General features: G+C 38.5%; 2 long non-coding RNA genes across 2 annotated transcripts; both read left to right on the top strand.

The window, feature by feature from the left end:
• Window positions 1–18,177: 18,177 nt before the first annotated feature.
• Window positions 18,178–24,464, top strand: LOC122688725. Its single transcript, XR_006339555.1, has 5 exons — window positions 18,178–18,334; window positions 19,831–20,038; window positions 20,390–20,523; window positions 23,058–23,099; window positions 24,365–24,464. It is a non-coding gene; the product is annotated as an uncharacterized LOC122688725 (long non-coding RNA).
• A 49,299-nt stretch (window positions 24,465–73,763) lies between these two features.
• Window positions 73,764–142,645, top strand: LOC122688296. The gene is made up of 3 exons (XR_006339411.1): window positions 73,764–73,986; window positions 94,799–94,895; window positions 142,551–142,645. It is a non-coding gene; the product is annotated as an uncharacterized LOC122688296 (long non-coding RNA).
• The last annotated feature ends 1,534 nt before the right edge of the window (window positions 142,646–144,179 follow it).

The following is a 144,179-nucleotide window of genomic DNA, read 5'->3' as shown; positions in this document are numbered from 1 at the left end:
CATAAATCCAAGCAAAGATTAGTACAAAGTTCTACAAATCAACATCAAGGTCGAAGCCTACGTGTAGGAGAAAAAAATGCCAGAAAACCAGAAACAGTGCAGCCACCTGTCAGTCTAGGGACAAAGCAGACGGTTAAAGTCGGAAGTCACACAAGTAACCAGAGGAGCCAAGGTCCAAACCACAAGACAGAAGTTATGAGAATAACACAGCCGGGCTCCAGTTCCTACACTGGGAACGGCAGCCAAGCAAAGGTGCCTCCTTACAGAACCCAAAGGGCAGCTGCTGAAACAACAGAGGTTTTATGTTTCCTGCCCTTTAAAATGGCAGCAGAAGATAATCAATGCTCTGTGTCTCTCTGGCATGGTCTGATCAGAGGCAAGCATGGGCTGACAGAGTTTGTCCAACAAGATTTGAGGACATTCTGACTCCCTGGAGGTCACTGTCATGGAGCCTGAGGAGGCAGACAAGTCAGAGGAAGGCAGACAGACGGAGCGCTTCTGAACTAACACCTTGGCCAGGTGGCTTTTTTCTGCATTAGTTCAGGACAGGAGAAAGAGAACAAGGAATTTCAATTGTTCTACATGGCAAGTGTGACTTCTTTCAAACCGCATTTCCTGTATTATGTCTAGTTAAGGCATTAAGAACTGGAATTCAGTTGTCTCCAGGGAAGTAGAGAGTTGGGCCTGTTTATCTCCTTGATTCAAACCAATGGGAGAGAAACAGCAAGTTAAAGCGGGGGCGGGGGGGGAATGGTTTCCTTGGGTAGTTTGCAATTTTGAAAAACTCCAAAACCTATGTCTACATGACATTAGGAACACACTTGCTTTGCTTTGACCCCCTCCTCCTCTTGATTTCCCACTCCGGTTCTTACCATTGGCAGAGTGTAAAGGAAAGGCTGAGAGGTGTCCAGCCCATTGTCCTCCTGGAAGACTAAAAATACACACTCCAGACAGAGCTGCAGTCAGGGGCTCCCCACAGATAGACAAGTGGAGAGTCTAACATTTTCCTTGAGTGATGCTATTAGGCTAATGATTTTCTCTGTCAGGAAGCTTTTTTTTTCTGATACTGTCTAAAATTTCCCCTTCCTAATTCCTGTTACTGCTCACTTCCATGGTTATCACTGTGTGCCCCATAAAACAATAACACCCTCATCAGTGTTCTATTTTTAGACCTGGTTTAGTCTATATAGTCAGTTCCTTTATATTTAGCTCCTCTTAACTTTCTCCCATTAGTCATTCCCTTAGTCATTTTTGTTTGGTTGATTGGTCTTCAGTTTATGATGCTTGGCCTGAGAATGAAAACAGCATTTCCAGGAATAGCTCATATGAGTGGGGTCAGATACTTTAGTGTATAGATTGACTTTACATATTTCTCAGAAACTGATCTAATCTTTCATTCTTCTTCAACCCATGTCTTCCTTAGCCTCACACAGTTCTGAGTTCCTTCTGTCATTGTTACCCTCCCTACTGGGAGAATAATTTCTAAATATGTTATAATCCCTAAAACAAAGTACCATGCCTGGCACATCACTGGAAATCAAGATATACTTGATATATGAATGTATAAATGTTTTAAACATTACTGATATGAATTATTTCTAAATTTTTTTTTTCTGGAGTTAGGCGATATTTCTATTTTTCTATTTTGTTCTGTAATACATTTAGTGATTTACTTCAAATTATATATGTCATTAATTAGACTACTAGAGTATAATTTCATTCTGTATAAGAATTTATATGCATATTTTTGCATAAAATTTGTTGAGCCACATGCCTGGAAGTGATTCTTGCCACAGGACTCCTGGCCTGGTAAATGAGTAAGAAATCATCTAGTCTGATGATTCTAAAATTTTAGAATTCTAAAATTAGAATTCTAAAATTTTGTAGATGTGAAAACTGACACCCAGAGAGGATAACAGATTTCTCAGATTATAGAAGACTTGCTTTAAAAATTTTGTGCAGTAATTTTCATTCACACTTAATTCTTCATGCTGGGAGCTGACACCATCTTATATATAATGGTCAACTTTTTTACATCCCTCAAATGTACTTTTTTTTCTTACATTACAGGTCAATAACCAGTATCCATCTGAGGTTTTTTTCCAATGGTTTGTTTTACACATACTTCTTTTCCTTGGTGTATTTGCACTTTTACTTCTATATGGAATTAAGAGTTAGGTCACATGGTGGCGCTGTAGTTAACACGTTGATTTTATTGTGTATTTTTCCATTGCCTTCTTAGCTTTGTTTTCAAATCGCAGTTATGTGAAAAATGTCTTTTAAACCCTGCTGCAGGTGAAATGATTGAATGGCTTTTGACTTCCAGATTAATTTTAAACATTAGAAACATTGTAAAAACAGACTCTTGCTAATAATGATCATTATCATAATGGCTCGAGGCATAATCACTTACCAATATTAGCTGAGTGATTAAAATCCATCCTGAGTTTAATTTGAAAAGATTTAAGTTCCTTTGCAATAAATGGCTAATGATATTAGCTTCATCTCTGTGAGGCCAAAATTTACCATTATATGACTTTGTATTTCCACTGCTAGACAGAAAGTAAACCCACTCTTGTTAACACAGGCCACATCATGCCTGCTGTTTACCAAGCTTGTAGCGTCCCCTGTATTAGTACTGAATTGGGCCATATGGTGCCGTGTGTATGGGTGATCGTCACTATTTTATAGCCCTGCTATTTGATAAGTTATTATTGCACAGGGCAAGTGACCTTTACTGATGTTAAGATTAACTACCATGGTCAGTAAAACCTGTAAGGAAGGAGAAACTAGTTTAATAAAAACTAGGTATGATCTTTATATAAAGATCAGATCTTTTTTGATAAAATATTTTCATAACTTTGTGATAATGTCTTTAAAAAGTGCCTATCCAAAATTTAGCAATAACCATCCAGAAATACACTGTCTCAACTGACTGGGGGAAAAAAAAGAGTCAGGACTAGATTTTTTTCACAAAGAACCTGCCCCTGGGCTTTTAGTCACCTCCTCATTACTTCTTTTGATGAATCATGAACAAAATCTTGACCTGCTACCCAAAAGAGACCCCTCAAGGATAATGATCTTACTTCCAAAACTCTGTCAGAAAATTAGAAGGGGAAAAAACCCACAACAAACAACAATCCAGACAAACAAACTTTGGCAACTGTGGAAGGAAAAAACCCAAATTTCATAATGGGTACTGTTTCATTTCCAGAAGTTTTCTCCAAAGGAAAACAACCAAGTAAATAACTCTCATTAATTTATGTTACAGATTAGCCTTCCAGAGGCTCAGCGATGAATTTTGATCTTTATGGCTTGTTAGCTGTTTCCTCCTCAAAATAGGTCAACATCATTATTTCCAGTTTTCAAAGAGTCAGAGACCCAAGATGGAGAATTAACATGCCCAAGATTGTTTAGTGAGTGGGTAGAAAGCATGTCAGTTGGCCAATAAAATGCTAATGTGAAAAGTAAATATCTGCTTTCTAATCAGGTTCTTTCAACTGTTTCAAAACTCCGTTTCTTTAAATTGCTAGTTTGTGGGTAGGCCACAGAAGGCCTGGATAGATAAAGAGTTAAAAAAACTTCCCAAGAAAAACCAGATAATTTAAAACTCATACACAGAATTTGCTACAATATTTTAATGAAGTAAAAAAAAATCACAGATTTGCAGTCAAATTACAAGATTTGGTAGCTTCATTGAGTTTAAACCATTCCTCCATCCGTTCACTCATTTATTTAACATAGCTGTGAAGCACCTACTCTACATGAGTTTCTGGGCATAAGACATCCTAAAAAGCCAGTTTCGCAGGGTGAACCCTCCACTGGATCATCGTACTGCCATCCCTGCCCCTGCCAAGTACGTGTGTTACATCCTTAAATAGTATGTCTTTTAGTTTAAAGACAGACTATGAAATCTAGCATAGAATATTAAAATAGAAGCAACCTTAAGAGAGAGCCTAGACAAGGAAACAGAGTCCCCCAACATAAAAATACATATTCAAGATCTCACAGTTACTGGCAAAGAAGTTGAAAACAATTATTTTGGAGTTCATCTCATTATAGGGTTTGCCTCTCAAAATCCTTGTAGGCATCTCCTTTGTGTATCCAAAATAGGAATTCTAATTCCCCAAACCTAAATACAGCAACTGTATGCTAAGATACATGTGGTTTGGGGGAGGTTGTTGTTTTTATTTTTTGATATCTGAAGGATAATGGAATATAATAGTGATTTATGTTTGTATTTATGTTCATTGCAGTACAAACTATCTACTGAAATTTTCCATGACTTAAAGAAATGAAAATTGTACTCCCTAAGTCATAAGAAGTTTTAATGACGATTCTAGTGCTTTTATGGACTGAATTTTTTTTTCCCTTTTCAAATACAGAAAGGGGAGACAATACCTCCTTCTACAAGAACTAATGGCTATAAATCTGGGCTGCAGTTTACAGAATATTCCTAATAATACTTTAAAAATCATTTTAGGTGTTGCTGCTGTGGTTTAAATTTCCTTGTTCCAGTTATTTAGCACCTTTTGGCCAATAAATATAAGCTCCACATTTGAAGTTGTGCAAAAGCTTTCTTTCCAATAGTTAATATTTTATAATTTAAATATTTTACAGTAATTAAAATGACATGTGGTGATGATATGAAAATAATACTAAGACAAAACCCAGAATCTGTGTGGCAAAACAGAGGCTTGGGATACAGGGAGCCAGGTATCCAGCTGCCAGTCCATTAGAGCTTGCGTGTAATGGTCTGACCACTTATCTGCTTAATTTCCTGCTAGCCAGACATGATCACATCAATTTCCTTTACAAGCAAGTATTACATAATTACAGCTTTGAAGGGGAGCAAAGTCATTTCAGACTTTGAACAGGCTGCAACCATGAGTTAACTGAGCTCCTTCATGGGGAGAATAGTAACGCCTACCATGTTTAGAAAGTTTAATTGTGAAGAGGGTGGGCATGCTACATGGTGGAAGGTATGTTACAAAAACCTCAGAAATCTCAAGCTAGGCCATATCTTTTTGCTTTGTTTTAATATTTCATACAGATAAATTTTGCCGAGGGAAGAGAATTTAAGAATTTGTTTTAATTCCCAAACAAAAAGGTTAGCCCTTGTCCCCTTATGGCCATACGGCTTCCCTCAGCCAGGGGTAACAATTACACTGTTAAATTCATTCTTATCAACAATTCATTGCTTTTTTGGATCACTCTGCTACATATCTAGAGAAATTACTACTTAAGTGTGACTGGATTTGAACGTTATTGTAACAGATTCACATGCTCTCTTCCATGATTTCCTTCCTTCCTTCAGCACTGTGTTTCTAAGGTTCATCCAGGCGGACATATGAAGTGTGAGTCTTCCCTTTCACTGTGGTAGAGTTTTCCACTGTGTGACTTTAGTAAAATTCATTTTTCCATTCTATAATTAATGTATGTTTGAACTGTTTCCAGCATTTTGTTGTTGCAAGCAAAACTTCTATCTTGAATTCTTGTATGTGTCTCTAGATATACATATGCAACAGTTTTTCTAAGTTATCTACCTAAAAATAACACTGCTGGGTCAGAAGGATTTTTTTTTCTTTCCCTAAGTAGTTGTACCACTTACCCACCCACAAGCAATGGATGAGAGCTCTGTTACTCCAAACTCGGGAAGACTTGATATTTTCCAACTTTAAAAAAGTTTGGCCAAACTGAAAAGTAAAACATAGTATTTTCTTGTAGTTTTAATTTGCATGTCTTTGATTTATAACAACATTACTCACTTATTTTTTTTTTACACTTTCATATTGCCATATTCATCCTTTTCTATTCACTATAGATTTTCTTTAAATATTCTTGATTTTAATCCTCTGTTGGTTACATGCATATAAATATCTTCTGTCAGTTTGTGACTTGAACTTTTCCTTTTTTAAAAAGGTATACATTATGAATGCAGCACTTTCACAGCATCATCTTTTAGGACTTGAAATAGCTCAGCTGGAATTCCATCACCTCCACTAGCTTTGTTCATAGAGATGCTTCCTAAGGCCCATATTGACTTCATATTCCAGGATGTCTGGCTCTAGGTGAGTGATCACACCATCGTGGTTATCTGGGTCACGAAGATCTTTTTTGTATAGTTCTTCTGTATTTTCTTGCCACATCTTAATATCTTCTGCCTCTATTAGGTACATACTATTTCTGTGTTTTATTGTGCCCCTCTTTGCATGAAATGTTCCCTTGATATCTCTAATTTTCTTGAAGAGAACTCTAGTTTTACCTATTCTATTTTTTTCTTCTTTTTTTTTTTGGCATTGATCACTGAGGCTTTCTTATCTCTCCTTGCTATTCTTTGGAACTCTCCATTCAGATGGGTATATCCTGCCTTTTCTCCTTTGCCTTAGCTTCACTTCTTTTCTCAGCTATATATAAGGCTCCTTAGAAAACCATTTTGTCTTCTTGCATTTCTTTTTCTTGGGAATGGTCTTGATCACTGCCTCCTATACAATGTCACAAACCTCCATCCAGAGTTCTTCAGGCACTCTATCAGATCTAATCCCTTGAATCTATTTGTCACTTCCACCGTATAATCATAAGGGATTTGATTTAGGTCATACCTGAATGGTCTAGTGGTTTTCCCTACTTTCTTCAATTTAAGTCTGAATTTGGCAATAATGAGTTCATAATCTGAGCCACAGTCAGCTCCCAGTCTTGCTTTTGCTGACTGTATAGAGCTTCTCCATCTTCAGCTGCAAAGAATACAGTCAATCTGATTTGGGCATTGACCATCTGGTGATGTCCATGTGAAGAGTCTTCTCTTGTGTTGTAGGAAGAGGCTGTTTGCTATGACCAGTGTGTTCTCTTGGCAAAACTCTGTAAACCTTTGCCCTGCTTCATTTTGTACTTCAAGGCCAAATTTGCCTGTTAGTCCAGGTATCTCTTTACTTCCTACTTTTGCATTCCAGTCCCCTATGATGAAAAGGACATTTTTTTTTTTTTTTGGTGTTAGTTCTAGAAGGTCTTGTAGGTCTTCATAGAAACATTCAACTTCAGCTTCTATGGCATTAGTGGTTGGGGCATAGACTTGGGTTACTGTGATATTGAATGGTTTGCTTGGAAATGAACAGAGATCATTCTGTCATTTTTGAGATTGCACCCAAGTACTGCACCCTTATGCTGAGTGACTGATCTGAACTGAATACGTTATGAATAGATGCTCTTAATCTTAATACAGTCAAAGATACCAATCTGATCCTTTATAATTTGTACTTTTTCTGTCTTGCTTAAGAAATTCTTCCTTATCCGGAATTTTAAAAGAAATTCTATTATTTTAATTCTAAAATTTTCACTTCCAAGTCCTCAATCCACTTGGAATTAACTTTTAGGTATGATGTAAGGAAGAGAATCTGTCTGCAATGTGAGAGACCAGGGTTCGATCCCTGGGTCAGAAAGATCCCCTGGAGAAGGAAATGGCAACCTACTCCAGTATTCTTGCCTGGAGAATCCCATGGACAGAGGAGCCTGGCAGGCTATGGTCCATGTGGTCACAAAGAGTTGGACACGACTGAGTGACCCACACACATATGGAAGAAATACATTTTAAAATCTGTATGGATAATTACCCCACTTTGTTCTATAGCTTTGTGTCTTACTGATATTAAGGGAATAATATATAGGATCAGAGACTAAAAGAAAAATCTAATTTGTAGGGATTCAGCTCTGCTAATGCTAGGCCACTTTAGGAAAAAGAGAAGCTGGGTAAAGAGAATAAGGGCTTCCCTGATAGTTCTATTGGTAAAGAATCCGCCTGCAAGTGCAGGAGTCCCCTGTTCGATTCCTGGGTTGGGAAGATTCTCTGGAGAAGGGATAGGCTACCCACTCCAGTATTCTTGGGCTTCTTGGTGGCTCAGCTGGTAAAGAATCCACCTGCAATGCAGGAGACCTGGGTTCAATCCCTGGGTTGGGAAGATCCCCTGGAGGAGGGAAAGGCTACCCACTTCAGTATTCTGGAGAACTCCATGGACTATATGGTCCATGGGGTCACAAAGAGTCAGACATGACTGAGCAATTTTCACTTTCAAAGGTAATAAAATGACTTCACTGAATCATTCATCCTTTCCCTGCTAACCTGTGTTGCCAACTTGGTCATAGATTAGATGTCCTTGTATGTATAAGGCTTTGTCTGCATATTCAAAGCTATTGCATCCAATTACATTAAAATATATTGAATAATTACTATGTAACAGGTAGCACTGTGTATCCTGTGGATGCAGCAGCAAACAACAGGAAATCTCTGCTTTTGTATAGTTTATGGGAGACAGAGGATACAGAGATACCCAAATAAAGTATATAAAAGTTTATAATTCACTGTGGAGAAACTAAAACAGAGAACGGAAACACGAAGCGGGTAGGTCTGGGGAGAGCAGACATTGCTAGTTTTCACAGGAACCTTCACTATGAGGATGGCGTTTGAGCACTGACCTGAAGAAGGTGAGGGGAGGAACTGAGCTCTGCTGACAGACACCACCCCAGTGAGATGTCACGTGGTATATTTATGAACAAGCGGCCTTTCTAACACAATCCCAAACATACCTACTCCTGGAATCGGTCATGATTAAAGCTTTGCCATTTTTTGTTATTGTTTTTGCTATTTAATGATAAATTACTGAGAAATAGGTGAAAACTGTGTGGATCACAACAAACTATGGAAAATTCTTCAAGAGATGGGAATACCAGGCTTCCTGACCTGCCTCTTGAGAAACCTATATGCAGGTCAGGAAGCAACAGAACTGGACATGGAACAACAGACTGATTCCAAATTGGGAAAGGAGTACATCAAGGCTGTATATTGTCACTTGCTTATTTAAATTATATGCAGTATACATCATGAGGAATGCTGGGCTAGATGAAGCACAAACTGGAATCAAGATTGCCGAGAGAGAAATATCAGTAACCTCAGATATGCAGATGGGACTACCCTTATGGCAGAAAGAAAAGAGAAACTAAAGAGGCTCTGGATGAAGGTGAAAGAGGAAAGTGAAAAAGTTGGCTTAAATCTCAACATTCAGAAAACTAAGATCATGACATCCAGGCCCATCACTTCATGGCAAATGGGGAAACAATGGAAACAGTGGCTGACTTTATTTTTTGGGGCTCCAAAATCACTGCAGATGGTGATTGCAGCCATGAAATTAAAAGACGCTTACGCTTTGGAAGGAAAGTTATATCAACATAGACAGCATATTAAAAAGCAGAGACATTACTTTGTCAACAAAGGTCTGTCTAGTCAAGGCTACGGTTTTTCCAATAGTCATGTATGGATGTGAGAGCTGGACCATAAAGAAAGCTGAGTGCCGAAGAATTGATACTTTTGAACTGTGGTGTTGGAGAAGTCTCTTGAGAGTCCCTTGGACTGCAAGGAGATCCAACCAATCAGTCCTAAAGGAAATCAGTCCTGAATATTCATTGGAAGCACTGATGCTGAAATTAAAGCTCCAACACTTTGGCCACCTGATGTGAAGAACTGACTCATTGGAAAAGACCCTGATGCTGGGAAAAATTGAAGGCAGGAAGAGAAGGGGACGACAGAGGATAAGATGGTTGGATGGCATCACCAACTTGATGGACACGAGTTTGAGAAAGCTCTGGGAGTTGGATAGACAGGGAAACCTGGTGTTCTGTAGTCCATGGGGTCACAAAGAGTTGGACATGACTGAGCGACTGAAGTGAACGGAGTAAGATTTTTATGAAAATTTACAATCAATTCTATAATTTGGGGTATTTTTATGTTAAAGTAAACTACATATACCAAAGCCTGCTTTTTAAGACATTTAGTTCTTTCAAGACCAAGCAAATTCTGTACAGAAACAAAAGAAGATGGAAAAAGAAGAATTCACGAACTGGTCCCTGCCTATATCTGTAGTCTTATCTCACTTGCCACTTTCCTGGTGTCCCCTATTGCTATTGTTTAGTCACTACATTATATTTGACTTTCTTGTGACCCCATGGACTGTAAAGCTCCTCTGTTCACAGGATTTCCCAGGCAAGAGTACTGGAGTGGGTCACCATTTCTTTCTCTGGGGGATCTTCCCAACCCAGGGTTGGAAACCTAGTCTCCTGCATTGGCAGGTGGGTTCTTTACTGCTGACCTCCCAGGGAAGCCCTGGTGTCCCCTACACTCCTGCAAATTCTGAACTCCTTTCATTTTCCCCAACGTTGCCATATCTCTTTTGCTTTTATGCATTGGTACAGATTGTTTCTCCTCTGTTTGCAATGCCCTCCTACCCACTTCCTCCTCCACCTAGCTTAGACTCACCTTCCAGCCCTGGTTTAAGCTTCATCACCTTGGGGAAGCCATTCCTAACAAAGATGCCCATTTTCTGTCGCCCCTAAGTTCTAATTTTAGTCATTGCTCCAATCTGTGTTACACTACCTATTTGTATATCTCCCCAGCTATAAATGAGCAACTTCTGGGCAAAGACTATGTATTCTTCATCATGGTACAGTGGATATCCAATTAATATTTGTTGGATTTTATGAATTTTAAAAGTCTTTGGATTTTTTAATGCACTCTGCAGCACTGTGACGATACCGCCCATTTCCGAGTTAAGAAGAGCTGTCCTGGGGCCTCAAGGACTCCGTGTCCTTGGGACCTTCCCTCTTTCCATACTGGACTCACTGGCCCTCTGAATCTGCCACTCCTGAAAGCGCTTTGTGTTTTCTGCCAACTTCTGGTCAAATTATCATAGACTGTCCTCCCCTGTGCTCAGGAATCTAAGGGTTAAAATAAAAAGAAGTTATTGTATTCAGAGATGTGTGCTTCTGGAAATTGCCTCACTTTTCTGAGACTCTGAAACCCATTCAGACAGATTCGAAGGACAGAAGGTTCCTTAGTTAGGGGAACTTTAATATGTTTATTGCCATATACCTTATTGCTGATAAAGATGACAATATGCTGAGTTTAAATGTTGGGCACTGCAGGATGACTATAATATAAGAGCTTTCTTTTGCCTGCCAGGTCACGTAGAATTCAAAATTTCACTTCTTAGCACTTTTGTCTTAAAGTAACACTTTTTCCCCAAAAGACGCAGTCACATTTTTTGCTTGTATTTGTACCGTGCTAGCAGTGTAGTCTGCATAGATTTCTCTTTCTGCTCAGCAGCTGGCATCTGAGTGTCTTCTCTGGTCTCCTTATCCCTGCTGCAATGCTTTCTTTCATCAGCATGTTGCAACTTTGACTTTTCTTGCCTCCCTAGAGTGTGTGATTTGGTGGAACTGTATCAGCAATGACATCACCACCACGTTTGCTTAGGGGGCTGACGTCTTAGTTTATCAATGGAAGCATTGTGAAAAATCACACGGGCGAGATCCATTTAGTTCAGACAGTTTGTATAGTACAAGGGTTGAGAATTCTCAAAGACCATGCTTCATTGGATATAAAGAGAACCTCAAATATTATGTTCAGTACTTAAGACTCCATGGTTATTTCTCCTTGGGAGCTGGGAAGAGGGAATTGATACAAAAACAAAGATAATTGATGGAATACATTCTCTCTAATGATGTGTTACATCAGATAAAATTACCTGAGAACTAATTGTTCCCAGTCTTCGCAGGCCACTGAGTTTCAAATCCACCTATTGAAATGATAAGAATGGAACGGCCTTGATGTACTCCTTCCTTATACAGCACGGCAGGGGTAAGATGGGTGTAAAACTCACAGACAAGGCTATCTTCAGAAACTGACCAGGGATCATAATCCTATCGAGCCTCATCGGTACCTTTTAATCTCAACTTTGATAAATCAGCTCTTGGCATATTTATCAAAACTTTGTTCAGAGATGTTCACTTGGGTTTGTAAAATGTTAGATAATAAGTCTATTTATGAATGGGTAAAGGAGCTACCTAAATATTTACATATGGAATTGGACAAAGGACTCAGCTGCTCTGAAACACCTTTACCATATGCCAAAGAGAGCCTGGAATTCTCAGCCTTTCCAACATTTCTTTGGGTTCAGGTATAGTCTCCCAAAGTTCCCTCAAGAGACTGCCACTAAAGCCCACTGACAGAGGCACATCACACCCCAGCTCTCTCACATCAAACTTGTAATCAGGATGTGTCAGTGGACTGGTTTTGGTTTGGTTTGGTTTGGCCTCGGTTTTATACGTAATTTATCGGAATCACTAGTTGGCATCCTGGCCATCAGGGAAGAACACACACAACAAAACAGGTATGGATTCGTCCTTCCTGCTTCGAGACTGGATCCACTTTTCTCTAGTGTAGCACTAACACCAACCACACGATCCTGAAATAGGAAGATACGTGGTATTCGCAGGTTAGAACCCCAGATGTGCCCTTGTAAGGAAGCCCAAGAGGACACAGGAGCTGGAATGGTGATCTAGAAGCCAACTGAAATCAACCCTATAGTCATTTGGGGAAAAGAATCGAAAAAGAAATAGCACACCCCTAGACTGGGTTATGGGACCCCAGACACGACACTAAATTTGGCTTCTTTGTATTACTGTTGAAACGGTTCCCACAGTCTGCCACCTCTCTGAGCTCTTCATATGCTGGATGTTGAATAACTGTGGGAACAATGAACCTCATCATTTTTTTCTGAGGAGGCCTTTTGTTGGTCCCACTGACCCAGGCATTTGAAAGATAAATATTTCAATTCTGAATTTAGGCTCTGATCAAGCATCTACCAATCTGACAGTTATCTTTAAGCCACTTGTCTTTTACTATCTCTCTACTTTTACTTAAAAGTTTGATCAAATTTGCAAAGCCAGGCACAGAACTGTGCTACACTTCATGATTCTGGTTTCAGATGCTAAGTCTATAAAGTAGGTTGCTTCAGCTCTTCAAAGCCTTCCCCTATCTCTGGGGTGGTTTATACTTCTCTATAGGCAGGAAAATGCAGAGACAAAAATGAGGTGTTGCCCTCCAGAGTCCGTTATCTTGCCTCACTGCCTTCCTAGATTCAGCTCTAATCTGTTGACCATGGCATGGTTCATGTTTCATTTGAAGGAGTTGTTTTTTCCTGAGAGGGAGGGACGATCCTTTTTCTCTGGACATGTGTTATAAATCTTGTTTTCTCTTGTTACATTTTGTGATTTTGTTTGCATCTTTATACAAAGGGAATTTATAGCAGTATCAATTAAATCCATATAAGGAAAAAAGTATCACATCTAACTCTATGACTCCTAAAAGACAAAAAGTATCTATTTAACACAATTTTGCTTCTTTCAAATAAACATAGTCACAACTGTATCTTAGTTCCTTGGGGGAAGCTGTGGAAGCCACTGAATAAATCCAATAAAGCTTAAAGTTCCTTCCCATGTCTGTTTTATGCATGGTTTGTAAAGTTTTAAAAGTTTCTGATGGTCTGTTTGTTCTACACTCACAAATCAACCCCCTCCCATAAAAAAATCTCAAAACTATAGTTAATTCATTCTGGGAGAAATAGCCAGGAACCTAAATAAGACATTTGTGATTTTAAAAAATATGTCAAATTTGATACTTTCAAATGGGGGGAAATTGCAATTGATAGAGATTTCTGATGTCTTACAAATACTTGCATCCAATTAAAACAGCAACTAATTTTAGTAATTGGCCAAATTCCTAATTTTTCTTTCCTACATGCCCATGAACATAATTATTTAGCATAACTGAGTATGAAGAAGAAAACAAAAGCAAAATATCAAGACCTCAACTAGCTTCCTGAATACTGACTCTAGAGTTATCTTTAGGACTGTATATTAGAAATGCTGACCTCAAAAGTGATGATTGAAAAGTAAAAGGCATGGTGAGACCCTGCTCTGACCCGAGGTGTTTGAATGCACAGGTGTGTAAGAGAAAAACTTCCCCGCGCACTGCATGTGAAGACACACCTCCCTCTGGGTGTGTCAGCTATGAAAGTGCTGCCATCCAGGACTGCTGGCCGCTTAGGGGTCATGCCATGATTGGTTACATTGGTGTATGCTGCTATTTTGTAGTCATCTTCATATAACAGAATGAAGAAAATTTTGAAATTTTTTTTCTGAAATTGAGAAAATGTGACCAAACAACCCATTAGTCATGACTTCCAGAGGTGAAGTGAAACCTGCAGCATTTTGATATGATGAGACAGATCAAATGATTTCTACAGGGTAATCACAACAATAACAGATTACAAATCTCAGCCTTTACCCTCTATCCTTTCACTAGTCTATCTGAAGTCACATTTTCATTCTATAACTCTGGACTCACAATATTTTGCATTTTTGGATAGATGCATGAAATGAAAATTCCAGGGCTCCATGTATTTCCAGAGTAGAAAACAAGGTTCTGAAGAAAAGGTAATTTATCATTTGACTCTGAGAACAGCATAGAGGTTGGTCAAAGAAGGTGAATTTAATATGATCTACCAGTCATAGCATATCCAATACCCTCTTAAATGATTCTCATTTCCAGTCTATAAAACCCTGCAGGGGAATTCATTGTACAAATTTGTTGTACAACAGTATCCTCTTCAGGCACCAAGGAAGACTCATTTATCTCAAATTGCAGAACAGAATGAACAAGCCTATTTCAATCTGTTGTTATCCTTCTGAATTAATTTCAGAGATGTCACTAATCTTATGCCCCCTATTCCATGGAGAGCTGAAGTGAACCCTCTTTTTTCTTCTTTCTAGCTCTCCATCAACCAATGACTGTACCAATGACCAATTAATCAGTCAAACCAGTTTGCTGTGTGCATGAGACAAAATACACATCGCTGAGCTTTCTTCAAAGGCTTTATAGGGACTGCTTCTTAGAATGAGGTGCTGGCAGTGGGATGGGAGGACGATGGGAGGGAAAACATGAGAAGAAGAGGGGGGGGACTTGGAAAGCTGGTGGGAAAAGAGCAAAAACACAGATCTAGAGAGAGTGCTGAGCATGACCAGATGTGAGAGGGAAAGAGAAAGGTGGAGTAGGTCAGACCAGGAGAGTGAGGAGATGGGGGGCCAAGGTGTGTTCTTGAGGCCCTCAAGTGAAAGAATAGAAAAAGCACAAACATTCTCAGTCATTCTTCTCTCAAGTGCTGACTAGGTTCCAGAATATTATTGCCCCATCTCAGCTGAGTGCAAGCATATTTGTGTGTAAAATGTGTCATGGAATTTCCAGGAGGAAGGGAACTATAGCCCCCATCATGACAGCCTCTCGTTCTGAGCTTCCACTGAAATTTTAATTGGGACTGGCAGGGTGTGTGTGTGTGTGTATGTGTGTGTGTTGTGCGTGTGTGTTTGTTCCACATCTTTAACCTCCAATGATAGATTTGAAACAATGGGTTTGTATTATAATAGCTAATGTTTGCTGAGCCCTATCAGTCAGGTACTATGCTTCCCTCTTCACAGAGATGATCTCATTTAACTCTCAGACCTAAGGACGATGTACAGTTTTACAGATTTCCATTCAACACATCAGAAAACTAAAGCTTAGAGAGGTTAAGTACCATTTCCTAGCTAGCAAGTGCTGAAGCCAGATTTTTCTCTCTTAAAATATAGACTTGATAAAGAGTATGTATTTGATCATCTAAGCTCTAGTACTGCATCAAGAATGAAGGTACAGTCAACAAATGTTTAACAATGTTGTAATTAAATTGGCCATCTGTTCATTAATAGAAAGGGGTTTGGATTCTTTTTAATTATGCAGTGAGCATGTCTACTGACACATTAACGTCTTAATGAAACCAGTGAATTTCCTGATCCTTCTGAAGCAGTGTATACACTATCTTTCAGAAGTCATTGGAGAATACAAAAGCAGAGTGTCAGCTCTAACAAGGGCCTCTCTATAAAAGGGCCAGTTGCAACTCATTCTTACAGGCCTAATTCATTGAATCCCTTCTTTGAATCCTTCCTAATGCCATCATCTAAGGACAACTGAAAATTCCATTCTTCACTATAGGACTGTCTCTCTTCTCACTCTACTTCGTGAAGCCTGGCTGGGCATAGTGTTCCCACTGAATCCAAGAGAAGCTTAATGTTTAGATTATTCTAAAGGGTGCAGAGTAAGATTATGAGCTGACCATGATTTGAAAGCAGGAAGAGTTAGAATCTTAATTGGACAAGTCTACCATATTCCTTTATACTCAAAGCCGTGCACAGCACTTGTACTCTGAAAAACAAAAATACCATGGTTGTCTTAATTCCATGATCTTAACAGTGTGTTCAATCTTTACAAATGAAAAAAGGAAGACAATTTTAAAATGCTGAAACGTTTTGCCTTTAACAAACAGCTTACATTAAAGTGCCACTATGAGGGCATTATGCTAAGTGAAATACACTAAGCTAAATGAAAGACAAGGCAAGTTTACACATACTGACTGCATGGTATCCCTAACATGTTAAATTAAAAAAAAATCTAACTCACAGAAACAGAAAAGTGGTTTCCAGGGTACCTGGAGAGTGCTGGGGGAAATAAGGAGAGATCGGTGAAAAGATTCAGATGTTTAGCTGTAAGACAAATAAAGTCTAAGAATCTAATGTAAAGCATGGCAACTACAGTTGATAACACTGTAATTATATAATTGAAATTTCCTAAAAGGGTAAAATTTTATTGTTCTTCAACAAATAAAGGTTAAATATGTGATGGATATGTTAATTAACTAGGTGGTGGGAATCTTTTCACAATATACATGCATATCAAATCACCACAATGTACACTTTAAATATCTTACTAATTTATGTGTCAATTATACTTCAATAAAGCTGAAAAAAATGGTGCCATTATGTTAATGTTGAACTTTAGGGATCTGACTTTTATCATCATATCTCCATTGCTAGACAAAAATTTTTGAAAATAACACATATAAGAAGCAATGCCCTTTCCTTTAGTTAAACTTTAGTCTAAAGTCGATATTAACTTGCATTTCAACTTTTCCATAAATCTGGTCTCTGCTGAAACTGGTCACTACAGTTCTCAACACCGTATTAATTTTAATTTGGCTTGTATTTCTCAAACACTTCCTGCAGCCCATTGTGCTAAATGCATTCAATCAATCCCCTTTCTTCAGTCTCCACAACGGTGGCATATGCTTCTCCTGGACTTTGTAGGTGAGGGCGCTGAAGCTTACACGTCCCAGCAGTTGGCACAGGGTGGGGGCAAGAGCTGAGTCACCAGTCTGAGCCAGAACCCATATCCTCACCCACCATGGGAGGTGACTGTCCCGGTTTAGCTACCTTATAAGACCTTTCACGTCGAAGAGCACTTGAATCTTGCAAAGATCTGAGGACTCTTGTATGATGCAGACAATAGATGGCCTGTGTGTGCTAGAGAATTAGGGAGGTAATATACTAAGTGATTAGTCAGGATTCCTGGTATCACCTTCCCTAGAATATCTTACCACAAAATCATAATCAAGTTAGTAAAACTGTTACAAATTGAATCCCAAAGACTGCTGAATCCCAGTTCTCTCTCTAGAGTAGAGCAGCTAAAAAAAAGAATAATTGGGGTGAGTTTTCTGAGGGTCTGAAAAACAGTATGATTTAATGACAAGAACACTGAGCCATTAACAGGGATCAGGGTGTTAATGCCAATGAAGTAGATGTGTCAGGACTCTCGACCTCTCTGGACCCAATTCTGTTCATCTTTGTACCAAAGAAAACATTCTTTCATTCAAGACAGATTTATTAAATGCTTATTATGAACCAAGTCCTGTGCTAGATGTTGGGATATCCAAACTGTAGGAGATAGCCCTTCCCATCTAGAAATTTATAGTTTAGTCAGGGGGGGATAAAGACAAATTGGTAATTCTGGGTGGTGAGTGCAATGATGGAAGTATACAGAACATTCTGTGGTAACACATGTTAAAGGAATCCAGTCGAGGCATGGGTGGCAGTGTTCAGGCAAAGTTTCCTGGAGGAGATAAGTAAAAATCAACGCAAGCCCTGGAAGGATGAAAACAAGTTATCTAGATGCAGAAAGGCAGGGAACCTGGGTGACAAGGCAGGGGGCAAGGTGCATCTCTGGAGGAAGGAGCCACGGCCAGAGCCCAGGGATGACAAGAAGCCGGTAGTGTGCCTGCAGAACTGAAAGGAGGTCAGAATGACTGAACCCTTGTGGGTGGGCAGGTTGTGGAGGTGTGTGCCTGTGTGTGCACGTGGGCTGATGGGTGTGGGAGGACTGGAGTGATCAGGGGAAGTCGGGAGAGACGGAGCAGCAGAGCTAACCAGGAACCAGTGCGTAAAGAACTGAATACCGTGAATAACCTGTCCAAGAGCAACGGGGAACTGGGAAAGAGTTTTAAAGAAGGGGCTGGCATGATTGATGAGTAGTTTTGAGGGGCATCCTGGCAACAGCATGGAGAATAATGTTGGGGAAGGAAGTCTGGAGGTAAGTAGGTTGAATAGGAAGCTGCTGCACTCGTCTAAGGCAATGGTTCCCAACCCTGAGTGGGCAACAGAATCACTTGAAGGGCATGTTAAAATACAGATGGCAGGGCTCCAGCCCCAGAGTTTCTGAACAGGCGGGTCCCTGGTGTGTCCTGAAAAACTGCATTTCTTATGCGTCCCCCCTACCCCATGCTGGGGCTTCCCATCCAGGGGCCCACTTTGAGAACAGCGGTTTGAGGCAATGTTGATTGCTCGTTGTAAAACTCTGGGGTTCCTTATCACTCAAAGCAGTTTTTCCTTCATGAATATATATTTTGTAAAACACACTCATTCTATCCAAAAACATTTTTTCATAGCTGAATATGGACCTCATGAAGCTAATTCATTATCATTGTCCTAGATACGGCCTTACTTGTTTCCATTTCATCTCTTCTATTTTCTCAAGTTGAATTTTATTTGATACACCACAGAAAAATCTCATGGTACATCCAGTAATTTGCAACAGGATTAAAAAGCTGAAATGCCACTGCAGTTGACTAAATCCTTTGTCTGACTAAAATACAATAGACCAATTGAAGGCTGTAATATTTGGGCTCAGATTTTAGAAATGAAACCTTGTAGAGGAAAAAAAAGTCTTATCTGCTTTACATGGATTTAAAAACCCACTCCTCTTATTTTGAGGATGAAAAAAAAAAAAGAGAGAGCAAGAGAGAGATGTTAACTGCAAACTGAAAACAGGCCCATAATCACAAATTCCTTTTCTTATTGAGTATCTAGTAAAGAACATTATATCAAGGACAAACAATGCCTCTTCAGAAAGGGGAGAAAAAAAAGGAACTCTGTTACTTTAGAACAAGGCCTGCATGTCCTTAAAAATCAGTATAATTGAAACAAAAACGTTCTGTGTTAAAATTTTTTCATTTTAATGACAGTGAATTTGAAAAACCATCAGACAGCTTTGACTTAATGGTGGACTATTATTCATGCTGCAGAATTATTTTAGCAACATACTTGAGTCTATTAGTGTATTATTGTAGTGTATTAGTGTATATATTGAAACACATACCCATCTCATAAGAAAGATCAAAACAGTCAACACATAATGATTTACTGACACCATTTCTTAGGTGTTTACTTCCAGTGATTCTACATGGATTCTCTTTCCTTTATTAACTTAATATCCGAGGTGCAAATTTACCAGTTCTTTTCTCTCTCAGTATCAGGCTATTTTCTTTAGAAAACACTGCTTCAGTATGCTTGTCCAAAGTTCCCTTGAAAAATGTAAAGATTCTTCCCTGTTACTAAAAAATATTAATCATCTGAATCTTAATGAAGGCTAAAAACAGCCAGAGTAACTGATAAAAGGGACTAATGAAGCTGATTCCATCAATTCAGGTATTCTCTCTTAGCTAAGTAACTTCTGTTTGTGAACTCACAGTTGGTTTCACTAGAAAGGATTACAGCATCTCAAGCAGTGGGCCGTAATTATTATTACAGGTGTGGCCGCAGACGGCAGGAGCAGATGAGCTCATAAGAAACAAAGATTTGCTCTGCCGAATGATCTATGTTCAGTCAAGAACAAAGAGCGGCCGCATAAATGAGCGGCCGTGTCAACAAATGGAGCCATCACTAGCATACACGTCAGAGTGCGCTCTGTCAGCCAGCATACACACTCTCTCCATGTCCGTCCTGTACCCTCGCGGAGGTGAGTTTGGCTCCTCTGTCCTCTCCAGGCCTCCCACTGGTGGGCAGGGGCTGGCTGGGTAACCATAAGGAAGCTTTGTTCCCTTCATCTTTCACCACCAGCCCCCAACCTCAGTCTATTTTACAACCTCCGCAACATCAACACAGCCGGTGACCCTGAACGAGAATATTAAGGCTTTATTTCTCTCTCAGCCAGAAGGAGGACAGTAAACCAAATTTATCTTTAGGGGTTGAATACTAAAGTGAGCAGCACTGATTTTATCTGTCTTTAGAAAGTCCTGTTTGGGTCCAACAGTGAACTGGGTTGGATTTTGGCTAATTGGGACAACGTGTTTTACTTCTTGATTTTTAGATTTGTATGAAAGCAATTTACAGGGCTGGCAGCCAAGACTCCATTGGCAAGGTGACTCAGAAAAGAACTGCAATTATGCAAATGATCAAGAAAAAAAATAAGAAGAGCTACAAGATCTAGTGTGCCTAATTGAGGTGGGGCACTTGTATCCCTTTTCCCTGCTTTGTTTGGTTGTACTGTCAAAGACTGATCTACTCTGCGTGGGTTGGATGGTGAAGGACATAGTATTGAGCCCACAGTGGTTAGGGTTTCAGTATGGCCTTTCAGAAGATCATGAAGAGGATTAAAAGCTTTTTCATGCAAGCAAGGATTTTAACTTGGTGTTTATAAACCAACACTGGACAAGATTGAGGTGGAAAGGATACTATTAAGGAAACTTACAGAATGACATTTTAAAGGGTCTTTTATCTTTTCTCAACAATTTTTATTATATGTGAATCAAAGTCTTCAAACAGCTTTATTCATATCAGAAGTTTGGCTTTGGATACAGAATTGCTAACTTGAGGGTGACATTTGATTAAAGGGCGTGGGGTAGTGTCATTTGTTTAAGTAATGAATTCTTAAACACATGGGCAGGATTTTCTGAGGGCTACATAGGGTGGGGAGCATCCTGAAAAATATGCATAGGAGACTATCATATGCCTGTTTCTAAGTAGAATGTGGAACATGTGAAATGGAATGTAGAACGTGAGATAGTCCACCTCTATGTCTTTAGTGGCTAAAATTGCATGCCCTATACTACTACTTTGCAGACACTAGCTTGGCAGCTTGGGACTTTGAGGGCAGAGGAGAAAGTTCAGTGTACTGAGTGTGGCTGATCAAAAGGGGATGACAGCAGGCAGGGCCTTGACGTTGTAAGGAAAACAGTCGCAGCATTTTCCCCTCAAGCCCGGGAGACAGAGATAAATGAGAGGGCCAAGCCCCTTAAAAGCTATTAAAAGTCACTGACAGGCAAGATCTTGTCAATAGTGACCTCTGCTGTTTGCCAGGACTAGGCCGCCTAGCTTTGGGGTCACAGCGTGCCAGGGGCATGCAGAAAAGGGGTTGAGGCCTCAGGGGCTTGGCCTGGAACCGCCCCCCCCGCCCCCACACACACACACACAAAGCCAGTGAGTTGGGCAACAGCGCACTACAAGGGCTGTGCCCCCCAGGAACGTCAAGGCACTGGGTTTGATTTCAGCCTCCCCGTGGGAGGAGAGCACAGAGATAGGCCGCGGCACTCTGAAACCTGTATCTTGCCCAGTCGTTTGCTTTACTCTGGGCTGCTCTGAAAAGGAGGCGCCCTGTGGATTCGCTGCCTGTCGTCAGATTTAAGGGGGCACAGCAAGCACACACAGGAGAGGGAAGGCGTGAGGCTGTGTGGGGCAGAGATGCGGATCCCCACCCCTGCACCCACCCCCAACTCGGGACACGGACCAGCCTGGTCCATGTCTCACTGATCAAGCCAGACAGGGCCCGTGGAGACAGTGTTCTGACCTGGGGAGGAAATCAAGAAAGGCACTCAGATGTGGCAGCAAATGGTTCATCCCGATGGCAACAAGTCAAGTCAATGCCTGCGTGGAATTTTTGCCTGAAAAAGTGAACGTGAAAGTCACTCAGTTGTGTCTGACTCTGTGACCCCATGGCCTGTAGCCCATCAGGCTCCTCTGTCCATGGGATTCTCCAGGCAAGAATACTGGGGTGGGTAGCCATTCCCTTCTCCAGGGGATCTCGACTCACGGATCAAAGCCATGACTCATGTCTCTTGCACTGGTGGGCAGGTTCTTTACCACTAGTGCCACCTGGGAAGCCAAGCATTATGTCTTTCATAAAGACCTATTTCTTTCCTTTAAAAAAAATTTAACAATTTTTAAATTTATTTTATGTTTGGCCTCACTGCAGGGCATACAGGATCTTAATTCCCCAATCAGAGGTCAAACCCATGTTGCATTGGAAACACAGAATCTTACCAGTGGACCACCAGGGAATTTCCAAGGACCTATTTCTTGTCATTTTCCATGTTTTTGTCATTTCCTTTTGCATCTTTATATTTCCTTTTCCGTCTTCCCTGGTGGCTCAGTGGTAAAGAATCCACCTTCCAATGCAGGAGATGTGGTTCAGTCCCCGGGTCAGGAAAATTCCCTGGAGAAGGAAATGGCTACCTACTCCAGTATTCTTGCCTGGAGAATCCCATGGACAGAAGAGCCTGGTGGGCTACAGTCCATGGGGTCACAAAGAGTTGGACACGACTGAGTGACTAAACAACAAAAACAACCAAAGCATTCCACTAAGTGATAACTTGATTAGTTTTCCTCTCAAACTCATCCCTTCTCCCTCCTATCATTTTCTGCTATTGAAAAATCTGGATTTACCAGGAAATGATATTTTAAACTAGTGTTAGTTTTACTTTCTAATTGTAGCTAATAATGCCATAGCTTTGCAATAAATAATGTGAATAGCTTTGCAGTGTCTTTGGTGTGACATAAAGAATGCTGTAATTATACTATTTATATACGAGTGTTGTTGAAGACACTGGATTTGCTCCCTAAGGGAGGCACGTGACACTAAACTACCAGAGGCAGCAACCACATTTGGAGAATGAGTCACAACTTAATGGGAAGGGCAGGAATGAGGTGTTTTTGTATTGCCTTGATTATTCAACTAATTCCTTTCTTCTGATGTTTTTAAGGAAGCTGGGCCCACCCAAGAGGAGGAAGAGGTAAATAAAGAGGTATGGTCTTTTAGAGATGAGCCATAGGCTTTCTGTCTCTAAAACATATATCATGACACCTTTCAACCAACTGGTTATCAATTGATTCTTAAATGTTTAGCAGAGGGAGAAGTTACAAATATCACTATTTAGAGAATGAGATAATTAAGGATTAATAGAATTAAATAAATTTTCTTACTTTCTATGAGAAGGAATAAACAAGGTCATTATCTATCCCTCTATAGTTCCTAAGACAGGAACATAAAAATATCTTCCTGTTTTTAAACCCACTAGGTTTTTGTTTGTTTTTGTTTTTGTTTTTTTACCCCTCTAAAGACAGTGAAATTTTGTGCTCAAAATCAAAATCCTTAGTTTAAGTGGATAATTACAAGATTGTTGTAGGCATCCTATTTCTCTAAGGCATCAATAGGCCTTCTTATATTAAAAACTGCTTTATACAAATATTAAATAGAATGTTCAGGGAAGCCATTGAAGGTTTTGGTTTTTACTTTTATAGCTCCTTCTACTTTTTGGTATGGAAGAATATAGTGTATTTTTTAAATAATAAAGAAGTTAAAAAAAAACCCAGCTCTTCAATGTTGTGAGTATCTGAGCTGATCTTTAATAACAGGCATAGGTGGTTGATGGTAAGAGATCTTTAGGCACACACCTACAAAGCCCGCAGGCTTTCACTATCACCCAGTCTCATAGGATCTGTCATATTTTATTGGTTTCTCATTGGTTAGTCATTGTATGGTTTGGCACCATACTGAAATTTTACATTTTTGAAAACAATAGTGTGAACCAAGACCAGATTTTTCCTTCTGTTATGTGTCATTTAATTTGCTCTGAGTGCTTAAAAAACCCCTACATATTCAGCCAATTATATATTCTCTCCCATACTACTTCCGTCTCTTGGTCAGGGAAATTATAATTATGAGTTTGATTTGAGGAATTGGAAGTGGGAGGAGAGGTGTCACTGTAGTCATGGAGGAATAAGGACGGGCTAGTAGCTTGGAGGAGAGAAGGGACAAGGGTGTTCATTACAGTGGGAGCAAATAAATATTAGGATGATTTGGCAGGACTATTACATGCTGCAATGAGGGGTGTGTGTGTGCCTGCCTGTGTGTGGCGTAGTCTGTTAATTCTTTAACATGTAAGCTATAGGCACTGGTACACTGGTATAGGCAATGCATTTAGCACAATATATAGACCCTTGATAAAAGTTAGGAATACCAACTTAGATTTTTTTTTTCTAATATGGCATTTTCTATTTTTCCCCCCAGGTAGTCAGTTGAAGATCTATTCTTTCCTTCACTACAAAGAAGGACCATCATAAGAATGTTCTACTCTTCTCACCTTCCCAAATAAAACTTTCATGAATAATGGTCTGTTATTGTCTAGTTCTCTCTGACTTTAGGCAAGGACACTTCTATTTTAATTCTGTAATTTAAAAATGTTTTAATTTAGCATCTACTATGTACCAACAGAGAAAAATGTCCCCAGATTTCCAAAACTTGTCATCTCAGTACTGGAAAAGATAGGGTTTTTTTGTTTGTTTGTTTTTGTTTTAAATATTACAAGTCATATATAAAATTTAAGCTTAAGTGTTATAAATTTTAGAGTTAATTCTTTTGTTATCGTGGACATATTTTACAGTTTTCTAGAAGAGAGATAAATGAGGTCTGAGGAATACAAGACTCCTATTTTTTACTGTGTCAATAAGCAATACAGTTATTATATGTAATTATTTTTTCTTAGCATTTATCAATTAGGTTTTTTTTTTGAGCTATAAACCAAGAAGACTGTGACTTGTGAAACTCAGTGTTTTAGTTTCTTTGACTTTTAACAAAGTAGGTCTAACACTAAACATTAGAAGCTGCAGCATCTTCCTAGAACTTAGAAACAGCAAACATTAAATTCCTAGTGCTGAGCTTTTGAAACCTTAAACAATTGTCCGATGTTTCATTGAGCTATTCAGGATCTCAGCTACCACTGTCAGCTGTGAAACAAGTGGTTCCGGATGCCAGGAGAGATGGAGCATCCACCTTAACTTAGACCAGAGTCTAGGAAGAGACTTTCTCAGCAGGTTCATCTGGAGGCTTTTCTTAGTTGCCTTAATGGTTTTGAGTCATGAGAAGTTGCTGATTTATATGTAAATCATCATTTCCTAGAAATCATAAGTAATTTTAGGCTATATTAGGGTTTTAAGCAATAGCTGAGCAGACTTTTGGGGTGAGGCATTAGGAAGGAGGCTGGCACACCTGGTTAAATACTGATATACTTGGGTAGAAGTTTAATAGGTAAGGAAATTATTAAGGTTCATTATTGATGCTCATAGGAATATGTTTTAGTATAGGTCTCCTCATTTTCACTACTTTCAATCTTTTGAACTATCTTTCAAAATCAAAGAAGAGATCTAAGTACTGACACTCCCTTCTAGAAACCACCAGGAAAACATAACTTTCTAGCCTTGTGTTGTATATTTGCTTCAATTTGTTAATTGTATTTTGATTTGTCATTGAATTTGCCACTAATTGACTTCTGTGTCCACAACTGAGTATTCTTGGGGTTTTTTTTTTTTTTTTAAGTTTATGGATATTCTACCTTTCCCCCCAAAAGAATTTAAGGCAGCTTGTAAAAAATAAGCCCAATAAAAATTTTTTTTCACTTGAAGGCTGAGTCAGAAATATAAGAAGTCCTTAGGGTTCATTTTCCAATTATTATGCAAAACATGTGAAATAACCAATAAGCAGCAAAAGTGGATTTTACTTTCTGCATTGCTTTTGCCCCAGTACTGCTGCTGCTGCTGCTGCTAAGTCACTTCAGTCGTGTCCGACTCTGTGCGACCCCATAGACGGCAGCCCACCAGGCTCCCCCGTCCCTGGGATTCTCCAGGCAAGAACACTGGAGTGGGTTGCCATTTCCTTCTCCAATGCATGAAAGTGAAAAGTGATAGTGAAGTTGCTCAGTCATGTCCGACTCTTAGCGACCCCATGGACTGCAGCCTACCAGGCTCCTCCGTCCATGGGATTTTCCAGGCAAGAGGACTGGAGTGGGAGTCCACTGCCTTCTCTGTGCCCCAGTACTACCATCACAGTAATAATCAAGAAGAGTCTGCCACCTGAAACTAGGCAGAGCTCCTGGGCTTGCCAAAGTCAGTACAACACGCCCAGGAGTGTTCTCAGAACACCTTTGATTTCACCACCCCTGGGTGTTCACAGAGAAGGGATGATACTAAAAGGTATGCAGCCAAACAGTAATGGTTAGATGTCATCTTCTGCTGGGAAGTAAGATAATTAAGTAATTGCTTTGCTTTCATGCCACCACTTACAGACACCGTAGTCTCTCTCGGGAAAACAATAACCTTTTTAAGTGGACCAAGCCCATACTTTATAGCATATGAATTTTTTTGGGTTCTGCAGTGTTTAGCATTTCAGATTGTAGTTTGGATACATTTCAGAGGAGTAGAGCCAACTTGGCATTACTCAGTGTCTGACCAGCCAACCTGGACCCCTTCAGAAGGTGATTTTCCAGGCTGAATTCTTCAGGGCCTTGTTTCCCCCCTCCTATTTCCTTCTCCATTATGTTGCTTGCATTCATGGCTTATTAGCAATGCCAGCAGAAATGTTGGCTGCAAAAGTCAGGAAAAGTACAATCAGTCCAAGTTGAAGGTTGCTAGGCATATAGATGAAAGATTTAGTGGGGAAGAAATAACGGTTTTAAATGAATTTTTTAATTCTTTCAGTTTTTATTAATCTATGATCTCTTTGATGTTATTTCCTAGAGGAGGGAATGGCAACCCCCTCTAGTCATCTAGCCTGGAGAATCCCAGGGGCAGAGGAGCCTGGTGGACTACAGTCCATGGGGTTGCAAAGAGTCAAACATAACTGAGCAACTAACACTTGATGTTATTTATCAAAGAAAATGGATCTTTCTGTGTTCCTTGTAATCTATGAACGTGATTAAGTGAATCTTTGTTTTTTTTAAACAAACAGTAGTCAAATACCCACTGTCCTCTCAGTTTTCCTACAGTGCCATGATAGATTTATATCCTGTGAAGAAGCTTCTCCACTTGCTTCCTTCCCATTGATTTCTCAGCCTCTCCACGATGTGCCCTTCCATCACTCTGATGTTCGCCTCCCTCAGTGTCCCTGACGTCTTACTGACTGCTAAATCCAGTGGATTCTGTCAGTCCTTATCTTGCTGAAGCCCTGCTACATTTGGTGCCGTTATTCTTCACTTGTTGAAGCTCTCTCCTATAAGATCCATGAAGCCGTATCGTTCGAGCTATTCCTGTATCTTTTTGACCATCCTCTTGCTGACACATCTTCCTCTACCCACACAGTAAATGTTGTCATAGCCCTGGGTTATGTCTTTTGCAAGCTGCTTTTCTCATAAGAGTCACCTGAGTAAAATTCCCCATTCTGATTGAACATGTACCTATTTGCTAATGACTCCTATATCTATCTCCAGTCTTAACTCTCATTCAAGTTCTGAATTTCCACATCCAGTTTCCTATTTGTTCTTGCCACCTACATAGCTCATTGGCCTCTCAAACAGAATTGACTGTGTTGAACTTTTGTTTTTCCTTTTTCATTGGCTCCTCTTCGCATATTCTCTTTCCTTTAGTATCTTTACCATTTATCCAAATTAGAAATCTAAAATTTCACTTTACGTTCCTTACCCTCTCTGATGTCTATACTGGCTAGGTTTGCATGCAAATATTTCTTGAATAAGTCCGTTTTCTCCATTCCTATCTTGACCTTAGTTGTGGTCTTTGTCATCTCTTACTTGGATTAAGGAAACAGTTTTTTATTTGTTCTTTCTTCCACTAACTGTTACTCCTTCTCAAATCTATCCTCCACAGTACTATTTGAAGTACAGTAAATCTTATCTGAAGTAAAATGCAAACTTGATCTAGTTATTTCCTTGCTTAAATCTCTTCAACACTTCATCATCTACACTATCCTATAGGCCTGATAGGTTAACATTTAAGATTCTTAATGTGAAAACACTTCCATTACTCTGGGAGATGCATCCAAAAAGATATTGTTGCGATTAATGTCAAAGACTGTTGTGCCTATGTTTTCCTCTAGGAGAGGGAATAAAAACAAAAATAAACAAATAGTCAATTCATCTGTGACAAAGGAAGTAAGACTATATAATGGAGAAGAGATTGTCTCTTAATAAGTGGTTCTGGGAAGACTGGACAACTACATATAAAAGAATGAAATTAGAACATTTTCTAATACCATATACAAAAATAAACTCAAAATGGACTAAAGACCTAAATGTAAGGTTGGACACTGTAAAACTCCTAGAGGAAAACATAGGCAGAACACTCTGACATAACTTGCATCAATATTTTTTGGAATCCATCCACTAGATTAATGGAAACAAAAGCAAAAATAAATGCATGGGACCTAATTAAACTTAAAAGTTTTTGCACAACAAAGGAAACCATAAATAAAACAAAAAGACAACTTATGAAATGGGAGAACATATTTGCAAATGATGCAACCATCAAGGCTTAATTTGCAAAATACACAAATAGCTTATACAGCTCAATATTAAAACAAAACAACCCAATCAAAAAACAGGCAAAGATCTAAACAGAACATTTTTCCAGAAAAGACATACAGATGTTCAACAAGAACATGAAAAGATGCTCAACACTGCTAATTATCAGAGACACGCAAATCAAAGCTACAGTGAGGTACCACTTCACACCAGGCAGAATGGTCATGATCAAAAAGTCTACAAATACTATTACCTGCTGGAGAAGGTTTGGAGAAAAGGGAGCCTTCCTACACTGTTGGTAGGAATGCAAATTAGTACAGTCACTATGGAAAACAGTATGAAGTTTCCTTAAAAAACTAAAAATAGAGTTACTATATGATCCAGCAATCCCACTCCTGGGCACATATCCAGAGAAAACCATAGTTCAGTAAGATACATGCAGCCCAATGTTCACTGCAGCACTATTCACAATAGCAAAGACATGGAATCAATCTCAATGTCCATTAGCAGATAAATGGATAAAGAAGATGTGGTGTATATACACATATGCAATGGAACATTAGCCATAAATAAGAAGGAAATAATGCCATTTGCAGCAACATGGATGACCTAGAGATTATTAAACTAAGTGAAGTTAGTCAAGAGAGAAAGACATGTCATATGATATCACTTATATGTGGAATCTAGAAAAAAATGATAAAAATAGATATATATGCAAAACAGAGATAGATTCACAGACATAGAAAACAAGCTTTTGATTACCAAAGAGGAAAGGGGCAGGGAGGGATAAATTAGGAATTTGGTATTAACCTACACACACTACTATATAAAAAATAGATAACCAACAAGGACCTACTGTATAGCAAAGAGAACTACACTCAGTATTTATAATAACCTATAAGGGAAAAGAATCCGAATGGCTCAGTAGGTAAAGAAGCTGCCTGCAATGCAGAAGACACAGGAGACACGGGTTTGACCCTAGGTCAGGAAGATTCCCTGGAGGAGGAAACAGCAACCTACTCTAGTACTCTTGCCTGAAAAATCCCATGGGCAGAGAAACCTGGCAGGCTATAGTCCAATGGACCGCAAAGAGTTGGACATGACTGAGCGACTAAGCACAGCACATATTTATAAAACAGAGTCACTTTGCCATGCACCTGAAACTAACACAACATTATACATCAACTATACACCAATTTAGAAAAAAGATTCTTAATATGAAAATGACATCCTCCACAAGCTGCATCCTGCTCACCACCCACTGTCATACTCTTTAAGTTTTTGAATCTACTAGTTTTGGTTCCCTGCACATGCACTGCACCTCTGAGACTTTTTCATATGGGCTTTCATTCTTAGAATGACCTGTCCTTCCCTTGTTACCAGTGGCTAACTCCTTTAAGACTCAGATTCAGTGTTACAACTACCAGGATTCTTCTCTAATACCTCCCAAGTAATGTTATGCCCCCTCCCTCAGTGATCCTATAACACTATGTCCACAAATGTGACTGTGTTTTACTGTATTACAAAATCAATAATCTTTACTGAGTCTGTATCTACCACCATAAACTCTCAAGACAGTTCCACACTAGCGTATTCCATGTGGCCTCTGTAGTACCTTGCACATAATAGCTACTAAGCAAAACTGCATAAAGGTCAAGTATTGACTGGATATTGAAGTTTGCCTTGTCTAAGACTCTTAGGTACCAGTATCTCTTGATTTACCATTGCTAGAGCTTTCAGTTCTTTATGATTTCTCCCCTCGTGCTATCTACTTAAGATACTTTAACAATTAAAGCTCCTTAAATGAACTTTATAATAATAATTCTTATAAGTTTTGACTCTTCCTTCTCATGAGGACTTTAAGTTATGCTTTGGTAGAAAGTCGCATGTTCTCTGTCAGCACCCTGGAAACCCCTGGCAGGGAGGAGGAACACAAGCAGAACAAGTGCGACACACATCTCTGGGATGCCAAGTTCCTTCTGGGATGATAAGTTGCCAAGCACCAAAGTACTGTAAGTCGTCATCCTCAGTGAATGAGAGGAAGAGGTGGTGTGGAAAGAACATCCTGTTTTGAAGAACCTCAGTGACTAAAGTGTTGTCATCTCATGTTATTTTTTTCTTTCTCATTAGTGCATCTGTTTAATCTTGTGCTGCCCCCAATACTAATGTGGTTGATTTAGGTCATTAAAGTCTTGTGTATACAAAGAAGATAGAGAATAGGCAGAAGAGAATATACAAAGAAGATAGAGAAAAGCAGGACAGTGAATTCCTGGTTTTATAGCCCTAATAGGTAAGAGTAGCACAAAAGATTTCACAAGCACCATCTTCTTGTTTCTGGAGATCTTCAAATGATGTAATGCCAATCACAATGACTTTTCATTAGCCCTCTTATCTGAATCACTGTTTTATCAGAGGCAATTTACTTCTATTTTATAAGGATACTTAGTTTGAAAACATTCACCATGACAATGAAGTTCTCATTAACAACAATATAGGGGTTATGCAAGAAGAGAGTTCTACTAGCAACTTGAATGCCTGCTATATGTCAAGAATGTAGTCAACACTTTATATATGTTCTTACTTAGTATGCACAATAACATCCTAAAATAAGATCCACTATCCAATTTTTAATATGTGGAAACCAAGCTCAGAGTTATGAGCTTGGTTATGAGCTTATAACCAAGCTCAGGTTACTTATGGGCATAAGTAACCATTTTGAGGTTTTACAATTGGTACGTACCTGCTCTTTGATGAAACATCAGTCTGTTTTTGTCTCAGCTTAAGTTCTCTAAAACTCCTTGTTCTGTTTGCTCAGATACAGTTTTTTAATTTGACTCTTATAGCTATTTTGCATGTTTTTAGCTTTAATAAGCTATGTATTGAAAGTGGTGGATGTGTCATTTCAAATTCTTGAGTGATGAGTACATTTATTACTATCAGAGTCTCAAATGCCAGAACTTGACAAATGTCAACAATATTAAGCATTCGTATTTGCTACTTGTTATTTAAGATACAAGCTACTCGTATCTTTATTCACAAGGAAGGATCAGGAATACTCTTTCTTTCATGGGCCACATAGCCTATTTTGATTAGTTAGTCCTTCTGTTTGTGATGACAGCTTAACAAGCTGACAGTGCTTCTCTTTTGGCTCTTCAGTTGAACTTGATTTTGATCTTCAAAATGAAAGGATTGGAGGAGTACTAACTTCATATGCTTGCTTAGTCACGAAATATGATCTTATCAAACATGAGGAAAACCACTTAAAACTGACATTTCTCTTAAAACCATTTGAAAATTCTGTAAGATTTTAAAGTCTGCAGGATCCTTACCTCTTCAGAATGTAACTCAGAGGAAGTAAGCCTTGATTCAGAGACAAAGGAATTCCAACCTGTAGGTTCCAAATCCTTAAATCTTTCTAATAAAAGGAGACACACACTTTCAATATGAAATTCTACTTTTTTTTCCTAAGGGCAGAGATGTTTTTCACCATGTTTGAGAAAGTGTTTTGGATTTCGTTACTTCAATTAAGACATGTGGCTGAATCCCTTCTTTGCTATTTTTGCAAGTTCACCTTGAGTATATAAGATTATCTTCTAAAAATATTAGATTAAAATGTGATTAACTACACTCTCCTAAATATTATATATAATCTTTTTTTTAAAAAAATCAGAGAATATGAGAACTGAGCTTTGTTGTTTCCCTTTTAAAAATAAAACAGATGTTCTTTATTATGGAGACATACCATAATATGTCACAAGTTTCCAGAATTGTGTCAAAATTACATTTCAGATTGCCAAGAAGATATCATATCAGCATAATACTTAGATCCAACGAAGCAGGGAGATAAAATTTTACAGGATATAATAATAACAAGTTGTACAGTTCAAGAACAACTTTTGAATTCACTTAAACCTAGCTGTGCTATGTAAGAAGACAAAGGAGCAGTGAGAACTTAGCTGGGTTTCAGACCCATAAAGCTGGCTCTCAACAGCATGAGTCACTCGGAGATAAAGGCATCCAGTGATTTACTTGAATTATTCACTGCCAGCCTGGAAAAGATTTGGGAAATTAGTAGTGTACTCACTTTTTTGATGGCATGGCAAAAGAAAGGCTAATTCATAAAAAGGAGAAACCCCTTTCATTTGACATTGGATTTCCTCCTAGCTCAAACACAAATGGCATTACTAATAATAAAGCAACGTGCTGGGAGGCTAGATGAAGACTGTGTGTCTGAAAGAATTGGCTACCATCTTTTGAGCACAATGAGGGCAAGCTGGGCAATTTTCAGTCTTTAAACAGTCTCATTTGACAGATTTATCTCTTCTTCTCTTTTTTTTTAAAAAGAACATTAATAAGAGTTCATTATTTTCCCAAGCAGTTGTGCTTTGTAATAAACTTGTCAGTTTCCATTTTTACCCTGTGAAAGATTTTTTGGCCTGGTTAGATGTATGATTCAGGTATATGCAGATTCTTTATGGAACTTTAGGATGATGAAGTATGCTTCCAGTGAGAAAGTACATTATCCACTACCCTTTTTCTTGGAAGATACTGACAGTCTGGTTATATAATCTGGCCCATCTGAGAAACTGGGCCATGCTAAATTAACCACAAGCTCATCATCATGACACTAGATGGTATCTGAGTCTCCTCTCCAGTGCGGGCACTGCCTTTTCTAAATTCAGGAAAGGGGTCAGGGCTCATGAGAACAGCAATCCATGATTCAGCCCATTCAAGGTATCCCCGCCAGGAGAGGCATGACAGACTGTTCACTGGGAACTCTTCAGAGATGGAATAAAACAAACAGGAAACGATTTCTTAATACCAAGAAATTGTGAATCCCAGGCTTCAGGAAAGTCCAGAGGATGTCAGTCGTTTTCTCTAACCTGAATGTGTGTATTTGTCAGGTTACATCTGTAATAGCTGCAGCCATGCCTGTTGGCTTCTTTGTCTGATTCCTTCAGACAGAAAGCACAAACTTTCTGATAGCCACTTTTGCCCGCCATCGTTGCTTCGTGGCTGAAACTTAAAAGTGGCGTTCTGCTTCTGTCTGCTGGCTGCCCACTTTCACAGCCTGGGCAGCAGTTGTTACTTCTCCTCCTCCAAGTTCTTGCCCAGGAGACACTAATTTGCCTGGAGGATGAATCCAATTCTGTCCTTGGTTTCCCTCCCACTTGAAGTGTCTCTCTTTAGTTGGCAAAGTCTCCTGATACTTGGATTGGAGGAGACTCATTTTACAACCTTGATTCTGCAGTGTGCTCATATCATTCTTAGTTTAATAATAAACCTTTTTGTTGTTGTTTTTCCTAGCATAATTTGTAAATTACTTCCCAGAGCCACCCTCACTAAATGTCTGTGACCTTATTGTCCACAAAGGCTTGACAAGCAGAAGCTGCTGCCTGGGGCCTGGAATGTACCACTTCCTGTTCTTTCTCTCCAAGCCGAAGCATTCTGTCCAAACAAAAACTCAATTCCATCCACATGTGACCCAGAGTTAGTCTGAAACAAAACTCTCCCAAGATGAAAAACTTTACACATTAACTCCTGGTTTCACTCCATCTACTTACAGTGCCCAAGACCACAAAGAGGGCCTTTTTAAAGGAACCAAAATAAACAAAAGGATGGCCTAAACTGTGGATTAAGGCAAACAAGCACCCAACAGCCACAGATAGCATCAGACTAATTGCTGCTAAGTCCTGACAAAATGTAAGACTCGGAGACAGTGGTGTCATAGTGTTCAAGTCAATGACCCCACAGCCCTGCTAGGACACTACTGAATCCTCTTAGGGTATTTCAGTGTAAAGAAAATTAGCACTTGGATCCCAACCCAGGGTGTTTATGATCAGAAAGAACAAAAGAATCCCGTGCTTTGACTACAAAAAAAACAAACAAAAACATGACAACAATACGTCAGTCTTTCTGTTACAAAAACCTGGGATTCATTCTGATGTTTTCATTATAGCCATGCCTCCAGTTTTTCTATCAATAATTTACTTAAGATAAAATGTGAGTCCCACCCAAAGGGGCACATAGCCAGAGAGTGCACTAAAGACTGCTTTCTTTTCTCTAGGAGATGAAGCGGTCATAATATGAATGGAGGCAGGAAATCACCAGCCAATCACTGACATGGATGGCTTCGCTTAAAAGGGCAAATGTCAAGGGAGAAAAGAGTGAAAAAGTGAAAGCGTTGGTCACTCAGTCGTGTTCAACTCTTTGTGACCCCATGGACTGTAGCCCACCAGACTCCTGTGTCTATGGGATTCTCCAGGCAAGAATACTGGGGTCCCTTCTCCAGGGGATCTTCCTGACCCAGGGATCAAACCCAGGTCTCCTGCATTGCAGGCAGATTCTTTACCATCTGAGCCACCAGGGAAGCCTATAAGGGGAGAAAACATTTTATCAAAGAGGAGATGCCACCCTGGAGAGGGAAGCCACTGGGAACGGGCAGGAGCTGGAAAGACGGTGATTTGGGTTTCCAAAGTGATAGTAAGCACCTCGTAGGTGGTTGTGAAGAGAACTGAGAAGACGGCGCACTAGAGTTATAAATGTCCTGCCTTCTGGACAGGCAGGACATGAAGACTCGTGCATGATGTGACGCTGATGGGAGACTGTCTTTCCCCTAAGGATCTCCACAGCGGGCTTCCGCTCCAGCTCTCCTGATGGCCACTGGGACGGTGAACCTTGCCTTTTGCCCTCTTCTGGGGCCAAACTGTAGGATGGTGATTTTGTGGCATGAGCAGTCCTTCCCCTTTTTTAAGCCCATTTCTCTCTCCCCTGGTGAGATCCCCAGCCCCCAACATTCATGAGATGTCTCGCTTAGTGGGTAGCATAGCAGTACCCAGCAGAACAAGTACAACCTAGCCTTAATTTGCACTGCTTAACCTCTCTGGGGTAACCAAGACTTGAAAGAGTTATAACTGACAAGCCTGGCCTGCTCAGTTGCAAGAATCCCTGGGATAATTCCCATGTATCCCTAGGAGTGGGGAAGTCCCCATTCCTCACCCTGAGTATTTGCTTCCACAGAACAGGATGCCATCTTGGCCCCTGTGGTTGCTACAGAACCCAGGGTTTGCTATCAGATCACATCACTTGCTCACAACTCTCCAAGGTTAATTAGACTCTCAAGCCGCTAGCATCACTCGCGTTGTCAGGGCTTTGAAAGAGGCCAAGTCAGGCAGTATTACACCTCCCTTGACTCCACCATTTCCACATGTGTTAGAGGACCCTTGAATATACAATCAGGAAGGAATCGGAGCCTTGGCTGAGGCACAGAAAGGATTTTCTTGCAGGTGGAAGGAACATCAAGAACATTAGTTGTACACTGGGGTGATTAACTAACTAACTGAGGGGGTCCTTGGAATATGACACTTTTGGTGCTGAGACTCCAAAATCTCAGGCCAACCAAGATAAAATAAATTGGTCACCCTATTGCACAAAAAAACTGTATAGGCAATCACCTCATTTTCCCTTGTATAACATAAAACTTCAATTTGGATTCTGCTAATTTGGAACTTGTCCCCAAAAAGGCTTGAAAAATGCATGCTTCATGAATTATTATAATAGGCACATATGTAGAACACAATCAATTTTAGAGTAATTTTTTTAAAAAGTCTTCTGCAAGCACTTACATATTGATACAAATCTTTCAAGTTAACATTGTCCGTAAGTTGTACTTTAAAGTGAGATTCAAGGTCTTCAACTGGATAGTGCTATTAGAATAATGGTACTAATTATAACTAGGATTTATACAGTACTATGTAACTTGGAAAAATTTAATTCATTTTCATATTTGAACCCTACACCAACTTTGAGAATGTTACTTTCATTCACATTTTTTTTTTTAATGCAGAAAGTGAGGCTTACAGAAGTTCAAAGATTGACAAAAGGGCATATAGCTCATAAATAGAATAGGATCTTGAATGCAGTACAAAGCCCGTGCTTTTAAATTCTTAAGAAACATACCAGGCAAAGGCCCTGAGGTGGGTTAGAGGGAGACTGACTCCATCAAGGAACATGGTTCTGTAGAAGATGTGTACTAAGAGATGAAGCTACAGAGTTGTAGGGTCCAGAAGCAGTGTGCCATGAGGGCTTTGGTAAAGAGTTCAGCCTCTAAAATGAAGGAAGGGGGTGATACTGAAACAGATGAGTGAAATGATCAAGATTGCATTTAGAAAAGCTTCTGCTGTTTCTTTGTGAAAGATTTATCAGGAGAGATCAGTTAGGAAGCTATTGAGGTGGTTCCAGCAGACAAAAACAGTGGCTTGGACTTGGGCTGCAGCAGTGAAAGTGGAGAGGAGTAGATGGATTGGAGAGAGATTTAGAAGGTAAATCAGTGGACTTGATCAGATGTAGAGGATGAGGGGAAGGCAACGTCAAAAGGATAACTTCAGAGAGACAAGCTTCCTGGAAGGACCAGCAGGGCAGGTGTCAGAGTGCTGGTCTTTCAAAGGCTTTACAACTCCACTGGATAACTTAGCAAAGTATAAACACAGCCCACTATACAGTACTGAAGTATCCAGTGCCCATGAGTGGAGACTGAAAAATAAAAATGCCGCATTAGCACAGGCCTCTCTGACTTAGTGACTGAACAACACTCGGAACCTATTTCAGAGCAGTCAGCTGAAAATTAACCCTTCAAAACAGTTAAAATCTTAAAACCAACTAGGCCTAATGCTATTTAATGGCATACATTGGTTTTTTTTTTTTTTGTTTTGTTTTTTAAGTATTTTTTTTATTGGAGTATAATTGCTTTACAATGTTAAGTTCGGCTGTACAACATATATCAGACATGTCTACATATATCCCAAGCCTGTTTGTTTATTATAAGAATTTAAGTACTTTCTCATTTACCAAAATAAAAAATGATTAAGTTTTTGGAGCAAAGGAAAACAAAATGGCTGAGGAGGACTAAAACTGGAGAAAAGTGAAGAGATTTTGTTATTTTCCCCAAAACATTTTCTTGCTCTGGCCAGTGGAAGTGAATTAATAAGTGAATATGTTTCTATCTATATTTTTATAGTTATGAAATTTGTTCCTCTCCACTTCCCTGGTAGTAAGTTTAATAGTGTCCTCAGAAATTCATGTTCACTCCAAACTTCAGAATGTGACTTTATTTGGAAACAGGGTTTTTGCAGATGTAATTAGTTAATGATCTGGAGGTGAATCATCCTGGATTTAGAGTGGGCCCTAAATCCAACGACTGGTGTCCTTCTAAGAGACAAAGAGGGAGACCATGTGAAGACAGACGTAGGACTAGTTACAAAGCCACAAGCCAAGGAACGCCTGGGGCCACCAGTAGCTGGAAGAGGTAGGAAGAGGCAACTCAGTCCCTAACCACCTGAAGCTTTCAAAGGGAGCATGACCTGGCTGACGCCTTGATTTCAAACATCTTACTTCCAGAACTATGAGAATATATGTTTCTGTTGTTTTAAGTCACCACGTTTGTGGTAATTTGTTATGGTGGCCCTAGGAGACTACTACACCCACTAAATAAATGTTGAACAATTGGTTTGCTGTTGTCTGTGTTTTGGTTCAACCTTGTTCCCTTATTTCTGGCACAAGCAACAAGGAGTATGTGATGCACTTTTCAAAAAGAAACACTGGCAGAAAGAAGGGTTGGGTGGGAAAATGAGCTCAGACTTAGACATGTTGAGTTTCAGTTGTCTGTGCCATATCTAAGTAGAGATGGTGAAGTGGCAATAGGGTATAAGGTTCTGGATTTCAGAATGTTGGTTTGGGCTGGTATATATGCTGGGAGTTGTCTGTGCACAAGGGGTACATGACTCAGAGAAGTGCTTGAGATTGCCAAGGATGTGAGAGCTATGAAAGAGGAAAGATGAATGCTTCAAGCAGTTCCCTGAGAAGTTCCCTGCTTAAACATGAGCAGAAAATAATGAATGCTGGAGAGGGTGTGGAGGAAAGGGAACCCTCTTACACTGTTGGTGGGAATGTAAATTGGTATAGTCACTATGGAGAACAGTATGGAGGTTCCTAAAAAAAACTATAGGATTCTGCGATCCCACTTCTGGGCATAGAGCTGGAGAAAACTAAAATTTGAAAAGATACATGCATCCTAATGTTCACTGCAGCACTATTCACAAGAGCTAAGATACAGAAACAACCTAAGTGTCCAGCAACAGAATAATGGGTGAAGAAGATGTGGCATATACACAATGGGATATTACTCAGCCATAAAAGAGAATGAAATGATGCCATTTGCGACAACATGGACCAGATCCCTCATGCTGCAATTAGGAGTTCACTTTTCATGCTACACTAAAAAAATAAAAAAAGATTCCACATGCTACAACTGAAAAAAAAAAAGACTCAGTGCAGCTAAATTATTAAATAAATAAATATATATATACACATACATATATATATATATAAGTGATAAACAGCAAAGACCTACTGTATAGCACAGAGAACTATATTCAGTATTTTGTAAACTATAATGGAGAAGAATCTAAAAAAATAGATAAGTATAACTGAATCTCTTTGCTGTACATCTGAAACTATAGTTGATGGTAAATCAACTATATTTCAATAAAAATTAAAATAATTTTACTTGTGTAGAGGAGGATAAGAGACTCTAAAGGAGATGGGGAAGGAAAGGTGGAGAAGATGGAAAAGCAACAGGAGAGGAGGGTGACCTATTCACCTGGGGAGGAGGCTGCCAGTTAGTTGTGCTGAATTGCGTGCGGCTTAGTCGCTCAGTCCTGGTCAACTCTTTGTGAACAGTGAGATGTCAAATAAGATACAGGTTGATCACCGCCATTGGTATTAGCGACACAAAGGTCATTGGTATTAGTAACACGAAGGTCATTGGTTGCCCCAGCAAGAGTAATTTAGGCAGAGTGGGATTCAGACTGGAACAGCTTGGGAAACATGGACAGATTTGAAATATTTTAATATATTTCCTAAAAGGAAGCAAGTGAACAGGAAATGAGAAAAACTGAGAAAACAGGGTTCACAAAGTTTGGCTGTGAAAGAGATTAAGATAAGAGAGAATGCTGTGTGTGTGTGTGTGGCTGTGTGTTTGAAAATAAACATGACTTAGGCCTGTTTCAATGGCGTTGAAGGTTTCTGGCTTAAGTTTTTTCTAATTCCAACTCTACACTACTTTACACTGAGATCCTCTTCAATGCCTACAATTAAGCCAAATAAGTGGTATTTTAGGACTGTGATTTCTCTAAAACTTCAGACCACATATCTCTATACTGTTTCTGACTAAAGTGTTAGGACACTGTATTGTTCTTATAATGTCTTGCAATTAGTTTGGGATATTAACCTCTCCAGAACATGGTACACATATCCACAGAAATATAATGTTGTGTTACTTCCCTGAGAGAGACAAATTGCAAAAATTTCTAAACAGAAAAATATGGCATATTCATGAAAAATTGCTTTGGATATTTCCTAATTGGTTCAACTAAAATTTTAAAGATATATGCAGTCATATAATAGCATAACTGATGTTTTGTCATTATCCTCAAGGTTAAAACTGACTAAATACTTGAATTTCACACGTTTGTCATACAAAAACTTATACAATTACACACAGTATACAAGCAAGTGGATAGACAGACATGTAGAGAAGTGGTCTGGTCGATGGGTTGGTAGTGAAACCACTTAAATTATTCTACTGCTCCTGCTATCAGGCATATAATAACCTGAATTTAGCAGCTGGCTCTTAACGTTACCTTTGAGTTTTCTGGCTCTCGGCATGTAAGAATTGTGATATCATGCCTGAGCAACATTGACTAACAAACCAGATGCTACTTTGAAAATGTGTGTGGTCCTTCGCATATCCTTTTTTTTTTTTTCCAATGAACTGTTTTATTTTGAACTTAACCCTTTTGTCCCTTATTAAATTCCTATGGCATATTCACCCTTGAGAATGGCAAGAAGTATGGATCATCCCCACTGTTTTCTCTGACACAGCAATTATTGCCTGATAATGATGTGGTAGAAGTAGCAGCATACTTGGAAATCAAGGCTAAACTACTAATGGGTATTAATTCACTATTTAATCTAGTACATTGTTTAGTCACTGTATGTTAGTCTTCCAACCTACGGTTAATAAGCCATTCTATTCAAGTGTATTACTGTTGGAAGTAGGGAACTGGCATTCCTTCAATGAGGTTAAGTAATTTTGCCACACTTTATGCCTTGCTTTATAGATCACAGACATGCTTAGTTGCTCAGTCGTGTCTGACTTTTGCAACCCCATGGACTGTAGCCTGCTGGACTCCTCTGTCCACAGGATTTTTCAGGCAAGAATACTGGAGTGGGTTGCCATTTCCTACTCCAGGGGATCTTCCTGACCCAGGGATGGAACTCTTGTCTCTTACGTCTCCTGTATTGGCAGGTGGGTTCTTTACCATTAGCGCCACCTGGGAAGCACAAATGTATTCATAGCACAATTATATGGCTACAAATATAATAGTAATAAAGATTTTCTTTTAAAGCTTAAAAACTGTTCATTTAAAAATGTTCTTGATTTCATCAGTCTTCTGATAATAGCAAAGTTACTTCTCATTTACCTGTGAAAAGTGGTATTCCATTTGTATATAGATTTTTTTCAGTATCTGAATTTTTAGTTGAGGACTTATAATTTAGTTTTTATAGTTAGAGAATGTTGGGTTTCACTGTTGAAACAGGAAGGTTAAAAACGATAATACAGAGAAAATCACCAATCGAAATTTTCAGAATTGGCAAATTGAATTCGTATTATAAACTCCTAAAAATGTTTGTGAAAACAAATGAGCAAACAAAAGCCAGAATAAGAATTTGGAAAACAAGTGTTTAGGGTTCGTTCTGTCCAACTCACTGCAAGGCATTCAGCAAGTCACTTAATGCCTCTGAACTTCTATTTCCTGACCATAAAAAGAGAGAATCAGACTAGATGTTCTAATGTCTTTTTTAGCTCTAACAGTCCCAGGCAAACCACATGTTATGGATCAGAGTAAAATAACTATCAATAATGATTTATGTCTTCTGGGAAAAAAGCAGCCACACTAAATTACTGTATTTCAAAATATGAGAAATAATACAGGCATAATGAAATGGACATGGAGTGAATCAGACTGAGGTTCAGATCCTAGCTTCACCAGCAGTGGCCTTAAACAGTTTACATAAAGCTCTCTGCCAGTCCCCTCATTTCTCAAATGGGAGTGATTTTTCCTTGATGGGCCCATGACAGCAAGCAACCAAACAGATGTACAGAGTTTAGCCATTGCCAAACACAGGAAGTACTCAATAGAGGTTAGCCATTACTTTTGTTGTTTTTATCACAGAGAATTGCTGAAGGATAAAGGTGTCCAGCACAATCAGGTGCTCAATAGGCAGTACCCATTCTTGAATCCTTTTAAAAAGTATCAGAATTTATGTAATAGGAGTGATCCATGGGTATAAGACTAGTTATACAGTATAAGAAAAGAAGCAATAAAAATGGTCGAAAACATCTCATCATGAGAAGGAAACAAAGAGTTTATTGGTAAAGTCAATAAGCCTGTACTGGGGAAGTGGGCTAATGATGTTGACTCAAAGTAGAAATCCATTGTGGTTAGTATTAAAAAATACACCAGGTTAGAAAATTAAATATGGGGAATCAAAAGGACATAAAAACACTGCCAACAACCAGGAATCCAGTTCACTCAGTAGCAAAAATCACTGAGGCGGGAAGACCTATTGAGGAAAATCAATGCAGTGAGAATTTTTCCTTGCATCCAGGTATCAACAAGAAGTTGTGCCAAGCTCTCATCAACACATTTGCTGTAAAGATCCTTTACCTCCTTGGGCTGATTCTCTTCATCTTGTCACAGAGGATATTGGACTTGGGAACTGAATGATTACTTGGCAGTGCAGTACAAACGTGACTGTGGAAGCCTCTGAAAACCCCTTAGAATTTCTTTTCTCCTAATTTGGGGATGTACTGTGATGAAGGAATTATGTGATGTAACCTGTTCTGATATCAGCTCAATCAGCTCAGTCGCTCAGTCACGTCCAACTCTTTGTGACCCCATGGACTGTAGCACACCAGGCTTCCCTGACTATTACCAACTTCCAGAGCTTGCTCAAACCCATGTCCATTGAGTTGGTGATGCCATCCAACCATCTCATCCTCTGTTGTGCCCTTCTCCTGTCCTCAGTCTTTCCCAGCATCAGGGGCTTTTCCAATGAGTCACTTCTTCGCATCAGGTGGCCAAAGTATCAGTTTCAGCATCAGTGCTTCCAATGAATATTCAGAACTGATTTCCTTGAGGATTGACTAGTTTGATCTTGCAGTCCAAGGGATTCTCAAGAATCTTCTCCAACACTACAGTTCAAAAGTATCCATTCTTTGACACTCAGCTTTCTTTATGGTTCAACTTTCACATCCACATTTGACTACTGGAAAAACTATAGCTTTGACTATGCTGACTTTTGTCGGCAAAGTAATGTCTCTGCTTTTTAATATGTTGTCTATGTTGGTCGTAGATTTTCCTCCAAGGGGCAAGTGTTGTTTAATTTCATAGCTGCAGTCACCATCTGCAGAGATTTTGGAGCCCAAGAAAATAAAGTCTCTCACTGTTTCCATTGTTTCCCCAACTATTTGCCATGAAGTGATGGGACCAGATGCCATGATCTTAGTTTCTTGAATGTTGAGTTTTAAGCCAGCTTTTTCACCTCTTCTTTCACTTTCACCAAGAGACTCTAGTTCCTCTTCACTTTCTGCCATAAGGGTGGTGTTATCTGCATATCTGAGGTTATTGATATTTCTCCTGGCAGTCTTGATTCCAGCTTGTGCTTCTTCCAGCCCAGTGTTTCTCATGATGTACTCTGCATATAAGTTAAATAAACAGGATGACAATATACAGCCTTGACGTACTCCTTTCCCAATTTGGAACCAGTCTGTTGTTCCATGTCCGGTTCTAACCGCTGCTTCTTAAGCTGCATAAAGGTTTCTCAGGAGGCAGGTAAGGTGGTCTCTGGTATTCTGAACTCTTTAAAAATTTTCCACAGTTTGTCATAATCCACACAGTCAAAGGCTTTGCTGTAGTCAATAAGGCAGATATTTTTCTGGAACTCTTTTGTTTTTTCTATGATCCAGTGGATGTTGGCAATTTGATCTCCGGTTCCTCTGCCTTTTCTAAGTCCAGCTTGTACATCTGGAAGCTCTTGATTCACATGCTGTTGAAGTCTGGCTTGGAGAATTTTGAGTATTACTTTGCTAGAGTGTGAGATGAGTGATTATGTGGTAGTTAGAACATTCTTTGGATTTGCCTTTCTTTGGGATTGGAATGAAAGCTGACCTTTTCCAGTCCTGTGGCCACTGCTGAGTTTTCCAAATCTGATGGCATATTGAGGGCAGCACTTTCACAGGATCATCTTTTAGGATTTGAAATAGCTCAACTGGAATTCCATCACTTTCACTAGCTTTGTTTGTAGTGATGCTTCCTAAGGCCCACTTGACTTTACCCTCCAGGATGTCTGGCTCTAGGTGAGTGACCACACCATTGTGATTATCTGGGTCATTAGATCTCTTTTGTATAGTTCTTCTGTGTATTCTTGCCACCGTTTCTTAATATCTTCTGCTTCTGTAGGTGTGTACCATTTCTGTCCCTTATTGTGCCCATTTTTGCAAGAAATATTCTGTTAGTGTCTCTAATTTTCTTGAAGAGATGCCTAGTCTTTCCCATTCTATTGTTTTTCTCTATTTCTTTGCATTGATCACTTAGGAAGGCTTTCTTATCTCTCCTTGCTATTCTTTGGAACTCTCCATTCAGATGGGTATATCTTTCCTCTTCTTTGCTTTTGCTTCTCTTCTTTTCAGCTATTTGTAAGGCCTCCTCAGACAACCATTTTGCCTTTTGCATTTCTTTTTCTTGGGGATGGTCTCAATCAATGCCTCCTGCACAATGTCATGAACCTCCATCAGTAGTTGTTCAGGCACTATGTCTATCAGATCTAATCCTTTGAGTCTGATGTAATCTATCTCAACTGATATACTCTTTTATTTCCAAATTATAATTCCACAGTTGAACCTTCCTGTGGCAGATTTGCTTAAACTGAGACCCTCTCAGTATCACTCCACTCTACCTATTTCTGAGAGTTACTCAGGGGTCTTGTGATCTCTAGCAGGATCCTTTTAGCTTTCTTCTGTTCTGACCTCCCTCTCCATTCCTCCTCCTCTCTCTTGCTCTCTGTCCATCCCACTGTTGATTTTGCTGCTTCTTACACATACAATGTAGCCATTTTGGAAAACTGTCCTTTACTGGCATCCTGCTCTTAGAACTGGGCGAGGTGCCTGTTTTGACCTTCCTACAGCCACATCCGACCCCATGGGCTGCCAGTAGGCCTACCTGCCCTTTTCTGGATTATGCTCTGGGTCCCAGAGACTCCAGAATATCCTGCCCAGCGTAACTTCAGGCTTCCATCCTGGGCCCCTTGTCCTGAAGCATGAACATAGGATGGGCATACCCTACAGGCTCAAGAAGATTTAAGGGTGGCTGTTTGCTGTGGGAGTGCATTTGGAGATTGGCCTGGGATAGCCACACATGGGAAAGTAAGACCCCTCCTCACATGGGACAGAGCCATCATGGGAAGAGAAGGGGATGGGTTGTGGGCAGCAGCCAGAGGAGAGGGAAGAGAAGCCTAAGTTTGAACTGGTCTCCCAGGTGGTTATGAAGAGAATGATAGACTTGGCAAAGTAGGAGGATAGGTCATATTCTAGATAATTAGGCAGTTTGATTCACAATGATTAACTATTCAGGTGTGGGTATGCAAGTCTCCTTTTTTATCCTGCCAACCCCTAGGACATTGGGTCTGACAGAGGTGATCCCACTGATACCTCCTTCTCCAGCTCCAGGGAAGGCTCGGCCTTCATTAATTCTTCTTGGCACAACTGACAGTAGTCAGTGACTTTAGGGTGGTCTCTGAAGACCTGGATACAACCGCAGTCTCATGCAGAGTAACCAACAGCTGTAATCCGTGCTGGTTACTCTTAAGACCCACAAACCCAGCTGGACTGCAGAGACCCTGACCAGCTCCCCCAGCTTCTGGCTTCATGGAGACCAGTTCAACCCTACTACTAAGAATCCTCGAGCACTTCCAAATTCCAGCCCAAGTCCAACTATTGGGAGTCTTCCTTGTTCTTGTTTTAAGTGAAGGCAGACTTGTTTTAGCGAAGCCAGGATGACAGGCAGTAATACTAAATGTTTCCTTGAGATTAGACCCCACCTATCCATCCAGCCCCCACTTGTGTGTAATTTGACCACAAAAGCCTAGAAGAGACCATCACAATTTTTCCCTCTATTTCTCAATATCTGGGTTTTTCTGTCTTAGCTAGCACATATTCGGGTTACCAACCTATCGGTCCAGGCAGCAGAGCATAAACCCCAAGTCAGTTTCCCGTCACAGCTTGATTCACACTGGGGGAAGAGGGTAGAGGAAGTGTGAGTCTTGTAACTCCCTCTGTTGGAGCCTTGCCTCAGCTCCCAGAATCCTGTGAATAACTAGCTGGACAAAAAAGACACAAACCTTCCAAGAACATGGTATTCTTGATTTTAAGGAGGTCTAAATAAAGACTGGGGGTGGCAGGGTAGAGTCTTGCTAAAAATCCCAATGATAGAATTGGGTTTATAGCATTATAGAATCCCCAAACATAAAATTACAAAATTAAATAGAGCTCAACATATCCATTGGAAGTAGCAGCATTTGGGTTAGATTTTTATAGCCCAGAGCTTTCTGAAAATATGGGTCTCCATCTATATCTGCATCTGCAAGACTTAAAAGGCTCACTGAAGTCAGTTCTCCCAGAACAAAGTAAAGTGCAAACTACTTGATACCCCTCTTACTTGGCAATTTTCAAAATTATTAGAATCAAATTTCTAAAATACTAAAGAGATTAGTGTTTATTACTAAACTGAATAATAATATCTGTCCTATCTATAGGACAGACTGTTGTGAAGACTGGAGGAGTAAAAGGATGGTGAGCTATTTGGTAACACAGTAGCACCTCTAAAACCATGGGGTACGAGTGGCTTGGTGGCATTACCGTTAGCTACCCCACAAGCAATGTTTATTGGGGTTCCAAAAGTATATTGCAAACCATAAAATGATAATATGAAGGTTAGGTAGTTCTGTTCCATTTCCCTTCATACCAAGGCTAGCTGTTCTGGTGAACCCATTTGGATTTAGGTCAATGTCTTACTGAGTGTCTTCTTAATATAAGCCAGTATGACAGGTGCTGAAACTCAAATCACATTCTCTTGGCTAAAAGCAGTACTTTCAACTGCTCGGCTATGTTTATATCCACCCTGGAAAACCTGCAAGAGCTCCCCTAGGGCTGAAGACCAAGGATTTCTTTTGCTTTTCTCCACTTTCCTCCTTAATCATTTTACATGACCATGGAGAGAGAATGTTAAGATCTGCCTTCATCTTAACAAGTGAGTCATCATGTTTTGTTTTGTTAGCATGAACACTATGCGTAAGACACAATGATCACGGTGAAGACCAGATTCCAGAATCAGCTTTTAAACTCTAAATGGTGAATTATTTAACATGATCAAATCAGACTTTGATCATATGTCAAATTGGACTAAGAACAGTACCTACCTCACAGGAGTGCTGTGAGGATTAAGAGGATAAAGGATACAAAGCATATAGACTAGTAGACTCAAATTTTAATAATTTAAAAATAATAATTACATTATTTCTGAACTAAGTGTTAAAGAGGATACACAGATTATAAATTGAGAGCCCTATTGTCAAGCATAGCATCCTTCCAAAGAGAGTAAACTACTACACATCAATAGCGTGGTTTACAGTAAGAGACTGGGTGAAACTGTTATCCAGAATCCTGTCTATGCAAAATGCATCTGAGAAATGGGAAGTGAAAAATGAACCAATTAGATATCATAGCTAGATCAGGTATCAAAGAACATGTATACCCTGTACAGCAATGAACACGAAATGAACCGTGAGCAGCTGGCAACAGATTACAATTGCAATATTCTGCAGTGGCAATCTTGATTTTTCTCACAGAGCTCTATTAATCTATTATTGGCCTTTCATAGAGCAGGTATATTTTCCATGTTTGTGGGCAGTGGGCAAAGCTATTCCAATTTGATCCTATTCTAAAAATTACATTTTAGAAGTTCATTCCTGAGGTCAGCATGCAGTATATAATCAAAGAAATACACAGATTTCAAAGCCACACAAGCAGAGTAGCCATTCCTGGACAATCACTAACTCACAACCCACTTCAGTAAGGAAGACTGTGGGAAAGCAAACTCCTTCTTGATAAGACAGCTTCTACATTCTGACACCAAGCAGTTGTAGACTAACTCAGAGAATGTCCTGGAAAATAGAGGCCCTGAGAGAAGAAAGAAACCTGAGTTAGTACACATAAAGAATTTAGAACAGTCCTACAAATATGGTAGGTCCTTAAAGAAAGTTAGCTTGTATTATTTTTTCCAGGAAAAGAACAACTTGAACGCACAAAAGAGAATCAGTAGAATCTAGACAGTTTGAAAATGTATAAAACAACTTAGAAATTTAGACCCAAAAAGTATATAAGGATGTTTTATTTGTTTAAAAAAGTTAATTCCTATAAAAAAAAATAAAAAAATTTAAAAAAAGTTAATTCCTTACTAAATAAAGGACCTCATAATTCTATTCAAGACCTTTTGCAGTTGCTCTCGTGTAAGTTAACTCTGTAGTAATCTACATACATAGTTATTTCTTAGTTTTAAATTTGTCATATTCATGAAGTTCCAATCTAAAACCGTTCCAGGTATCATGACATCTGACAGTATCTGGATCTGCTACAACTGTTGGGAGTTTTAGGGCTCACCCACAGTAGGCAAATGAGACAGCATGCCGCCTCATGTAAAGCCACCTTAAGATGTTTGTTGGGACATGCTTGAGGCATCAGTCATGCATTTCACTTGAGGATAAGACCTCCTAAGCCTTTATGCAAAACCCATGGATGCGTCTTTTTCCTAATTCAATGATAAACACACATTGAATTTCATATCTCCACAAGGCCATGAATGTAAGTCTGGTCATCCAGAGTGAGGTCAATTTTCTACTGATAAATGACAAATGTGTTAGGGGGAGCAATGAACGCCTTCAAGTCCCTGGATTGAGACCTGTGCTTTAAGATCAGTGTTAAGAGTGAAAATCCAGTACAGTTACTCATTAGGGAAAGTTTTATTTTTCTGGTTTGGAATATATTTTTCTTTGAGGAAAAAATGCTGCTTTCCTATTACCTATCACTTGAGTTACTTGGACTTTCAAAAGCTCTCAGATACATCCTCTGCTAGTAAACTGTGCAGACTCTGAGAGCAAGCCTCTGCTGGTACATCGATCTGATGACTCACAGGCCAATCTGTGTGGCTTAAACACAATGGCGACCCAAGCGGGTGGTTGCTGTGTGTCATAAACTGTGCCTAATGTGCATATTCTAATTCATCCCACATCCTGAAGCAGTTAAGGATGTCTGTGGGTAGAAATATGAGTTATACTAGTGCTGCTCTTAGCCTGACCCATGGTGAACTTGAATGCGTAAAATACTCCCTGAAGGGAAAATTGCTCCCTGTAGAGGTAGGTGTATTTATTTCTTTTGAGGCAACAGGATGCATTTAGCAACAAGAAAGAGAGTTTATCAAATATATCCTGAGTAAGACCCTTTGGAGATTTGTTATGTTTCAGGCTTAATATCTTGACTTATGAAATCTGTCCCTTATAAAAAGAGTAGGTCCAAAAGCTAAAATTGATCAAGAACCCAAATACTGTTCACAAAGTCTTCCCAGTGAAGAAATAAAAAGGGATTTAATTTAGATTTTAGTAAGCAGTCTAGAATGATTTTTACATAAGCTATCTTGTATTTAATTTGCCCTGATAAAATTTAACTACTCTCAAACAAAGAGAGTTCTTCCTAATTAGATTAGATATGAAAAAATTAAAACAGCAAATTAACAAAGGAAAGTAATCTCCAGCTAATAAAGGCCAACAAAATTACATGTTGTACTTAAGGAGTGGTCTGAAAAAGGTACTAACAACTAAACAAAGGAGCTTTAATGTGGCGATATTAGGAGGAAGGCAGCCAAAGCAAAGAATACTGTGTTAATGAGACTCTGCTCAGTGCCTGAGACTTCAGAGGAAAATACAGGATAAAACTAGACTGTTAGCAGAAGCCTTTGGTCATCTACAATCACCCCATTATTCACAGGTGAGGATGCTGAGGCCTCCCATAGCAACATGACTTGTCCAAGGACACAGCCCATGACAATGTGGCAACTGAGGGCATATGTTGGTCCTCTCCTTCACTGTTAGGTAATAAGTACTATTGGGCTCTGTCTTTCTTCTTGGGTGTGGAAAGAGGAAGTTTTTAAATGCACAAATATTTAAGATTATTATATAGACTGCAGATATAATAACTTACCAAACAAAATAGACCCCTTCTACAAATAATGTCACAATTGGTAATGTATGGGGGATAATACTGTCTATGTAATTCAACACCAGAAATTTTAGGAAACTTTCTTGGGTGAGACTATCTAATATGTAAATAGAAAAACTATATAATATTTTGATCCAACTCCAACAATAAAATTATTTAAGTATTTAAAAATATGTTGGTGGACCCAAGAAAATATATAATGGCAGATAAGCACATGAAAAGATACTCAACATCATTTTTCACTAGGTAATTAAAAATGAAACAGTAACAAGATTCTACTACCAATGTATTAGGATGATTAAAGATCCAAAAAACTAACAATACTAATTGATACTGAAATCAATGAAAAAGGAGTTCTGATTGATCGTTAGTAGAAATACAAAATGGTTCAGTCATTTTGGAAGGCAAATTCTTACAAAGTTAAACAGTTTTACCATATGTTCCCACAATTATGCTCCAAGATATTTATTCAGCTAATCTGAAAATGTACATCCACCTAAAAATCCACTTGTGACTATTTGGAGAAGCTTTGCTCATAATCTCCCCAAACTGGAACCAACCAAAATGTTCCTCAAAAGTTGAAGTAATATTAAAAAAAAAAAGTATACTTCCAAAGAGTACATGAAATAAAGCGGGGATGAGGAGAATAACTGCAGTAGACACCTGACAAATACCATCTCAGCCAGTGACCCAGGTCAACATCAAGAGTGACTTCAGTGGACCACTATGTCGACAGTACACACCCTCTGGATGTGATATGATGAAAGTGGCACTTCATTTTGGTGGTCTTCCTCCCCACAATTATCAGCCCAGTCTACTCATGAGACAAACACCAGTCAAACCCTCGTTGAGGACATTCTACACAATATATGACCAGTATTCCTCAAGCTGTCAAGGTCATCAAAACAAGGAAAGTCTGAGAAACTATCACAGACAACGGACGCCTAAAGAAACAGAATGACTAAGTAAAACACAGTATTTCGGATGGGACCTTAAAACAGAAAAAGGATATCAGGCAAAAACGAAAGAAATCTGAATAACATATGGACTTTACTAGGTAATAATAATGTGTCCATATTGGTTCATTAATTGTAACAAAGGTACCATATTAATGTTAGATGTTAATAATAGGGGAAACTGGATAATGGAGTATATGGGAACATTTTGTACTATTTTTGCAATTTTCCTTTAAAACTGTTTTAAAACAAAGTATTTTAAAAATGTTGAAAAGAGTTTCAGAATGGTAGTGAATTTCTAATGTTTTTAGGAGAAATAATGAGATAAGTGTTCCACAATGTTCACAATGACATTGATTATTGATCAATATCAATGATCATCTAGATCTTGCCAAAAGTTTTTAAGTAATTATTTTTAGATGTGAAAGTATAGGAATCGTTTCAATAGGAACACGCCACTGTTTTTCTTTTTAAATGGAATGAATTGGGAAATACTATTTTACTTTAATTTTAGAAGATATTTATATCATAAAAACAACACTTTTATCACACGCTTGAAATTTTTTCAGGTTTCCACTTCACATTATTAACTAACTAGCTGGCAACCAGGGAGCAGATTAGGGCTTTTAAAAAACTTTTTTAAAATGTATTTTTTATGGAATTATTGTTGAATTATAATGTTGTGTTAATTACCACTTAAAGCAGAAGATGCTAAAGTAGCATTTCTAAAATGCTAAATACTAAAGATAAGGTTTCTGTCTTTAGGGTTTTTCCACACTAAAATTCTTCCTGAAATGTATATATTTTCAACACATTTAATTGTTCAGGGTCAGCTCATTCAGTTTGCAAATTCTTCATTTCTTTTGCTTCTCTCCCCTTCACTCCCCTCTGCCAATCTCTCGTTGGGTGAAAAAAAAATTTTTTTTACAGGATATAAAATAAAAGTACAGAATATCAAAAGCATTGTCCAAAATGTGCCTTTTTGATTATCTGTAGATTTGACTTATATGATTTTTTTGTCTCCTACTTAATGCAGTATCACTCAACCACATTATACACTTCCCCAGAATTGAGAGGAGCTGATCATCAGCAGAAAGCAGTCTTGGCAAGCACACTGTGCACGGTCAGATGTCTCCTGTCCTGTGGTCCTTTTTGACTGAGTCACAGGCTTGCTCGTGGCCTTGGGTTTGACAACATCCCCAAAGATCCACGTTAGCTGTGTGCTTAGAGATTTGACTTCCAGTGTGACCTGCTGTGTCCAATGAGGGATTTTATCACTTTGGAGGAGGATTAATCATACCATTTCCTCCCACACCTGAGTCCTACTTAGAAGACTTGGCCCCAAACACTCCCTTTATAAGCTCTTACAAAAGTGTGAGAATCAGCCACAAAGCCTTGGGCCATTTAATGAATTTACAATGTGTTTGAGAGCAAGAGAAACAAAGAGGTTTTTACAAAAGCTGGCCCAATCTGTAACTGCAGTTCTGGTCAAATTCCAGCACATCTAAACTAGACGGCACACATACTAATTATCCTGTAGTTTCAATACTCTCACTCAACAAGGAACGGAGGTCCTGCTGAGGGCACAAAAAACAAAAGTATCTTTTACTTTCTGTTCTTCTCTCTGTATTTACTATGAAGATGCTATATGTCAGGCTTTAAATACATTATTCTTCAAAAATTTGTGCTAGTCCATTCACATACCACTTTTTCAACATCTTCTAGACCACCAATCAGACTCTGATGCACTAGAAAGTTTGCTATAGTGTTTATGTGGGAGTGTATATATGTATTGAGAGAGGGCAGTTTATTTCATAAGTCAACATAAAGAAAGTCTTTTATTTTTGTTGAGAGAATTTCAAACTTTTTGCTTAAAGGTAGGGGCAGTCACTAGGGTAAGGGACCCAGTCCCATCTAAAAGGAGAAACATAACCTCCAACCAAGACAGGAAAAGTTATGATGAGGGCCTGACTTATTAGAGGCAGGTAGCCAATGGGGCTGGCCTTGAGGGCTGGCTTTGCTTTCCCTCTTTTGAGAACATGAGCTGAGAAAGGCAGAAAGATTATTCTTGTGGAAGTCACCACTGTGCCACAATGGCATGGAGTCTGGGTACGTTGGAGGATTAGAGGTAAGATAGTGGAGTGAATGAGAAGTGTGTCTGGTCATGCTCACGGTGCTTCTGTTTCATGATTCTTTCCTTACCCTGTTGGACATTTTTGTGTTGTTTGAAAAGGGAAGCAAAATTTAGAAGAGTTAAAAAATAATCGATACCTATATTGGTTTGCTAGGGCTGCTGTAACAAAGCATCACAAATGAGGTGGCTTAGAACAAGGGAAGTTTACTGCCTCACAGTTCTGGAGACCAGATGTCTGAAATCGAAGTGTCAGCAGGACCACGCTCCCTCTATGGGGCTAGGAAATAACCTGTTGCAGCCCTTTCTCCTACCTTCTAGCAGTTCCTTAGCTTACGGCTGTATACCCCCAGTCTTCACAAGGTGTTCCACTGCATGCCTGTCTCTGAGGCCAACTTTCCTCTTTTTATAAGGGCACCAGTCACACTGAATTTTTATAAAGATGCCAGTCATTTTAGGGCCCCAAACTACTGCAGCATGACTTCATCTTAACTAATTACACCTGCAACATCTCTATCTCCAAATAGGGTCACGTTCTGAAATACTAGTGATCAGGATTCCAATGTATGAATTTGGGGAAAGAACACAATTAGACTCACAATAACATGGAACTTGGATATTCAAGGATTTGGCAATTGTTATGAAGAGCTATTCTTGATGGGTCCTGTGCTGGAAGCCTCCCCTCTTTGATTTGTGAAATAATTAAACTGGTCTTCCAGCCTAGAACATGTTGAAATCATTAACAATGGCAAGGACTTGGACTGCATTCATTATAAATATTTTCAAAGGCAAACTGTCTTTTCAGAAATAACTCATCTGTTGATCAAAATGCTCATCTTATTTCAATGTGTCTGCTGTTTCCTTTAGCATATTTCCAGAATGCTTTCTCTATAATTATCCATCCTGATTTCCCCTCTAACCTAGTGAAATACTTGAGGGATGGTCAATGGAAGAGACTAGGTATATGGTAATTTTATAATCAGTAAAGGTATTTATAATTAAATTAATCCTTTTTCGATGCTTTTACCTCTGCTGAATCCTTGTATTTTTAAAAACTTGAAAATAATAATTTTAGTTGTATGATATAATATAGAGAATGTTTAAGAATTAATCTTGGATTGAATTAGAAGCAGCTCAAGATCTGCTACTACATCTAATAAACTCCAAATCTCTGATTCTGTACAAGTTTTAATAGTACCAAGTTATTTTTATCAATAAATGAATCCATCAAAGATTTCCCCTAGTGATCATTTTTATTGTTAATTAGCAATAGAGTGTAGCACACAAAAAGGAAAAGTAAGGGCTGGGGAAAGCGTTCAGATGTTATTTTTTAAATAGCACCTGAACAGGAAGTTAATAATGTTTTTTAATTTTTAAACCTCACAAGAAACCCAGGATTCTATACTTTACCTCACTGACAGAAGGGATCTGAAAACCTTGATATTCTGCAGATCACGTAACAGATGAAGTGATAATTCTAAGCCTTAGACAATTGGCATAGTTGAGGTTTTATGACAAGGTATTCTGGCAGAAGAGAGAAGACCCTAATTAGCAAAGTATCCTTGTTAACTTTGCAGGTATTGTCCTTTTGGATCCCATGAAGTTTTTCAGATAGATGCATCAGTTGTTTAGATCATTTCAGTTCTATGATTTGATGTATTTCCAAAACTGCCTTCAAGGCCTTATTTATATTGCAAATGAGGCTAGCAGAGAAGAAATAGAACTGTATTATGGAAAGTCTGTTTGCAAACCTCTTCAGTGCCCCTTTTCTATAAGAAACTATGATTGTCCCTCTGATGGCTAAGGATAAGAGTCTTATGGAAATTTCCTGATGGGAGAGACTGAGGAGGGGAAACTGGGTCTTGTCTGATAGGCAGGGCCATGCTCAGTAAATCTTTAATCCAATATCCTGTTGATGGGCAGGGCTGTGTTCCCTCCCTGTTGTTTGACCTGAGGCCAAACTATGGTGGAGGTAATGAAGATAATGGCGACCTCCTTCAAAAGGTCCTGTGCATACCACCGCACTCAGTGTCCCCGACCCTGCAGCAGGCCACCACTGACCCATGCCTCCTCCCAAGATTCCTGGACACTCATGGGCAAGTCTGGGTCAATCTCTTGTGGGGCTACTGTTCCTTTCTCCTGGGTCCTGGTGCACACAAGGTTTTGTTTGTGCCCTCCAAGAGTCTGTTTCCCCAGTTCTGTGTAAGTTGTGGTGGTTCTATGGTGGGGTTAATGGTGACCTCCTCCAAGAGGGTTTATGCCATACCCAGGTCTGATGCATCCAGAAATGGTATGGACCTAACAGAAGCAGGAGATATTAACAAGAGGTGGCAAGAATACACAGAAGAACTATACAAAAAAGATCTAATGACCCAGATAATCACAATGGTGTGATCACTCACCTAGAGCCAGACATCCTGGAATGTGAAGTCAAGTGGGCCTTAGGAAGCATCACTACGAACAAAGCCAGTGGAAGTGATAGAATTCCAGTTGAGCTATTTCAAAATCTAAAAGATGATGCTGTGAAAGTGCTGCCCTCAATATGCCAGCAAATTTGGAAAACTCAGCAGTGGCCACAGGACTGGAAAAGGTCAGTTTTCATTCCAATCCCAAAGAAAGGCAATGCCAAAGAATGTTCAAACTACTGCACAATTGCACGCATTTCACACTCTAGCAAAGTAATGCTCAAAATCCTCCAAGCCAGACTTCAACAGTATGTAAACCATGAACTTCCAGATGTTCAAGCTGGATTTAGAAAAGGCAGAGAAACCAGAGATCAAATTGCCAACATCCACTGTATTATCAAAAAAAGCAATAGAATTCCAGAAAAACATTTACTTCTGCTCTATTGACTACTCAAAGCCTTTGACTGTGTGAATCACAACAAACTATGGAAAACTCTTAAAGAGATGGGAATACCAGACCACCTGACCTGCCTCCTGAGAAATCTGTATGCAGGTCAAGAAGCACCAGTTAGAACTGGTCATGGAACAACAGACTGGTTCCAAATTGGGAAAGGAGTATGTCAAGACTGTATATTGTCACCCTGCTTATTTAACTTATATGCAGAGTACATCATGTGAAATGCTGGGCTGAATGAAGCACAAGCTAGAATCAAGATTTCTGGGAGAAATATCAATAACCTCAGATATGCAGATGACACAACCCTTATGGCAGAAAGTGAAGAAGAACTAAAGAGCCTCTTGATGAAAGTGAAAGAGCAGAGGGAAAAAGTTGACTTAAAACTCAACATTCAGAAAATTAAGATCATGGCATCTGGTCCTATCACTTCCTGGCAAGTAAATGGGAAAACAATGGAAACAGTGAGAAACTTCATTTTTTTGGTCTCTAAAATCTCTGCAGATGGTGACTGCAGACATGAAATTAAAAGATGCTTGTTCCTTGGAAGAAAAGCTATGACCAATCTAGACAGCATACGATGGACTATAAAGAAAGCTGAGCAATGAAGAATTGATGCTTTTTAAATGTGGTATTGGAGAAGACTCTTGAGAGTCCCTTGGACTAAAAGGAGATCCAACCAGCCAATCCTAAAGGAAATCAGCCCTGAATATTCATTGGAAGGACTGATGCTGAAGCTGAAACTCCAATTCTTTGGCCACCTGATGTGAAGAACTGACTCATTGGAAAAGACCCTGATGCTGGGAAAGATTGAAGGCAGGAAGAGAACGGGATGACAGAAGATGAGATGGCTGGATGGGTCACTGACTCTATGGACATGAGTTTGTACAAGCTCCGAGATTTGGAGATGGACAGGGAAGCCTGGTGTGCTGCAGTCCATGGGGTTGCAAAGAGTCGGACACGACTGAGAGACTTAAATGAACTGATGATTGCCCCTCCATATCCAGGGCAGTTTGATTCCAGGGTCCCCTAGGGACACAAACATCCATGGATTTTCAAGTTTCTTATATAAAATGATGCAGTACAGTTGGCCCTCCAAATCCACAAATTCCACACCCAAGGATTCAACTAAGGGGTTGACTATACTTAGTATCTAAGGTTTTTTTTCTTTCAATGATACATACTGAAGCACAGTCCTTCAATGCCATACTTCCCTTCGGAGGTTCTGGATACGGAGTGACTATGTGGAGTAAGATGGTATCTAACCATGTGGCCTGGGCTTTCCCTTTCCTAGTTTTTGCACAGTTGAGAAGCTGAGAGTTAAAAAAAGGAAAGATGGAGATAAAGCACAGAAGGCCTGGAGAGGGTTGGTTAAGTTTGGCCTGATCCTGGCTGCCCAAAGTTTGCAGTGTCCTTGTGGAACCTAGTCAGTTCCCAGTCCAAGGGGAGTCCGGCACCTAGCTGCCTCTGATATAGACTTGAGGCATGGAGAGAGAAGGGCTTGAATTAGGCCAGGGCATTTGCCCAGAATGCTTCCCTTACATTCTGAGATGAGAAAAATGGAGCTCCAAGTCAACTTGAATCACAGTGGGTGTCAGAGGGAAAGCAAGGATTTGGTGGCTCTTAGGAGTTTCATAGTTACTATAAGGGAACTGTTAAGCTCAGTGCCTTACTCTTGGCAATCAGGACTAAGCCCTCTTCTCTCCTGTGGCCAACTTGCCCGAGGAGCTGCAGGCCACTAAGTAACAGTTTGCCAAATACACCAATTTCCTCTCAGCTATTTGTTCTCTGCCTTTTCGTTCTGTTCATGGGGTTTAGGTCAGGAGGAGAAGGGGGCAACAGCAGATAAGGTGGTTGGATGGCATCACTGATTCAGTGGGTGAATTTGAGCAAACTCCAGGAGATAGTGAAGGACAGGGAAGTCTGGCGTGCTACAGTCCATGGGATTGCAAAGAACCAGACATGGACTTAATGACTGAACTATTTGTTCTCTAGGAGCCTGGCATTTCTGAAAATACTAAAACTTCACAATCTAGAAACTATTACACACACTTTTATTTTGCTTGTTCCTTCATTACAACTATAAGAAAGCAAGTATAGTTGGAGGGTTTTACCTAAATGGCATTTGCAGCTTAGAGTCCATTGTGTAGTAAAAACAGACACTATAGACAAATGAAGGAAGCATCAAGAAAGAGAACAACAATATTGTTAGGTATTAGCCTTTCCTGAAGGTTTCCTCTGTATCAGACATTGAGTTAAGCATTGTACAGCTATTATTTTAGTTACCCTTTACAATAACCTGAGGAGGTAGATTTGAGGGTTAGGTGTCTGTAAGGTGATATGTTTCTGTAGTGGTAAATGGGATTCAGACCTATGACTGTTTAATTACAAGTCAAGCTCATGAGAGCTGTGCTAAATAAACTGCCTGTCATACTTCACCTCCTTTCTTCAGTTTAGGATGGAAATAGAAATACAGGAAGAAACTGAGTGATTACAAACCATCAAGGCAAGTAAAAAGTGGTTAGAATATGTGTACCTTCTGCTTATTAGCTGTAATTTGCTGTCTACTACACTTCTGTTTTATGACTGCTCACCATCATGGTTCATGAGTATATAACTCTTAACACTAGTAAATCTAGCCCAGAGAATGTAGTTTTTGATGAATGAAAACATGTGAGAGAGAGACTTTAGACTGGTTTCCTGGCTCAAGACTCTTCCTGAGATATGGAACCTCAAATACTTGGTCAGCTTTCCTCCTGTGAATTTCCAGACTAAAGCCAAGGAGCCTCTTGATGAAAGTGCAGGACTCCTGTGCAGGATGGACTGCTTCATATCAGCATCTTTTCACTGGCTGTACGTTTGTGTGCTTATGATCTGCCCTATAGCATCCACAACTGATTTTCTACCCTGAAGCCTAGAGTCCTGAAAATGTGAGTTGGTACTTATCTCGGGTCATGAACTGTGACCCAATCTGGTTATAAGGACAAAAAGAAATTTACAATAGGGGAACTGAATGTTATGCAATATAGGATTGATTAGCCACCACATTACAAGTAGGAAATGAAACGTGAACTCCCTGAGATTATTTGGAACTCTGCATTACCTCAAAAGAGAAGGGCTTTGTATATGTGCTTTTTTGTTATTGTTGTTTAGTTGCTAAGTCGTGTCCAACTCTTTTGAGACCCCAAGGACTGTAGCCCACCAGGTTCCTCAGTCCGTGGGATTTCCCAGGCAAGAATACAGGAGTGGGTTGCCATTTTCTTCTCCAAGGAATCTTTCCAATCCAGGGATTGAACCCAGGTCTCCTTCATTGCAGGTGCATTCTTTACCATCTAAAGCCACCAGGGAAGCCCATGTCCTTTTTGGAAGTACAATTTGTACCACTGTATCAGAAAGAATAAAACACCCAGAAATAAACCTACATAAGGAGTGAAGTCAAGTGGGCCTTAGGAAGTACTACTATGACCAAAGCTAGTGAAGGTGATGGAATTCCAGCTATTTCTACTCCTAAAATATGATGCTGTTAAAGTGCTAAACTCAATATGCCAGCCAATTTGGAAAACTCAGCAGTGACCACAAGACTGGAAAAGGTCAGTTTTTGTTCTAAATCCAAAGAGTAATGCCAAACAATATTCAAACTACCACACAATTGCACTCATTTCACATGCTAGCAAGGCAATGCTCAAAAGCTTCCAACCTAGGCTTCAACAATATGTGAACTGAGAACTTCCAGATGTACAAGCTGGGTTTAGAAAAGGCAAAGGAGACAGAAATTAAATTGCCAACATCTGCTTGATCATAGAAAAAGCAAGGGAATTCCAAAAAAAAAAATTGCTTCATTGACTATGCTAAAGCCTTTGGCTGTGTGGATAACAAAAAACTATGGAAAATTCTGAAAGAGGTGGGAATACCAGACCACCTTATCTGCCTCCTGAAAAACCTGTATGCAGGTCAAGAAACAACAGTTAGAACCAGATATGGAACAATGGACTGGTTCAAAATTGGGAAATGAGTACTTAAAGGCTGTATTTTGTCACCCTGCTTATATAAGTTTCAGAGTACATCATGCAAAATGCTTGGATGGATGGGGCTCAAGCTAGAATCAAGATTTCTGAGAGAAATATCAATAACCTCAGATATGCAGATGACATCACCCTAATTGCAGAAAGAGAAGAAGAACTAAAGAGGCTCTTGATGAAGGTAAAAGAGGAGAGTGAAAAAAAAAGCTGGCTTAAAACTCAACATTCAAAAAACTAAGATCATGGCATCTGGTCCCATCACTTCATGGCAAATAGATAGGACAAATGTGGAAACAGTGACAGATTTCATTTTCTTGGGCTCCAAAATCACTGCAGCCACAAAATTAAAAGACACTTGTTCCTTGGAAGAAAAGCTATGATGAACCCAGCAGTGTATTAAAAAGCAGAGACCTCACTTTCTTGACAAAGGTCTGAATAGTCAAAGCTGTGGTTTTTCCAGTAGTCATGTATGGATGCAAGTATCAGACCATAAAGAAGGCTGAGCACCAAAGAACTGATGCTTTTGAACCATAGTGCTAGAAAGGACTCTCCAGAGTCCCTTGAACTGCAAGGATATCAAACCAGTCAATCCTAAAGGAAATCAATCCTGATTTTGGAAGGACTGTTGCTGAAGCTGAAGCTCCAATACTTTGGCCACCTGATGCAAAGTGCCAACTCATTGGAAAAGACCTTAATGCTGGGAAAGATTGAGGGCAAGAGGAGAAGGGGGTGACAGAGAATGAGATGGTTGGATGGCATCACTGACTCAATGGACATGAGTTTAAGCAAACTCATAGAGATAGTGAAGGACAGGGAAGCCAGGTGTGCTGCAGTCCATGGGCTCGCAAATAATTGGACATGACTTAGCAACTGAACAACAGCAAGGAGGCAAAAGACCTGTACTCTGAAAGCTATAATATGCTGATGAAAGAAACTGAAGACTACACAAATGGATAGAAAGATATGCCATGTTCTTGGATTGGAAGAATCAAGATTGTTAAAATGACCATTCTACCCAAGGCAATGTACAGATTTAATGCAATCACTATCAAATTACCATGGCATTTTTCAGAGAAATAGAACAAGTTTTTTTAATTTGCACGTAAACACAAAAGATGCCAAATAGCCAGAACAATCTTGAGAAAGAAGAACAGAGAGAAAAGACTTATGCTCCCTGATTTCAGGCTATACCACAAAGCTACAGTAATCAAAACAGCATGATACTGGCACAAAAGCAGACATATAGATCAATGGAATGGGATAAAAAGCCCAGAAATAAACCCATGTACTTAAGGTTAATTAATCTACGACAAAGGAGGAAAGAATATACAATGGAGAAAAGACAGTGTCTTCAATAAGTGATGCTGGGAAGACTGGACAGCTATATGTTAAAGAATAATATTAAAACATTCTCTAACACCATATATAAAAATAAATTCAAAATGGATTAAATACCTAAATTTAATGTCAGATACTATAAAACTCCTAGAGGAAAATACAGGCAGAACACTCTTTGACATAAATACAGCAATACTTTTTTGGATCTGCCTCCTAGAATAATCAAAATAAAAACAAAAATAAACAAATGGGACCTGATAAAACTTAAAAGCTGTTGCACAAAAAAGGAAAGCATAAACCAAACAAAAAGACAACCTGTGGAATGGGAGAAAATATTTTCAAAAGATACAATTGAAAATGGCTTAATTTCCAAAATATATGAACAGCTTATACAGCTCAATAGCAAAACAACAAACAACTCACTCAATCAAAAAATGGGAAGATCAAAATAGAACATTTTTCCAAAGAATATATACAGATGGCCATCAGGCATATGAAAAGATTCTCAATATTGCTAATTATTATTTTTGCTGTTGTTCTGTCACTAAGTTGTGTCAGACTCTTTGTGACATCACGGACTAGAGCATGCCAGGCTCCTCTGTCCTTCACTATCTCCTGGAGTTTGGTCAAAAATTCATGTCCATTGAGACATTGATGATATCTAACCATCTATCCTCTGCTGCTTCCCTCTCCTTTTGCCTTCAATCTTTCCTAGCATCAGAATTTTTTCCAATGAATTGGCTCTTTGCGTCAGCTGGCTGAAGTATTGGGGCTTCAGGAATAGTCTTTCCAATGAATATTCAGGGTTGAAACTAATTACTAGAGAAATGCAAATCAAAACTGCAAAGAGGTACCACCTCACATTCATCAGAATGGCTATCAGTAAAAAGTCAAATTATTACAAATAGTAAATGCCGGAGAGGGTGTGGAGGAAACGGAACTCTCCTACACTATTTTTAGGAATGTAAATTGGTACAGCTACTATGGAGAACAATTTGGATGTTCCTTAAAAAATTAAAAATAGTGTTACCATATGATCCTGCAATCCCACTTCTGGGCATATATCCAGAGAAAACTCTAACTTGAAAAGATACATGCACACCAATGTTCACTGAAGCACTATTTACAACAGCCAAGACATGGAAGCAACCTAAATGTCCACTGAAGAAGATGGAAACAGAAGATGTGATATACGCACAGACACACACACACACACACACACACACACACACACACACACACACACACACACACACACAGATGCACATGATGGTATATTACTCAGCCACAAGAAAATATGAAATAATGCCATTTTCAGCAACATGAATGCACCTAGAGATTGTCATACTGAGTGAAGTAAGTCAAAGACAAATATATGATATTTGTGGAATCTACATATACTTCCACTTATATGTGGAATCTAAAAAAAATATACAAATGAGTTTATTTACAAAACAGAAAGACACCCACAGACATAGAAAACAAATTAATGATTACCAAAGCAGAAATGAGAAAGGGATGAATTGGGAATTAGGGATTAACAGATACACACTAACATATATGAAATAGATAAACAAGGACCTACTGTATAGCATAGGACTATATTCAGTACATTGTGATAATCTATAATGGAAAAGTATTTGAAAAAGAAAAAATATATATCCAAATATATATATATATCTGAATATATATATATATCTGGATCACTTGCTAAAACATTATAAATCGATTATACTTCAACTTAAAAAATAATAAAAGAAGTACAATTTTATTAGATAATAACATAAATATATGCTTGTAAAATACAGAATGAAAAACACAAACCATAGTTCCCTTATCCAAAGGACAAATACTGCAACAAGTCTATTACTACCCAAACTTTTTTCTAGTTTTACTAGAGAATGGTAAGTGTGTTTGTGTGTTTTACACAAAAAATTAATATTTGCACCAAAAATAAATAATATTAATAAATACTTGTTGAGTAAATTTAAAAATAACTGTTTCTGAGAGCTATTTTTTCAGAGGACTTTCTAAATGAACAATTACAGTGTTATCCTCCTAATGGGGCTTCCCTTGTGGCTCAGTTGGTAAAGAATTCACCTGCAATGCAGGAGACCTGGGTTGGGAAGATACCCTGGAAAAGGGAATGGCTACGCAGTATTCTGGCCTGGAGAATTCCATGGACTGTATAGTCCATGGGATTGCAAAGAGTTGGACATGACCGAGCGACTTTCACTGAACTTTACTTCATCCTCCTAATGAGATATAAATTTATGATAAAATTATGGACAGAGAAGCCTGGCAGGCTACAGTCTGTGAGGTGGCAAAAAGTTGGACATGACTGATCAACTAACACACTTATGCTCCTGAACCAGTCATAATCAAGAAGCAGGCTTCCAGAGAATGAACTTATGGTTCCCGGGGGAAGGATGGGGAGAAGGGATAGCTAGGGAGTTTGGGATGGATATGTGTACCTTGCTATATTTAAAATGGATAGCCAACAAGGGCCAACTGTATAGCACATGAGGCAGCCTGGATGGGAGGGAAGTTTGGGGGAGAGTGGATACAGGTATATGTATGGTTGCGTCCTTTAGCTGTTTGCCTGAAACTAACACTGTTAATTGGCTGTACCTCAATATAGAATAAAAAGTTTTTGTTTTAAAAAAGGAAGAAGTGGGGGGATTGGGATGGGGAACACATGTAAATAAAAGAAAAAAAATTAAAAATAAAAAAAAAAGGAAGAAGCATACCTCTAAGATTAATCAAGGATTACCCTGAAACTGCTGGAACTGTAGTCTCTGGATGCAGGAAGAGAATTTTACTTTGGTGTCTGCATTCCCAGCAAGGTGAAGAAAGGTTTAAATTTATTTTCTTTCTACGCTGACTTTGAATTGAGTTGTCTTTGAAAGAATAACATAATAAAACGCAGGATCTTTGTATCAAAAAAAGAGGAGGAAGAGGAGTTTGTATTTTACCTTCCTTCCCATCATTTTGGTTCAAAGCACAAAAAAACAGACATCAAAAAACTTTCTTTCAAGAGAAATCTTCAGAACTTATCTTTGAAAAATTGTAGACCATACAATTTTACCTTCCCAACTCAATCTTATAGCTAATACTTTAAGTTTACATATTAATAACAATTTAACAATATTTACAAAGAAAATAAGTGTACATATTTTTAAACACTGCCTTTAACACATAATACTGGACAAAGTTTTTCTCCTATATAAAAGTCTCATTGTAATTATAAACAGGATGGAATTAATTTATAAAATGCCTGAGATATGGCAGAAGTTTTCACATGCATTATCTAATTTTATCTATTTGGCAACCCTAATACTTAGGTAATGTTATTATCTATGATCTGCAGATAAAAACAGCATCTATACTATAGCTGTAAATAACTTATGTTGTTTAGTCCAGTTTAAATGAGTATAACAATATATTTTTGATCTGTATAATACATACTCCTGTATAATATATGCTACTTAATCTGTCTCAGAAATTATCTCTACAAGGTACTTATCATAAGTAATAACTAATTGTTAAGGAAGCCATGGTGATGTATGTGGTTATTTTCATGTTTGACTTAATTTAAGGAAAAATTAAATATTTATTTTTATAACACATCATGCAAAAAATGCAGATATATACATATAAATATATATAAATTTATATATATTTAGATATCTATGTCTATCTACATCTATAACAGAGACAGAGAAACAAAGATAATCCCCATAAAGCTCTGAATATAATGCATGGTTCATAGTAAGAACTCTATAATGATCTTACTTTTTATTAGTATTTTTATTTAAACTTAATATAACAGATCTTTATTGAGGAACTATTAGCTGTGAAGCATTGCTCATAGAAATGAGTAGATATTCACATGTATAGTATTAAACACCAACCTCTTTAACATACGCTGCTCTAATATACTTATTACAGAGGTAATTTCAAGCAAATTAGTCAAGTAATTCATTTCTTGATAATAGCACAGGGAGTTAAGACTGCCAAAATCAACACTGTGTTTCAGAGGCTTTCAGGTTCTCTGTAACAAAGGCTGAGTAAGTCATGACTCATAATCGGGAAATTTCTATTTGAGAGCCTTATTATCTTTCTTCTTATCTAGGGTGTGGGAAAGACTGGTAGCAGTGGGCAGTAGGCAGGGGAGGAGTTCCGTTCTGCCTCACTGCCACGTGAGAAGCCCAAAGTGAAAGTTTGCCTAGAGTAGTATTTTCTTAATCAATAGTGCCTCCAACGTGTATATACAGAGGTCTGAAGATATATTTGGGACAACGGAACCGTGTTAGAATTTATGATCTAGGCCAGTGTCTGTGGTTGAGTTGGTCACACTTCACCACCCACCCAGGAGCAAACTAAACTCTATCTTGATCTTGCCACTCTGAATTGCTTGCTGCTTCAGTCTGTATGTTTTATCTATTTATTTTGGGTGGAGGGGTGTATGTTTTTAAGGCTCAATTCTGAAGCTGTATATACTGGTATTTAAAGAGAAGGATTTTTTAATTGCCTGGAAGAAGTTTAAATTGTAGCTGTCATTTATTAGCTGCATGGCCATAGTGTTAAAAAGTCACTCAGTCATGTGTGACTCTTTGAGATCCCATGGACTATAGCCCTTCAGGCATCTCTGTCCATGCGATTCTCCAGGCAAGAAAACTGGAATGGAGTGCCATTCCCTTCTCCAGGGGATCTTCCCAACCTAGGGATCAAACCTGGGTCTCCCTCACTGCAGCCGATTGTTTACTATCTGGGCCACCTGAGAAGCCATAAGCAATGCCTTAATATTTCTACACTATGATTTTCTATTTTTAAAAAGAGCAACATTATCTACCTGTGAATTTGTTGTGAAAAATAGATTGCAAATGAAAAAGAGCCATCAAAACTGGCACGTAGTAGGCTTTCAAAAAAAAAATAAAGAAAGAATTAAAAAAAAAACTTAGAAAGTTGGTGTTATGCTAAATGCCCATAATTTTTAGGAAAACCACATAATAATTTATATTGCAAAGACATTTTTGAGAGTGAAAGTGTCAATAATTAGCCCAGGACAGCAGGCCAAATAAAGACTGTCCTAAGCAAATCTGAAGATATACTCATTCAAGTTATAATCATGTTATTTTGTTGATGGGGCTCAAGGAAGGAGTCATAATTCCTTATGTATTGATATTGATATCAATTATTTTGCAATCATTTAAATTTTTTATTATTGAGGCATGAAAGGCCAAGGTTCCTCTCAGCCACTTCACAGTTATTTATCACTGAAGCAAGCACATAAAACATAATCTGTGGTCAGTGGTAGAGCAGAGAAGGGAAACTGTATGACTCAGTTTTCTTCCTCCCCTGTTCTACCTACTTTTTCCAATGTGCAGAAGGAAATCAACGAGTATTTCTCTCCCTAGCAACCCACTGCAATGCTTAGAACCCACAAGAATAGCACCCACCCTACACATCACAGAGGTGTCCCTGGGGTAAATGGGTTAAAATAGGGAGGAGACTTTTCATAAGTTTTGTTTTGGAGTTCTATAATTTAAATTTGCTGTAATTTGGGAAGAATATCCTTTTTTCTATTGCTCTTTAACCCAAAATATACTTTGATGATATACACTTGATGGCATTCAAGACACTGACTAAACTTGGAAGTTGTGGAATGTGGTTATACACCCTGCTATAAATTCCTAGATGATAAGGAACAAATAATAGTCCTGCTATTCACCTAAGGAGAGATACTTTTTAAACTGAGGATAAAAAGGAAAGATGAGACAATTTTAATTGCTCTTACATTTAAATGCTTTATAAAATTCCAATTTTAAAATGTGAAAGACATGTAATATATAATACATGCATTAAAAGTCTGACATTGCCTATTTTTTTATTTTGGATACTAATTCTGAACTGCCTTAACGTTTGCTGTTAAATCTGGACTTTCCTAAGAAATCAAAGGCAGGCACTTTGAACCCTGATCCAAGAAACTGTCTAGGCTCTACCATGTATATATTGGGAAAGAGATCCAGGAATTAACCCCAGACCTTCAATGACAACGGGCTGAATGCTGCTTCACTGATGACGGGCAAGTTTCCTGCTCAAAAAGGAGCATCTGGGCAGATTCTTTGTTTATTTATTCATAAGGATTTATTATGTTCTTACTAAGTGCCATGTTCAAGGCCAGATGATGGGGATTCAAGTACTGTCGCTGTCAGCTCAGGCTTAAAGTCCAGTGAGACAGGAGCACTGCTATACATAATTATTATAAAGGGAAACAAGTATTAATGATAGAGGGCTTCCCCAAATGGCTCAGCAGTAAAGAATCCACATGCGATGCAGGATCTCTGGGTCGGGAAGATCCCCTGGAAGAGGAAATGGCAACCCACTCCAGTATTCTTGCCTGAAAAATCCCACGGACAGAGGAGCCTGGCAGGCTACAGTTCATGGGGTCGCAAAGAGTCAGACACGACTAAGTACGCAATAATGATACAGAAAACTCAAGGCACTATGGGAACCTATAGTGATCTAGAGGTCAGAGAAGACTCTCCAATATACAGTTTAAGCTGAGTAGGGTGAGTAGGAATGGCAATGGAAATGATGTCCAATGTAAGATCTATGAAGGACAGGAAGACAGAGCCTGGAGTCTGTGGAGGCATGGTCTGAAAATAAACTACTAATGCTAAATAAAGATAATTAGTCAATATTATGGAGGCTTTGTAAATCATATTAGGAATTCAGACTTTTTCTAGTAGGTAACTAGGAAGCCATTGAGAGGTTTTATGCAGAAGGTTTGCATGATCTGGTATGCATTTTATAGAGAGAATTCTGGCTACAGGAGACCAGTTAAGGAATGATATAATAGTCAAGATTAAAATTAATAGTAATTTCTACAAAGATATTGTTGGTGGACATGGAGAAATTTAGGAATGAGTATTAATTGTTGTTTAGTCACTAAGTCATGTCTGACTCTGCAACCCCATGGACTGTAGCCCGCCAAGTTCCTCTGTCGATGGGATTTTCCAGGCAGGAAAACTGGAGTGGGTTACCATTTCCTTCTCTGTGTATTAATAGGACATGGTGATTAATTGGATATTGAGAGTAAAGTAAAAGATGCCTAGGTTTTTGGCTTAGGAAACTGAGTGGATGGTGATGCCCTTAAGTAGTACGGGGACTATTTAAGTAGAAAAAGGGGATTTGCAGTGTTCCATTTTGGACAAGCTGAGTTTGAAATACCCTTGATATACTCAAGTAGAGATGTCAAACAAAAAGTTGACTGCATGAAACAGGAGCTCAGGAGAGAGCATGGTGAACCATATTTAGAGATATTTGGTTAATTAGCATATAAATGGTCCTTGAAGCCCAGAGATGAGGCACACTAAAGAAATTTGCTAGAATGACAGAAGATAGGGGTCAAGGATAGAGTCCTAAGAAACTCATCTTGTGAAGGTTGCCAGAGGGATTTCTCTGGCAAGAAAATGAGGTTTCAACAGACTTCAGGAAATGGGCAGCATGTGACCACAATCTAACTCACGATGATAAGATAAAGTGTCTGATATGATGCTCTGGGTTAGAGTGTCAGTTAATGTCTAAATATAGTTTTCAAGCCAGAGTTGGAACTCAAAAAAAAACATCTCTTGAGCTTCTCTGGATGTGAAGAGTGCTCTCAGCCTGACTATCTCACTGATGTTATTACAGTTTCTTTCCTTTTCCTTCCCTTCTTTGGTAATGCTCTATCCAGGACATGCTTCCCTGGTAACATGCCAGGCATGAGCAACTTGAAGACTGCCCTCACTTTATTCTTAGATAATATTCTCACTCATATTATAGAAAAAGGAAGTTTTATGATGGGGTAGTTGGAAAATAAAGTATCTGCTTACTCCAGCTATAAGCTATAATTAGAAAGGCCAGAAATACCCTAAGTAGTAATTGAACACTCATTTTTCTAACAAATCCCATAAAACTTAATTAAGGCATGCAAAGATCCTGATAAAGATTTATAAAGGTACACCAACAATGAAATAGATGCTCTTGTTTTCTTCTCTGTGTTTCCAGTCTGCATCACATCCACTTACACATGCTGTCTTTTCGTTTTAAGAGAGAAATGTTAGAATCATGACATAGTAAATCTAAAAGTCTCTCAGAGAGAGCCTATAACCCAAGCCCTCTCTCCACCACCCTTTGCCCACTTTAGAGATGAGTAAAGTGAGGTGCAGGATGAGGGCACTAAGAACTTACACTTGCATTTTGCTATTTATTTAAATAAGTGTTTACATTCAAGAGAATATCAATTGATTATACTGGTGAAGATCCCAGGCTCTTGGAATTGACTGGGTTTGAATCCAGTTCTGCACAAGTCTTGGGGAAATTTACTTAGCCTCTCACTTCCTTAGCGTCTTAATTATAGTATCTACTATATATCTATAGTATATCATGGGTGTTGGTAGACAATTCTCCATAGGTTTCTCATATTTCTGCCTGTTGTTTCAGGCAGAAATGCTGACTACTTTTGTTCTGAATACTTTTTCCAAGTTGTTTATGTGGATAACAGCCTTGAAAGACAGAGATAGCATCTGCCTCCAGAGCAATGAACAGGTTTGCTTACTGTCCAGCAAATAAAGCTAATGTCTCCCTGTGGAGCAATAGTGAGTTATGCTTACTCTTCAGGATAAAGATTTGGGTTTCCTAATCTCAGGATTCCTCTCCTTTAACATAAACTATGGCATGTGTTGGCATTACCTGGCCCTCAAAGAACTCCAAAGAAGGACCTTGGTCTCTGACCAAGGAGTCTCATCTTTCACAAACAACGATGCAATTGTGGCAGGCACATTCATTAGCTTCTAAGGAGGGTAAAACCTCAGACCCTTCTTAACAACAGTAAGAAGTTGTAAAGAAGTTGTATAAGTGAATAAAGCAAAGCGCTTAATAGCGTATCTGGCACATAAAGACTAAAAACTGAATAAATGTTGGTTGTTAATGTTATTTTATAAATATACTTGCCAAATGTATGTGTTGTTTTTTTCCCTCTCTTTTTTAGCCAAGCCATGTGGCATACAGGATCTGTTTTCCAGCCAGGGATCGAACTCCTGCTTCCTGCATTGGGAGCATGCAGTCTTAACCACTGGACCACCAGGGAAGTCCCAAATGCATGTGGTTTATTAGTGGCAAGGTCAGGACTAGAATCTAGAGCTATGAAAACTCAGTCTAATGTTCTTTTCACCTCTCCGTTCTACCAATATTATATATTTTTTGCATATTTAACTTACAAATAATGTTAAAAAAATAATATAATCTAAGAGAAATAACTGGAATTTTATAGCAACTTGTTTGGTGAATACACTAAAAGTATTGTGAGAAAGGCAATAAAGCTGGTGGTTCCAGATCCATAATATACAGCATTAAAGTGTTATTTGAGAAGAGTGACCTAAATCATGGCAAGCTCTAACACACAGGAAAAAATAATTTGCTCAGAAATACATTATGAGCAAAACATTACAAAGTTTGAAAACTACCCAAAAATGATCAACATTGTAGTATGTCTACTTTTATTCCTGGAAATCTACTACTATTTTTTTTTAAAAAGCTCAAAGTAAATTTCTATAATGTATATGTCACAGTATCTTGGGAACAATGGTTCTCTAGTGCTGATTGTCGGATTTTGAAACATTTCCCTAAGATATTTTCTATAAGCATAGTTTAAGATTTGGTACCTGTACTACCACAGGAATAAAAGCAACTAATATTAATCAAATATCTGCTTTTAAGCTGACTCACACTTACTGTTTTGCATGTTATCATTTACTTAATGTTTACAACAATCCTGTGTGGTACAAATTATTAGCAACTCAGTTTATTGATGAGAAAATGATGCATTGAGAAGTTATCCAAGTTTACACACACTAACAGATTCAAGATCTAATAGACTCAAGTGAACCAAAATCTGATGACCAGCAAACCCTGCTTCATTAAATTCTAGTTCTATTGCCATAAATCTATAGTTGAATTTACTAAGTATATGAATGTGGTAAGATGAAACTAAAATAAAGAAACTAGACTTTTTACTCCAACAATGAAACAGTTCAATAGTGTTCATGATAGACCAATAATTGCAAATCACAAATCAGTCCTATTCCTTTAAAAAGCTATCCGTGGACAGCCTGGTCCTAACTATGCTCTTGGATGCAATGTGAAGCTTTTGAATAAATATAATTCTCTAATTCAATATTAAAATAAATACAATTTTATAAATCAACCAGTCTTCTTCCAGAGATCCTTGAAGATTATAATTTTACTACGAATCAAATACTACATAAAAAAATCATCTTTTACAAAGTTCTTTATTTCCCTCACTCTCTCCCTGCTTCACTGCTCACACATCTGAACATCATTTCCAGTTGTGAAAAGGTTAAGATCAGTGTGTAGTTCTACTAATGTTTGAATTACAATGCTTCCAAAAAAATTCAAAGTTTTCTCCAGCATTGTCAATTTATTTTTAGTTACTTCTCTTTCTGATTCACTCAATTCATGAGTTCTTTAAAACACTTTTTCCCGCTATGTGGTGTCTTCTTCATTATTTCCAGAGTTCTGTTCTTTATCCTTAAGTCAGTCAAACATAGCAGTTCCATTTTTTTTTTTTTAAATAAGATTTCACCTGTTCTGTTTTCTGCAGAGCACTTTATACTTCTAAAAAGCAGCATGATCTTCTATATTCTGATCAACACTTGCTATAACAGCTCCCCCTGAAGCAAAAGGAGCTAGTATAAACAACATGCTGAATGCTCAAAGTGGGGACTAATTCTAGCCAGATGCCCAGCTGGAATATTTGGCTACCTACTTTATGTAATTTTAGGGATTTCAAAACCTCTGTATGTCTCCAGATCTTTTGAACATTGATTTGCCATGATCCTTGTTCAGCACAGTTTGGAGAGGCAGGGCCTTGTCTTTGGTTGGCTGTTGGTAAAACCCCATAATTATGGTATCAACTTGGGCTCTGAGGACAGGGTGTTTTGCCATGTAGCAAGGAAGAGCATATCAGAGATGAACTGTCTAGAGCATCCAAACACAGGACAGCATCGTGCTAGGGAGGTCTAGAGTGCTGCAGGGTATGGGAACTTGGGAGATGTATTTGTTTTCCTACGTGTCCATTACTGGGACAATCACTGCTGCTGCTGCTGCTAAGTCGCTTCAGTCGTGTCTGACTCTTCACGACCCCATGGACTGCAGCCTACGAGGCTCCTCTGTCCATGGGATTTTCCAGGCAAGAGTACTGGAGTGGGCTGCCATTGCCTTCTCCGGGGACAAGCACTGAGGGGATAATAAAAACGATAAGATGTAGACTCTGCCTTAAAACACTTTTTATCTAAAGGGGAGATTAAGTCCACACAAGTGAAATAGAACATTGTATATAATTACTATATTATGTTGTATAGACAAGACTGTTAGTCTCAAAGATGGGACACATTAGATACTTTAAGGTTATTAACTACGTTCTCTAGAGACGGCAAGGATGAATTAAAGAGAAGAAAGAGAGTGAAGAGTAACGAGTGGTCACGGCAGGAAACAGCAATGTACTGGCAGCACACTCCACTGACAAAGGCGTTGTGCGGAAGCAGTCCTGAAAAGACCAGGCAAAAATATTTTCAGCACAAAGTGGCTCTGAGCTGGGGACATCTTAGAAGGGAGACTTGGAGTTCATGAGTAGTCATGACTCATACATACTCTGTAATTCAACTTCTGCATTTGGAAAAGCAAATTAAATGGAATTTGCTTATTTCCCTCCTAATTTACCATGTGTTTGACTCCATTCCATTATAGTGGGTATTATCTAAAAGTATATATTAAGTGCCAATGTTAGCACAGCACAAAGGACTGGATTAATAGACACCCATCAACACTGTTCTTGCCCTGTGGATCATCACAGTATTAAATTGTAACCAAAGGAAACACTGATAATGGGAATAACATCAGCACATCTGTTATAACTGAAAAGGAGTGGCTGAAACATTTGTGTTTTCAGTGACTTTTCCTTTGTCTTTTGCCCTTCTCAAAGTTTTTATCTCTTCTCAAACTTCCTGAGCGAATCTTGGCAGAAAGTTTAGCAAGCTATATCTAAGAGGTGGTAACAGAGTGGCATTTAGGGATGTGGGAAATCTTGAGTTTGGCCTACTGGAATCCTGAAGAGATAACTACTTTAAGGAGGAAAGGCCAACTCTATTCTTGGAAACATTTCACAGATAAATGCCAATGTCATTTATGTTACAAAAGAACCAGATTATTCAATATGGCATAACTCAATTGGTTAGAGGGAATATTTCAAAAGAATAAAAACTAAAGGATTCAGGGAATTTTGATCTTTTTCTCTCTCTGAGAATTTACTGCCAACACTGCCATGTAGATGAATCTACTCTTAATTAAAAAAAAATTAGCCTCGTAGCACAAACTGAAAAAGTTTAAGAACCAAAGCCGCTCCTCTCAACTTTGACTTTTTGTTTTGCTGTTTAATGTAGAATTTTGGATTACCTCTGGATTCACTGTAATGAAGAATCATCTGCTGTAGTGACATCTACAAGAACTAACTTGACTTGGAAATAACTTACTGGCTTATGGGGAGTCATCTACAACTATAACTTTGGAGGTAAATAAGGCATGATGTTATTGCTTGTTTTATTTGTTATCCGGGTTGTTGTTTTTTTTTTAATGAAAACTTATGTTGAATAAGAACTCCTTTACTATGAAAGCTTTGGTATTAATATAATTGACTGGGACTTGGAATTTTATGAAAACACCCTTTTACCTACTCTTGCCTTGAATATGTGTATTCATTTAAGGCTTAGTTGAAAATTTAGGATCTTGTTCACTATTGTTCTTTAGGGTGCTTTGAAGAAAATTTCATTGTATGAATCCATGAAAGGTATTAACATCTAATATCTTGGCTGTTTTATGAATACTTACGTTTTATGAATATACAAGGTTGTTTGAAATTTATCTTTTCCATTTTATTATCTTAAGTAGAGATTTCTCTATTGAAAAGTATAAAGCTACACAGATTGGAGAAACATATCAAGGGAGAAGGATATCCCAATGATTCAGTAGGTATTTTCTCTAGACATTAAAGAGATGATGTATTAGACAGTTCCTGGAACATGGCTAGAGCTTGACATATTATTTTTGGTTGATGACATGGTTGCCCTTCACAGTCAGAGGTGAACACAGGATGTGAAAAGTAAACAAAGTCTGAAAGAGCAGCTTGTGCTGTAGCATTTAATATTCTTTCTCTGTCAGCACTGACCCAGCTTGTTTTTCTAAGGGCCTGCAGTGTGGTGAAGCATCATGAGGGAATAATGGACTGTCTGAGCATGGGCAAACAGAAAAGAAAGATGATATCTGAAGTGGAAGTGAGGCTCAGAATTGGAAGCCAAAGTGCACTTTGTCAGTTAACTACTTGGGGAAAGTCACATAATCTGTGAGACCAAAAAAAAAAAAGACATAAGGAAAGAAGAACTGGAACCTAGATAAAAGGACAAATTGTATACACTATTGGCTTCTCCAATATCAGTTCTGTGTTTCTAGCTCATGGCTGGGAACAGGGTCCTGAGGGCATCCAACCATTACTTACTCACCCTGAATAACTGGGTCACACAGAGTGGCCATATCCTGATACCTTGTATCCCTAAACTTTTTGGTCTCTGGTACGGTGGAGGGGCCTTCTGTGGTAAGGTTAGCTACCCTAGATTACTACAGATTGCTAATTATCATTGTAAACTACATCAAAATCTAATAAAGAATTCCTTTGGGCAGAGCTTCCAGAAACCATAGTCTAATGTCAGCCTCAAAAGTAATGGCATATGTGAAATACTAGATAAGAGTCTATGTGTGTCTCAGTTGCCTCTTTTAGTAAATACATCAATCTCTACTGAGGTCCTGCTATTAATACTAAATGAGATCAAGCATACATGACACTTTGAGAGGAATAAAGCATATACTCTGTATTTGAGCTGGATAACTTATTGTATGATAAGTGCAGAAAGAGCCTCAGACAAAGCACCTAAGTGAAGCATATTCCACGAGAAAAGGAAATCTTGAGGCTTGGTGCCTACGTTTATTCATGGGAGATGCAGGAGAGGGAGGAGGAGTGCAGGAAATGGGAACAGGACGAAATGAAATAAAATAGTAGCAAAAAAGATCAAGGATTCTTCTGTGAATTAAAAAAAAAAATCATTGGCAAAGTACATACACTTCAACAAGGGTGCCTAAGTTTCATCATCTGCAGGACACAGACGCCAGTTTTTAAATATTTTTTTAAATATGGCCTGTGATGTAATTATGGATGTAAAATTATATCTCCTAGCTCAAAGAGAACTGTTGAAAGAACAGCAGCTGCTTTGTTTGTTGAGAATGTCAGTATCATTATTTTTATGGGATGCTTCAGAGAAACACTAATTTGTGAAAGAAAAGCATCCCAGAAGGCAAATTTGACAATTTAAATTCTCACGCTTAACGTGTTTGGAGGATCATAATTAATTGAAAGATAATGAAAAGCTGAATACGGCTTTGTTCAACTTCTTCATGAAGCCAGTGAAGTGATTCAGAATTAAAATTTCAAAATCTGAAAGAAGAAAGCATGCTATGCTTTAGACAGAAAAACATGAGGTGGCTGAGAGATTATGAAATGCTGATGGGCATCCCAACAGCATTCTAATACAGTTTCAACTGGATTGAGACTGTAAGAATAAGCAAAATCCCTTCCCACACTGATAAACACATACTTGTATATGGCATTCCATTTTTGAGGCAGACTTAAATAGTATGCTAGTTTATTATTGTCTGGAAAGTGAAGCCAATGAAAAACTGCCAATTTGGCCCTTTTAAGGAAATCAAAACCTAATCTTGTCTCAAAGTCAATCATTTTTGCTAGGTTTAATAACTAAACCAATTTGTGGGCAAACCTTAAGAAATGGAATCTTAAGAAATGGAAACCTCTGGAGGAGTTTCAAGAACAAAGTGTAGCTCCAATTAAAATCTAAGAAGAATCATGAACTTCAGCACCTAGATTCCATAGTGCATACATGTTAAGTTGCTTTAGTCATGTTCGACTCTTTGTGCCCTGTGGACTGAACCCTGCCAGGCCCTCTGTTTGGGGATCCTCCAGGCAAGAACACTGGAGTGGGTTGCCATTTCCTCCTCCAGAGGATCTTCCTTATACAGGAATCCAACCTGCGTCTTTTACGTCTGCCTGCTTTGGCAGGTGGGTTTTTTACTACTAGCACCATCTGGAAGCCCCCTATACACACCTAGTACCTGGCAAAAAGAAGGTGATGGAAAACCATGAATGAGTAAGTTCAGTGAATGAGTAAGTAAATGAAGAGAGATACTTCCCCAACCTCTATGGAGATCAATTCTTTTTTATGAAAACAATTTTATATAGTCAATCTAGGTGTAGAATGTAATTTATATTAACTTTCTATCTGTTTTCTAATATAGTCTGGGAATTAATTCATCCAGTATAGATAACATTTTAAAAAGAAATGCCATTTTGAGTTTTAAATAATCAATTTTAAATGGGGTTTTATAAATATTAGTCATTGTAATAACTGTCACTTTAGTACTCTGCCATGCCTTGCACACGTATCATCTCTTTTGTACTTACAAAGAACCAACAAGGTTAGTTTTAGCAACCCATTTTCTAAAGGGAACAAAGGCTCAGAATGCTAAATTACATGCTCAAAACTACACAGCTAGTAAAAGGCAGAACGAGGAGTCACAAACAGTCTGATTCTCAGGCTCACCATCTTAATCTTTAAACTGTCTTATGAACAGCTAATGAACATTTTAAACTTTGAGACACAAACCCCTTTCAGAATATAGATCCCTTCCTGAGATTAAATATGTATGTGTACATTGACAGGTAACTTCTAGAACATGGAGACACGGGGCAAACCCCATCCCCATATAAATGCTAGACTTAGGTCAGAAAATTTATGAAATACTAAGGAAAATTAGGAAGAAATATGAAAATTGCAACAGAAACTTCCATCACATACATAAACAAATATTAAAAGAAAAAAGGGATACTGAATTTTTTAAAGTAATCACATATTCTATAATAAGAAGTATGGTGTCCACTGCAACAAAACTTCAAATATAGTATCTATCATTAAATGTTAGCAAAATTATATTGCAAAATTTTTTCTTCTCTTTGATCTTCTCCCCTCCCCTTCCCACCTCACTGTGTTCATCTCCCCCCACCCCACATCTCCTTCCCTCAATACTGTGAATACATATTTAGTGACTGGCACATTATGTCCTGTTCTGGGTGTTTATGATATACCAGGAAAAACAAACCAAAACACAGAACACCAGGCTGAAACAAAAATCACTGTCTTCCAGGAGCCTATATTCTAGTGGGAGGATACATGATAAACATGATCTAATAGAAAGTGATAAATGCTATATTGAAAAAATACAGCAAGTTTTGCAGGTATGGGAATGACAGAGGCAAGTGGTTATTTTAAAGGGGATGGTCAGGATAGCGCTCACTGAGAAAAGCATATTGAAGCAAAGCTTTAAAGGAGGCAAAGGAGTTAACCAAGTGACTTTCAGAGGAAAGGCTGTTCTGGACAGAGGGTCAGTCAGTGAATAGGCACAAAGCAGGAGTGTGTTTGATAAGCTTAAAGCAAGGAAGGAGACTGTGTGGCTGAATGGAATGAGTGAGGGGTTAGAACCAAGAGATGAGGTCAGAAAGCTAATGGAAGCCAAAAGACACAGAGTGGATACAAACACAAGACCCGCGTATATGCTGTCTACAAGAGAGCCACCTCAGGCCTTGGGACACACACGGACTGAAGGTGAGGGGATGGAGAAAGATATTCCTTGCAAATGGAAATCAAAAGAAAGCTAGAGTAGCAATACTCATATCAGATAAAAATAGACCTTAGAATAAGGACTATTACAAGAGACAAGGAAGGACACTACATAATGATCAAGGGATCAATCCATGAAGAAGACATAACAATTTAAAATATCTATGTAACCAACATAGCAGCACCTCAATACACAGAGCAAGTGCTAATAGCCATGAAAGCAGAAATCAACAGCAACACAATAATAGTGGGGGACTTTAATACCCTACTTATACCAATGGACACATCATCTAGAGAAAAAATTAATAAAGAAACATAAGCTTTAACATGACACAATAAACCAGATAGACTTAATTGACATTTATAGGACATTCCATCTGAAAACAGCAGAATACACTTTTCAAGTGCACAAGAACACTCTCCAGGATAGATCACATCTTGAGTCACAAATCAAGCCTTGGTAAATTTAAGAAATTTGAAATTGAATCAAGCATCTTTTCCAACCACAACACTATGAGATTAGAAATCAATTACAGAAAAAAAAAAAAAAACTGTAAAAAATCACAAACAATACACTACTAAATAACCAAGAGATCACTGAAGAAATCAAAGAGGAAAAAAAATACACAGAAACAAATGACAATGAAAACACAGTGACCCAAAACCTATGGGAGGCAACAAAAGCAGTTCTAAGAGGGAAATTTACAGCAATACAATCCTAACTCAAGAAACAAGGAGGGGATATATGCATACATATATCTGATTCATGTTATTGTATAGTAGAAACTAACACAGCATTGTAAAGCAACTATACCCCGTTAAAAAACAGACAGCTATCTCTTAGAGGAATTAAAATGAGAAAAACTTTATACTACCTTGCCTTAGTCCATTTCCCATACTCTTCACTTCTTGACATGGATACAGGTTTATGCTTGGTCTCATAATTCTTTTTGTCTGAGGAACTTCCTGAATTTTGTATATATTTTGAAGGTAGAGTCACTGAGACTTCTAAACATATTAGATGTACCCTGTGAGAGAAAGCAAAGTCAATATGACCCCAATGCTGATAAATCACAATAATAATAGCACCAAATGATTTTTTGCATACATTTAGGAAGAGATACTAGGGTGAAAAAAAATTCAACTCTAAAGAATACAACTTGATACACCTAGTGTATTATTTTATAATCTGATATGTGCCATGGATTTTTCTGCCCCTCAAAGTTCCAAAGTAAAGTGAAGTGAAGTTGCTCAGTTGTGTCCGACTCTTGGGAACCCCATGGATTGTAGCCAACCAGGCTCCTCCATCCATGGAATTTTCTAGGCAAGAGTACTGGAGTGGGTTGCCATTGCCTTCTCCAGGGGATCTTCCTGGCCCAGGGGTTGAACCCAGGTCTCCCGCATTGCAGGCAGACACTTTACCCTCTGAGCCACCAGGGAAGTCTTCCAGTTTCAAAGACCTGTAGAAATCCCAAGGAGGGACCACAGATACTACACTCTTCCCTCCTTGTCCACCTGGATGCAAAACTCAATCTCTCCTTCACAAAACAAAACTTCCCTTCACCAGTTTCAACAAGAAATCTACTCCTCCCATGTTTACCAGGTCTCCTCACCTTTCGTTTACTTTCTCATGCAGTCTTTGTTCCCTCTCTATGAAACTGCTTTCTGTGAATTTTGAATTCTTATTTTGTGTAGAATATAAGGATCTCCTGCCCTCAGCACTCGATACATAAAACCCCTGAGGGAGGTTATCAGAATAAAGGAGGTATCAGAACCCGCCTTTCTTAAGAAGTTAGGTTTATAAATACACAGTAATCTCCTAAGGAAAATTCCCCCAGAATTTGCATGCAGGAGGTTTAGCAGCAGTGCTCTTGAAAACAGAAGTGCTCTTTGCAAGGGAAGTGAATTGTGCAGAGGTAGGATTTGAAATGGTTGAAACAGCAGCCACAGAGATCCCTCAAGGCTGAGATGATCCTACAATGGAATTAGAATGTCCCACATTAAGGAATGTGGCCCCACAACAATCAATCATCGTATATGGCTGCCCCCAGGAACTGGGGAACAGAGACTTGAGCAAGGCAGTTTCCTTCAGCTGAGGGCAATTCTCAGAGCTGGAGGCACCTGTAAGTAACCAGCAGCCACAGCATAGGGGATCAGGAAGCCTTAACCAGGAAGGGGCATCTAGGAGGTGTCCAAACGCATCCACTACAATCCTTCCCATGTCATTTAGTTCTACTCGCTTCATGTCGTATATTCCCTCAACAAGGGAACAACTTCTCCAGGAATACCATTCACCTCCTTTCCAGGGAAAACTTTTAGAAGTTTAGTGGGACAAACTACAGTGTCAGCCTTCTTCTCCCTTTCTCCCTCTTCCCCTGCCCTAGCCCTACAACTATATTCAAGACCATACCTGATATTTATAGTCTCCCTCATCTCTTAACCTCATATACTAGAATCCACCCACCCTTGACTGCCACTGGGTAATCAGCCGGTCTCCAGCACTTACCTGGTGGGATGACCCAGTCCAGACCCCCCCCCCAGTCCCCCCCAGATCTGGGGGATCTGGGCTCATAGTTGCTGTGCCCTTTTCAGGATACGGCTTCTGCACAAGTGCATTTACCATTAAAATTGGTTAGAGGAATACCAAGAGCCCAGTTCCCTTCACCTCCTTTCCTAAGCAGATCACTTGGGTGCCAAATCTACTTTTCCCTGATCCTACTATGTAACTTACGGCTTCCCTGGTGGATCAGATGGTAAAGAATCTGCCTGCAATGCAGGAGGTGTGGGTTTGATCCCTGGGCTGGGAAGATCCCCTGGAGAAGGAAATAGCCACACGCTCCAGTATTCTTGCCTGGGAAATCGCATGGACAGAGGCACATGGCAGGCTACAGTCCATGGTGTTGCAAGAGTTGGACACGACTGAGCAACTAAACGATGACATTATGTAATATGTAACAGCAGTCCTACCTTCTAATTATTGTTTCTGTTCACGTGCTCGGTTGTGTCTGACTCTTTGTCAGAGTCAGGTACCCCTGCCAGAACTGTCAATCCCTTTTTTGCTTACTGGCACAAAGAACCAAAAGTAACCATGTGACAGTCATAGCTGAAGTTTAATGGGACTCCTGTGGAGGAATTCCCAGGAATTCCCCTGGGAATCAAGTCCATTAAAATCTTACAGGACTGTGGGGATGGGAAGAACAATTTTCTCAAATGGGTCACTGGAAGTGATAACAAACACAGACCCTTCTTGTAACCCGTAGTTCCCAGACCCATGAATTTCCCTTGGGGAACACAGTATCACATAACAGTTGATGATATAGGGTGTGTTCTTTATTCTGGAGGGTGAAGGTATATACCACATTCTTGCACAGTATGATTTCCAACTTCCCACCTTTGGTGTATACCTTCAAAAAGCCATTCTATCACTCTATCAGGCTGGCCGAATCAGAGTGGTAAAATGCAATAGACCAGTGGATCTCATGGTTAGGTGCCTACTGTCACACCTCATTTGCTTTAAAGTGCACTGCTTGGTCCAATGCAATTTATGCAGGATCACATATTGGTATATCAAACATTTTGTTTGCTCTTGGATAACGGTGCAGCCAATGAGCCTAATGAGCAGGAAAGGCAATCACATAGAGAACATCAAACTAAATTTCTTCCTCTCGAAATTTCACGGACACAGTGTAACCAACGTTGTCTAGTTGGTCCCCTTAAGGCATGGGGCCATACTAGAGGGAAGGATTAGTCTTGCTGCTGGCTGGCCAAATGATTGGTCTGCCCTGGTGAGTGGTGGTACATGTTGCCGGGCTCATGCTATGTAGCTTGTCTCTGTAGCTTCTCCTGTATAAACCCTCTGTGCAACACTGCAGTGACTTTCAACAAAGACTGGCTAAGTTCTACTACATGGTTATTTAGTATCCCTTCTGCAATGATTTCTCTCTGTAGGCATTAAAAATATTAATTAATTTATTTGCTGTTCCCGGTCTCTTAGTTGCAGCTCGTGGGATATTTAATTGGTTGCATTCAAACTCTTAGTTGTGACAGGTGGGATCCAGTTCCCTGACCAGGGATTGAACCTGGGCCCCTTGCATTGGGGACATGGAGTCTTAGCCACTGGATCCCATAGAAGTCCCCTCTGGTGGACACTTTGATGTGAAACAAAGACATTCACACTTCGTGTCTATGTTTATATGTCAATTCACATGCCTCTTCTTCAAACCTCTTTTTCTCACTCTTTATCCTTCCAAGCCCCTGAACAACTAGGCAAACCATGTCATTGCTAATGAGCCCATGAGTAATCTTACAATCTACTTCTCTTCTGACACAAAGCAGATAATCACCCACACACACAATCCTCTGCTAATGGCGAGACTGTCTCTCACTGCTGTCTTTCAAGGTCACCCTGAGCAAAGCTTTTGGGCAAGAGTCCAAATTATGTATCAGTCGTCTACTGTGGTGTAACAAACCACCCCAAAACCAAGTAGTTTAAAACAACAACAGCTTATTATTTCTTAAAACAAGATGACAAATATGGCCAAGGATGGAGACAAATTAAGTGGAATGAAGATGACTCATAAAATGAAGATGTCTAGAATGCGATCATGATACTGTCAATAAACAAGGCAGGACATGAAACAGAGACTGAACTAGACAATACAGTTTAAAATAAGTATAGGAGATAAACTAGAAACAACCTTTAAACTTCTGACTAAACAAAACCAGAATTCCTTACCTTTGCCTCAGGCTTCTTCTCACTTTCGACTCTCATTTCTTGTTTTTTTTATAATTGTATTTTTTTTTTTATTTATTTTTTTTTTTATTAGTTGGAGGCCAATCACTTCACAACATTTCAGTGGGTTTTGTCATACATTGACATGAATCAGCCATGGATCTACACGTATTCCCCATCCCGATCCCCGCTCCCACCTCCCTCTCCACCCGATTCCTCTGGGTCTTCCCAGTGCACCAGGCCCGAGCACTTGTCTCATGCATCCCACCTGGGCTGGTGATCTGTTTCACCATAGATAGTATACCTGCTGTTCTTTTGAAATATCCCACCCTCACATTCTCCCACAGAGTTCAAAAGTCTGTTCTGTATTTCTGTGTCTCTTTTTCTGTTTTGCATATAGGGTTACCGTTACCACCTTTCTAAATTCCATATATATGTGTTAGTATGCTGTAATGTTCTTTATCTTTCTGGCTTACTTCACTCTGTATAAGGGGCTCCAGCTTCATCCATCTCATTAGGACTGGTTCAAATGAATTCTTTTTAATGTCATTTCTTGTTAAATACCCTCTTTTGCTGCTATTAGAAACAATTGTGAGGAACCGCCCTTCCATTCCCTGCCTTTACGCTATTCCTTCAACAATGGAGCCTCCCTGTAGTTTCTCTGGTAAGTTTCCTCATGGAGGCTCGATTTGTTTATGTACATCCTCACTGCAGAAAAAGAACTTGAGTTGAATCAGAAAAGGTAATTAATTATTTCACAAAGGGCTAGGGCATGAGGGGGCAGGAGGGAAGCACCAGCCTGGTGGTCCAGTGGTTAAGCATCAGGCTTGCGATGCAGGGGTTTCATCCCTGCTTGGGGAAGATCCTACATGCCACCGGAACGGCTTAAGCCAGCGCCCCACAACTACGCCTGCGCTCTGGAGCCGTGAGCCGCAGCTCCTGAGCACACGTGCAGCGCTACTGAAGCCCGCATGCCCTAAAGCCCCTGCCCTGCAACAGAGAAGCCGGTGCAATGAGAAGCCTGCACACCGCAACTAGAGGGTGGCCCCTGCTCTCCACAACTAGAGAAAGTCCGCGCACAGCAATAAAGATCCAGTGCAGCCAATTAATACATCAACTTTCTTCCCCAGAACCCACTGAAATCCTTGGCGGCAGGGCCCACTGCTTAACGACCTCCATGCGGCTGTACAAAGTACCTCCAGGTGTTTAAAGTTTGATGACTGAATGACTCAGTACCTTCACACTTAGGCCATACAGCCTTCTGAGATACTTTGTAGTCATTGATCATTTCTGTAAGTTAAAATCTTTGAAGTCAGAAACCTGTTCATAATTTTGCTTTTCCTAGCATGTAGTCAAGTGTCTTGACACTTGAGTTTTAGCAGCAAAATATTTCATTGGTTATGAGGATTATCACTAATCAAGGACATGTGAAAAGGGAGGGTGATTTGTGAATGACAAGTACAGCCTCAGTGGATTCCACAAATCCACCTGTGAAGGCGGAATGGCCCTTTAGAGACGTCTTGAAATGAAACAAGCAGGACAAGCCTTGGTACCCTGCAGGACCCAGACGCTGAACGTGTGCTGCGGCCCAGGAAGAGGGCAGCATTGTGGGTGAGGCAGCTTTCCTGAGCCAGGGGCAATGCCTAAAGGATGCAGCTGTGAAGGGTCAGCATCCAAAATTCCAATCAATGTAGGTAAGTTGGTTCTAGAAGCAAACGTTGGTGGTGCACAGTAGCATCCAATACAGCATCCTGGGGTATAGATGAAAAGACAAGACTGAATTCACTTTTGGCTCCCAAGATTCAAACTCTTCTGTGAGCCCAAATAACTCCTTTTTTTTTTTCCTTTGAGGATTTGAGTTGGCACCTGAGCTACTTATTTTTGACTCTGCCCTGTCACTTGGATACTAGGAAGTTTTCTCACACTCACTTACACAGCGCTAGTCACTCACGCCAACACCGCCACTGCCCAGGCCTAACCAGGAAGTCTTCCTGCACCAGCAGACATTTCTGTGGCATGTGGCTTTCTGGGTGTCATACAGTTGTCCCTGCAGCCTGAAGATCACAGCTTTAGAGAATATGGGTCTGAAAAAAAAAAAATTCCCACTAGCACCCTCTGTCATCCTTTCCACTATCAGAATCAAGGCTGACTTTCAGGTTAATGATTCCTACGTACAAGGAAGGAACATCAGTTTCTGCTCTTTTCAGCCCTCACGTGCTTAATCTCTGCCTCCTATAAGAAGGATGAGCCAGAATATCTACTGGGCAATTTTGCTTGTAGGGATTAGTTTTCTCCTTGGTTCCTCCTTATTTCCTGCTGTTAGTTTCTGGGTGGCTCAAGGAAAGTCTCCTATAGCAAGTGTTGTTTGCTTGGAAATACCCATCTTTCCTGTAAGCAAATTTTTTAAAGGAGGGAGAAAGATAATTTCACCTGCCAGCTCTAGGTATTGAAAACGCACCAGGTAAATGAGTAACTCCTAGGTTAAAAGTAGATGGTCCCAGCTTTCTGAGCTCAGACTTCATACATTAAGTTAAATTACACAGTCTCTCATCAGGTTTTCTGAGTTTCAGACCAGAACTGGAAGTTGGAGACCACTCCTTGGGACCTTACTTGTAGGGAAGTTGATTTTACTGGGAAGGCTGTTATACCAGCATCATCAGCTGTAACTCCCCATGTCTCCACGGAGGCCTCCAGTTCAAGTCTGCCATTTGGTTGGGTTTCATAAAAACAGCATCTGTCACCTTTCTGCTACAGTCAATCTTTGCTAAGAGGGAGAATTTAGATCTTCCATTCTAATGCGTCTCCAATAACACCTTACTGCATGTTGCTCTTGTAATAACATGCTTTGACTGAATCTGAGTTTTCAAACTGTTCAATAGCACTTTGTCATACAGCTCATTGCAAAAGACTCCCGAGTATTAACACATTTCCAGAGAATTCTCTGTCTTGTTGGTGCATGGTAGGGGAGCAGATGTTTGAGGCTCTGCAACTTTCAACGTTTTCAAGTTCACTTGTCAACACTGTCAAGTATTTGGTCACAGAGGTGAAGCTCTGGCGGGACTGAGATCATGTGTACCTCCTACTGCCGAGCTTGTAAGTTTCCTTTTAATCTCCTTCACATCTCTGCCTCTGATACCTGCTACTACCACCACACAGGATGCTCTTTTCAAACTCACAGTTCCACTGTCTGTTCCCTAAAAGTGGACTGCCTGAGAATGTAAGCTAGTTGTATGGTTAAGAGCTTAGCAGCTTCTGATGCTAGTTCCAAAGCTTGCTGATAACGGATTCAACAGTAGATGTCCTGCCCCTGAGGGACTCTATGTCAACAAATGCAGCTTGGTAGGGGCCTTTGGTCAGGCAAAATCACAGTGCCCATGCACACACTTCCCCTTCCAGACAGAATGTTATGTTTTGGAGTCTGTTGAGGTAAACTCCTAAAAAAAAAAAAAAAAAATCCTCATTTGAAACTTGGTTTGGTTTTGGCTTATATAATAGTATGATACTTTGCATTTTGCTTAAAATATTCAGTCTTGAGCAGTGTGTCCCTGTACAAGAACTGAAAATTTGACCTCAGAGTAGATCTCTACTTTGGGTTCCCTATGAGACTGCTTAAGGTTCTTAGAAGGGCTGTTGTTCAATTGGGAATAGAGGGTCTGTGAGGCACATCCTAAAAATCCATACAAGGCTTTTGAAAGATTCTCTGAGAAATCACCTGAAATCTTTCTATGTCTGAAGAAAGGATTTTATAGTTATACATCTTGCTTCATATTTACCGTAAAAGATCATGTTTCCAGACAGCACTCTGAATTTGCTCTTTGCCCTGAGGCTCTTTTTTTTTTTTTTTTTAACTTTTGAGAGTCTTCCTTTGGGAGAGACTAGGGATGAGAATTGATTTTATTTTATTTTTTTGTTTTATTTTTAAACCTAGCAAAGCAAGGACAATTTTTATTTGTCCTACATACTCCTTGAAAATGGAATAATTTCTATTTTAATTCATATCTCTTTATTTTTATGATAGCAGCTAGAAGACCTTAGCTGACACTTTGAACATTTAGCCTAGAAATAGCCATATCCAGATCAATCAGTTCACTAGGTGCAGTTCTGTCTTCTGCAGTGACAGAAGCTTCCCACCACTGCATATCCAAGGCCTTCTATCTTCCAGCCCCCAGTAATGCTTCACTCGCTCTCCTTAAGGCCTTCACTGATGCCACTTCAGTGCTCACTGGTCCTGGTAGCACCCTACTTCTAGGTAACAAAATCTAACTTTTGCTACGTAGCACATCTCCCTAAACCTACTAATATAAAACAACATTCATTTTATTTTGCTCATGCTTTTGTCTGACAGGAGTTTGGGGAAGGGCTCAGCTGGGTAGATCCTGCTTAGGGTCTCTCATGCAGTTGTTGTCAAATGTTGCCAGGGCTGCAGTTCTCTGAAAGCTCAGTTGGGCTGAATGTCCAAAAAGGCTCACTCTCATGGCTGGCTGTTGATGCTAACTGCCCACCGAGAGCTCAGCTCACCAGTCCCCCAGGACACACACATGTGGCCCCTGCATCTGCTTAGTTTCCTCACATCTCCCAAGCTTTGGGTGGTTGGAATTTTAACACAGCAATTCAGGACCTCAACTGTGAGTGTTTACTTAGGTTGAATCAGCTTTGGTAAATGCACTTTTTACATATCATGCAAGGTTATAAACAGGACAATAAAAACAGGCCAAAGAGAAGACTTAAAAGCCCCCGTTATTGTTCCTTAACACCCCCATCTCACAAGTTACCATATTTACAAGTAGAAATATCTTCTGAGAAATGTCAGGCACACTGTTTGAATCCTTTGAAACAAAACAATTTCTGTGATACACGTATAGTTATGCCAAGAAGTCCATCTGCCAGGCAGAATTTCATCCTTTAAATACCTTGTTATGGCAGCACAAAAGAACACAATGAGCTCTGTTTAGAGTGTCAGTCTTCCATCTCTGGGCTAAAAGGATTAGGTCTAAATTGCCCATCATTACGTAAGACGACATGAAAATGTTTGTTCCTTTTGTCCTTAAAAGTACTTCACGGTGTTTTATGAAAAGCCAAAAAAAAAAAAAAATGCTAATTGAAATAAGAAATCTATTCAAAAGGGCATAAGCAGTAGATTTGCCAGCATTCCAATTTATGCTATTATTTGTTTAACACACAAAAGTCATGGGAATTTTCAAATATAATCATTTGTTGGGTATGACAGGGGGTTGAGGAAAGACCATATAGCACGATGATTAAAGCAAGCATTGTGGAGTCAGATCTGACTTTAGCCTCTGCGGTTAATAAGTGTGACTAGGAAATTTACTTAAACTCTCTGTGGCCCATTTTCCTCATTTGTAACATAGAAATAAAAGTATTTGCCTTCTGAGGTTGTTTTAAGGGTTAAAGGAAATAACACATGCAATTTACTGACCAGGGCTTGGCCCAAAGTACACGTATAGTTAACAAGTCACATGAGAGGGAGTATACATACTTTTAACAGGTAGTGTGTGTGTGTGTGTGTGTGTGTGTGTGTGTGTCTCTGTATGTATGAAAAAGAGAGAGAGAGGGTGGGAGAGAGAGAGAGACTGAGGGATAGAAATTGGGGGAGAGGGACAGGGAATATTTGGGGAAGGATATATCATTAGCATAGTAGCAATGTAGCATGAATGTGATGGCACTTCCCTGGGGGCTCACTGGTAAAGAATCCACCGGCCAATGCAGTATATGCAGGTTCAATCTATGGGTTAGAAAGATTCCATGGAGAGGAAAATGGCAACCACTCCGGTATTCTTGCCGGCAGAATCCCATGGACAAAGGGGCTTGGTAGGATACAGTTCATGCAGATGCAAGAGTTGAACATGGCTTAGTGACGAAACGACAAACACCAACAACGAATGTGATAGTTACTTGTCAATGCGAATTTACTTGTGAAGGAAGTACTTTGAATTCTGAAGATATTGGAATGAAGAAGGAACGGAATGTCAGGAAGTGTCTGGAGACTTCTGTGACTTTGAGAGCATCACTTGTCTCCAGGACAAAGCAGGAAGCTGAAAACACTTCTCGCCTCCTGCTCCCTCTTCTGTTCTCTGTCAATTCTAATTTTGTACCCAGCCCTCCCCCTGGCACTTCTAGGCCCCCGGGGTCAGAGGTTGTACCTTGGAGAAGACTCAGCTATCTGCTAGGTGAAATAGTTGAAAAGCCACCGGGCCATTACCAAGTGAAAGTGAAGTCGCTCAGTCGTGTCCGACTCTTTGCGACTCCATAGACGGTGGCCTACCAGGCTCCTCAGGCTACGGTCCAGGAGCTTTTCAGGCAAGAGTACTGGAGTACCCACATTTCCTTCTGCAAATAATTTAGAAGTATATTCATATTATTATGGGAGGGAAGCCTAATTTGATATAAAAAGTTAATTTTCCTAAGGAAGAAGAGTTGGGGAAGGAGTGAAAGAAAGATTTTGAGGTGGGCAAGGTCTTTCCTTGCTTTTCAGATGAACTGGTGAGGCCATTCCTGTCTTAATCTGTGGAATTAGGCTATTTGGAAGAAATGCATTCTGCAATATGATGGATTAATCTTGCCATTATTAATTTAATAAGTTCCAATGCTTAAGGCTTATTTCTATAAAGGTTTTGTTCAAAAAATAATATTCAGCTTAGCTTTGTTGCTGTTTAGTCACTAAGTCGTATCCGACTCTTTTGTGACCCCATGGACTGTAGCCCACCAGACTCCTCTGTCCAGGGGATTTTCCAGGCAAGAAGACTAGAGTGGGTGGCCATTTCCTTCTCCAGGGGATCTTCCCAACCCAGGGAGCAAGCGCGTGTCTTCTGCTTTGGCAGGCGGATTCTTACCACTAAGCCACCAGGGAAGCCCTCAGTTTAGCCACATACGTAAAATATAAGTGGCCAATTTCTAGGTTTAAATAAAATTAAACTTTTAATTTTACCTTAATACAGGTCTGTTCAAAAGCAATTCTGTTAATACCCTTCAAATAACCTTTTAAAATATTACTTATGAATCTATGCACCGTGATAAAATGTTTCCTGTTTTTCTTTTCCCCAAGGCTAAAGTGACAGAATTATTAGCTTTTGATAGGGTTAAACAATAACTACTCATGCTTACCTTTGTGAAAGAATGGAAAATAAATATGCCTTGAAGCACTGTAACAGTTGAAAAGATTCCCATACTTCAGTTCCTTCTTACTTTTCTTTTTCCTAGAAAAGCCCAGAGAAATTTAAAATGAATCTTTTAAATAATTTTTTCTCTGCTTCTCATGCTAAGTAAAATTCCTGTCTCTAAATGTTAACAACACAACACTTGTTAATGGGGACCCTCTTTAATCCTGTGTAGTAGTACCCATAATGTGCCTAGATGCTTGGGATATACCAGTGAACAAAACAGAGGAAAATCCCTTCTATCACAGAGTCTACAATCTAGTGGAGGCAGACAAAATGAACACTCTAAGTATCAAATGTGGTAATAAATGAGAGACCGTGAAGGCAGAAGGGAACACGAAGTGTCAGTGGGGTCTGGTGGGGCTGTGCTTTCAGGCAGAGTGATCAGAGAAAGGTTCTTGAGAAGATAACATTTAAGAAACGATGTGAAGAAAGCAGAGGAGGATGCTGTGTTTTAAATAGCTGGCAGCCAAGTTGTCAGTAAGGGGAGAATAGTGAGAAAGGAGAAGTCAGAGAGGTCCCGCCTGCTGGTCTATCGTAAGGACATTTGGCTTTCATTACATGAAGTTACAAGTAGGAAATGGGAAGCCATTACAGGTGTGTCTACATCTTCTGCCACTCAAGATTCATGCTTCACCCTTCTCTACCCTATTCTCTGGCTCAGGGAAGCTGAGTTGTATTTTCCTCTTTTTCCTCATGACCAATCACATTTTTCCCTTTTGGTTACTTTCCTCCTCTTTCAATTATCCAAGTGTTCCCTCTGTCAGAGAAGCAGAGACCCAACTACCTATATTTCTCAACAGTAGCCCTAAGCTCACTGGTGCCAGTGCTGGGACTAAAATACATATCTCCTGACCTCCTTCAAGACATTCAGTCAGTAACTCTTGGGGGCGGATGGGGGGTGGGGTGGGTGGGGGCTGTGGGGTAGGAGGGGAAGCTCTTCCCACCCTGTCAGAAGATGAGGTCAGTTCTTTCTTACTGGAGGCTTAAAACCTAGAATCCTAGATTACAGAAACATGACCTTTCTGATAGACATTTGGTTAATCTCTTATACTCAGTTTTTTTCTCAGCTCCAAAAATGAGGACTCAGAAATATTTGACTTGATTGACTATAAACTGGTAAATTTTTATTTCTGTTTTTAGTCAATACATATAAAATATTTCATTTTGTAAAATATTTCATCATTACATAGTGTCTATAAAAATTATTTTGCACAAGTCATCAGCTTGTGTCATATGAGATTTGGTGCCCTGTTTACAAATTTATAAGCTGTAGAGGGGTTATGTGAATTCTATATTTTTTGTATAAGAGCATTGATTTTATTTTTATTTGAATTGTGGGCTTCCCTGATGGCTCAGTCAGTAAAGAATCCGCCAGCAAGGTGGGAGACCTGGGTTCGATCCCTCAGCTGGGAAGATCCCTGGAGGAAGGCATGACAACCCACTCCAGTATTCTTGCCTGGAGAATCCCCAAGGACAGAGGGGCCTGATGGGTTGTAGTCCATGGGGTTGCAAAGAGTCAGACACGACTGAGTGATTAAGCACAGAAGGATTATGTGACTTCTATATTTTTTGTGTAAGAGCATTGATTTTATTTTTATTTAAATTGTAATATTCCCCATGATGAATCATTTTTCAATATTATATTTAATTAGAAATAAAGGTATTCAAAAGTTATTACTAAAAACTGTATAGCATGCTATGTTTTATGGTCTTTGAGTTGGGAGCACTGAACTTTGAGGACTTTCTCAGAGTATAGGAGGGAAATAACTCTGAGACTTAGGCTATTACAGAATTTGTGATGAGGAATTCACATTTCCCAGTAGTTTATGCAGCACTGTTTTCACATTACACCGAATCTTCTGTAAAGAGAGACATCAGATTGAAATTTTCCAGAGTATTTCTGTTAAAATCTCCAGAGTTCAGTACTTTTAAACAAATACTGTCCTTTCAGCTTTTTTGCACATTTCATAGGTAATTTCCCCTGTTCCAGAATTTGTTATTTCAAGATACTGAGGCAAATAAGACTGCTAGAAATAAAGAACAAGGGAGGCACTGTTATGTACCAGGTATATGATAATTAATATCTACTTGAGTGGCTGAATCCAATCTTTCCAAAGAAGGCTGGTTTGTTTGGTCTCTCAAAATAATTTTGAATTTTCTCCTAGCAGAGAGATGGTGTGGTGTTTGATTGAGGAAGCTGCACAATGCATTTAGCCAAGACCTAGGGTTAAACCTGCCTTTTAAGCTGTAGAGGATCAGATGGAGTCTTTACGGCCCACTCTGGCTGGGCTGTTTTTATAGTAAATGCTCAAAAGCATGCATTACCTCTCAAATATTAGGATCTGTAGCTGCTGGTTAAAAATACTTCTAAATGGATGCCCAAAACTGAAGTAAAGTCCATACATTTTAAGAATATAAGAAGAAAAGCTTGTAATTTTTAAAACAATTATATTGCATGTGATAAAATGTCTTGTGAGAAAAGATTCTTGCAGAATTTCTGCTTCTCTCTGCATTTGGTTAAATGAAGTGAATCTGTTTAACAAGAATGCATTTTTCAGAAAGAAAAAGACATTTTTCACTTTTCAAAACAATTGTCATTTTTCTCTGTTAGTGAAAGGGCATATAAAAGCTCTAAATATTAGACATATTAGATGATGAATGAGGGCTTATCTATAAAAAAAGGAAGAAGAGTCATTTTATATGTCTCAAAAGCCTTTGTTTATATAACTTTAGATTTTTATTTCAGTATTATATAGGATTTTGGGAATCTGAAATCTGAAAAGGACCTTGAAAGTTACTCAGTTCAGAAACGCAAACAACCACAACAATGTTAACAACATAGCTAACCTTTGAACATACCATTTGCTGGGCCTTGCTTTAGGCTTTACATATGCAATCTTAATCAATCCTGAAAATAACCCTATGATGTAAATATTATTAACTTCATTTGACAGATAAGGGAACTGAGACACAAAATGTTTAACAAATCTACCTGAGGTCATGGAGCAAACAAGTGCAAGAGTCAGTACAAAGGTTGAAGAAACACTTATAAAATTATCCCAGCCAGTTCTATCCATGGAAAGTGTATACAGCTGTTGAGAATGTGATTTGAAGGTGCCAGAAGGTCTACCTAAATACATCACCTTCAACAGTGTGCAACACTGCCTCAAATTCCCACCAACAGAGAAAGTGCTTTGTGTGAAGACAATCCCTCCAAAAGGTTATATTTTTAAAAGGTATTACCTAAGAAGAATTGCCCGTTAATGATAGCATGACAAGAATGATACACATTTTAGGGAGATCTGGATGATAAAAGGAAAAAGGAAAACAAAAGAGTTATTGACAGTAAACACCATAACATATACTCTTGGTCAACCTTGGCAAAATGGGAGGGGGGGTTGTGTGAAGACAAAATTTATCCAATTTGACATTGACTGAATATGGAGATTATCTATCTTAAAATGTCTTCTCACTTTGGAGATACAAACATACTTGATAGTTAAAGCTTTACCATTTGCAATGGTAAAATTTGATTAGCAACAAAAATTATCTATATATAACATATTTTCCTCACCACTTGCCTTTTGGAACAGAAATTCTTAAGTAAGGGTCCCACATATGGACCCCAATTAATACATTAAATTTCAAATATGTATGGGAGAATGCAAAGCACCCTAAGAAGATTATCCAAAGAATTCATCAAATTCTCACAAGTACAGTTGGTTCTCCATATCTGTAGGTTCTACATTCATAGATGTAACCAACCATGGATCACAAATATTTGAAGAAAAAAATTTTAGAAAGTTCACAAAAGGCAAAACTTGACTTTGTTACCTGCCTGGCAACTATTTCCATAGTATTTATAGTGTGTTAGGTATTAGAAGTAATCTAGAGAAGATTTAAAGTATAGGGGAAGATGTGCACAGGTTATGTGTAAATATTATGCCGTTTTACATAGGGTATTTAAGCATCCATGGAGTTTGTTTCTCTCGGTGGGGGGTAGGGAGCTGGAACCAATCTCCCCAAGGAAAATTATGTGTTCATATATGATTCATATCCCCCCCCCCAAATAGTTAAATCAACACAAATCAACCGAGCCCAGCTACACTTCCTACATATCACCTGAAATTAGTGCCTGCTGGAGGTGGTCTTTAACAATGAAAAAAATAGAAGATACAACTGTTTTGAATTATGTGAGCATTCAGGGCTGCATTCAAGCTGATGTTTTAGAAAGCAAAATATAGTATGCAAATAGTATGCAAGATAACATTACACACTCCTGACTTGCTAGAATTATCTTTCACCTTTTCACTGTGTTTTTGCAACAACAAATGCAACTCTTCAGGACTGAGGTTTTAAGTAAATAATGTGCAACAGGGAAGTGAAACAGGTACGTCAATAAAAGTTCTTAGGAAAGGGTTAGGTGAGTGGAATGGGCAGTCAATTAATTAAAAATGCTTTTCAAAATGAACAAACTGCCCTGACTTTCTTGGTGAGCTATTACCAAGGTTCTTTTGAGTTCTTAGAGCATTTTCTTTACTCTGTTTAACAACAAACGTGGGCCAATTGCTCTGAGTTAATTGAAAAGGATTGTTTCCTAGTTGCCAAGAAACGGCGCTTTCTTACATTGTGCAGGCCATTATGTGCACAGATCAAACTTCCTGATTTTTCTTTCAGGGTTTAAGAATATTGGCTGCTGTGATTTAGTCGTCCCTTGAGGAGAGAAGGCAAGTCAAGAAGGATTTCAGGGTGTTGTTCCATTTCAATTTACCAGGTAAGATTTGGATTTATTTAAAAGTGATATCCTCTCCCTCATGCTTAACTTTTCCTAAATCATTTAAATGCTTTTATGAGTGAATGAGTGAATATGAAATGATGATTTTACTTGGGATCATTTTCAAGTAAAAGCATGCTAAAATGATTTTTTTCTTCCAGATGAAGGTTCTGAGGAAAAAGATTTTTTTTTAAAGAAGTTACCCTAATAATGGAGGTCAGTAAGACAGGCTCTAGACTTAATTTCTCATTGATTTCTAAATAATGGATACATGTAAACTGAGAAGTGAGTGTATTTAGGGTTGAAATTTCTAAAATCATTGCTATGAAAGCAAATATCATTATTTCTATTTGGAGAAAAGATTTCAAATCTGACTGGTTCCAGTTGAGACATGGACTTTATATTTGTGAACTTCAAAAGGAAGACTTGTTGATCTTATGTATCAAGTACACAAGAAGTTACTTGTCTCTCTTTTAAAACAAAATCTCTATCTTATCTGTTTTCTGTTGGCTATTTTCCTCATGATTGTGTCTTAAAGATGAAGACAAAATAGGGGTCCTTGAACTCCTTGTGAGTACATGGACCAAATGTAATACAAACAAAAAGTTCACCCTTATTTCTCAGGAAGGAAAATAGCATTTCTTGATTTAAAGTTAATTGCTCCCAGGCAATGTAACATTTACCGTGGGTAATAATTTCGGGTAAGTGCTTGAGGAGGACTCTGTGTATTGAGTTTGTTAGGTCAAATCACCTTCTCACTCTTAAAGAGTTCACACTTTCACAAGCCTACAGGTTGAACTCTGCAATCCTGTGAACTTAAACTTACAACATCACACAGTTTACATAGACTGTATGTTGAAAACAAGCTTTGTCAAATTTGCAGAGGATCCTAGCTTAGTGCTGTTATTGATTCTCTCTTTCAAAGTCATGCTTTACCTCCTCTTCTCCATGGCTCTGGGTTTCCTAGGAATGCATTTCTTTTACAAGGAAGATCATCATCATGGATACAAGTCAGGTCAAATGTTTGTTGTCTCATTAAGTAAGTTTCCATTTGTTCAGAGTTTGAAGACATCTGAGTATAAAGATGACCTGTGCAATAAGGACCCTCGCTGATGCTGGAAAGAAAGCAATGCAGCATGCCTTTACCTGATAAATGATTTGGGTTTTCCAGCAGTGAACCAATACTCTGGTTAGGAAACTATTATGTGAAATAATATGAATCATTATCATGAAGTGATGATTGAATATGACATGCAAACCATCCATTTATTTTTAACTTGTCAAACTGGAAACTCTTTTCTAGAATTTCTATACTTTTTTTTTTTTTTTTTTTTAGAATTTCTATACTTTTTTAAGTAAAATAATAAATCACAGTATTATCAGTTATCACAAATTCATTACACTGTATTTTTTTATGTAGTTGTAAGATTAAGCAGCCCATTTAGATAAATGCATGGCTATAGTTATGTACACTTGGTGTGACTTATTACCATTTTTGAAATAGTGCACTTCTTCCCAGGTAAGACGTAAATTTAAATTTTTCATTCTAGCTTACATTCCTTTTTTCATCTGGTTAAAAAGTTCTCTTTGCCCTGAAAATACACTTTTGATATTATTAGTACTATGGGGCTTAAAGTACCATAGTACTTTAAGCTATGTACTTCCCCAGTGGCTCAGCGGTGAAGAGCCTGCCTGCAATGCAGGAGACAAGGTTTGATCCCTGGGTCAAGAAGATCCCCTAGAGGAAGGCATGGCAACCCACTCCACTATTCTTGCCTGAAAAATCCCATGGACAGAGAAGCTTTGTGGTCTGCAGTACCTGGGATCACAAAGAGCTGAACTTGGCTGAAGCAACTGAGCACATGGTGCTTAAAATATCTATGCTAGTAAGGTTTTTGCCTAGTTGTTTTGAATTTATTGGAGCAAGGTGACAGGTGAATATGTGGAATGGGTGGAGTGGAGCAGAAGTCAGACTGATACAATATCTGACTGGCAGATTTTTTTTTTTCTCATCTAGCACACCATTTCTTCTCTTTCAGTAAAACCAAATGACTGTGACATTAGTAAACTATTAAATATACTTAATAGTGTAACAATAAGTCCTGTTTTTATTTGAGTGTTATTTTTTAAACTAAGCAAATACTAACTGATACTGATTTGCTTCTTTGTGGATTAAGATTTTTACAAAAAGTCTGATGTCCACCTAAGATGGGATGGGAATAAATCTATAAAATTTTTGTTCAACCTTAATTAAAAAGACACTGAATGGCACTGACAGTTTGTAGATCACAGTGGTTAAAATACCATTAGATGATAGAGTTTGAAGGCCACTTACTGATTGTTGAGTCTAATGACTTTGAACATTCATTTTGAGGAGTCCTAGAGATTCCCAAAAAAGCATTATAACAAGGAACCCTTCTGAAGGTAGGGGGAATAGTTAGTTATCTGGTGGTGTAGGGAAAACAAACTGAACTCTCAATCTGCCCACGCTTTTCAAGTCTTTTGCAAGAACATAGATAGCCTAAGAATATTTCACAAACCCTTTGTGGAAATCAAAATTCACTGTATTTTTAGTATCACACTGATCTACAATTCAAGAAACCCAGTCAAGTAGGAGAGTAATTTGACATATACAGTGCAATCAAGGTTTTTGACAGTCCATTCCTCTATTATAGGCACTCAGTATGTCTTTGATTGTTCTAGAATTATTTCAGGGATCCTTACTACTTAGCAATTTTTTAACACCACCTATTTTAAATTATTTTTATAAAAATTTGGATTGTTTACTTTATGGTACAACTTTTAAAACAATTTCAAATATTTCTAAAAACATCATTGTGCCTTTGATAATTTCCCCTATTCCTGTGATATGAAATTTACCAAATTTTAGAAATCAGAATAATGTATAAAGGAATAAAGTATTTTCTTTCTCTCTTACCTAAAAATGGTCTGTAATATTAGAAGACTATCTGTCTAAATGGAGAAGATTATGCAAAATATTTTCATAATGTTAATGGTCCTATTGTTTATCTATACACAATGAGCACCAAAGTTTATCTTGCTATTATAAGCCACAGGAGATATTCCTTTCTTTTATTCTTAATATAGTTTTTTAAACTGGGATTTTAAATTTCTCAGCTGCAGTGATGTGATTTTTGAATCACTCTTATAAATTCCTTTTTCTATGTTTGCTTATAATATAAGTATTTCTAAAACCTGAGAATATTGTCTCTCTTCTTTCCTTCAGAGCAGTTGTTCTCAATTTGGCAATATCTGAAGATATTTTTTGGTTGTCCAAGAAAGGAGGCGTGGTATTCCCTACATCTAGCAGATAGAGATCAGGGAAGCTGCTAAACGTCTCATTATGTACAGGACAATCCCTACTGCAAAGAAGTATCAGATTCCAAATGTCAATAATGCTGAGACTGAGAAACATGGCTCTTCAGGCTTCACAAAGCTCATCCCAGCTAAATATATGATTATAGGTTGGAGTTGTTTTCTAAAATCTGAAATCTCATGTGCCTTCATTCCTTTTATTTATATATTGGCCTCTAGGATCACACGTAATTTTTAATCGAACATTTTGGGAATCTGCTTATAATCTGCTAATCTGATTTTTGGAATCTGATTATTACAAAATAAATATGACAATGGTCACATTATCTTTAGACACATGTCAGGTCATAGTACTAAATAGTGCTTTGTCCAAGTGACTTGTACAATGTGAATGAGGGAATAAAGAATAAAGAAGACTCATTAAGGCAAGACAATAATATAATATCATCTGCTTAATTGTTGTGCTCCTGATTTCATGTCTGAAGTCACTTTTCAATAGCCATTTATTCATTTTGTAGATACTTACTGAGCACCTATCATGTTCCAGAAACAGTTTTTATTGAAAATTCAGTAGTAAATAAGATAAAAATCATATTTTTGCTGTGATTACATTCTAGTGGAAATCAGAAGATCCAAAATCTCCCTTTCTTCAACCACATTGCAAAAGTCTGTTCATACATTTTTTTCATGTAAACCCTCTGTCTCTTTGGAATTGCCAAGAACCTTTTTACTAATTTTTGAATTTCACTTTCTGGCAGATGTCTTTATCTTCAACTTGCTTGATGTGCATCCTAGAGAAGACTGACTTTTGAAGTAAATTTTGAATGAAGGAAAATATAGTTTGATGAGTTGAAATAATGTTAGTAAGAGAAGTCAATATGGCATTTAGGAAAAAAAGACATAAAAGTAAAGATGGAAAATTGTGAGTGGAAAGAAGCCAACTGTGCTTGAAATTTATTTTATTCACTATGCCAAGAAAAAAGGGAAAAGGAAATAAAAGAAAGGGAAAAGAAAAGAAGAAAAAAGTTCCAGGGTAACTGTATCTCAGAGTAATTCATTTCCTTGTGAGGAAAATTCTTCAGAATTTCTTACCAATGTCATAGTTTATTCGTCAGTAGCCACTGATGAAATTATTGGTTTCTTCTTTAGAGAGGGAATGAGAAGTATAAATGAAGCAAGGTATTAATAATTTTAATGATCTAATCTAGACATTTCTTTTGATTTTACTTTGTAGTTTCTTTCCTTTTCAAATGCTTTTTTTCTCAGTGCATGCATAATTGTTTTCTTAGTATACATAGGAGTTAAAAGTTCTGCTAACACATTAATAAGTGAAAAAAGAGATTTGATACTCTAAAATTCTCACTTTGTAAACCTATCAGTTTAAAGTAATCATTTAGCTTATGAAGTTTCTGTTTACCAAAAGCTATATTCTCATTTTCTTCCACTCTTCTGTTCAAAACTAAATTGAGATCATACCCAAGTCAGAGGTTGAAGTGAAGTGAAGTCGCTCAGTCGTGTCCGACTCTTTGCGACCCCATGGACTGCAGCCTCCCAGGCTCCTCCGACAATGGGATTTTCCAGGCAACAATACTGGAGTGGGTTGCCATTTTAAAAATTCCAAAGAAACAATATAAATGTGGCTACAAAAATGTTTAAAAATTATGTGAGTATGTTTTCTAGAGTTTATTGAAAATGAGAGCAATTCTAATACTATGCCTTTACAATTGGTTTTCTAGCAATGATTTGAAAAGAATATATATTTTTAATTTGTACGTTAAAAGTCTTAGTGGTACTGACAGATTACGGTGAAATTGCCTTTGTTGTGTGAGTGAAAAAAGGAGGAATCTTTTCATCTTTGTTCAGGACCCAACTTTGTCATCAATTAAGGCACTGAATTGGGCAAGAATCTAGACTGTCTCAATATAAACTCAGTAAAAACACTTACCTCACAGTGTCATTCAGAGAAGGCAATGGCACCCCGCTCCAGTACTCTTGCCTGGAAAATCCCATGGATAGAGGAGCCTGGTGGGCTGCAGTCCATGGGGTCGCGAAGAGTCGGACATGACTGAGTAACTTCACTTTCACTTTTCACTTTCATGCATTGGAGAAGGCAATGGCAACCCACTCCAGTGTTCTTGCCTGGCAAGTCCCAGGGACGGGGGAGCCTGGTGGGCTGCCCTCTATGGGGTCGCACAGAGTTGGACATGATTGAAGCGACTTAGCAGCAGCAGCAGCAGCATAGTGTCATTATGGAAACTAAATGAGATATTAGTTTAGTACTTATTAAAGAGAAATTGAGTGGTAATATGATGTTCTCCTTTCTTTATAACTCCTAGACTATCACAATTCATTTCATAGAAAAGATTGTAAAGGGAACTTAATGATCATCTAGTTCATTACACATCTGATTCTTAAATTGTTTATGTTTCCCTGGTCAGTAGCCTATGTTTTATTACCCTGATTCTTAAATTGTTTATGTTTCCCTGGTCAGTAGCCTATGTTTTATTACCCTTATTTTATTTACCTCTAATAAAATAAGAGTTACCTTCTGAGACAACAGACATTTATAAATATTAATATTGAAACATTGTCACTTTTATAGGTCAAGCAGTCCAGTATTGGCAAATTTCATATGTTCCAACCTAGTACATATAATATAAAAAGCCAATCTTTTTTCCCAAAATACAGTTTTCTATGATAAAGTCTCACTTAAAAATGCTAGAATGTAAATATAGTTTTATAAACTGCTTTGAGAAAAAATTATAAAAAGACACTACTAAAAAAATAATTCAGTCCCTAAGAACTCTGCGCCAGGACTGACAGGCTAGTCCGTGGGCCAAATTCAGCCTGTCTTGTGGTTTTGTGCAGCCCATGCGGTAAGAATTGTTTTCACATTTTTAAACAGTTGAAAAAAAATTCAAAGAAAGATAATACTTTGTGACATATGAAAATTAAATGAAATTCAAATTTCAGGGTCCATAAATAAAGTTTTCTTGGAACAATCCATGCTCACTCATCTACATATTGTCTTAGGCTGCTATTGTTCTGCAAAGATAGGGTTGAATATTTGTAACATAGGTGTTATGGCTTAAAAAGCATCCAATATTTATTATCTGGCCCTTTACAGAAAAAAGTTAGACTATCCCTGTCTTAGAGTCCAGCTGCCTACATTCAAATTCCATTTTTACTCCTTGGCTCTGTGATTTAGATAAGTTATTTAATCTTTGTGAGCCTTGGTTCCCACATTTTAAAATAGCCATCCTTACAGCACTTATGTCAAAGGATAATTACTAGTACTTAGTACATCATAAGTATTCTCAAAATGTTACTACATTATTAATATTCTTCCAGGTGAAAAACTGTAAATGATTGAGGGAAAAAAAACAACAACAAACTATAGAAACTTGAAAAGCACAGATAGATAACAACTGTTGCATCACTGGGTCAGACATACCTAATGTAGCCACAGAAATGATTTTAATATTTACATCTCACTCATACCACATGGACCATTTCAAGTTAAAAATATTTTAAGTTTCTAAATTTGCAAATGCTAAGCTGCAAAGTAGGGGCTGTTTTCTCCCTGGGACAATGAACATCTGCTGAAACAATTTGTCCAACAGAACATTTGCCTCTGCTGGCCTTTTTTTTTTTTTTTTAAGAAATGGAAAAAGGATCATTGTTTAACTTAAACCCTTCTCAGCTTCTAAACCAAGAAACAATTTCTCTCAGGACTAGATGTTTCTAGGATTTGGGAAAGTAAAGGGGCCTCAGTTTCCCCATCCCCCCATTTTCAAGTAAGGGTAAGCAGGATTTTACTTATTCATGTTTCCTTCTTGTTTGAAAGACCACAGGCTTTTCTAGATGATTTAAGATTTCTGTAGTGCATTGAGCTCCACAGCACTTTCTAAGTCTGAGAGGGACTGGGGGGTGGGGTAGTGGTTATCACACAGCAGAAAAGGGGTCAAGCTTTAAATGACAAAGGTTTTTAAGAAGTAGCTCAGATCTATTACTTTCCATATGCACAGTTAGAGAGGTCTGAAAGGAAGATGATCCAGAATCTTGAAAATAAATAAAATGCTCTCAAAGCTGAAATCCAATAGCATCCTAGAGATAATGGATGGTTAGGTAGAACTGCTGACAAACTTCAAGTCTAAGATGTAGCAGTCAGTTTACCTCTTCTCTGCATTTGTTGCCCCAGGGAAGGCTGAAGAGCGGAAGCTTCAAGCACTCAGCTTTTATAATGCATACTTAAGAAGGCAGTGAATAATAACTATTAGAGTTCTCTAGGTAAACCAGGTTGAATTAAAGATGCTTCTTTTGTTACTCACTTTTAAGTAGAGCTTCTGGTCCTTGGAGATTACACCAAGAGTAATGAGTCATATCTGAAATGAGGAAGGGAAAGTGTCAAATTTCACATTGATTCATGAGAGTAAGCAGGAAAAGCTGCTCACAGTATTTCAATGGGGGCAGGGGGACACAGAAGAGGAGTCCAGAGAATTAAATACTTGAGCATTGAAGAGTTTCTATTTGCTATAAAAGATTGAGGAGCCTTGCTGTTTTCAAATAGAGGACTCTATCATATGTAAATTTTTCCTGAATTTTTAAAAAACTTATTGTGATATAGTTGATTTACAATGTTCTGTTAATTTTTGCTCTACAGCAAAGTAATTCAGTTTTATATGTGTGTGTGTGTGTGTGTGTGTGTGCATGCGCACATGCATACGTGTTCAGTCACTTCAGTCATGTCCAATTCTTTGTCGCCCTGTGGACCGTAGCCCACCATGCTGCTCTGTCCATGGGATTCTCCAGGCAAGGATACTAGAGTGGGTTGCCAGGCCCTCCTCCAGGGGATCTTCCTGATCCAGGGATTGAACCTGTGTCTCCTGCATTGGTAGGCAGGTTCTTTACCACTAGTGCCACCTGGAAAGCCTATGTATACATGTATGTATATATATGTTCTCTGTCCTATTCTTTTCCATTGTGGTTTATCATAGGATATTGACTATAGTTTCCTACTCCTGACTTTTTATTGTTTTCTAATTATTATGTTTGTTTATAAAATGGTCAAGTATGTAAAGAAAAAGAAAATTTTTTAGCTACCACATCAAAAATATTTTGTCACCTGCTATGTATTTTGCCAACCAGTTAAAATCTTTAGCATTGTTCGGTACAAAGCCTTAAGATGACTGTGGGATGGGGGGAAATTTTCCTCTGTTAGAATCTTTTGGATGAGAGTCAAACACTTCTGTAATTTCCTTCACCATTTTTAGCTCCTTGTGGCATCACTTATTTCAAGTATGCCTCTGGAATGTCAAGAAAATGCCAGATATTATCTTGAATGTTGGATTTTAATATAATATCAGGCTAAAGCTGTTCCTAGAGACTTCAGAAATAAAGGTAGAGTGCTTCTTTGTTATCTTTTAGCAAAATGGAAAACTTAAATTAAGACCCCATGGAGCTTTTGGTTAGTCTCCTAAATGTGAGAGTAGATTAGAAAGGAATTTTTAATCCTCTGGTAGTAACAGATATACTTTGCAGGGAGGAGGAGGAGGAGGCGGAGGCGGAATTGAGTAGAAGGAAAACCAGAAGCGAGTCTTGTCACTTAAGTTATCAAATGATCCCGATATTTGGTCCAAAGCCAATGACTTCACTGCAGTTACTTTACTCTGAATATTGGCATTTGAGTACTCCTCAATTAAATCTTTTAGAATAATGATTCAGCAGTACTTCGGAATAAATGTTCCATGGTTATTTCGTCAGTTGAATGTCTACAATTAGAAATTCTATCATTTTTGGCTACTCTGACTCCCTGATACAAGTATGTGAGGTTTGCTGTGCTGGCATCAATAGGGAAAGAATGGTAAAGCATCTAGTCCATACTAAGATCATTCAAAATATAGATGGTCCTTCAATCAAAGGTTTCCGAGGGATTTGTTATGCATGACTAGGCTCATAACACTAAGAGAGGCTTGCTTGCCTTTCTGATCAAGACTTGCTTGCCTTTCTCGATTCTGATCAAGAATCACTGCAATATCAAACAAAGGGTGAATTCTTTCCTAAGAGGCTTATGAGTAATTCAGGTCCCTACAAGCATTCCAAGAACAAGATTCTTTTTGGTTACCAAGATTGTAAGTGTGATTTTGACCCAAAGGCTTAAAATCAAAGCACATATGTTGTGTCTCACTTGTTCTGTGGACCACTTCCCTTTTCATTCCTCTGGATTTTTTTCCCTATCTTTATTATATCAAGAAACAATAAGTATTTTTAGCAGGCTCACCTGAATTAACATTTTATAGGACTAACATATTTGAACTAACAACCACACACACAAAAATAATTTACAGGGAAAACTCTTCCTTGCTCGGTATTTTCCAGCTCCTATCCCATTATTTTTAGCATTGTGACCTTGGGCAAGTCATTTAAATTCTCTGGATCTTAGTTTCCTCTTCTGTGTAAAATAAGAACATGAACCTAGATGACTGAAAGAGTCTCTTTTAGCTACAGCAGTCTGTAAGCCAAGCTTTAAGCAGAATTGTGACCTTTCTCATGAAGAAAGGACAGTGGGAGGGAAACACGAGAGGAATTTTCTCTCATTTCTCCCACTCCCACAAATGCTGCAAGTGGCTGATGACGGAGACTCAAAATTTTACTAGGTATGTTAATTGTCTGGGTAATCTTTTGAAGCTGAAGGGGTGAGAGAGTTTAAGCTACAATCTTTTATTCTTCTCATTTTTGACTGACTTCAAGACTTGAAACCTGTTGTATTTTAGAATACTGAATAACATAGCAGGTGTTAATTTCTTGGGATATAATGGCTAATTGAAAATAATAGTTAACATTAATATTGCCGTCTTCTAATTAGTAAAATAAAACTTTCATTTTCCTCCCATTTTTCTTTGTGATAAATGTGGTTACTCCTACAAATGCCCAGTATTTCTTCCATTAAAAAGAAGGGATTTCCTTTGCTGAAATTTTCCCAAGAAGTTCAAAATACTTATACTCCAGGGAAAAAATATTGCTAAAAATTTACTTTTAATGATTTCATTCCATACATGCAAATAGACTCTTTTAGAGTCTAACTCTTTATCTATGGCTTTAAGGGTCTGGGAGGAGGAGAATATGTTATTAGTGAACCATCTATTGCTCTTCTTGAGATTTCTTCAAATGGCAGAGAGAACTAAAACTATGAGAGAACTACTGGAGGGGTCTAATTATAATAATAAAACATCCAATTTTGGTTAGACAATGTAATTAACAAACTGGGGAAAGGAGCTAAAATAAAAGGACTAGTTATGTTTCATTTCCTGAATTCTTATTTCCAAAAACAGAGACATTTTGTTCACTTCCCATTTTGTGGAGCTATTGCAAAAATTTTCTGCCATCATAAATCTTAGAGAAGGTGACTCTTACTTAAAAGTTGTATGTGAAAATCTACTGCCAAAGTAGACTTGTTCCATGTGAAAGATCTAACATATTTTTTCTATTAGATGATGTTAGGAACTAGCCTTGGTGACAAGCTAAACCTTTCAAAGATAAAAAAATAACTTCATTTTAACTATCACTGGTTAGTATGTCAGGCTAATTAAGGTTAGGCTAGCTCAGTGATACATTGACCATTACTAACCACTGCAAATAACTGCATGGACAGATAACAGCTATAAGAAGAGTCAGTGACCAACTACAATGCTTATGTTTGTACTTTTCTATCACTGCTGAAAAAGTAAATAAATTTAATTTAAAAATTTCCACAGAATCTAAAAAACTTGATTTACTAAGTTTTTAAATTGATCCATTATCACAGAACCGAAAAAGTGTAGTTTTATACCTTTTATTGGTAGAATATACAACTCAGAAGGCCAAACACCTGCAACTTACAACTTGAAAACACCTTCATTTTACAGTTTGTTTTCATGGTGTATTATATTAGATCCTCTTTAAAAATTAAAAGTACTGTACTACACATTGCACTGATCTCAACAGGAGGAGAAAACAATTATTTTTCATCAGAGTTCCTGATGGTAACAACAGACATCCAGTTATTTGCTAGTATAATCATGTCTCCATGAAAATCATGAATGAAGGACATGATTTTTAAAAATAACTCCTGAGGATAATTTGCAGGTACATAATTTAACTTCTAAATTGCTCTGTTTCAAGGAGGCCTCTGCAGAGAATAGTTGAAACAATAAGAAAATAAACTTTAAAATATTACATAAGACATTCAATATATTTTCCTTCAAAATATATTTCACTGACTTAATAGACATTCCAGGTGGGAAAGCACTAGTTTTATACTGGAATTTAGACATTTTCATTTGTTCAGAAGTCTTCATTAAGAAAAACCTGTGTCTTGCTGAAGCACTGAGTCCTAAGAATAAAAATGGTCCAATATTATTTTCTACTCCAGACAATATTATCTTTTGTGTTCCCAACACTCAACTCATCCACCTAATTGGTACATCACACACGTGAAATAGCTTCTTTAGTACTCTGAACCATTAGTTGTGAGTCCAAGATAACCTACATTCACAAATAGAGAAATACTCACATTTTTGCATAGAAACGAAGAATGAGGAAATTCAGAAGTTAGGTTTATGAATAGATAATTTAAAAGATTCTCATTTAGCTATTTATCCATGTATCAGCAGCATGAAGGTCCTGGTCACCCCCTTCACTCAGAGTTGCCTACAATAGTTGACTGTAAATGGCACTGCTTCTGCCCCTACCCTGGGTCTCACATGTAGTGTGAAACATAATTTTCTTGGGGTTTTTTTTGCTGCTACCCCGCCTGCTACCCTACTTCCCAATAGATGTGGCAAAGGTCAGTGGGTTCATCCTCCCCACTTTACTCTTTCAGTTCCTACTACTGCTGAATTATCTCTTTCACATCCTTCATCTTCTATCCATTCTGCATCAGTTCAGTTCAGTTCAGTTGTTCAGTTGTGTCCAACAACTTGTGACCCCATGGACTGCAGCATGCCTGGCCTGCCTGTCCATCACCAACTCCCGGAGTTTACTCAAACTTCTTCACGTCCATTGAGTCGGTGATGCCATCCAACCATATCATCCTCTGTCATCCCCTCCTCCTCTTGCCTCCAATCTTTGCCAGCATCAGGGTCTTTTCAAATGAGTCAGCTCTTCGCATTAGGTGGCCAAAGTTTTGGTGTTTCAGCTTCAGCATCAGTCCTTCCAATGAACACCCAGGACTGATCTCCTTCAGGACGGACTGGTTGGATCTCCTTGCAGTCCAAGGGACTCTCAAGAGTCTTTTCCAACACCACAGTTCAAAGCATCAATTCTTCGGTGCTCAGCTTTCTTCAGTCCAACTCTCACATCCATACATGACCACTGGAAAAACCATAGCCTTGACTAGACGGACCTTTGTTGACAAAGTAATGTCTCTGCTTTCTAATATGCTATCTAGGTTGGTCATAACTTTCCTTCCAAGGAGTAAGCCTCTTTTTACTTCATGGCTGCAATCACCATCTGCAGTGATTTTGGAGCCCAGAAAAAATAAAGTCTGCCACTATTTCCACTGTTTCTGCATCTATTTGCCATGAAGTGATGGGACCAGATGCCATGATCTTTGTTTTCTGAATGTTGTTGAGCTTTAAGCCAACTTTTTCACTCTCCTCTTTCACTTTCATCAAGAGGCTCTTTAGTTCTTCTTCACTTTCTGTCATAAGGGTGGTGTCATCTGCATATCTGAGGTTATTGATATTTCTCCTGGTAATCTTGATTCCAGCTTGTGCTTCATCCAGCCCAGCTTTTCTCATGACGTACTCTGCATATAAGTTAAATAAGCAGGGTGACAATATACAGCCTTGATGTACTCCTTTTCCTATCTGGAACCAGTCTGTTGTTCCATGTCCAATTCTAACTGTTGCTTCCTGACCATCCATTCTGCACAAATGCAAATATAAAACACAAGTGTGTTCATGTATTTCCCTGAAACACAATCACACCAGGCAGTTGGGTTAAATATTTGGGTGTATATCTTGGGATGCAAGGGCATTGTATCCCAATGCAAGGATGCAAGGATCCCAGCACAGCATGGCACATACTATGACAGCGAACATCAGACGTCTCGGTCCATTGGCAGTACTTGCTACCAGGCAGCACTTGTGCTCAGGATCTAGCTCCTGATGTCTTGCAGGGCCATCTTCCCTACCTCCTGTTATTCTTTACTGCTTTTCCTGGTCTTGGAATACAATTCATCCACCTCTGCCTGAAGCAAAACATTCTTCTTCATTATGCAGGCAATGTCTTCTTTGTCCACTTTTTAGCTCATTTTAGACAAGCTCCAAATGCAGATCAAAGATGGTTCACTAAAATGTTTTTGCTAAATAAGACTTTTTTTTCCCATGAGAAATTCTGTTATCTGCTTTTGAGCTGCCCACCTGCCCCTGCTCCCTGCCCCCCACCACACACGCAGGTTTTTTTTTTTTTTTTAGCATACTCACATCTTGAAGGCCATTCAAGGCCACTCACCCTGCTTAATACCAGCAGGGTATTAAGTTTTTGAAGAGTCCTGGGAAGAGACCTAGGATTCATTCCCATGTTCTCCCTATTCCCTCCTGACCGTAACCAAACCCCAAGCCCTGTTAATTCTGCTGGAAACATGTCTCTTCCTTCTCGGTATGTTAGTCACTAAGTCATATCTGACTCTCTGTAACCCCACAGACTGTAGGCTCACAGGTTCCTCTGTCCATGGGATTTCCCAGGCAAGAATACTGGAGTGGGTTGCCATTTCCTTCCCCAGGGGGTCTTACCAACCCAGGGATCGAACTCAGGTCTCCTGCAATAAAGGCAGATTCTTCACCATCTGAGCCACCCTGTCTTCCTTCCACTGTTACCCTAATACAAACCACCACTGTCTTTTCACCAGTATTAGTTTAACAGCCTCCTAGCCTATTGTTGGAAGGAAAAAAACGTGCTCTACCAACTTATGTCCAAGTGGTTAGGGGCCTGAAAATTAATTGATGACAGACGCATTGATAGAAGAAAAGTTAATTTTCACATGCAAGTGAGAATACCTCATAAGACGTGACTCCCCAAACATCTAGGAGTAAGGGTTTGTATGCAATTTTAATGAAGAGGGGTGGGGGGGGGGGGTTTAAGGTCTTCAAAAGATGGAAGGTTCTGATGAGGCTTGTGTATAAAATTTTCTGGAATGCCCCAGTGCCCAAGGCCAGCCACCTGTCTGACTAGAGACTTCCCCAGAGACTGGGTTTGTGGCAGCTGACTCCCATAAAGCACTGCTTTAGTCAGATAAGGGAAGTTCTGATAAGATTACTTTCTGCAGATGTTTTCAGTTTGATGTCATTGACATTCCATCTTGGTGGGTTGATGATCCCTGTACTATCTCCCCACAATCAATCTTGTTTCCACAAATCTGTTCACGTTGCAGACAGAATGATATTTCTAAAACACCTAATCAAGACACTTGCTTTCTTAAAAACACTTCTGTAACTTTTCACTGCCAAGGATTATGATTTATAATCCTAGATTTCCCACTTGCCTGGTAAAGTTTAAAGAACCAAAGAATAAAACTGTATAAATCTAGCCTACATGTTGATTTACATAGCAGGAAAAGTAAGGCATGGTAGGTAAATTATGATATACAAAACAGACCAAAAAAACATAGTCTTTAGTGCCATGCCACATTTTGAATCTGTGATTTTACTTCTAAATTTCATACTTGGGGCAGTGTTCCAGGTACCAGATCTTTTTCTCTTCCTTTCAATTTTAATTAACATTTCATTCCTTTAGGGCCTTACTGAAACGCATGGCTAAGTAAGTTCATAATAAGCTTATTTTTATTAGTGTTAATAAGTTAATGTACTATGCATTTCCACATACAGCATTTCTGTTTTAATAAGGTTATTCATGACTTATTGCACAGGATGACCTATAAAAAGGCATTTCAGACCTTGAAGCAATAAACTGAGGAGAAAATGTAAGCAAATGGGCTTTGAACACCTCTTAAACCCAAGGTTCTTGCTCTGCCTGTGAATAGAACTGACCCTGAAGGGAAGAGTTCTATTGCCTTTGTATAATCTGCATTCCTCAGGACAGCGTTTCAGGCTGCTGTGTGTTCCTCTATTATGCAGCACAACCTCGGTGTACCAACAGGGATGTTTTGCCATCCAGCTGTGATTCCCACATACTTGAACTGTACATATGCTTTTTTAATAGCTTTATTCAGATATAATTTACATGCTACAAAATTCACCCTAATTTAAAGTGTAGAGTTGAGTGATTTTTAGTATATTTTCAGAACTGTGCAACCTTCACCACTATCTAATTTTCAAACATTCTCATCATCCCCAAAAGAACCCCCAAAAGAACTATCAGTAGTCATTCCCTATTCCCACTCCCTCTACCCCAACCCAGAACTAAGTAACAAGTCATCTATTTTCAGGCTCTATAGATTTGCCTATTCTGACCTTTGTGTACAAATGGAATCATACAATATGTGGCCTTTTGTGAGTGGAATCCTTCACCTAAGCGTAATGTTTCCAAGCTTCCTCCATGTTGTAGCCTATATCAGTACTTCATTCCTTTTTGTTGCCAAATAATATTCCACTGTGTGAATGTGCCACCACGGTTTATCCACAAATGAGTTGATGGATATTTGGGTTGTTTCCACTTTTTGTCTATTGTGGGTATTGCTGCTGTGAACATTAGTACACATTTTGATGCGAACATGTGTTTTCAATTCTCTTGCTTGTATACCTTGTTGTAGAATTATTGATATGGTAATTCTACATTTAACTTTTTGAGAAAAGGCCAAACTGTTTCCAAAGTGGCTACATCAGTTTATATTCCCATCAGCAATGTATGATTTCTCCACACCTTTGAAAGTGAAAGTGAAGTTGCTCAGTTGCGTCCGACTGTTTGCGACCCCATATACTGTAGCCTACCAGGTTCCTCTGTCCATGGGATTTTCCAGGCAAGAGTACTGAAGTGGGGTGCCAATTCCTTCTCCAGGGAATCTTCCCAACCCAGGGATTGAACCTGGGTCTCCCACATTGTAGGCAGACACTTTACCGTCTGAGCCACCAGGGAAGTCTCCACACCTTTGCCAACCCCCAATACTGCCTTCCTAGCAGAAGTGAAGTAGTATCTCATCATGGCTTTGATTTGCCTTTCCCTAGTAACTAATGATACTGATCATCTTTACATGAGCTTATTGGCCATTTGTATATCTTCCTTGGAAAAATGTCTATTCACATCCATTGCCCATTTTTATTGTTATTTGTTTTTTCTAATTATTAAATTATAAGATTTATTTATATATTCTAGATATAAACTTTCAGATACATGATTTACAAATATAGTCTCCCATACTGTGAGTTGTCTCTTTCCTTTTTTTTTTTTTTTGTCAGTTTCTTTTGAAAATTTTTTAATTTTGAGAAAGTCTGGTTTTTCTGTTTTTGTTTTCTTGCTTATTCATTTGGAGTCATATCCAAGAAAATATTACCTAAGCTACGGTCACAAAGGTTTGCTTTCTTTTTTTTTTCTCAAAGAGTTTAATAATTTTAGCTCTTAAGGTCTAAGATTAACTTTTGATTAAGTATTGTATATGGTGTAAAGTGGGTATCTAACTTGATTCTGTTTCATGTAGATATCCAGTTTTCCCAACACACTTTTTTGAAACTGCATATGCTTTTAAACCATACACTAGGAAGCTATTAAGTTAGCAGTTATGTTAGCTATCTGTTACTGAGTAACCTAGTAAGCAAATTCAACTCTGAGAAACTTTAGGTATCAGTATTTGGTTCTGTAGATTTGTATATACAGTGTCTCTCCTCGCCTTTGAATATTTTATGACTTTTGTTCTGTTGAGTACCTCAGATGTTTGGATGCATTTCTCTTTCCCAAAGTAAATATATAACTTAATGTATATAAGGTTATTATGGGTGGGAGCTGCTACAAGTAATTAATCTTGACCTACAATATGTAAGCAATTCATCCACTTATTTCCTCAAGAAAAATTTATTGAGTGTCTACTATGTGATATGGATATAATGCTGAGCATAAAGTAATAAAAAATACATTCTAGAGTGAAGCAGCGAAAACAAAAACAAAATACCCATAAGTAAATGTATAAAATATGAAGTATGAATGTTGATACATATTAAGAAAAAAAAAAATGAAAGCCAGAGGAAGAAAGTAGAGAGTGAGGCAGAGAGAGTGAGCAATCTCTTTGATTAAAGCAATATTTAGCCAGACACTGGAAGGTTCCAGGGAACTATCAATGCAGATGTGCTAAGGCAGAGTATTCCATGCAGTAGGAGAAGCAAGTGCAGTGACCTGAGATGGGCTATGGTTGAAGTGAAGTGAAGTGGAAGTCACTCAGTCATGTCTGACTCTTTCCAACCCCATGGATTATATATATACAGTCCATGGAATTCTCAAGGTCAGAATACTGGAGTGGGTAGCCTTTCCCTTCTCCAGGGGATCTTCCCAACCCAGGGATCAAACCCAGGTCTCCCGCATTGCAGGTGGATTCTTTACTAGCTGAGAAGCCTGGGACTGAGTTCAAATTTTCTCCCTCCCTCTGTAATTCTAATGCCAACAGCATAATTTCTGTATACATCCCTATTTCAATACAGTTTCTTTTCTAAAAACATTTTGCCATAACTGATTATATATTGTACCATATCTAAGAAGATTCTGTTTGGATGTTTCAAAACTAGATAAATTTAAAACTAAGGCAAAAACAACAAAAAACTCCCAAACTTTTCCTATATTACATTTCACATCCGATGAAGCCCAGTTTCCAATGTTGCAGCTTCAATCCAACTGAGCAAACTTAACTGAATGCCTTGGTGATATTTCCTAAATTGTAATTTATGGACCATATTTATGACTCAGAACTTTCAACAGGGACTTGACGATAGTTTGAGTAATTAAAGATAGTTAGTCAGGCCTCAGTATTTATAACTATGCTTGTATGCTTGTATTCTCACAATACGGAATGTAGTGAATGCCACCAGGGTGACTGAATTCCGAGGAGCTGTATGTTATGGAAAATGGGTGGCTTATAAACAGCCTACTTTGAGCATCATCGGCTATGCTGGGTGTGTATCATGGGGTCAGTCTGTCATTTATGCCACATATGGCTGTGCTAATTTATGACTCACTGGAGTTAAGGTTGCAAATCATTGTTGCCTATATGCTATGTTCCCACTGAATAACAATAACCAAAGAGAAGTTATATTTGCTATGAAAATTTCAATGCAAAATTTCAATGTCTATAAAGTTAAAGACATTGTTAATACTTTTCTTTAAAAGTCATCTTTTTGACAGTAATGCCCTGAAAATCAATGGCCCAACCTTTCTCTATTCCTTCTTACCATGTTTGTGATTTCTGTTTTGGGTTACTTTAGGCAGTTGGCAAATCTTAAGAGCCCTGGGTATGTGAAAGTAAGGTGTTTTGATATTTTCAATATTTAAACTTGGAATATTCCAGAATGCCCTAAATTAAAATGCAATTATGAGATGCCCTTTTGCCTTTTCACCAAATATATTCATTCCTATAGTGTTAGTCACTCAGTCATGTCCAAGTCTTTGTGATCCCATGGACTGTAGCCCACCAGGCTCCTCTATCTATGGGATTTCCCAGGCAAAAATACTTGAGTGGGTTGCCATTCACTTCTCCAGGAGATTTTCCCGACCCAGGATCAAACCCAGGAGACCTGCACTGCAGGTGAATTCTTTACCGTCTGAACCACCGGGGAAGCCCTTTTTCATTCCTACCCACTGCCTAAAATAATCCTTCCTGCCCTCAAACTCACATTAAAACACTTTCCTCTTGCCTAGCGTTTCTTTTGCCTTATTTTCCACACTGGGTTATACATCTGTTGAATGCTAACACCTAAGAGCATATCCTCGGGCTGGAGGGTTCTCAGTAAATATTTACTGATAAATTATTATTATGGCCTGGAAGTACAAGGGAGGTAAATGTCAGAATGATATCATGGGGTTCAGTTTTATTTGGTTTCTTAGCTTTGTTTCTTTAATTCAAAAAGCTTTGGGTAAAAAAAAAAAAAAAAGGAGAGAATGAGTGGGAAGAAAAGTTTAAAGTATGTTATTCCTTTAGGATTTTTTTTTTCTTTGGTTTTACCTGCCCTATGGTTAGAAACAGAATTCACCTTAAAAACAAAACAAAACAAATATTGTATTGAGTCCTAATGGTTATTTCCTTTGAATGTGGCTGGAGTGATAGTCTTGAAAGGGTGTTACCAGATTACATCTCTGCCAAGTACGGAAGGTGGAGCTGTGTGGGAATGAAGCTTTGTTTAGTCAGGCTATATAATGTTTTGCTGAGACATGTTGGGAAAAGCAATCCAAAGTAATGTGGACTCACTATGAAATCAGTCTGAAGCATACCTTATAAAACGTAGAGATTTTTTTGTCATCCTCTTGGAAATTCACATACCAGAAATGTTAAGGAAAATTAACTCATATACACACACACACACACATACACATACACATACAGTCCCTTTGTGTGGGACTTGAAACATTTGTGGGACTTGAAAAACGGTACACATATAAAAACATTAAGTTATAAAACATGGTTAGTATCTTCCAATAAAATATGCTCTTTCCTCCTACCTTAAAAATAAATCTTTGTTGTGCCATGCTCACATGGACTGTAGCCCTCCAGGCTCCTCTGTCCATAGGATTCTCCTGGCAAGAATACTGGAGTGGGTTGCCATTTCCTTCTCCAGGGGATCTTCCCCACCCAGGAATTGAACCCAAGTCTCCCCCATCTCCTGCATTGAAGGCAGATTCTTTATTGCTGAACACCAGAGAAGACCCAAATTAAAATTTAAAATTCTTTGAAGGGACTTCCCTGGTGGTCCAGTGGCTAAGACTCCATACTCCCAATGCAGGGGGCCCGGTTCAATCCCTGGTCAGGAAGTAGATCTCGCATGTCACAACTAAAAGTTCATACGTTGCAACTAAAAAGGTCCCACAGGCCGCAACTAAAGACCTGGTGCAGTCAAATAAATAAATATTTTTTAAAACTTTCTAAAATTCATTGATAACCTTGGAGCTTCACGTTTAAAGAGTGGAGATCCTGGAAGAGCCTGCCTAAGAGCCCACAGCCCAGGGCCCCCACCCTTCTCTTCCCATCCCCAGCTCCACCCCATAAGATGAGAGGTCTTAAGAGTAGCAGGTGGCCACATTTACTCACATATGCATATCAGATCCCCTGCAGTTAGCTGCCTCTTGGGCCTCCCGCAGGCTTAGGGATGTTTCATGCAAATGGAACAACCCAGGCCTAGGGACTGGGGAAGCAGGCTAGGGCCTTTTGGGTGGGGAAGTCTGGAATTCCAGGATTGAGAGAAGGCCGAGAAACATGGTTCAGGCTTTACAGGGTAGGCACCATCCTTCAGCTCCCGATTCTCCGTCTTGCGCAAAGGGCAGTAGTAGAGGAAGGGCAGAGAGATTTTCTGAAGCAGAAGGCCCAGAACAGATGCCCTTCTTGCTGAATCAGAGAGCAATACTGTGTGTGTATATATGTGTGTGTGCATGCATGCCAAGCTCTGGTGTCTATGTATCTTTTAAAATATTAAAAAAAATATTTTTATTTTTTTAAATATTTGAAAATAAATATTTGAAAAAATATTTGAAATATACTCATGTATCAAAGTAGGGTATAACCTTATGGATGATCTGAAAGGATGAGCAATACAACAGATTTGTCATTAGGTGCATTCAACAATTAATTGACTGTGGACATTGAAATACTTCCAATAATGATCTATTATAAAAGAATGAGATTGAAACCCCTTTCAGAAAGGCCTAGAAAGCTGTCGTTTCTCTCATCCACGTACAGAAGGATCAATTTCATCTCACTTCTTAATGCACTGCTCTGCCTGAGGGAAAATGAGGAGGATTATTTTCTGCAGAGTCCAGCAGGAGACTGATGCGTGGAGCCTCCTTTAGCCAGGTTCCCTTCGGCTAGGTTTTGGTATCTTCACAATCTCTTACCTTGAATGCCCTTGCTCTCTTGTATGCACTCTGGAAGAGACTTTCTTAAAATTTCACAGCCTTTAATCTCATGAGCTGCTGAATATGTTAACCAATAGAGAGAATAAAAGTTCAATCTTTAGTCTTTTGAAGAAAAAGAGCTCTAATTATATTTACTTTAGTGGAATGGTAACATGAAAGGAGATGATCAATAAAATGAAGCATGTGAATAAGATCATTTTTTGTGTGTGAACGTGGTATTTTATTTTTCTGAGAGATGATGTTTTAGCTACAGTCTATTTCAGAAGTGGAGAAGTCAAAGACTTGTGTCTAGACAATAGGAGAAGCCACTAAGTTACATAAGATGCAGTTAAGTAATCCTTAGTAAAATGAACCAGATGTTTGAGCAGATATCACAAATACACATATGTTAACCACTCAGGTTAACATTGTATATGATCTTGGACAACTTGAACTACTGAATTTAATCTGCTATGATCTGATTTGCCAGAATTTGAAATGAGACAAGGTATTTTACTGATATTTTAAGTGATCCACACCCTGGATCATGATCATTATGACTATCTGTAGGTTTCCTTACACATAAGCATGTTCTCAAATATGCTGTTACTATGTGAAGAAGAAAGTGGGTAACTGGCCTACGTGAATAAACAGAGGGAGTGAGCAAGTGTATACACTGCCTGAGGACAAGGACATCTCACTGGCTGACCATCCTCTTTCCAGAATCTAGAATCCAGAGCAGCCCATAGTAGGGTCCTTAGAAGCATTTGACGGCTAACAGAAGAGTAAGTGAATTAATGGAAGTAATTTAATCAAGTATTCACTATGGCCCAGAGATGAGTGTTTTATTTGATTAGTGTTTGGTATACTATATGGAATTAAGTCTTCTAAGTGAAGAAAATGAGAATCAACATGGTTATATAACCTGCCCAAGAGAACACAATTTGTGAAATGATGGACCCACCTACCAACTACACTGTCATTTTATTGATATTTTTATTTCCTTATATTTATATATATCACAGATTTAAATCTTATTAGCTGTGATTAGCATATAAAGAATATAATAGTTATACATAGTCAGTAACTTCCTTTCAAGGCTATCAGTATATTTGAAAGAGGGAAGCCAGTAACCTGTGATCTAAAATGGAAAAATTATATGCACTATGTAATCCTGGCTCCTCTGCCTTAGGGAGAGGCAGAATTGCTGAACAGACTTCTAACCTCCTTCTGGTGGTGATCAATAATCAGGGACCTGTGATGACCACACACAGCAGAAAGAACAGTGTCACGTGTTCTCCAGACTCTTTCTTTTCAACATGCTCTGACTTCCTGGGCTCTGGGCCTTGATTACCTGGAACCACAGCTCTAATCTGCCTGACCTCATCTGGCTTCCCTGGATGCCAGCCTAAAGTATAACAACCTCGTGCCCCTCCCAGCCTTGTGTCTACTGCCCCTGGCCTTCCCGAGGCTCTCAAAGGAGGGTTTCTGCCAGAACCTCTCTGGATCATTACACTCCTCTGCATGTTCACTTGGCCTATGTAACCCCATGACCACCTAAGCAGTGAACTGTGGAAAACCTTAGGAGTCCTAAAAACCAACTGGAGAATAAGTTAGCGCTCACTTTAAGCTGTCTTTTTTGTTACCATATTATAGTATTTATGTGGGTCTTCCCTCTGTAGGCTCTAGAGATGCATCTTTAAGAATATGAGTATCAGGCTTTCTTTCACTGCAGGCATCGCAGGTATCTGACATTTGCAAAAGAACTGTAGAGTGTGAGTGTGTGTGTGTGTGTGTGTGTGTGTATACTGGATAAACTTTGGATTGTTTTGCTAAGGTACTGTTAAATGTTAGTTTGAACTGAAATGAGGTGGTCTTGTGAAAAATAAAATTAAATATAAACTGTAAATACTGATGAAAACCAAAAAAACCCACATCAGATAGTGTTCTTGCCATTGGCAATAAGCATTTTTGCATGGGATGACTTAGTGCCTTCCACAGGCACTTTAGAAACTGAAAGTGTTAGTTGCTTAGTTGTTTCTGAGTCTTTGTGACCCTACGGACTATAGCCTGCCAGGCTTCTCTGTCCATGGAATTCTCCAGGCAAAAATACTGGAGCGGGTCGCCATTCCTTTCTCCAGGGGTTCTTTCCAACCCAGGGATAGAACCTTTGTCTTCTGTGGCTCCTGCATTGCAGGCAGATTCTTTACAGTCTAAGCCACCAGGGAAGCCCCACTTTCATTTTCACACACCGTTTAGAGAGCACAGTTAAAAAAATATCACATGTCATTAATGTCTTTAGGGAACTGTTTTCCTTGTCAAGGACAAAGATGAAGAGGGTGAGAGAGAGAAAATGATAACTGGCTTTCTCTAACAGGAACTTGAGCTAATGTTACCTCACTGCAAAATGACATGTATTAAAAAGATATTCATTCTTAAATGTGAATTGTATTAATCATTAAATCCATTTCAAAGTCCTCATGGAAAAGATAAAGTGTTTTCTAGTTTCTAACCTGTGAAACCTAACAACAGGCAGATAAAATATGGGAAGTGGTTCAACTGAACTAATTTGTTTTAAACACCTTATATTAAATATTTGGTTAAAATTTCCCTTACCAAGACTCAGTTTGGAATAGTAGATCTTAATTTCAGAATGTCTCAGACACTGAAGGTACTTGCTTGTGTTGTAACTAGATTGCTTTACACAGAAAAAAGGTATTTTTAGACTATGTCAGAGCTAAAACTGTTGGCAACAGAGAGTCTGTTAATTCACAGGAAGGCAGCATGGCTTATAAAATGAGTAGGGCCCTGGAATCAAGAATTATACTTGACTTTGGTCCTAACTTTGCCAATAACCAGTCTGGTGAACTTGGACAGGCCATCAGACCTCCTTTGGCATTCAATTTTTCTCACTGTAAATGAGGGGTTGGGCTCCGACTTATAAAGTCAATTAAAACAATGAAATCATGTGATTTTTTTTTTCTAGAAGTTTCTTTCAAAATACACATGGCTTTTTTAATTTATGTCTGGGCCTATCCTAAAGGTATTGGACCTTATCCAATCATAGCTTTGGCAAATAATACAGCCACTGAAAAGCTACTTGCGTCACTTGGTTTTATTTTTTCACACTCAAACAATACCTGGCAAATAAAGAAAAGATCCTGAATTGTGATTGGCACAATGATATATGGTCAGCTGCACTGAGCATTTCAGCAAACTATATATATATCTATCTATCTCATCAGGGTGCAGAATGAAGGTGAGCGCTGAGCTGTAATTACCTGCATTTGTGAACCAAACCAACGTTGTAAATTGCGGGTGTGGGACAAATGCCAAAAGCCTGACTGTGTAATACAGTTTCTTTACGTCGATATCCAGTGTTGTTGTTTTAGCAAAGTTTCCACCCTCTCCTACTCACTGGCTTTTCCACTGGAATGCACACACAACAACTTTTTCTAGCCCTCCCCCTCCCAGATCTTCAATTGCATTTATCACCAGACTCCATCCTTTATTCTGAGTACCCTCGCATTTCTGTGACCCTACTCAGCCTTCTGGCTTGGCTCTCCCTCTCCTCTCTATATCTCAAATTTGGCTTTAACACAAGATATATTCCTAGATGCTGTGCCCTTTTCTCACCGGCTGTCACTCCCTTAGAGTTTTCTTGACTAACTCTCACTGCTTTAGGGATAGTTCCAAAACTGACAGCTTTATTTTTGATCTCCTTTATACTGCAGCCTGGCATGCTGCAGTCCATGGGGTTGCAAAGAGTTGGACATGACTTAACGACTGAACAACATCATACAGTTTAAAGATAACTCCCCACTGGTTATATACTCTTATTAATTCATTCATTTATTCACTGGACAGAGAGCATACTATGAAAGGACTATTTAAGGTCAGTGGAATATTTGAGAAATCATGTTTTAAACATGTCATTTCTAGAAAGAAGTATTATGTGAAGTGTCTCAATATTTGCTGGACATTCAAAAAGTATTGTCAGTTTTTTATATGACTAAATTAAATGTCCTATTTTTTTTAATTAATGACATGTTTTTAATGATTTAGAAATTATTTAACAGAAATAGAATTTAAGAATAAGTCTTTGGGGTTCTTAGAATATATTCATTTTCAGCACAAAGAATCTTGTATGTAACATATAAGATGCATTTGTACTGCCTTTACATGAAACAGCCTGTCACTGAGTTACTCATCCCCCTTCTTGTCTCCTGTCTACCACCCTAAACCACTTCCTACACCTGCTGCCAGAATCAGCTTTCTCCATCTCTGTTTACAGCATCCTTTATTTGGTCACCCAGTTTTATTAATACAACAGAGAAACCCCTTGCTCTTCCTGTTCCCTCTTTTCCTGCGTTCCTTTCTCCTCTCAGACAGTACGTGGATTCTTGCCTCACATTCTTTTTCAAAAGTAACCCTCTGACTTCTCTCTGCCCCTCCCCAAGTGAAAACATCCTGCATTTGCAATATTGCAACTATCTGTTCATTCACAGTCTCAATTCTCTAACAAGTTCCCCCTGAAACCTGCCAGCTGAATCTCCGTAAAGCATTTTATACCATGCTTCTGTATCGTAAGTAGTTTTTCAAGGAATACAGGATGAAGTCTAAACCCTGCACAGTCAAGACCCACCACAACTCTCTGATCCCATCAAGAAACGTTAAATTGCTGTGTTTTGAAATAGAAAAGGGACAGTTTAGAACTGAGAATTTTAATGTAAGGAGAGTTTTTATTCTTAACAGAGTTTGTTTAATCTCACATCTGTAGATCTGTTGGGAGATCATCTTTTTCTGCAAACAGGAATAAGAACAACTGGTCAAATAGATTTTTGGAGAAAATACATTGACAAAGGGAATAAAAAGGGCAGAAAGCAGAGGGATTTGGCCTCCTGTCTGAGTGAGGCTGGGGCCTCCTAGACACACTGGGACACTCTGGAAGCCTAAGGAGGTAATGTCTCACATAAGAGCATTTAATATCAAGGTCAGACATAAATGAAGCATGAATTTGGTGTGTTTATGTATTAAAGCCTATGAGAAAAGACTTAGAGTTAAGGCAAGAAACTGTAAATATTCAATATTTGATACTGCTCCTTAAATTGGAATAACTTACCTTAAAAACATGCTTTTAGAAGGACTTGTCCTTATTACAATTCTTTTTCAATCTATACAATTTACTTTAAGTATACTTTAAATAGAAAGCCTTGTGAGATGTGTGCATGCTAAGTTGCTTCAGTCGTATCAAACTCTTTGCAACCCTGCAGAGCATTGCCTACCAGGATCCTCTGTCCATGAGAGCCTTCAGGCAAGAACACTGGAGTGGGTTGCTGTGCCCTTTTGCATGGGATCTTCCCGACCCAGGGATCGAACCTGTGGCTCCTGCACTGCAGGATTCTTTACTGCTGAGCCCCCGGGGATGCGCTGTGGGATGTGTGAGACTTCCTAAAAGCTGAACATACATGAAGATGAAGATCCTCAAACACAATATCTGTATGATGTCCAGTAGAACTGGCAACTCAAACCAATTAATTGAACCACACTCTAGAATTTTAATGTAGAAGGAAATACAGTACAGAATTTATAAGTGCTCCGGAGTCAGACCGCTCAGGTTCAAACCCTGGTTATGCCTTTGTTAGCAAGGTATTTGTGGGTAAGTTACTTAGTTTTTCTATGTTTCAGTTTTGTTAACTATAGAAGATAAATAATATGACTACCTACCTCACAGAGTTGTGCTGGGGAATAAATGGGATGATGCAGGCAAAGTGCTTAAAAAATGGCAGCAAGTACATATTTGAAAGCTTATTAAGAATGCTGCAAAGTAGACAGTATTATATCTGTTTTACAGATTATGAAATCAAACCATAGAGAGATTGCAACTTGCCTAACGTAACACTAAGATCCACAGCCTCAACAAACTCCAAAATCTTAGCTCTTTCCCCATGCTGCCTCCTTGCTTTTGTGTTACTAGAGACAAGCTAATGCAGCAGACACTGTCATCAGGGTTAACTATTCAAAGAGAGAAAACCACACAATGAATGGACAGCTCTGCACAGGTGCGCCAGGAGCGCGGGTGAAAGGACACTTAACGCATCTCGAAGGACTGGGGATGGCGTCTGCAGCAGTTTACAGCTAAATCAGGCCTTGAAGTGTGGACAGGAATTAGATTGTGGGCTTTGGTGGGGTGGAAAGCATCCTAAGCGTTGGAAACAGCAGACAACAGAGTGGAAAGGATGCTCAGCATGAGAAGGTACCACAAGGCTATGAGAGAAGACACAAAATATTCAGTATTTACAACAGATCAGCTCACCTGGAATGTGGAGTTTGGGGTAGGGTTGGGGCCTGGTTTTAGGGGGAAGAAGTTGAAGTGGGTCTTTTCTACCAGTCACGAAAATACGAGTCAAGAAGAGGCAGCACAAATACTTGTATGCAATGCAGAGGCCCCATTCAGTACCCTTAGCTGGAGAGGTTGGTACTCATTCATTTTGAGGCGTAAGTCAAAATACTTCTAAATATAATGTTTGCCTCAGGCCTGGGGAGGGCAGATCTGTCTACAGGTAGTGTATATTTTATAGGGAAAATGACCTCATTAACAATCGAGAGAAATTCCCACTTCCCTCTTCCAGGTATTCTTCCCTGAGGAAGAAACTTATCTGCATTAGAATTATACAATTTCTTTGTTTCTAAAGGAAAAACATCTTCCTGGTTTCTTGTGTGAAGAAAATATACTAATTTTGGTGTTTCAATCTAGCCATTCTTACAGCAGTAGATCATCTATAGAACATCTTTGTTCCTACAGATGGGCTACAGGGAAGTGTTGGCTTAGAGCCTCTTTAATCTTTACACCTAACAGTCTTTGTTGTTTAAACCCTAGGTCAGGTCTGACTCTTTTACAACCCCATGGACTGGAGCCAGGACAGGCTCCTCTGTCCATGGGATTTCCCAGGCAAGAATCCTGGAGTGGGTTGCCATTTTCTTCTCTGTTACTCCTAACAGTAGACTATCTCAAAATAATAGTGGGTCCTAATAGTTCAAGTTTCCTATTGAAACCATTTATTAAGAAATAATTAAAATCTAAGGTACTTAGACAGTTTAGGAAATTTTAACACAGTACCTTCCTTACTCTGAAAGACAACTTTGTCCATCTAACGACGCCCTGGATAGTCTGTGGAAAGGTTATTTGCATGGTGCCAGCAAATTGAGAATCATCCATCTTCACACTGTTAATATCAGTGATGGCAGAACTCCTGTGGTGTATTCTTTAATTCAATTTAAGCAATAAAATGTGACTAAGTGCCCAACACTGTGTTAAGCACTAGGAATGTCTATGTACGCAAATATAAAATATCTGTGATGTAATATGATAAGTACTAATATAGAAGTATGCATAAAATTCATATCTGCTTGAGAATCTAGAGAGAACATTCCCAAACCTGGAGCAAACCATGAAAGAATTCATTAATTTTTTCACTAGTAACTAGATGTGGGAGAGCTGAATCATTTTATATAGGTCAGAAAAACATCTGATTAGCACTAACTTGTCTAGTGTTTGATCTTAATTCAAATGAGTGATGATGTTACTGGAATTGTTAGTTCCCTTATCTTTTGAAACACTCTTGTCTCCCCTTATACGCTCTAAAAATGCAAAATTATGTAATATGCACCTGCTTAACTGGAAATGTTTCCTTAGATTATGTAATATTATTACAAGATATTTTTTAAGTCATCACTCTCTAAAGTGTGATAGTTATTCCTAAGAACACTTAATGTGGTATCATAATTTATGCAATTAAGATTCTTTTGAGACTCTGTAAACACTGAAACATATTTCTCTAAAACTCTGAAGCAACTTTTTGGTTGACTCTGAAGCAATTTTTTGGTTGTCTCTGAAGCAGAAACATTTTAATGTAATAAATCTGTGAGTTATCTGTCACTTCAATCTGAAATTTTCAGTCTATTGAAAGTGTGAAAGTGTTAGTTGCTCAGTTGTGCTTGACTCTTTGTGACCCCATGGACTATACCCCACCAGGCTCCTCTGTCCATGGAATTCTCCAGGCAAGAATCCTGAAGTGGGCTGCCATTTCCTTTTCTAGGGAATCTTCCGGACCCAGGGGTTGAACTGGGTCTTCTAGCATTACAGGCGGAGTCTCTACCATCTGGGTCACAAAGGGGCCCCTCCTCAATCCATAATACATTCTCCTCAATCTATTATGGATAATTTATTATGGATAATTCACAATTTTTAATCTAAACAGTCTTTACATTAAAATAATTTAAAGGAGTATCTTTGTCTAGCTAGGTCAGAATTTATATTTCCCACTCTTCATGGAGAGTTTCAGATTTAATATTTTCTCTACTTTTCCATGTGAGAGTGACATCAGCTTCCCTTGGCAACAGTGTGATACTGTCCATTCTTTAGCTCATTTCTTTTTTTCCTAATTTCCTCATCCCCCATGATACTGATTTTATATTATATTAATGGGACTATATTTCATTAAAAAATAAGTACCTTAGTTTTTAGGTGTAGAAAAAAAGAAATATTGCTGGTTCCATATATTTGAAATACAAAGTCCAAAAATGCCAAATTAGTTTCAAACATAATTCCTATTTATAATAGTATTAAACATAATAGAGGATCATAAATAATACATATTTCCAAATCTTCCCAGGTGTTAGAAAAATGAAATAATTCTCACTGACTATACTATTAGAAAAGGTGTCCTGATATGTTTACAGCTAGATGGGCTTTCCTGGTGGTACAGTGGTTACAGAATCCAACTGCCAATGAAGAAGATTCATTTGATCCCCGGGCCAGAAAGATCCCCTAGAGAAGGAAATGGCTATCCACTCCAGTATTCTTGCCCAAGAAATCCCATGGACAGAGGAGCCTGGAGGGCCACAGTCTATGGGGTTGCAAAAAAGTTGGACATAACTTACGACTAGATAACAACAACAGATAATGCTCATTTAACATATTAATATTTGAATACCTCATGGTCAAAATCATAGTGCCTTTCACTTATAGATGGAGATGCTTCTAGTCTTTTTCTCAGTTCTATTGAGATACAATTGATATATAACATTGTGTGAGTTTAAGGTGTACAACATGTTGATTTGGTGCTTAGAGTACATGGCAAAATGATTACCACCCCTGCTGTTAGCTAATACCTCTAGGATATTACATAATTACCATTTTTTGTGGTAAGTACATTTAGGATCTACTCAATTAGCAATCTGCAAGTATATAATACAGTATTATTAACTATAATCATCATATTATACATTCAGTTCAGTTCAGTCGCTCAGTCGTGTCCGACTCTTCACGACCCCATGAATCGCAGCCCGCCAGGCCTCCCTGTCCATCACAAACTCCCAGAGTTTACTCAAACTCATGCCCATCGAGTCGGTGATACCATCCAGTCATCTCATCCTCTGTCATCCCCTTCTCTTCCTGCCCCCAATCCCTCTAAGCATCAGGGTCATTTCAATGAGTCAACTCTTCGCATGAGGTGGCCAAAGTATTGGAGTTTCAGCTTCAGCATCAGTCCTTCCAATGAACACCCAGGACTTATCTCCTTCAGGATGAACTGGTTGGGGTCCCCAGAACTTATCTTGAACTAGACATTTGTACCCTTTGATCAATACTTTTAGTGTTTAAAGTCCTTCCCCATGGGTTGGTTTGATCCTCACAAATCTCAATATATTTAATAATATATAATACATATTAAATATAGGGGGGTTCAATCATCTTTGTTAAACACAGAAAACGTAAAATGTTTATATGTTCTATAGCAGTGGTCAGCGGACTATGGCCCAGAGGCCAGATCTGACCCACCACCTGCTTTTGAAGATACGGTTTTATTGGAAGGCCGCGCTGCTCGGTCACTTACATACTGCGTACGGCTCCTTTTGTGGTGCAGTGGCGGGACTGACTACTGACAAGAGACCTTTAGGCTCATAAATTCCTAAAACATTTACTCTCTGGCCTCTCAATGAAAAAAAATTTTTTCAGATCCTGTTCTATAGCAAATTTTCCTTAAGAACCATATTTAAGTAGCCAAATTAAAACTTTTGATTATTGTCAAAATTAACAATGTCTGAACATTATATGTACATTTTCTATGAGAAATTTGCATACCACAAGAAGTAAAATATGGAATTTCACAGCATTTAATGCTATTACTTTATATTATAGGAAGCAACATACCAAGATAAGCATGTTGACAATAACTATGGGAATTTGATTTATTGATATTGCTGTGACTAGCCTGAACCAGAGAAGTTCAAAAAAAGTTTCCTCTTAAAGTGAAACTAATACAGTTGTAATTTAGTATGACATGTAAGTCCTTTCCTATCAATATTTTAGGTTAGCTGGCATGTAACTAGCTCTTAACAGAAGCAATTATCAAATAATTCTTATTTTTAAAATACGCACTAAGGCTGATTTACTTTTGGTCATCATTTCCTACCAAAGAGTTTTACACTTGAGCACAGATATCTGGCTATTTTCTTAGAAACTTCGTCTTCAGACAAGATGCACTCTAATTCTACTATATGTGATGTAAAAATGTACCAATGATAATAGATTCTCACCAGTTAAAAACAAAAATGAACCAAGTATAGAGCCTCTGGAAGGCATACATAACTTCAAATTATTGCCTGCCTCTTGTCTTTCTATTCTTAAGATATTTGACTTTGGAGAAATAGGAAGAACCAGATTCCCATTTGCTATTGCTAGAAATTTGAGGGAAATTTATTTGGAACATAAAATAAAGAACTAATGTCCATAAATGAAACACAAATGTATAGTTAGAGATTGCTTTTAAATAAAAATGAAACTACAACATTTTAACTGTCAGAATGCTTTGCTTTGGGATTTTATTTTGATGTATTTCAGCTATTGAAAAATAATGGGATCTTTCCCATAAAGACCCCAAACTCAACATCTTTTTACTTTCAAGTGCCTTTTCTTGGTTGTATTACACTTCTTGTGGGCCTTATCAGTAGCAGTTATATTCAAGTGCTCCTGGGTAGCATCTATTCCAAAAACTCATTTCGCAATATCTCTTCTGAGCATTACCTTTATTTACCCATTTCCCTTGTAACTTATAGCTTAATTAAACCAAATAAAAACACTGATGAGCTACTAAATTCAAGGCATGAATACATGAAAGAAAATTTTATTTAACATTTTCTATTAGTTTCTATTCTTCCCTCAAGGACTGGCCAACTGGGACAGAGTTAAATAGAGCAAGATAAGAAATCCTATTTGCTTGTCTTCTTCTCCTACTTACACCTCAGTGGTTTCAATAGCTTTCTAACTGGTTCCCTTTAAGCAGAAGCAAGAATGTCATAATAGACACAAAAGTTCAATTGCTAAGTACTCAGTGTATATTAGTTCCATTTCTTTCTTATTCTTTACTCTTCCCTTCTCCATCAGGCTTTCCCAAGTCAAAATCACTCTCCTCACCCTTGCCGGGAACTTTTTTTGTTTGTTTATAACCTATAGCTTTTAAAGCTGGTTAATGTTGGTTCTATGGAAAAAGGGAGAGAAAGTATAACCAGGAATCTCTCACTGCTTCTCCAGGCAAAAATGTTCCCCTTTGATTCATTTTCAGAACTTACTTGCTTTTCAACATTTTTTTAAGTGATAATTTAAGTGATAATTAATTTGCCTATACAATTAAGATGATACTGAAGTTCCTCATTATGACTCTCAGTAGTTTGCAAGTTTCTGGGTATCAGAAACAAAATCTTAGTACTCAGTTCCTATCTGGGTGCATCTCCTTGTACAAAAAGCATGATACGACTATTTACTGAATGAATAAAAATGTACATAGACTGATTAAGTGTTTTTAAATTTTTATTTAACCTGTCAGTAATAAGGGTTATATGGTAAAAATTTAAATTTTCAGTAAGTTTTATAATTATATTACTTTTATTTGCAAAGTTAAGCTCATTAGAAATACCTATATTTTGCAATAAATATTTCTAAAATTATATATATATTCATAAAAATATATATATACACACTTGGATGAGTTGGGTTTTTCATTTAGATTTTCACATTATAAATCTATTTTGTAAAATGAAAAGTTTTGGTAAAAAGATTTAGTAGTCTCAAAAGTTGTTTTGATCAAGCCAAACTGACAGCTAAAGGACTTTTATATTGATAGGTGAATCAAGTTTATCTGATGGGGAAACCAGGAATTCTAAAAAAAAATTACAGACATTGGCAGGCACATTTAAGTACTCTGCAGTTAAAAGCAGCGATGGTTTATTTAACAGGTTGCTCGGAATCAAGTGGAACTTACTGTTTTGGTATTTTGCCTGACTTTTTTTCCATTTACAAATGAATCAGTGCCTGTAGAAATAGATTTTTAATACAGCCAAAATGAAATGGCCTAATTTCACCAATATATTTTATTAACTGGAATGATAGTACTCTTCAATGGCATTTGCCTGACACTAGGTTTGTGTATTTCTTCACACATTCTGTTAAGTGAAAACACCTGCCAAAGCAAATATCTGACTGATATTTATACCAGATTGTTTCTATGTAGGAACACTATGTTACACTGCTTGCTTCCTTGAAGGAATACAGACGATTAGACGTTGTGAATGTTGAATACAAACTTTGGTTTCTTTTTTGAAATGCTACCTCAAAGTAGAATTTTCAAAACTGAAATTTACTGATAATAAAAGGTACGCACAAACCAGAATCTAAGTACCCCCTGAAGTGTTCAAATCTTTGATCAATCCTTGATACTAATTTTTATCAAACATCAACCAATTTTTTCATAATAAAGTATCTAAAAATGTTGACTGAAAACAATAATAGAATACAAAATAGACTAGGCTTGAATCTTTCATTTGTTTTGAGTACTGCATGCATTGTGAGATTTGCAGTTCATAGGCATGGTCTCTGAAGATCAAGTTCATTGTTTTTAAGGTTGAGGAGACTTGCGCAAGCCTGAACAAAGAAAAGAGCAGAGCCAAGACAAAGGTTTCTGCTGTTTCCACAGGGTGTCTCCAGAATTCCAAGGAGCCCCAGGAGCCACTGGTGGGGCTATGGAAGTGTCAAGCAGGCAGGACTTCCCTTTCCCCCTCACACACTACATTCTTTAATAAAAGTTATTCTGCTGAAACTCTTTCACATATTTGAAATTCTGGGTAAGAATGAGTGTGACAGAAAACTCTTCCTAAAAAACAAATTTGAAAACCACTGTATTACCTTGTGCAAGGAAGAAAGAGGGGGAATACCAGATCCAAACTTGAAATGATATTCCTGTTAGTAGCCAGCATGAGAAAGATTTAGAAACTACATTCCAAAATAAGGGAAAGGGATCTTGAATGTAGTTTTTTGTACAAGTAAACCCCCTCTTTTTTTAATTGTACTTGTTGACTTAGTGTATCTAGAAATTTGAGTTGTACAAAAACGAACAATGAATAAACAAAGTTTGGTAGAGAAACTTCCAATGTGTTTCAGAATGTAAGAAGGGGTGGAACTTACAGAAAAGCATAAGAATAAACTAGTTAACAGGAATCAGGACAATCAAATATTAAATGACAGCAAGAGCACCATATGGACTAAAACACTAAGGAAGAGTGTTTTGGAAAAGATGCACTCAAGTAAGAGTAGAAGGTAAAGGAGAATGCATTCCTGGTGTCAAGAACAAGGAAATGAAGTGGGGCGGGGGGTGAGTGAGTACATTTACTAAAGAGGAAGAAGATACAACCAAATGGAGAAGATTGTTTGTGTCAGTGGGATATGAGCTTGAATTGGTAAAATAGGATTGTATTTTATAGAAGCACGGTGTATAGAAGCATGCTGTGTATAGAAGCACGCTGTGTATAGAAGCCTGCTGAAGGCAATTGAGAAGAATTTAAAGTAAGCATAAGGATAATAAAATGGTACTACCTTTGGTACTCAACAAAAGAAGTACTAGAGGCTTGCAGGCAGTGTGTTCTGAATATTCAAGGACATTTCTATTATTGTGCTAAATTACTGGCGGTAGAAAATAAGTACATGGTTCTTTGAAAGATGCTAGATTGCTTTTAGAGATTTAAAATCACATATGCAGTAAAGAAGAGAAGCTAAGGCAAAGGAGAAAAGGAAAGATATATCCATCTGAATGCAGAGTTCCAAAGAATAGCAAGAAGAGGTAAGACAGTCTTCCTAAGTGATCAGTGAAAAGAAATAGAGGAAAACAACAGAATGGGAAAGACTAGAGATCTCTTGAAGAAAATTAGAGACACCAACAGGATATTTCATGCAAAGATGGGCACAATAAAGGACAGAAATGGTATGGACCTAACAGAAGCAGAAGATACTAAAAATAGGTGGCAAGAATACACAGAAGAACTATACAAAAAAAATCTTCATGACCCAGATAACCACAATGGTGTGATCACTCACCTAGAGCCAGACATCCTGGAATGTGAAGTCAAGTGGGCCTTAGGAAGCATCACTACAAACAAAGCTAGTGGAGGTGATAGAATTCCAGCTGAGCTCTTTCAAATCCTCAAAGATGATACAGCTGTGAAAGTGTTGCACTCAATATGCCAGCAAATTTGGAAAACTCAGCAGCGGCCACAGGACTGGAAAAGGTCAGTTTTCATTCTAGTCCCAAAGAAAGTCATGCCAAAGAATGTTCAAGGTATCGCACAATTGTACACATCTCAGACACTAGCAAAATAATGCTCAAAATTCTCCAAGCCAGGCTTCAACAGTATGTGAACCAAGAACTTCCAGACATTCACACTGGGTTTAGAAAAGGTAGAGGAGCCAGACATAAAATTGCCAATATCCGTTAGATCATAGAAAAAGCAAGAGAATTACATTAAAACATCTATTTCTGCTTCATTGACTATGCTAAAACCTTTCACTGTGGATCACAACAAACTGTGGAAAATTCTTAAAGACCATTTTACCTAACTCCTGAGAAACCTGTATGCAGGTCAAGAAGCAAGAGCTAGAACTGGACATGGAACAATGGACTGGTTCCAAATCAGGAAAGGAGTGCATCAAGGCTGTATATTGTCACCCTGCTTATTTAACTTAGATGCAGAGTACAGCATGCAAAATGCCAGACTGGATGAAGTACAAGCTGGAATCAAGATTTCTGGGAGAAATATCAATAACCTCAGATATACAGATGACACCACCCTTATGGCAGAAAGTGAAGAAGAACTAAAGAGCCTCTTGATGAAAGTGAAAGAGAAGAGTGAAAAAGCTGGCTTAGAGCTCAATATTCAAAAAGTGAAGATCATGGCATCTAGTCCCATCACTTCATGGCAAATAGATGGGGAAACAATGGAAACAGTGACAGACTTTATTTTCTTGGGCTCCAAAATCACTGCAGATGGTGACCGCAGCCAGGAAATTAAAATATGCTTGCTCCTTGGAAGAAAAGTTATGACCAACCTAGACAGCATATTAAAAACTAGAGATGTTACTTTGCTGACAAAGGTCCATATAGTCAAAAATATGGTTTTTCCAGTGGTCATGTATGGATGTGAGAGTTGGACTGTGAAGAAAGCTGAGCGCTGAAGAATTGATGCTTTTGAACTGTGGTGTTGGGGAAAACTCTTGAGAATACCTTGGACTGCAAGGAGATCCAACCAGTCCATCTTAAAGGAAGTCAGTTCTGAATGTTCATTGGAAGGACTGATGTTGAAGCTGAAACTCCAATACTTTGGCCACCTGATGCAAAGAACTGACTCATTGGAAAAGACCCTGATGCTGGGAAAGATTGAAGGCAGGAGGAGAAGAAGCCGATAGAGGATGAGATGGCTGGATGGCATTTCCAACTCAATGGACATGAGTTTGAGTAAACTCCAGGAGCTGGTGATGGACAGGGAAGCCTGGCGTGCTGTAATCCATGGGGTTGCAAAGAGTCAGACACGACAGAGTGACTGAACTGAACTGTACTGATGCATGAGGACGACCTGAGAAAATAGCACTGACATATATATACTATCATGTGCAAAACAGATAGCTGGTGAGAAGCTGCCATATAACACAGACAGCCCTGCCTGGTGCTCTGTGATGACCTAGAGGGGTAGGATGGGGTGGGGGAAGGAGACTCATGAGAGACGGGATATATACATATATATAATTATGTATATATATATATATATATATATATTTGTTTCTTATTCATATTGTTGTACAGCAGAAATCAACACAACTTTGTAGAGCAATTACCTCCAATTAAAAAAATTTTTTAATAAAATCACATATGCAATAGTAGACCCAAATGAATACTCTATATGGCTATTTAGGAAGCATTACCATGACCTAATCCATAGCTTTCATGTCATATTTATGCAATAGTTTTAAATTTTTATCATCTTTTAAAAATAATTTGGAAAATAATAAATGATGTTTAATGGTTAGTACTATTTACTTCAGAAATGATATTTGAATTCAACTTGTACCTCTGAGAGTAGAAATACTATGTGGATACAATACAAAACTAAAGGCTATTACTAGATAATTAAAATTGAGGAAGGAAATTCCTTTTAAAAAAATTCCAAATAAATGACCCTGAAGAAGTGTTCTTTTCCATTGATAGTTTATATTTCTGCTTCTTCTTTATGTGAGACATGGAGACAAAATTTTACCTAGTATAAATAAATAATATAAAGAAAGAAACAGTAAGCTAGACATATCCTTCCAAGGTCAATTCAATGAATGGTCCCTATATTGTATGATTATTAATTTTTAGGGGGAAGCAGCAAAGAAACACATCCTGTTATATAGGTTAAAATCAATCTCAAATGAAAATTATTTTATGAAAATTTTTTTAACTTCTAAATGTATTTCTTCAATCTCTAGTGTCTTTGGACCACCCCACTGAATGCTAAATGTTTCTAATCTTTCTTTCTTTTCTTCCCCTCAAGTGCGTTGCAGAGGTGTGTGGCTATGCATGCATGTACCATGATTCTTTCTAAAATCCAATATGGATAAAATTATTTTTCTAAGGAGAAAAATAATTCCTTCTTGGGAATTACTCGATTTTGCTGGATACTTTGATATACTTGTTGAGGGGTGTGCATGGGAAGTCCATCAAAATGTGTGTATGAGTGACACAGTGTTAATTGGACAGTTTTCTAAAATAAATGGTGTCTATAACTGCATTGTTTTAGTTCTTCTTAGAAGGCAAGCTTGGAAAGAGAGCAGAATTACATTTAAATAGAACTGTGTAAAGAAAGGGAGGGGAGAGACGTGAGATGACTAGTTTCAGTTAACAGCATAATTTTGAAGAGTACTGACGTGCCAAATGAAGGTGTTGATTACAATCTCCTTGGTAGCCCCCCTCCATTACCCAGGCCTATAGATCTTAGGAAAACTGACTTCACCTGCTCTGGTATGGTGCAGCTGGATCTGCCTTAAGGATGAACATGGGGGCTAGAGCAGAGGCTTCTTGATGTAGTAACCTCTGGACGGCTCACAAGCATAAGTGCACGTATACACTCACACACATACACACACACAGCCCTGTGCGTACATGCACACAGATATATATCACCACATAAAAAGCACCTGTCAGCTTAAGCCACCTCCACACTGACTGAGGAGGTCAGTTAAAGCAAAACTTTTACTGTTCATAAAACGCTGTGGTTGCACTCATGGTAGAAAAGAGAACTTTAAGAGCATTTACAAACTGATGTGGCCCTTCGGTAAATCTTTGGAAATGGATAGAAAATTCAGAACTTTTGGTGCTTCCAGGGCCACCTAGCCTGTGATTATAATAATTTAGAAATTTTTCATTATTTATCTTGTTTTATTTTGCTAGAAGTTCTCTTGTACTCTGGGATATTAAGAATTGAAACTATGTAATTACATAAAGGACTTCATTCTAATCTCTTTTCATAACTCAAGAAACTCCATGTCAGAGTTGTTGAATTACTGCTTTTCATCAAATATTATAAATATAGTCCTGTTAACTCTTAAAATAAGTGACTACTATCAAAAGAAGCCCTTTGTTATGTAATTCATTTTAACACTGAATAATCTCTGTTGTATGACTTTATTGTTAGGTGCTTTACCAAGTAAGAAAATATCTGCCCATGTTTATATCACACTTTCATTTGTTGCATAATAATTAACATTTTCTGAATTAAAATGAACATCCAATCCAGGTAAACTGTGCAGAGGGAAACATTATATGTTATGCATTACACAAAAATAATTTTTATGGAGAACTACACAAGATGTAAAACCATACATTCAGAAAACATAACTGGGCTTCATAATGAAGAACTTTCACAAAGAACCCCTTTGACACTACTAATTAGACTTTGTAAGTTGATACTTGAGGATGAATGATATGTATTACTGACTTGCTAAATGAGAGGGCTGATAAAACTGCATTAGTTAGGATGCTTTGGGCTGTAACAGAAAATGCAATAAGAATTGGCTTAACAGTAAGGAAGATATGCTCAATATGAAAATATTCTTCCCAGGTGGTGCTAGTGGTAACAAACTCACCTGCCAATGCAGGAGACACCGGTTCGATCCCTGGTCGGGAAAATCCGCTGGAGGAGGAAGTGTCAACCCACTCCAATATTCTTGCCTGGAGAATCCCACGGACAAGAGGAGGAGCTTGGTGGGCTATAGTCCATAGGGTCGTAAAGAGTTGAACACAACTGAAGCGGCTTAGCATGCATGCAGAGTTGGCTGTTTAGCCACTCAATACTTCATCCGTGACTTAGGATCTATCCACCTTTCCATGTTTTCATCCTGAGAATCAACAAGTTGTCAGATTACATACCTACTTAGTTAAATCTGAATTTTAGTTAAATAATGTATAGCCCATGAGATATTGTTAACTGAAATTTCAAATTTAATGGAGACCTTGCATTATTATTTTCTAAATCTGGGAAACTTATCAGAATCTTGGTTTTTCTTTACAGGCTCTCTATTCACAGTATAAGATGGCTAACATACCATTTAGTGTTATATGTAGACACCAATATCCAGTGGAATAGAAAGGATTCTGGTGGTAAGGAAGAAAGTGGAGCCGTAGTGGTTTGGCAGGTCACCAAGGCAAATCTGAATTTTTGTTGACTGAAACACAATTTCCTCTAATATTAGGTAGTTAGTTCTGTAACTATGTAATTTAGCCTGCCTTCTGATTCAGGGGTGGGATCTTTTTCTATAAAAATTTATTTTTTGTTTTCTGAGGCTTTTAACTTCTTAGAACAGGGAAAGCCCGTATCACTGTATGTAAAATGAGTAAAAAAATTGTAATGAGTATTCTGAAGTAAGAGAAGGAAATGGCTCATTTGCACACTTCCCCTTTTCTACATCATTCCTAGGGCATGTTATTAGAGGTTTTCCATATACATGGTTGCTGGCTCTTTCTTCTTCCTTTATATTAGTTCACATTACCCATGGCCAAAACCTCAATTTCCCGTGTTCTCTTCCTCCTTCCACTCTCTCACCTTTTAAAACATATCTATATCCTTAGGGCCCTATTGGTACTTACATGATAATGGTTTTATATGGGCTAGATTAATTGTGCTAATATTTACTTTGCTAATGTGTTGAGCCTCTGAGGAAATTTAAGGCTTTAATCATTTCAAAAGTTCAACTCCTTTAAAAAGCTCTTCAGGAATGCCGCCAGTTTACACATCTTGGGGTAATGGCCACTTTGGCTTCCCTGTCATACTCACAGAGGCAGGTGGCTACAAGAAAGTCTGGTTGGCCCGTGTGACTCCACTGTCTGGAGTTTGTTCATGTTTTCAGCCTGATCTCTCATCTCAGGCCGTCTCTCATTCTCTCATCAAACTCACATTGTCATCGGCTGGTTTCTGCAGCCATTTTCTCCACCCTGTTTCCTGTCTCATCTGGAGTGATTCATATGTGACTTCAGTATTTATAGAGATGCCCCACCCAACACCCTGGACTCATCATTTCTTGACCGCCTCTATTGCCCAGGCCTTTAACTCCTTTGGACTTCACTGATCTACTGCCAATGCTACCCCATCTTTCCTGGAAACTCCTCACCTCTCTTAATTACATTTCACAATCATACTATCTTAATCTGAGTTCCTGCTCCTTTCAACTATCCCTCTTCTTTACTTCTAGCAAACTAACTGTTAGGCTTCATAAATAATCCAAAACCTTAAGAAAAGAGCAAAGGTTCATGTCTTTAAGTCCCTCTATGACCCTACTTCTTCATCTCCTGCCCTACCTCTTCTGTCCAACCTTCTTTCTGTGGTTTATCTCATCAACAAATCTATTGTCATCACACTTAAGCGCTGAGATCCTCTCCTGGAGGAATCCAAAATTTTGTCTCTTGAAATTCCACTCCAATGTACCTAAGCCTGCTAAAGGAAGTTACATCACTGCCATAAGCACTGTAAAGAGGTTAAAAGCATGGACTCTGGAGCCTGACCACCAAAGCTGAATTCTTGGTTCCTCCACTTACCAGCTGCGTGCCCGTAGCAAAATGGCACCACCTCTGTGGGACTCCTTTTTTTCATCTGTAAGAAGGAAATAATAACTGAACACATCTCATAGAGATACTATGATGAATGAGACAATATTTATAAGGTGCTTAAAGGAGTTTCTACTTCTCTTGTAGTTTTATTCCATTGTTAATAGCAACTATTCCAAAGCTTATTCTCTTACAGCTCACACTCCATCACTTCAGCAGATGATCTGGCCTCATTCTCAGAGTACACATAGGACAATAGGTGTGAATTCCTTTAAATTATCTTACTCTGGAAATTTAACTACACTGGTGCATTTATATCTCCTTCCCATCTAAAAGTAAGAAATCACCTTCTAAAATTAATTTTCTTCCTTTTCTCAAGATCTTATCCCTTCAAATACCTAACTTTTTCTGTGTATAGTTAACCTTTCTGTCTACTTGTTCCTGTTTCTAACCAGTAAACATGTTTTAATTCCCATGCATTCCTATAAAAAAATAACCAAAAATCCTTCACCATTTCCTTTTAGCTATTTTCCTATCTTCATCCTTCTCTTCATCAGATGTCTCCATTTCCTGTTCCTACCTTTACTTTTCTTATGACTGCACTATTCAGAAATGATAGTATAATAATTATAAGAAGGTCTAATATTAAAATCAAGTGGGAATAAACTCCAAGGGATCAAAACTTTGGAACTGGCTTTTCCCCAACCTTAGCAGACATAGATATTCATGATTTTGAATGCTTGTATATTTATATGTAATGACTTTCCTGCTCTTTTGTTCTAGCATAACCAATTAATTGTTATCATTTGACTACCCCTGCTATTTCCTGTTTCCCTCTTTTAAAAGGAATTAGCCCTAGAGACTCCCACTACAATCAAGACTTCATTCTTCACCATTCCACCACAATTATTTGTCAAGGTCAGCAATAACATCTCAATTTCCAAATCCAGAGGTCAATTCTCAGTTTTCATCTTAATCAACTTCTCAGGAAGTTGGTAGAGTTTACTATTTCCTCTTCTTTAAAAGCTTTTTTCTCCCAGTTGCCTTCTGAATATCACTTTCAGTTCTCTTCCTACCTTGCTAGTTGATCTTTCTTAGCCTCCTCTGATGGATGCTTCTCATTTATCTGCCCTGAAAATGTGAAGCACCCCAAGACACTATCCTTAAATACCTCATTTTAACCTTCTCCACCAATTCCCCTCTGGTGGCCCCAACTAAATTTGTAGCTTCAGATATCATTTATATGCTGATGACTCTGAAACTGAGGTTCTAGTCCAGATTTTCCCCTTGAACTCTATACTCATTTACCCAAGTGTTAGAGTTAGTTGCTCAGTCACGTCCAACTGTGTGTCCCCATGTAGCCCACCAGCCTCCTCTGTCCATGGAATTCTCCAGGTAAGAATACTGGAGTGGGTTGCCATTCCCTTCTCCAGGGGATCTTCCTGACCCAGGGGTTGAACCCGAGTCTCAGGAACTGCAGGTGGATTCTCTACTGTCTGAGCCACCAGGTAAACCCTCATAATACCCAAATGCCTACTCAATATATCCACTTAGATGTCTAATGGGTTTTCAAACTTAACACACTGAACAAACTTTTCTCTCTTCCAGAACTCCTCCATCTTTAATCTTCTCCATCTCAGTCAGAGAGAGGATAAGAACTTAATAGTTTATGCTAGTAAACAGATGAAAGTTAGTAAAGGAGACTGGGAAGTAATAAATTATGCAAATGTAAGATCAGGAAAGAAATGTGAGGAATAGTCAATTCTGACAAAAAGAAATCCAGAAAATGAGGGCTGAAAGGATCCACTGGATTTGATATTTCAGAAGTCATTGATGACTACTGCCTCAGTAGGCTTGGAGTAGCTTACCCGGGAAATAGGAAGAAGACTGATCAGAATGATATGGAAAAAAATGACTGTCTGATATAATGATTCCAAACACACACAGATACACATGTACATAGACACACATATACACCTTTACAATATTTAAGCCAAACTTTTCATCCATAGTTCCAACTTTGTACTTTATTTCTGACCTTGCATCCAATATGCCCAATAATGAACTTATTTCCTTTCTTCTCTATTCTCTTTACTTTCAAACAAATTAATTTCACAAGACTAATCATTCTAAATTCTCTGTTATGTTAAATGACGCCAATACTTATCCAGTTACCTAAACTAGAAAGCAAACTTGGAGGTCATTCTATTTCTTCCTCCCCACCCACATTCTGTTTCTAATATGTCAAATCTGATCGCAGCCCCATCTCCACTGTCTAACTCTAGTCTTCATAAACCTCCATCCTCCAACCCCTGCCACTAATCAGCCTCCTAACTGGTTCCCTTGCCTGAGGCTTTCTCATGCCCTATTCTTCCAACTGTATAGTTACAGTTATATAGCTTTCAGTAAAACACTTCAGTTAAAAACTGAAAGCTGCTTCCAGCTTCACACTGGCATTTACACACTCCCTTGGAATAGCACATCAGGACCCTTAAAATTTGGCTCTCATCTACCATTTCAACCTCAGTTTATGAATTTCCCCACTTGCCTTAACATAATCAAACTGAAGTACACTGCATGGGGTCAGGCACATACTTCCCACATTTGTATCTCTGGAATACTTAGAGCTTTTAAAGTTCAAATAAGTTTTTATCCTTAAATTATAAATATAATTTCTAAAAGGCTGGAAAAATATTAGCCATAATACTGTCATTTAACAGAATATCTTTGTTTACATCCCTCCTAATGTCCCTCTAAAAATGTAAATATTTGTGTAGGAAACAAATAATTTTGCACAATATTCTCACATATTTTACTTAGCTAGTCCTTGTCATGTTGCAGAAAAGAAATAACAAAAATTATACAGTTTATTATAAGGAAAAGAAATAAAGATGAAAGAAAAAAAAAAGGGTGGGGACAGAATAGAGCCATGAATAAGGTTTAAGATGCATACCATGATGACCTACTCATCTACCATAAGTGAGCCACACATTTGGCTTTCAATTTTCTAGCTGCCAATGTGAAAACAGACATTTTGTCAGTTATCCAACTCCCAGTGCCTGTGAGATTAAACAAAAATGTCCTGGTAATTTTAACTCTTCTTGGAACAAATATTGTAAAAGAATATTTCTCCTGAGGTTCTCCTATAAAGAATACAGGGTGATATACTTAACAAGATTCTTATTAGAGATGGCACATTTCATTCCATGTCACTGTTCAAACTGAGAATCAATATAGGCAGATGCCATTGCACAAATCATAGAGTGATTCTGTAAAAACCATCTTCTTGAAAATAATTTGATACTAACAAGGCACCCAGCTCTTTGCTGGTCTGCTTAAGTGGTACTAGTGGTAAAGAACCTGCCTCCCAATTCAAGAGAAGCGGGTTCGATCCCTGGGTTGGGAAGATCCCCTGGAGGAGGGCATGGCAACCCACTCCACTTCTTTCCTGGAAAATCCCATGGACAGAGGAGCCTGGCGGGCTACAGTTCATAGGATCACAAAGAATCGAACACGGCTAAAGTGACTTAGCACACATGCATGTATTTAAATCATGAGTAAATATATTAAAATGCCCACATATCATATGTTAGATAGTCACAGTAGTGACTGAAGTTTCTTTAGAAAATCTTTCTGAAAGTTGTTTCTCTTCAAAATAGAGTTTAAAATATTTCTTAGGGGAAGACTTCCCTTATGGCTCAGCTGGTAAAGGATCCGCCTGCAGTGCAGGAGACCTGGGTTCAATCCCTTGGTTCAGAAGATGCCCTGGAGAAGGGAATGGCTGCCCACTCCAATATTCTGGCCTGGAGAATTCCATGGACTGTATAGACTGGGGTTGCAAAGAATTGGACACGACTGAGTGTCACTAGGCGAAGTCTTAAAATGTCATGTCCTATGCTGGGCAGTCCTTGCTTGGAAGGCCAGATTTTAGGTTGAGAAGAAAAAATCCCCTTGTTTTGATCATGAACATTGTTCCCTCTGAGAAAGTCCTCTGAGAGCAAGAACACGTCTGGGCCATGGGTATTAAAGTCTTGGGCTAGTCTTGGGTTAGTCTTGCATCTAATATAGAATAGGATGTTATCCTAGAAGAAAGGACTCAAACATAAGCTGAAGAACATACTTGTTTGCAGAGATTCTCACCGTCTCCAACCTGAAGTCCTCTCCAGAAACATGGCTAGGTGGAGTTACAGATTTGGGGCCAGAAGTATCAACTTTACTTCTGTAATGTTACATGCTGGTAAGAAGCCTGGACACTCAAATCTTTGTTTTTAACATTCTCTGAGTTTTTCAGAAGATTTGATGAGATAAAAACAATTTTTTTTTAACCTCTGCCTTTCTGTTTGTAGGACTGCTAAGATATGGATTTTTATCCCTAATTGTCACGAACTAAGATGGTTGACCTTAGGCAGGCAAGTTTCTCAGCTCAGCTTCCTCCTTTGTAAAATTAAGGAGTGGTAGCGGGTTACCAATTTCCTCTGCCCATCAACTGTAAGTGCAGAGTCCCCTCGGTTTGATGAGAAGTGGTTGCCAAGGTTTCTCTAACTAGACTTGGAGAATCTAAGACATCCACACATCTTGTGTAGGAGCACTGGCTCTGCAGGGGGGAAGTCCTGGTTCCACTCTGCCCCTTACTAGTATGTGGCCTGGGGCAAGCACTAACCTCTCTGAAACTCAGTTTCCCTATCTATAAAGTGAGGGTATTACAAACTCGTATGTGTGCATTAGTCGCTTAGTTGTGTCCAACTCTTTGTGACCCCATGGACTGCTAGTAGCCTGCCAGGCTCCTCTATGCAAGGAATTCTCTCAGGCCAGAATACTGGAGTGGGTTGCCACTTCCTTCTCCAGGGACAAACTTGTATAGAGTTGTATTAAACCAGACACTGTAAATCCAGGTATAAATACAGTGTCTGAAACAAAGCAAGTGCTCAATCAAAAGTACCCATTTTTAACACTGTTATTTCCTTGGGTCCACTGAAATAAATGCTCTTCTAAAAGCATTTCTTCAAGTTGAATATCCACTAGTGTAGTTATAGTGTTTAAAGGTTTTAAGGTGCCAACTTGGGCTGAGTTGTTTTTAAAAAAATTGGAAAGACACAGGCTCAGGAGAATTTTAAAAAATTAAGCAAAACAACCTGTGTGTTGACCTTTACCCTGTAGCTCTTTCATTTAATAACAGTCTATTAACAAACACAACTTTAAGCTGTTTGATAATACTAATGGAATCCAGGCCAAATATGCCACTGAAACAGCAGTAATGAACTTTCTTACCTCAAAGAAATTTTAGTGGAGGTTTGCTTTATTTTTCTGTTTTGAAATAAGATTGTGAAGAAGTTCTTAGTTTGAGGTTCCCACCAGTAGATATTTGGTCCTTTAACCTTTGATAATATGTAGATCATATTTCAATATAACTAAATACAATAAACTCATTCTTAGATAGGAAAGATAAGCTTTGAAGGTCGTGTAAGTACTTATTTTATAACTTTAAAGCAATTGTTTAATCACAAAAGGAAAAAATGTGGGAAACCAGAGTTCTTTACCGTACTTTAACTACAGCAGGAAATATGTGTTTGTTTATTATGACCCTCATGCTTCCATAGCCAGATTAACTTTCAAACACAGAGTTTTCATTCTGCCTAACCAATAATTGTCACCGTGACTGTGGAAACTGATAATTTGCAGGGAGTTCAAGAATACTTGCATAATTATATCCACTAGAGCCTGGCTTGTCTCCACCACTTGGGGATAGACTCTTTGTGAACAGGGACCCCTTTTAAGAGTAGGGTCCTCTACAGGAGTTCTAAATTACCGTTTTATATTAAGGATGTCTCTTTGTTGATTCTAGGTTTTTCTTCATTTATGAGATGTGAGCTTCAGCTGATTTGTAATAGGTTGTAGAAGAGTAATCACTTGTATTTCTGCTAGAAAGCATTCTGCAGGATAAAAGGTGAGTGACATGTTTTATAGATAGATAAATAAATAAGACCTTACATTGTTGCATGAATCTTGAATACCTGCAGGTTAAAACCCCCAAATTTATCAAGCCATTGTATAGACTTATATTAATTCAATTTTAAAAGTTCTTAGGAACTAGCTTATTATTTTCTGTCTCTATTTCCTTTAATATCTTATTGTTGGATTAACTCTCATAAAACTTCTCTTACTTTAAAAGATTGCATACTGAATTTATACAGAACTTTCTAAAAATTGCCTATAACCATTATTTGTCAAAATGATTTAATCAGAAAAAAAATTATTAAATAAGTATGTAACTTCTGAATTCAGGGGGACAAACGGGGGGATTTAAAACTGTCACTGAGTTCTCAGGGATCTACTGACCCTACCTACCAGTGCAGAGCTGGTTGAAACTGAACGTCCTAGTTTTGATGGCTTACCGGCTCAATCTTGTACGTTTTGGTTAGTGATGGTAAGGAAAGCTGGTGGAGCTGAATGTAAAGAATAGCCAAAAATGGTTGAACAGAATCCTGGCTGAGTCTGGCAGAAACCCCGCTCTCTCCCCATTTTGTCCTCAAACTTGCCAAGCCTTGTTCTCTTTGGCTTTATTTTAAAAATGCATTTCTGGTGAGTGAGGAAAGGTTTTGTACTGTGTTTTCAATGACTCACCCAAAATAACTCCATTCAACTTGTAAACGGTCCTGTTCTGAATGCAGATTGTTTGTTCTGAGATGGGCATGAAGGGGCTGCGAAAGGGAGATTAGAGAGGGGAAATGTGGTGGGAGCGGTCAGTGCGGTTTACAGTTTATTCAGGTTCAGGAACACATCAGAATTGCTTCTTAAAAGGACTGTATGTGTGTGTGGGGGGGCGGTGTATATTTTACAGAACCATTTGTGAGGTCTGTACCATTTAAAGCTTTTATAGATTATCAGTATTATACAGATACATGGCTCATCTAGTTACCAACCTGTTTTTCTGATCCTCATAAAATGTGGTGGAAGGAGAGGTTACAATTATAATAAACATATAATTCCAAATATATGCATAGTGAAATAATTTTTAAAAAGTTTTAAGTGCCTTTAAGTAGGAAGAATCATATAGGTAACATAAGAGCTAGGAATTAATCTTAAACTAGGAAGAAAATACGTGTCAGTAAATCGATCACATAAAAGAACTGCGAAAACTGGAAGATGCAACAATGACGTCCTCCTGTTTTGTTGTGTACCGTGGAAAAATGTTTAATTCAAGTGGCAAAGACTGAGCATTTGATATCAATAAATATACCTTTTCCAAAGCTTTCATGATTCAAAACATCAGAGTCCTTTAAAAGCAATATTTCAAGGCAGGACTGAAAAGGAAGTGAAGAAAAGGACCGATCTTAAAGCTTCACAAACGAATTAAATACATTTTGGCTTTCCCATGTGTTACTATGTCCAGTTATGAGGACTTTCAAAACCTTCTTTGAGTTCCTTCATGAATTTAACAAATAAAGCTTATTCTGTTATATAGTCTTGCTTC

Source organism: Cervus elaphus, chromosome 33 (assembly GCF_910594005.1).
Source record: "Cervus elaphus chromosome 33, mCerEla1.1, whole genome shotgun sequence".
Classification (NCBI taxonomy): Eukaryota; Metazoa; Chordata; class Mammalia; order Artiodactyla; family Cervidae; genus Cervus; species Cervus elaphus.
This window is presented reverse-complemented; position numbering and strand designations above follow the sequence as displayed.